This window comes from Falco peregrinus, chromosome 4 (assembly GCF_023634155.1).
Source record: "Falco peregrinus isolate bFalPer1 chromosome 4, bFalPer1.pri, whole genome shotgun sequence".
NCBI classification, from domain to species: Eukaryota; Metazoa; Chordata; class Aves; order Falconiformes; family Falconidae; genus Falco; species Falco peregrinus.
Window position 1 is genome coordinate 118,255,710 of NC_073724.1, and position 144,179 is coordinate 118,399,888.

Below are 144,179 nucleotides of genomic sequence, written 5' to 3' on the forward strand. Positions count from 1 at the left end.
CCATGATTTCTGCCTGGGGAGGTCCGGTCCTGCCCTGCAGTGATTACTCTCCTCTCTCACTGGAAGAAACAGGAAAAGCATGAGGCAAAGGACGTGCAAACTGCACGCTCCAAGCTAACACCACATTCATCCGATGCCTGCGTTTTCATCTCCCACCCATGTCAAGCACCTGAGTTCCCTTCTAACTGTTGTGCGTTGGGGAAGGCCTTTGAAAGGGAGAAGATCCTGCTCTATCTGCAGTCAGCTACACCTCTGAGCAAGGGCCAGTGCTCGAAGGGCCCCAGCACAAGGCAGTAAAGACTGGGAAACTCCAGAGCCTTGCACTGGAGTTCAAAACGAATGCAAGCAGATCTCCATTTTAAAACATTTCTGTGTTTACTGGATGGCTGCAGGCAAGAAGCCAAGATGACCAAGCTTTGTGACACTACCATGGGAGCTCAGATCCTCGTAGCTGCAAGGCAGGCAGCTTCCCCATCAATGCAGGTCACAGCGATCCTGCCATCCGACTTGTGCACCCACTTGCCAAGACAGGCAACCAGCCATCTACTGAAGAGCAATCAAGACGAACCAGCCAGCCCTGTGCAACACAAAAGCCAAGAAACACCTGGAAAAAGTTGTATTTAAAACAAAATTCTTTAATAATTTTAACTATAAAGACACAAATTAGTGCTTGACTGCAGCATGAATAACAAATGAAATACATTAAATATTTCAAAGCTACTGTGCTTTGCAAAACAAGATATGCTGATACACATAAGCCTAATGTTAGTTACCAGCCGGTTTGGTATGAAGAATCAGTTCAGTATATCCAAATTGTCAATAAGCATTCCTCAATGCGGCTGTCAACTGCTATTCATCTGTCACAGTGTTGTTACCCATCTGCAACAATATACTGAATTTCAGGAAACAAACCCAAACACACGTTAGAACTAATAGTGTCAATGTTAGAAAGTTTGGTCACAAAACACGTGGGGTATTTCATGTGCCTTACAGGTAGACAGACGTTACTTGCTAAGACGGTAAACATCATCAGTGCACTAAGCTGAATTCAATAGTCAACATCATATCGTCAACATCAGTCTGGAATATGAAGAGAAAAACCAGTTCCTGGTCAGTTTAAGGAGTAATTGCTACTTACGCTGCTTGAAACTCTCTCTTCCAAAAGCAATAGTATGCACAACAAAAATTCTTCTGCAGCAACTGACCAAGGTTTTAATTTAGAAAACATTTTGGTACATGACTTGCTATGAGCATGTGTGAAAACCCACGCTATTCAACATTGGCTCTGGAGAAACATACGCGTGTTCCAGAGATTTGGGGAAAGAAGGATGAATCTGAGGTTGTGCTTACAGCTATTCCTGTGGACAAATAACCAGAAGACCCTTTATCTTTGCATTTTTGAAATCTCAACAATCTGCTCCAAACATCAGGCAGATTCAACCTGTGTGAAGTATGTGCAACAAAAATTTGCAGGCACTGGTTTAGGGTCTTCAATTAGCTGGATTCTGAACTTGGTTCTTCCAAAATCTGCAAATACATGCTTAATCCAATCTAAACACTTCACAAGTAAAAAGGGAGAGTTCTGAAGTAAAGTAAGAGGTTCAGACATCAACCCTGCCCCCAAACTCGTATACATGAACCCCCACATCCCCAGTCCTGTTTGGAGCATCTGGCTGGGAGCTCCAGTAATGGGGCTCTGCATTAAGTGCTTGCTTGACCGCTTCGCCCTCACACTGCCCGTCATTGAACTACACACACTAAAACACACACCAGCTGTGGGGCTAAATCCCTCAACCAGCTTTCCAAATCTGAAAAGATGCAACAGCATCAGGGACATGGGGTAGTCAGGCTCGAGTCCGAGCCAAGCAGAGGCACACATACTGGGTAACTGTGTTTCTGGAAAGCGACTAAAGAGAGTGCTGTGACTCCTGCAGTCAGAGAATTCTTAACAAAAAAACAAAGTGACCCTTCACCTACCAAGGACCTTGTCTTCCAGACCCCAGTAGAAAACACAGCCTCAGCTCTCAGAAAAGACTTGCAACAGAGCGATCAGGCACTTGGCAGCTGCAGGCAGTCATCGCTGAGAAACTGAACAAAGAAACGCCAAACTGACCTTAAGAGTTACACAGTATATTCTTTGTAGTTACATTACCGACTCTCAAACAAAGCTGGGGGAGGATGTTCCAGATGGATAAGAAAGGTATTCATTCACGTATGAAACGATCCCTGTCACATTCCATCCTCACAAAACAGCAGCTAAGTAATCTACAATGAATCAAATGTAGACTACATCACTCCTATGGTAAAGAGTGCAGAGTCAGCATGGAAAGTTAAAGGTAAAAATAGCAACACATTCAAGCTTGTTACCGAAGTATCTAAAGTGCAGTTCCCAGGAGTGTGGTTGACCTAATACTATGGGATTCTATGCTTAATCTTTTGTTATTCTCTTTCCACGTAAGATTTCTCAATCTCCTTCTGGCTTTTCGGTTCTCATGGGTAATAAAGACTCCATCATTTATCCCTCTTCCTACTGAAGTCTCACAGTTAAACAAACAGTACTTACCAGTTAAAGCCTCCCACCATCTACTTAAAGTGCAGATGGGGATTCCTTAAAGTAAACCACTTTACCTGAATACATTTATTTAAATTATGGGGCACACATTCCACTAAAATGAAGGCGTGGTTCCTGGATTCTGAGGTCTACTGAAGAAAACAACATTGCTTCTTCATTACAGCTTGTCTTCAACCGAGAAATGTTGTATTGAATTGTTTGTTTCACCACCAGCTATCAAATGCCAAAAATACATCCACTAAGAGAAACAGATTTTAAAAAACAGTATTACTGAAATTCTGGAATGCAGACTAAACAAGGTGGTAGTGACTGTGAGAAACACTAGTAATGTTGGGTGAACTTTCTGTCGCTGCGCTTCACATGGAAGAGCTAGCCGAAAAACTCATTTAGCTGTTTGAAACCAGGTGTTGGAAGCAAATGCACTATGGCCAAAAGAATCAACTGCATTTCAAAACACACAATTTTGTTTTAGCCAAACAAGACAAGCCCAGGGATGAATACAGCACAATACTAGATTAAAAGAGAAATAAAACAAATTGTGAAACAGTATTTTTCATCACATCTCTCCCAAAATCATGTAAACCATGTTATTTTGTTTGCATCTTAGTTTTAAACGTAACTTAAATTCCAAAAAGCTTTCACTTCACCTGTCTGAATTGAAATTCTCCTACTTGTGTCTCTTTCTAAAGCAGCCAGACTTCTGCACACAGATCAACAGCAGACTGAGCACAAACTAAGACTGACACAACACTGAACAAGTCAGGATGTTTATGGAGTGAAGAGAGTCAGCCACAGAGCAGTACAATATTGTTGCCGACCTCAGGAGCTGCATGGTCTAAGTCAGGCTGTTCTAATATATATATATATATATATGTTTAATTAAGGGCATGGGTATTGTACAATACATGACAGAGGTAGATCGGCAAGTGCTCGACTGCATATTCCAATTCTGACTATGGGGTAGTCTTCTGAACTTAGGGGTAGCACATCTTCCCTGTGCTAAAAGAAAAAGCATTAAAATGAAGTCCCGAGATGACTAATACCGCTAGCCCACAACACTGTCCTCAAAACACGGATGAGATTCCTCCTGATGGCAGATTTTTGTTTATCATGTCTTAGCTTCAGTTCTGGATAATGCATGTCTTGAGCTGTATGCAGAAAAAAAATCTAGATTCCCAGCATAAGGTATGGTGTTGATCTGCACTGGGAGAGTAATTTTGAGGTTTTTTCTCTTATTCCCAAGGAAGAGTTTCTCACCTCACGGTCTGCAGAACTACTTGCTGCTGATCTGTGCCCAGCCGACGGTCATAAGGTGGCAGATTTCCTGGCTCTTCATGGATGTTAAAGAATAGAAGAGTTCATTGCTATCAAGTCTGTCCAACACATCCTATAGGATTCATATTGAACAACACCTGCTACTTCCATAATTCTCTTTAAAGTAGCTGTTGTCTGAATCCTACTCAACAAATAGGATCAAAGATGATCCACCTTGTAAGATGTAGTGCAAGAAAAGTTTGGGATATGCTGCTCTAAGGTTTGTAGAAAAAAAAATAATCAGCATGTCATACAAGTCATATAAATAAAAAGCAATTTAACAGACATTTAAGACATTACAGGAGTAAGGATGTATGTCTTCCCAGGCACTAGAAAAGGCAAGTCTGAATTTCAGTGACATGCAGGTAAAAATGGCTTGCCATTTTCAATATCACTCACAAGATCAGTAAGGCAATTAAACCAAAGCACCCATAATTTTAGATTATTTACGCTTAGAAGGACAAATACGTAAATTACATTCTTCAGGGTCTAACAATAACCTGAAAGAAAGGCTGCTGGAAGGCTGGTAGAGGTGTGCATGGTTTTGGTCATTTGGAATGGAGAAGCCAATTTGCGTAATTTGTTTAAAGATAAAAACAGTGACAAACGATATGTGAATGAAAAGCTAACAGACGCATAAAATTAAAACAAGGGCTTTTCCAACTTTTTTCAAAATCCTGACAATTCAATTCAACAAGATCTGAAAAAAAACCAACCCAAAACCAAAACTCAAAACCAAACCAATTCCTAGTTGCAAATGTGTAGGAGAGTCAGCAAATATATTTAAAATATACCATTGTAGAGATACCTTACCAATAAGAAAGTGGCTTTTCAGCACACTGGTTCTTTCAATTAAAGGGAAACCAGAGCCCCCCCGATCCTCCAGTAACAAAGATAAGGCCACTAAAATAAAGGGTTTGTGCATTTTCTTAAAAATAATACCATACCTAGCAGATGTCACAATTGACTGTTGATATGTCTTGTTGCTGCACTGCTCCTATTATGGGACTCTTTCCCTAACTTAGGAAAACATGTAAATGTGAAAGAAAATTAGATACAGTGTGCAGAAGCATGCTTGAGAGAGCCTGGATGTGAACAGGCAGGCACTTATTTTTAAGCTACATTTTAAAAACAGTTCTCAAATCTCTTTACAAAAAATATGCCTTCTGGATAATCAAAGACACTTGATCCAAGACAGCATTTTCCTACCTCTATTCTAGTTATTCCAACCTCTTTCAGACCGAAGATCACTCAAATTTCCCAACCCAGATGCTGACTGTATCTACGGAACTGGAGCCTACTGACAACAAATTTGTTCTAAAATTATCATTCAGGAGTCTTTATAGTGGTTTACAGGTTGAAATGCCCTGCTATCAGCACACGCTTAAACCTCACTGACGTCACTGTTCTAGCCCCGAGTTTGGGTCTATTTGATCCCAAGAGTCCAGGGTCTGCCACATAACAAAAGCCACAATTTTATTTAGAGTCTCACATCAGTAGGAGTGCTACTGATGGCCATGGAAGATGCAGCTGCGCCGCAAACAGAAAAAAAAACATTAAAGGGAGGAGAACATTTTAGTCATTGCTTGATTGTACAATAGCCAGGACTCTGTGATCCGGGAGACAGCTTTATAGCTACACTACCGTGCCTTGCTGTGGGCATGATTTGAATCAATACAGAATGGAATTCCCAATTAGTCTCAGCATTTCTCTTTTCTCCTTCAGGGCAAGATGGATAAGCCCCTCAGAGCATCAAAAGCAGACAAAAATTGCATAGCACGGCAGCTAGTAGGCCCAGAGACAGACTCTGTTAGTCTCCTCAAGATCTGAAGAGTCAAAACCACAGCCTCCAATATGAGGTATATTTTGAAAAATTGTGTTAGTTCAATGTTTTCTTTATGCTTACTTATAAACTTTCATCAGCTGGGTAGATAAATATTGCAGAAATCAGTGGGTTCCCTCCCCCCATTAATCCCCAAAATTGGTTTTAAAAAGGTGGTCATATTTTCAGAGTAACCATGTGATGGACAGATTAAGAGCAAGCAATCAAAGTGCTGCCTATTATATTTTGAGGTATCCTCAACATCAATCTTGTTCTTTACTCTTTCTTCAATATTTCTGAGTAAGAACATGCTTCTGAAAGTCTGACCAATATTAAGACTTGTAAAAAAAGCGAAAGAGATGATTTCAAAGCTCAAAGCTGAACGAGCACACACCTAAGGTGTTTGTCCATCTGTAGTACGAATGGGACATGGGCAGTAAAAAGCAGGGATAGAAAAGGGAGGCATGTAAGTAATAATTATAAAAAAATTTAAAAAAGTGTTTCTTGTGTTTATACAGTCACCCTGCAGCCTCCTGATGGATCACTGGTCAAAGAAATTAACAATTCAGTCTCAACACACAAACAAGAACCCCTATAATGCTTCCTCATCTAAGTGTCTTCTGCTGGTCACACCCTGGAATGTCCTCCACGATGTACATCAGCTGGACTAAAGAGAAAATGGAAGTTCGGTACAAAGCGAACTAAATGGCACAGGTATCCCAACCATTTTGCTTAAAATATAAATTGCAAAGGAGGCTGTGGAAAAGCAAGATAAAGCCCTAAATCAATCATTACATACTTCATTAATTGTATAAAAGTGCAAGATTAAAGTAGTTCGGGTTAAGCATTCAGTTCAATGTAGGCCACGCAAATGCTTAGCTTGGCCATCCATGGCCTGGTTTTGTCATTCAGTTACTAGTATCAGTTTAAACCACAGAAAGAACAACAACTGAATGAAAAACTATGCAATCCACTTCAAAAATGGTTAGTTTTCTGTGACCAGCACGAAATATTAGCTCAGTATCATCAGCTATACAATATATACATAAAAATATTGTGTCTTAATCTTTGTTTTAACAACTTAGAATAAAGCTGTACTAAACATTATATCCCTAGTGTGCCAACTCTTTGCTCTGTTCCGGCCGGCTGGCCTAGTAAGACAGAGAAGTCCTTTTATAGCAATGGTGCTTGAATTGATCCATAATTTTGATACTTCAGCCACAGTTAACTGTTGAATTGCTTTATTCAGCCAGGCTAGGTGATCGCACGTGACTGCCTAGGTCTCAGTCAAAGCTTCTTGGGCGGCTCCACCAGAAGAACAGGCCATATTCCAAAAACAAACTGTTAAAACAAAAACAGGAAGAGGGGAAAGATTTCCTGGAATGTTATGTCTCTTGGAACAGAAACCAAACACGGTTTAACCATCATTTCAACTGCATTTCTTGGGATGTAGTAGAAATCAAAGATAGTACCCTAACAGGCATAATCAGTTAGCCCCAATGCATATTCAAAGCACAAGACATTCAAACGCTGCAGGTGCACCGATGGACATAAAATATTGCTTCCTTACCTTCACCTTCGGCCTGTGTTTCAGGAAAAGTGTCCTTGTGTATAAACTGAGGAAAAGGAGAAAAGTGTGCTTAAAATCTCATGTATAACACAGCACATAAAATAATAATGATGCAATAATCCAAATTTTGTTTTCCAACTAGAAAAGTATTGCTTCTGTGATTACAGAGCTACCCACTCCACCTAGATCTATGCAAAATAGGAAGCATGAGCCTACAGTAAACCCCTTTGTACTAGACCATGATTAGCAAACTCATCTACCCTATTACCTGTGTGGGGAGAAAGAGAGAAATTTGAAGAACTAATTACTCTCTCCGCTATGGAAAGGACTAAGCAGAGACTATAGCCTGTCATTTTGGAAGGATGAAATTAGATCAATGTACCACAAAACGTAGCAGATGTTACATGGGGGGTGGGGTAAGCAACATAGACTGATTCTGTACCTCATTTTTGTTCTTATACGCCTCCCTCCCCTCAGCAGATACTCTCCTGTATATAACTTCAGTTCTTTAAGTGGACATAGCTGATGCCACTGTGTGGCTCACAAAATACTAGGGGAACTACTGCAGGGAAAGCATGTAGTTCATTCAGGTAGGACAGACAAATCTGTACATTCCCCAAGGGCTGGAGGATGCTAACGCAAATTTTCTCTGTGCAGCATGCTGTAAAAACCTTGCCTGTGCTATCCAAACTCACTGTATCACTTGCTTTCTGTGAGGAATTTTCTTCAAAAAATTATCTTGGAGCCTTTAGGGCAGCCGGCAACCCATCAGCCAAAATGGAGAAGCTGTTTTCCACATACTCTGACATATTTAATGTATATACATATATACACACACAAATAAATGTACATATATACATGTACATAAATACACATACGTGTAAATATGTGTGCATATATATGTATATGTATACACGTGTATACAAAAGAGCTGTCAGATCAGATACTGGAACTGCAGTTTTCCCTGCACTTCTCTTTTACTAACTATTTTAACACCTGACGAAAAAGTAGAACACTACGTTACACAGCAAAAACCTTACATACTCAAGTTTCCTCACTACATAGAATGTATGTGTTAGAGAGACATTCTTTTGGTTATGGGCAAATGGCAATTTACCATTAATGTTATTTCATTATATATTATACCATATATACTATAGAAATTCTTCAGATTCCAGCTTAAATTCTATTTTTGCTCCTGGTTCCACTAGATGGTAGTATAGAACAAAAGCGAGAGACATCTACGGGCTGCAGACTAGCCAACTTGGGTTCATGTTTAAATCTCCTAAAACTAATATCCTGCCCTTCTGGGAACAGCTCTGCTCCAACCACTTTGGTCGTCACCCTTCTGCTCTACAGCATGATGCCCGCTAGTTCTCAGGAGGGCCAGTGCCTATCAAAAAGGTTAGTTATGCTTCTAAAATTAAACATGTTTAAGTACTTCGGGATTGCTGCTCAAGAACAGAAAGGTATTAATAGCTCACATTTTGAATTAATGCTCTGTCAAATAGTTTTCCAGTTTAACTGCTACATGTTTCCAATTTCTGAATTACATTTTCCTGAAAAACCATGACTATTAAAGATTAATGATTACATTTCGAAGAATATAAATTGCTTTTAGAAAGTTTTTAGACCAGCTGCAAAGAGGAAAGAAAAACTCCCATCGGTTTAGTAAGAAGTCATTTTCCTGCTCTTTTGGACAATACATTTTGAAGTACAGCTGAACGTGGGAAAACTCTTAAGACTGCTTTACGGTTTAGGAAACATTTCCTACCTTAGCAGGATATGGAGGTAAGAGCCCAGGCCTGTGAGGATATGCCACCATGCATGAAACTGTGTCACAGCTCCCACAACAGGAGGCATCTTCTCTCGTAGTGCTCTGTAAGAAAGAAACACTATGCAATGTTGGTTGTTCTTTTTTTCCCCAAGCTAAGCAATCTGAAATTGCGGTGCTTCATTTGTCAGATCACATGTTACTGTTTCTGTATCTCAGGCATGTGCTTCATGACTCAGGCTTTCAGCAGTTGAGGAACAGCAGTTAAAGCTCATGCTGCCACTATAGAAAGATACTAGCAAACTGGCTTTCTTCACATTTAAAGAAAACTCATGCTTCTTTACACAATGAGTAATCAGTTACTTCTGGACTCAGATTTCAGGGAATCTATTTACAGCATCCCACAGTCCCAAATGAGTTCTACCATTCTCCTCCCCAAAACCCCATCAACAACAGTCCATAGGATGAAATGCTGAGTTTACGGTCTGAGAGAGGAAATGGGGTCCATTAGACGCCACCACTTTACATTTGGCAATCACACCACCTGTTCTCCACCTCCATGGAAGCTCAGGTTGCCTTCCTCTGTTGTACTCTAAAGCAGGGATAAAATGGGTGTTCAGTGAGGAAGCAATGATAGAGGTCTGAAATACTCTGCCAACATGCTTTGTACATTGCACAGTTATGGGGTGTGAACTACTTGGGAAGAGGCTAAGGGATGGACACAGAGAAAGGGAAGGAACTCCATTTCCCTGATTTCTCCTGCTCACTAGGCTTCTGCAGATAACGCCTCTTTTGGTTGATGGTGGAACAAATGTTTCCATCTGTCTTTTTTCTTGACTTTCATTTCACATTCAGTCAAAACAAAAAAGGAAAACTACGATTGCAGGTGTTAAGGAAGAAAAATCTGCAGCTTCTGTAATACTTATTTACTGCTTGATGTTACAATGTTCAGTCCCCCTGACTAAACACTAATCCCTGAGCTACTGCTTAGTTTCCAGAGCTGCTCAGTCACACGTATGAAGAGTTTTGATCACCCCAGCACAGCCTCTGAGGCTTTGGATGGCAGGAAATCTCAAAGCTCAAATTCAAAAGTGCATGGATACAACCAGGGAAGCTAAGTGCTTTAGATGTGGTGTTATTTATAAAAAAAAAAACAACCAAAAGCATAAGTTCTAGGTTTAATGAAATACAGAAAAACAAAACCTGAACCAAAATACAATTTTGAACGTTAAAATCAAAAGAGCAGGTAGGCGAATGATTCACAAGTTAGATCTTTAGAGAATAAAAATTTACAAGGAACTGGAATATACTTTCTCCAAAGGTTCAAGTCGTAGTACCACCTGGAGAAATTCAAGGCTCTGCAGACATTTGATTAAAGCTAGTAAACAAGTGTATTTAATTTTTTCCAGCACCACAACCAAATAAATATTACAGAAAGTATGCTAACTTTTTTTTCCCTTTACAAAATAAAGATGGAAAAAAGTGCTTCAGCAGCTGGTGTAATCTTTGAGTCTAGGAAAAAGTTCAAAAGCCCCACGGACCTGCAGCAGCTCAGCAGGCTCGGTGAATTGGGGGTTATGATCTCACTACTGATGTGATGCAGCTGCAAAAATCAACCCTGATGCCAGTATGTGCAAAGTCACTGTATATCCACCCATTTGTGTCGGCAAATAGCTTTTCTATCCCATCTGTATCAAGCATTTCTAGGGACAAGGCACCATGTATTAAGTACACTTACATTTTTTTTTTTAAAGTTTAAAGAAAACTCCATTGAAGTTAACTTTAAGTTGGCTTAACCTAGTGCATGGACTACAGAGCCAACAAGGACAGATGGAAAACGCTAGACCTCTTTACAGCATGCTGCAGTCTGACCCTGACAAAGCAACCTTCTAGGATGATTCTGTACACCACAGATTCAGCAGCATAACAGTGCACCAGATAGCCAAGAGTACATTTTCTGGATGCTGGCATCAACCTTTCCATCTCCTCCAGCCTGCGGCAGAACACAAGTACCACAACTAAGTGGAAGAAAGGTGCCATGATGCAGTTGTCCAGTTCTGGTGTAACACACATTAAGAGAACAACCTGTTCGACTGGTGCTCTCTCATGCACAGACAGGATATCTAACCACATGATGAGATGCTGGGCTCCTACAAGCTTTGTCTGGGGGCCTTTTTTACCCCATCTGGCAATACACTAAACAGAGAGGAAGTCTTTCCTGGCCTCCTCTACAAGTGCTAAGCCAGAAGACTTCAGGCTAATAATGACAGCCAAGCACAGTGTACTGGCTCACAGAGTTACTGTTCTTTTTGAGATGCTCAAACAGCTGTTGTTTACTGGTGACAGATATATTGCAATAGATACTTCTTTAATGTGCAGAACTACTGCTTTTGGTATTTTCCTGGGAAATGGCAAGAGCAGAAACAAAAAGAAAAAAAAATGCAGGATAAAGAACTCATTCAGATGAAATCAAGTGTGAATAGTAGCCTTTAGTAAGATACAGAACCTCAAAAATACTTCAGTGACATTAATTTCTCTCAATTTAAGTTGAAGTTAAAAATAAAAATCAGTTATTTAAAAAAAAATTATACTCATGGATTTAAAAAAGCTCTTGAGTGCTGAATCTAGTCGTGAGCAAACTGCATAAAACCCTCATGGAATGTTCTGTAGGCAGCATACCATACATACCATGACATGGACTTGAATATACACCACAGAAAATACAAAGCTTTATGATAAAAGACTATTAAGAGTTATCTGAACAAAGTGAAAAAACTCACCTCAGTTTATCACAGAAAATGTTGTCCACATTCCAGAGAAAAAATCCCATTAAAAATACAGTTAAAGATGTATAGCCTAGACCTCTAAGCCATGGGTATACCCTAGAGAGAGAAAAAATGCAAAATTTAGTTCAAGATGTTTCAAAGGCAGCTTGTAACATACATAAATACTATTACATACAAATAAACCACTTTAGTAATTTATTTTTTTCCCTAAAAGGAAAAATACCAACTTCAAATCTCATCTGTTCAAGTATTATATTTTACCACCTCCCCTTCTCTCCTGAATTCACATTCTCCGAGACTGGTTTTTTAAACGTTTTTCTTCTGTATTTCTAATTGTTCCCCAAAATACTGCTCTCTCCTAACACCACAAGTAAGTGGGAAAACTGAAGTTGGCTAAAAAGTATTAATTCTTTGGTACTGTGTATAATCTTTCAGTTAAAAAATAGCCAGATTACAAATTAGGACTCTCCCAAAAGAGGTGGCTCTTTTCCAAAGCATAATATCCTTAGGCTAGGAATAAGGTCTTTCAAAATTACTTTTGTGAACATAGACCACCATGACCAACAACCAATCAAATGAAGGGGTTTAGAAAACAGTAATTTCCTGCTCTATTTTGTCACTGAGCGCTACTGGGGATGGAAAAATGTCCATTTCATTTTAAGACAAAAAAAAATAATCCTGTTTAGAATATGGGAAACACACTGAAGAACCAGATGCAAGAAAGTGCATCATTAATAAATTTACCCTCACTATCTGCATTCAGGTTGGACAATGGAATTGTGAACTTCCTACATGGCAGTTGGGAGCATTTGCTCCTTTCCCACTAATAAGATTTAGAGTCCAAAAGCAAATCCAATTCCAACCCTAAAAGGTTGCCATGAAATACTGTTCAAGTTATTTTTAAGTGTTCTGAATGCAGTTTAGATTCTGGGTTAAAAAGCATTCCTGAGCTGCTTTTTCTCCACTGTATTATATACAGTGCATGTTTCAGACCTGTGAGCACTGGCAACATGCAAAACACGACAGGCAGAGCTTCTTCCACAGGGCAAGCTAACCAGAAGCATGTTGTATGTGTTCACACCAAGGGTACTGCCAATATAAACTAGCAAAATTATTATTTTAGTCTAGTAATAAATGCATGGAGCACCATGTGATACATGGCAGAGACTACACTGTTAATATTCCCAACTCAGTGCTCTAGAGACATAAGCAAGCCCAGGACATGAAAAAGCACTAAATGGTATGTTATACATGCTGGTAATTAGGTAATTATAGCTAGAATTGTTCAGGGAATAAATGGTGGTGTTTTGTGAGGGAATGAGAGAGAAGCTAGCATCACTTATTAATGGGGAACATGCTTCGTGAGCAAAGAACACTTGCCAAGTAGTTATCTTGGGAAGGAAGCAGACCCAAGAAAGAGATGGAAAGTGCAGGGGAATCGGGCAGGAACAGCAACACATGATGAGGATCGGAGGAGGCAGCGGCCTGGAAAGAATACCACGCTGCTATTTGAGATATTTACTCTAAGCTCAGAGGAACTTCAAGCCCCACGCTATGGAATAGGAGTGATAGGAAGCTAACATATATTAAGAAAGAAAAAAATAAGCAGAAATTGGGGTAGATATGTAAGTTGAAAAGGGCTTGGACAAGTGTAGTGCCACTAATGGAGAGACAGGAATATGTTTTAGTAACCCAGAAAAATAAAACCGAAAGTGTACTTGGGGATGACTTCTAGAGGAAAGAAAGGGTACCTTCCAGTTGGCACAACTGATCTAGCAGAAGTAATTTAAAATTAATCATACTTTAGTTAAAATTTAGAAGTAGTTTAAACCTACTTCGCTCCTCATCTCAACTTTCTAACCAGCTTGCATAACATAACCACAGGGGGAAGCAAGTAGGGCCATGTTACAATGAAGTGATCTAGCTAGTTAAGAAAATACACTCCCAAACCCCTAAAACTGAAGCAAAAAAGTAGGTGGAACTTCAGAGACTGATATTTGCTGGAGGAAGACAATGAATGATGCCCTGTGAGGGAGGATGGCACTGTTATTGATAGCGCCGGAAGACAATGAAACTCTCTAGAAATAATGAGAATGCACAAGTGTGTGGAATTTGCAGAACTGGAAAGATAGCAGGGCCAGGGGTTTGCCTATACAGACAGAAATAAATATAATCTAAGTGACTAGAACTGTGCTAAATCCTTTTATATGAATGGAATTAAAACCACTTGAACTTGATTCAACTTAGTTTCCCTTGGAAGTGAATTAAGAATCACAGAATCGTTTCAGATTAAGCTAACATCATTTAAGATCTCCAAGCTAGGATTAAAGTTTCCATGTTCATGGGTTTGAAAAGTGCCTTTAAACTGATGATTGTTTCTAAAGCTGCAAGTAACACGCCATCAGTTTTAAGTTCTTCTTGCTTAACGAAAGTCTGAACAATTACACTTGGTCTGTGGGGATCTCTTGGGGAAAGTCAAACCAAATTAGCTGAAACTGCAATTGGAAGGAAATTCAATGAATCTACTTTAAGTTCACACCTTTTGTTAAATTCTTCCATGTTTTTCTGAACAGATACGTGTGTAACTCAACCAAGTTTAACAAAAAGCACATTTAGAATGAAGATAGTAGAGAGAAAACAGTAATTTTCAGTGGCAAACCCCAAACACATGAGAACACCAACTGTTCACAGGGGAGAGAGAGGAAGGGGCAACCAACTGAGCGCCCCTGAGAGCTAAAGGTATGTGTTTACTCCAACAGACTAAATTCTTTCTTCGTCACTTCTACCCACCAAGTCTGTACTTCGATGATGCAAACATTTCTCAATGTCTCCTGCCATTTCTAATACCTTTTTTTGTTATACATAGCTCCTTATTTCAATTTCCATAACATATGACTGCACCCAGTCAAAACCGTAAGGGAAAGTATCATTTAGTGTTCTGTGTTACTATGTTTTACATTTGAATTTTAGACACTGAAGTAGGGAAGAGCAAAGGAAAATATTAACTGATGGTTCAGGTCTGCGGTCTTACTCTCACCTCTCCCCAATTATCATCATTAGAGTTGGATGCTGGCAATAGATTTCACATGTTACCCAGCAATATGGAGACAGAAACTTCATTTCCCTTAAAGTCCCAGGCTAACAGCCGAAGCCACCAGCAGAACGCCTGGCAGTGAACACTGATCGTAAGTGCAGAGATCTCAGCTTTGTTTAATGTTATCCCAGCGGCTTCCCAAAAAATGCAAGATGACGAACCACTCCCTTTCAACCAATCACAGCACGAGCTAGCATTATGTACCTAGCTAAAAAAATTTGGCCATTGCCAATTTCTCATGTTAAGCCCACCAAAAAAGATGCAAATGCGAAGTTATATCTTATAATGCTGAACTAAATGGTTACTTACCATAATACTATATAAACAGATCGTAGAACTATAATGGAAACTAGTGTTCCATACATGACCTGGAAATAAAAACAGAGATAAAATTTAGCAGTTGGATTCAAGAGACTTTATAAAACACTACAGGAGTAAAAAAATTTTGAAGCCTCTGTTAATTCTTATTTCTTATTCTCATAAAAATAGCATCCTCTCTAACTTCCTCTCCAGATAGTTTTCCATAAAAGTTTCAAATATAAGTGTGATTATAAACCATGCCCTTTACACAATTACAGGAAGTCAGTTGTGCAAAACTTTCCCTTTTCTGAATTAGGAAGCAAACACTAGATGGCACTCAGTAAGCACGCTGAAACCAAAATGGTAACGAACTCCTACCATCTCTTCTCTATCTGTGCATTTTAGCCCAGGATTGCACAAGCATCAGCTAACACCGTTTTTGAAACCTGTATTTTCTTCACTGATATTTGATGAATATATTTTCCTGAAAGCAAATACCTGAGACTGCATAGGCAGCATGCCCATACTGAGCACCAGTATGGGAGAAACTTCCAAGGAAGCATTTAAAACAGACTTACAGATTATCGGGATGCAGTCTAATTATATAGTGGGAAGGCTGCATGCTCTGAAAAGATCCCTGAGCAAAATCTGGCTCACTGTAGGCTTGACGAATCTGAATGTAATTGCCTGACTTATATAAAAAGTCAAAGTAATAATTTATTTTCTGCCTTGTGATCTTTAAATCACTCTCTTTTTTCACAAGCTTAGTATCCACATAACACCATCTCCAAGACGTACAGACTAAAGAAGAGAAGAAATGTGATCATCCATGCCTGAAAAGTGATGTAGAAGCCACTGCAGCAGGGAGGATTTTCAGACACTGGTGACATGAAATGACTCTCCATGCTTTTTGTTCCGAACACTGTTTTCCTCCTGCCAAAAGGCAGTTCGTTGCAAGCAGTTGTGCCTTGCTCTTTGCTTTGCTACAGTGGCTCACAAGCCCCTCACTATTTTTCCATTCCTTGTTCACTGACTTTCCTTTCTCATTTTGTTTTTAGTTAACTCCCAGCTAATGCTGCCTTTGTTTTCTTCATGTGAAACAGAGAAATGACAAACGTTTGCTGCCTATTTTTAAAAGCCACTAAACTTCACAGAGTTGTGCTTAGAAACTAGTGTCCTTACCATGTTCTCCTGACCTCCTCATACCTTTCTTCTTTTAAACTACATTGTCTTCAAGACAAGGACCAGCCTCTTACTCTGCTGTAACTGGGGCATTCGGCTATTACCATCCTGCAAGCATATGCACATGTCTAGTCACCTGACACAAACCACATTGCTGCAATAATGCAAAGTGAAACCTACCTTTCAAAAGTCCATAAAGGCAAATTTTCAAACTTGTTTAGCTTTAAGGATGAGGTTAGTAACACACACCATATTATGAGTGCATATATACAGAACAAGACAGACAACAGAGCCCTTATGTTTGACAACAGGTAAAAGTACGCTCCAATATTGACTATGCAAAGTCATTCAGCACAGCAGCTCTTTATTTGCACTCAGAGTGAGATCAAATAACTTCAGTAAACTACTACTACTCTGTGTTCTGCTCTGTAGAGCTAAACAAAGCAAAAGTATTTGAAAGGCTAATTGGTTCTGGCTTGTACTTCATACAAAACTGTTAGCAAATTCCAGTCCCCTTGCCGGGGTACAGCACAAATTGGGGGTAATAAAACCCCAACAAAACCTGCCAGACACAGCCTGAATATTAAGTGCTTATCAGTTCCACACTAAAGGTAGAAAGGGGACTGCTCAGGTGTGCTAGGCGCTGCATGCAGGTACAATTCTGTATCACTGACATTTTGCCTAAAAAGACTCCATCATGTAAGAAATACAGACTATATTTAAAAGTTAAAGTACCGTTTACTTCATCAGCCTCATTTAAAACAGCCTGTTTCATTTTTCTAATCTAATAATTCTAAGAGAGGGATTGCACAGAGGAAGAAACTCACAGAAAGGCTCCTCTGGAACACAAATCACAATATAATGCCCTTTCCTTGCTCATCTCCTCTTTCTTATAACTTCCATTGCTAAAATGCTCTTCTCCAGCAGAGACACAGGAAAAAACCCATGAAGAGAAATTTCTATCATACTGGTTAGGAGTGTAACCACCTTTTTATTTTTTGCTTTTACCCAATTTGCTCTTGGGTTCTTTGCACAAGATGTTAAGAGTGTCAGACTGCGCCAAGAGAAACACATCTTATACAGAGCCCAAACCCCAGGTAAAACACAGGCTAAAAATGCTAATTTTTTTACAGCAGCTGCTAAAAGCAGGAAAGAGCAAAAGCTAAGAAAAGCTTTCTTTGTAAAGCCTCTGGCTCGGTATCTCCTAGTGACTTGCTTAATGGCTTGCAGAATAGGACAGTCTTAATGGAGGGAGGAAAGGAAAGAAATAAATACAAAGAACCTTGTAGTGACTGAAGAAAAATATGCCCACAGTTGACACTTCAATTTCTTGCCTTTTCCGCTCCCCCACACAAACAGGTTGTTAGCAGTAAAACACATTCATGTTTAAAAGCCTGTGAAAGACTGGAACAACAAACTGTTCTGCTCTGCACGCTCCAATCCTCCACGCTGAAGGCAAGCACTGAGGAGGCGTTGCCATGATATGCAGAGACTGTAGCTGCATGCCTCACTACAGCTGTTTCTTACTAGAAGCCTATAAACCAAGTTACACAACTTAGTTTATACTTCAGGGAGCAGTGCTTACTTTTATTCCTTTACCACCCATGGATTTACTATTCTCATCATGCCAAAAATTTGTTAGGTATTATCCGTACATCCAAAGAAGGATAAAGTATGAAAGAACTAAAAAAAAAAAAATATGAAATATCTGAAGTATTGACTCAAATTTTTCAATTCCTTTAGCTCTGTTTGTTCTTCTTCTTTAACTACCACATCACTTAAGTGACAGATCAAAACCAAGCAAGTTTTGTGCTGTTTTGTCTCACAGCACTTTTAAATTATAAGCCAAAGAACACCCTTGCACTACAATCGAAACAAAAGGAAACAACAGAAACTCATCATCTTTTGTTATCACTAGACAATTCCCTCTGCTGTTTAAGATGCAAATAAAGCGACAGGTATTTCAGCTTTGAAGCCTGTATCTTTGCAATGGGGAAAACCCCAAAGTCTTACTAATACCCCGTGGATTCCCTGGTATGAAGGGCAAATATGAAGAACATCCTTCTAATTCGCAAATGGGAAGCAAGCATTTCAGGGCTTAGTGTTGGCAGCATTTCTGATGTGGAGGCAGTTAGGCAAGCGATACAGATTCATTTATGCAAGTTGGAGGCAAGGTTGGTACTCCACACTGGGGGAAAGCATACAAAACTGGTTCTCCATCTACCCTTCTAGTACAGAAAGTAGCAACAGCCTGTTATATCCACTTCTCTGTTTCCCCTGCTCCTGGCCTTCTGCCCATCCTTGGTTAATAAAGCCCATTTATCAGCCTCAAATATTAGTGTACACATTGGAAACCGCACCAAGAGATTTTGGATTCTTGGCAACCATTGCTTACCTATTAATAAACCAACCAGCTATCAAAAGATAGCCTAAGTACTTGAGAGCTGGAAATTGTATTTGCAATTTACAACAAAGAAAACAGACTTCTACATGTTCTTGGATTTCTGGAAAATAAATCTGACGAGAGAGAAAAAGGAAGGGCAATCCCCACAATGACACTGAAAACACCAAATAACTCAGCATAGTTACGGCTGGTTTAGTACTACATGTTGCCTTGACAGCTCCTGAACTAACTAATTCAGATTACTAAGTTTGGTCCCGTTTAGAGGCATGTATGTGATGGCAAAGCAACACACAAGTCACTGCTGCTGCACAACACAGAGCAGCTCTGGAGAGCTCTGGAACACTGTCTGCAGCAGCAAACTGAGCCTCCCCTTTCAATGACTTGTAGAGGTGATCCTTTGGAGAGTCAGAGCATCCTTCCACATTCCCTAAGCTATTGTGCACGTAGAAGTACTAGCCAGAATGAAAGCTGTACTCGCTTTCTGGAAGACATCCCCAAACAAGCTGTGTAACAGAGTGAAATGTCTCTCAAATTAGTTTTACACGTGGTCTTCACCAAGGCAATGCCCAAGTAGAAAAAGCTCTGTGGTGAAGACATGCCCTGAAAAGGTCATTTTTCACAGACTGCTTGGCAACCGGAACATGTAGAAAGTAAGAACATATTTCACTAAAAGGCACAATATATTAAGCCACAAGCCTACGACTAACTGTTGCCTTAGCAGCAGGAGGGACTCTGGAGAGCTGCAGGACACTGAGTGAGTCCACACAGATTCCCCAAAATGGGGAGTCCCATGTCTGAACAGGTTGTTCCCTGACATAACATATTCTTCATGCAGTTTCAGGCTCCCATAGCTACTTCTACATACATGTTTCATCCTGTTTTCACTTCTTTCAATGCATTTGCATATTTAACACACCTGTGGAGAACAATTTTTTTTTTTTTTTCATTGAGGCAAATGAAATACCTTTTCTCCCACGCTCACTCTCCCTCTTACCCAAAGTCATCTTAATTGGTAAATCTAATGGTATTTTATTTCTATCACTGTTGCAGAAAATTCACTGGTCATATTATTATGCCATGATCAGCAAACTCATCCAGGCACTCCCTCCCTCCTTCCTTTGGTGATCTGTATGCGGTTTAGAACAATAATAGTTCATATTTGCCCATCAGTGCATGCTCTTCCGTTCTGAATCATTTATCATCCTAATCCTCAAGGTCTCCCGGTTATCTCTGCATCACCTCCTCTGTACTCAGTGATGCCTCCGAATTGTGTATCTTCACAAGCATCACAAGTATTCACAGTACATGACTCTGGTTTTTGTGCTACAGGTCATTAAATAAAAACAGTCCCACTACTGATCCGAGAAAGTCCAGACTGAGACTGCTTTTCATCATCTCCTTTAGTCATTTTGCACTAGTCACTCCCTTAACACTATTTGCAATTCTCATACTGACCTACTTCTCCAGTTTGCTTAGTTTCTCATGGGACACCATAACAACACTTCTGAAACGTCTATACAAAAAAACATTTTAAAAATCACATTTCCTAATGTAAAAGAAACAGCTATTTAACCTAATTTTCTATTTACCTTTTGATTATTTGTTTGCTCAAAATTTGCTTCAAACTCTTGCAGCAGATGACTATGCAAATCAAACAGGTTTTTAGGTCTATTTCATTATTCACATAACTTAGCCCACTAGCTGAATGAGGGTTTTGATCACTAGAAGTGTATGGCCAGCACATGGTATGTAGCAAGTAAACACATCAAGATAGAAAACAATGCTTTGTGGGTGACAGCTTTCTAAGCCGTATCATATTAAAAAGGGAGCTACCCGTAAGGCTTGAGTCTAAAAGGTTAACTGCCAGTGTAATTTCTTCTGCTTCCAGGGCCATCTTATATTTGTGTATCTATGGATCACCCCACACCAGCAGCCAGACTTCCCCCATCCCCTTCCTTGTATAAGCACAAACATGCATGTGGTAAACAGGAATAAGCAACTCGTTTGATTTAAAATTAATTCTTAGGAGACTTTAACCTGTTTTGTTCCCCAATCAAATTTACATCAGAGAGTAGATTTGTGTGCCAGATGGGAAAGAGGGGAGAGGCACAGATGTTTTCTTTGACAGTGGTGCTGGCTTTAAAACAACTAGAAAACCGGCATGCAGGGTTCTTTGGCACCATGAAAATTAGATATAACTTTGCTACAGAGATTTTGACATAAACAAGGTAATACATGCTTGTAAAGGCCACTGCTGTCTTTCACTTAATTGATGAGGCAGTAAAAAAATACCAGATCATTGTCAGGCAGGGAGGTGTTTTTTCCCTTCTAATGATGTGTAGCCTCCAACTGACCAAAGCATGCATCTCATCCCTCCTGCGGTTAAAGCGCTAAGACCTTCAGAGATCTGCAATATGTGGATGAAGAAAAAGAAGTTGGTCTCTGTTGCCACTGTGCCATGAATAACAAACTGAAATCCCCTTCATGCCCTGCTGGCAGTGAGCAATTTATGAGTCTTCAGTTGAGAAGGAAAGTAGAAAGTAATTCACTGAAAAAATGAGGCTTGGATCCTGGCTACTAAATATAATAGGGTCTTTTTCCATTCTTACTGCTCTCCTTTTGGGGGAAAAAAAAAACCCTAGTGAAACAATGAACAATATAAAGTTGTCCATGTAGTTATTCCCCTTTTTGCAAGGCTGACAAATGATGATGATCACAGACAAATAGCTAGAGGAATAAAATGCTGCTCTGTCTCCTGATGCTGCTTTCCAACACAGTTATGGACCAAGATGGTGATTTAAACTATGATTGCACGATCATATTTAGCTTTAAGTCTATGAAACCCATTCAGTAGGAAAATACTTACTGAAATTATATTGAAGGGTTTTGTGTTATTTTTTTTCCCCATGTGCACTCTAAAATAAAGGACAAGCATTAAGAAAATAACCTTGCTTAGTGGTGCAGACAGAGAAATGTTTCCTCCGAATTTACAACGTATCTGGCAAAGAATGTGAAAAAATGAGTGCTGTACTTGAACACTTGGAATTTGGCCATAACTGTATGTTCTCTATAAAAATCAGTCTGGAAAGAGCACTTGTAAGAAGGCAAGCGCTTTTATGGCCCTAAATCTTTTCTACATTGATTCCTCATGTATATATTGTAACAGGGAATTCATATTCTAAACCTAAGAGAAACCAGATGCCAAAAATTAAAGGTCTGGAACAACAGCTTAAAGTTTCCCAGTTTCCTTCTTTCCCAACATATCACAGTATCCGTCACCTTAGTATTTGTGACATGGGACAATACCTATGCCAATGCACCAAACTGAAAAACAGTGAAGCTGTGATGTGTTTATTGCCATAAATGTAGGTTGAGTAGATAACTGATTAAAGAAATAATATTCCAGTATCAGTAGTAAATTCTGCTACTTTGTCAACAAAATTACTTTAAGTCACTGCATAGAAAACCAGTTATAACCAGCTCAGTAAAAGCATCATAAATTGCTGCTTTCACCCCAGCCAGTATCTTCCTGCCAGAAACATAAGTTGGGGGAAAAAAAAGGTGGTCTTTAATTAACATTATATATAAAAACAAACAAACCCTGCACATTTCTGTTTCTCTCTATAGGTAGAGTAACAATTCATGTTTCTAGGAGAGATTATTTGGAGCAGCTGGATATTTATTTTATTCATCAGTGCTTCACTAATCCACCAACAGGAATCACGTATCATTTTTACAAATGCTGATGCAGCAGGCACATTTTGACAAGCGATGGCACCACCAATTTTAGAAATCCAGGCCTTAAAACTCTGTCCTGCAAAGAGCTCAGTGTTTTGCCTGGCAATTTTTCAGCTGTTATCCCTAATAAAAATATCCTAAGTGCTGGAAAACGACTCATGGCATGCATAAACGAGCGTGATTTCTAACCTCCTGTGAAGAGAAGTGATAGAAGTCCTATCCCCACAGGCAACATATCCATGTTAATACTCTTGGGCTGCTACAAAAGGAACCTGTACCAAATATGCCATTAAGCCTGTAAGACCATTAACAGCCAGTCTGCTACGTAACCCTAGAAGACATGCTGTGTTTATAAAAAAAACAACAACCAACCAACCAACCTCATATGTTTAAGTGCAGAGGAGAACATGGTGCTAAGCCACATTATGATGTCAGGTCACAGTTTCACAGCAGCCACTAATGGCAAGAAGTGAACAAGGATTCATTAAGCCCTCCCTCTCACACACACCTTAGCCCATAGCAAGGGTTGCCACTGCTGAAAACCACATGGAATATTAGGTCAAATGCTAAAACACAGCATGCATTAAACCATTCTAGTTTTTCAGGTCACCAAGTAAAAGGACAGCAACGTGACAGACAGCAATGCCGCTTAAAGAAAAAGGCAAATTGCGCTTGCATCTTCCTTCCAGCTATAAAATCCTGTGAAACATTCCGCTAAAACAGCATAGTTTAAAAACAAGATTAGCTTCTCCAACTGAGCAAGATTTACCTGATGGAATACAGGCTCTTTCAAGTTTAAGTAAACCTGGAAAGATTTAAAAAAAAAGAAAAAAAGAAAAAAGAAAAAGATAAATAACTTGCAATAGAGAACTATCATAACATTACTCATCTAAATATTGCCAAGACTTGTTCTGTTAGAACCAAGATGTGAGTGCCTACCCATGCACCATTAAAGTTGATTAAACATTTAAAGCTTCCACTGGCAAAACCTGAGGTTTTAACTGAAGACTTACTTTAAATTAAGAAGCACAAATAGAGACATTAACATTTAGAATCTCCTCATTTAATAGACTTACATACAAAAACGATGCAGAAATTAGACACATTCTCAGTAGGCACTATAAGAAAATTTACTTTGATTTGCTATGATTAGTGTTTTTGACAATGCTTCAATGCCTCATTTTACAGAAAGCTAATAGTTCTTCCTATTGTTAATGCAGTTCATTTAATTTCTGTTTTTGAAGAGAAGGGCACTAGACCTTAGGAATAACATGCCACAAGTGCAAAAAATTGTAGGAGGCACAGAAGAGAACAGACAAGTATTCTGAAGGCAGATGATCTATGATAGTCCTTTTTTAAGAAATAGTTATCAATAAAAATAACAAAGGTGATTTCTCTGTAGGTGACAGCCAGCACAATACTAATTTTATAAATAAAGGTAGCACACTGCACTGAGAAAGGCAATCAAATTAGCCATGACAGTTAAAATTCTTCTAATTTTTTTAACAGCTACATTCCTTTCTTATTCTGGCTGTTTTAAAACACCAGTCAATAACCTGACTGTGTATCGCAGTTCACTTTTTACAGTTGGTTGAACAGGATTATTCTCATTTCTGTAGATGAATTAAAGTAAGGGAAGATGAGGAATGCAGTTTGTCCAAGGTCTCATAACAAGTCAACAGTCACTGTTTCTCCACATTCCTATTCTAGCAACTGGATTACTGATTTTCTTCTTCATCTATTCTATACAGTGGTTTAGATAAAGGTTTCAGGTTTCTCTGGCCAGCACAATTTTCACAACGAAAGAACAATTTGTTCTTCCTGACTGGAAGTGAGAGCAATTCAGTACTGCATGTATAATGTGCTCTCACTGGCAGGAAAACTGTCAATCTACAGGTGAAAATACCGTATTAAAAGAAGTTACTTACTATGCTGACTACGAAGCTGTATGTTATTAACAAGAAAAGCAGTGGATAATTGACTGTGTTCTTGTACTTGAAACATTCATACCTGGAACAGAACATAAAGGAGAACAGTAACATTCATCACTTACCATATAAAGGATGCATTTTTCAAGGTATATTATCACAAAATTTGTGAGAAAATTGATCCAAATAAGTCTTAGGCCCTTCAAGAAACTGTAGCTCCTCCAATAAAGATGTATCCTTTTAATATAGAAATTCACACTTCTACAATAATTGTTTTAAAAAAAATATAGTGTGAAAAAAACCCAATAACCTCATGCATATACAAAAAATAATGCAGTCAGTGGAAAGAGTTTGGGAAGCAGAAATGTTTTCAGAAGGTGCTTAAGGGGTGATAATGGATGGCAAATTAGAAGTGAGTTTAAAATGCAATACAGCTGCCAAAAAACATTACATCTGTGAGCTAAAGGCAGCGTGGGAAAGGGACTGCTTACCAAACAGTGAATTCGAGAGATCTGTTAAAATGCAGATTGTTTATGGCTTCACTACAGTCACAGCGCAGTAAATTTGCTAGATTGGGCACTGGTATAAGTGAAACGTAAAAAAACCCAACAACAACTAATTGCTCCCAGTATGTAAAACAAGTAATTAAAATTACTTCACGATCTCTGCACTACACTTCAGTCACAGTTGTGATGGAATTACACATCCCAGACCAGATCATCAGAAATAAGGTCCAAAAATCCCAACAAAACTGCACTCTGAGAAGCACAAAATCTTTAGGGCTAGAGGAACTTGTCTATGGAACTCCAAGTTACATCCACTTAGTTTATTTGTTTATGATCTTTTGAAAACAGACAGACACTATCATGGATGATTTAACGGAAACAGAGAAAAACCATGCAGGAATATCTGTGGGAAAAAAATTAATTTTAAGACAGCGCAATGTGCTACATTGCAAAGCGGTTTGCCACAGTAATTATATAGCTTGAGAGTCAGTAGGACTGAATGACGTATAAGGGAATGTCCTGTGCAAAACCACCCCACCACCTACCCTGAAGAAAACCAAAACGATTATTAAAGGCCTACTAAACTAAGCATTAGCTCATTCTTCAGAACATTTTAATTACTACCAAGCATACATTCACAGAATCTTATTAGAGCTATAAATGCTGTAACAGGCTTCAACATTCTTGAAGAGAATAGAGTAACCATTGCACAAAATAAGAACGATTATTTTTGCAAACAGATTTTTATAGCCACTTCTCATCCTTTTCTCCAATCACATTCAAATCAGACAAAATAAATACAAAGGGAATTTCAAGGAGATAGTGGAAATATTTGCATTGTAGCTCCCTAACAGAGGCATTATGTTTCTGGTCCTGAGTTAGCACAAATCATGTAAATGTATGAATCACAAACTGACAGTAATTCCACAGATGTGGGTTTAGTCCTACAGCATCCCACCTCCATTGCAAGCTACCAGTAATTGTCACCAAAGACATTATAATATTCAATGACTGAATATTTGATATGTTTAAAAGCAGAAAGATAACCTTTGTCTTTTTGACTGCACCAAGTTGATTTATCATTTGGATTTTCCAAGCAACAGAACAAGTCATGTTAAATCCAGGCCTTGCAGCAACAGGTAAGAAAAAGCCAACTTATGGTATCTTTACAGTCACCAAATGCTACATTGCTCCCAAAATGAAACGGGAAAACATCCTGGCATGGCATTAAGCTGGCATGCATGTTTCAAGACACTCTCCACAAAAATATACACTCTTCATAAAATGAATTTCTTTAATTTTCCAGATGAGTGGAAAGCAGGTTTAACCAGAAATCTAAAATTTGCATTTGGAGTCAGACTACATCACAGAAATACAGCTCCAATAAATTACAATGTTGAGAATTTTGTCAGCATTACTGAAGTTGATGTTATTATGCCTACTGTTTACATACCAAGTAACACTGAGCTCTGGTTGCATACTACATAAAGTCTTTAACAAGAGGTTGTTTTTTTTCTTTTTTTTTTTTTTTCTCCTGAAGAAACACTGGTAAAACATCTCTAAATTACCAAACATCTCTAAATTAGCAAAAACTAGCACTAAGGCCAGCCTGGTGCTCTAACGGCCAAGTCATAATGTTGTACTGTTAGCAAAACTGAGATCTCACTGAAATCAGTTGAAGCTTTAGTGTCACCCTCTCTGTACACTAGATTGGGCTTCACAGAATCTACATTTCAGAAGTTAGTATTTCATAAATATTCAGGAAAAAATATTTAACAAATACTTACAGGCAGTAAACAAACACGCAACAACTGTATATCATTGGCAGTTCATCCAACAGCTATAAAAAGCAAAGACATCAAAACATGAAAACTACTTTTAGCTTGTGTAAGTTAATTATGTAGAAATAAGTTTTAAGTCATCTGGATACCCACCTTCTTGACTGTTACTTCAGTACACGGCAGTGCTAAATCGTAGTCTTCTACTGAAAGCTTGCTTCATTAATAAGCTTATTTCTCTGAATCTTTTGACTATTACATTTCATAAAAGTCGGCATGTTCAAAGAATCATGCCATTTTCACTGCTTGTGCCTCTTGAAACATTTAAAAGAATTAGTTGTGTAAAGTCAGATTGAATAAGACTACCCCATTTGTAGCCTGCTCAATACAGCCAGTAGCATCTTCTTACTTCTGTATGAACTTCACAGAGAAACTGAAATAATTTTTTTCTATAACATAAAATCAGAACTTTAGCCCATTAGGAAGTACCTTGTGATGTGCTTGCATGTTTACTTCCTAATTTTGGAAATTTATTATGTTGTTTTAATTCAGAGGCAGGGTTGGTTTTTTTGGTTGGTTGGTTTGTTGTGGGGTTCCTGGTTTGTTTTTTTGTTTTCAAAATTATGGCTGCCACATAATGTTTTATTGTCTTAAATAATTATTATACTTTGGGAGAACACTGATGTGTTACAGCTAAGCCAATTATTTCTCCAGGAACTTGTTACCTTAATGAAGACAGCATTAAAATAGTAATCACAAGAGAGGTAATTTCTCAAAAACAGGTATGTTCAAAATTGCCATTTATTTATCATTAGAGGGGGAAAAAAATTTAAAAAATCGCAGCATTATTTTCTTCTAAGACTTTTTTCATCAAAGAACATTAACAAATTGCTGCTCCTAAACACAGAGTTATGCTTACCTCCTCTTATAAAAGACTGAAAATCATGAAAACGCAGAAGCATACAAACAGATCAATGAAGATCCACTGCCTCTGATTTCTTATATGTTAAGCAAAGGTTAATAGTTAGGCATCTTAGAATTGTTAGACCAGGTTTGACTCTTATGAAAAACCAGAACTGAATGCAAACAAGACTTTGATCTTTTCCCATTATCACTCTGAAAGTTCTCGATGGCCACGTCTGTACAGAAATTACCTTGCTACTACTGTTACAGGGTACTTAATGTTCAGAACCATGTTTTTCTGAATAATGAAACACATTAAAAGCAATAGCAGCTTTCACAAACCCTTTTACAAAGCCAGCCTGATTCTACTTGGTTTGGGAGAATGTTTCTAACTGCACAGACAAAAACTTTCTTTTAGATTTCAAATTAGATACTGCCAAAAAAGTTAACTAGTTCTTTACAAAAGGAGAGAGATGTATTATCCCGAGTAGGAAATACTAGTTTTTTGTGGTTTTGGTCATAGAAACATCAGGAAAGTTTCACAATACTGCTAACAGATCTATGGACTAGCTGCTCCTGAAAGGGCAGATCTGTCATCTTCTTCACCCACACTCCTACTGCTTCTCTTCAAGTGAGGCAGTTGTGCTCGTCTGATCCATGGTGAGCCAGATCCAACAGATGATCCAGCACACAACTGACCTTGCAGAAAAAGGTTTAAATCCCTGAATCCATGCATTAGAGGGTCAGGGACCACAATAGGTAGCACAAATAAAGTAGCAGAAACAGATGGCAGCGGAAGCTAACAGGCATGTTAGGTGGCACCTTGCCGTCACATCAGGTTATCTTTGCTGTGATGCATTAGAGAAGAAAAAATGGAAGCAATAACTGAAATCAGCTTTATACTAACAGTTATTATTTATAAGTTCAGTGATATGCTTTATCAAGTCTGATTAATTCATGAAACTCTTCAGGAGTGTGAGTCATTCAAGGCCTCACGAAAGATAATGGCGGGGGGGGGGGGGGGGGGGCGGGAACAAGTAAGAAATACAATAGAGCAAAGTTTTTCAGATATGGACAGCTAAGTACACTCTTAAGTTTATATGCTGGCAGCATCCCAGGAACATAACGGTAACATCAAAGAGCCTCTTAAAGGATCCTAGTTAGAATTTGCTTGCAGAAGACAATGGCTTCTGTATCCAAAGGAATTAATTGATGCTTCCAGAAATACTGTCAACAGCATGTCTGAACATGTCTGAACAATGAAGAAACATGGATAGAAGTAAACTCAGTGAGCTGATTTTTCTGGTTAAATAAGCATTTTGGATTCTTGAGGAATGCACAATCAAGCAGATTCCCATTAAATGAGAGGTGATTGCTTCAGAAGTATTCTAAATAACTGCTTTCAAGAACAGAAGCTTTCATATTTCTCTTAATTAAGCAATCTGAATTGACAGTTTATGGTATTAACATTGCAGAACAAAGGTTAAAAAAAAAAATCTCTTCAAACAGCTATCAATGCTGACTTTAAATCATAACAAGAGATAAATTGAATGAGAAAAGATTATTTGCTGGTTGAAACGTTTCCTCTTCGTGAGCTAGCAATCAAGTAATTACGGGCCACTTGCAGATTTCACTTGGCTGCCAAAATACTAAGAGTACTTTCTCTGCCTCACAGGAAGCCTTTTACACCAGTTGGAAAAATGATGCATGACATTCCTGCTCCCCTCTCATCTGCCTCTGCCCAACCCCTTTACTTACCACAGTTCATGAGCCCCTTAGTTGTTCTGATGCAACACCAAAAGTACATGATAAACAGCATTAAAGTGACTTGGATTAAAATGGTCTCTAAAACACACACAGACACACACACCCCAACCAAACAAAAAACCACGTAAGAATGTTTTAAGCCTGAATAATTTTAATAATCCAGGTTTCAGGGCGCCCTTGCTCACCTCTGCATCAGCTTAACAAGGGGGGTCAGTCTCTCCTCCCAAATAACAAGCAATAGGACAAGAGGAAAAGGCCTCAAGTTGTGCCAAGGGAGATTGGATATTAGGAAAAAAATTCTTCACTGAAAGGGTGGCCAACCATTGGAACAGGCTGCCCAGGAAGACAGTGGAGTCACCATCCCTGGGGGTATTTAAAAGATGTGTAGATGTCATGCTTAGGGATGTCGTTTAGTGGTGGACTTGCACTGCTAGGTTAATGGTTGGACTCAATGATCTTAAGGGTCCTTTTCCACCCTAAATGGTTCTACGATAGGAAACACTGGCAGGGTTAGGAACAAGCAGCTGAGGGAAGAGAGATGAAAAGGTGCAAATTCAAGGCAGTTCCACCACTGAAGAGGATACAGGTAAATCACACCTCAGTTTGGGAGGGAATGGTGAAATGGATCTAGAAACCACCTTTTTCATGCCAGGAAAAGCAGCAGATATTCTTACGTGGCGTCAAAATCATGCTCTATGGAAGCTGACAGCACGTGCCAGAGATATAACACAGAACATTCTGAAGGCAAACGTCACTATTGATTGTAATTCAGTTCAAGTTTAAGACACCTAACTATTGGTGTCCACACATCCAGTGTCCCATCTCATCATGACCAGTAGAACCCAGGACACAATTAGCTGCCAGGGCGCAGGTCCCTAATGGATCTGAGATGCTCTGCACACACCCAAGACTGGCAGATATGATGGGGGGTGTGGGGTGCATCTGAGAGACCTGAACCCTTTGTGGGATGGCAGCTGGGGGCCAGACAACACACAGGGTCTCAAACGACACTAGACACCTGTATTCAGACAAACATTATTTAAGCTATGACTTAAATTATAAGGACATTAATACAAATTAAGTTATGACAATATTCCATGACTCCACGACTGCCAATGGAGACTAGAGAACGATTCAGCCCAGACAGCTGGCTCTCTAAACTCCACTGACTTAATTGTATTTCCATGGGCTACAATGGCAGCACAGACTTCCAGCACACACTTTTAAATGTAGGTTTCTTAATTCCGAACGGAATCCTACTCCACCTTGACTTTGATTAAAAGATTAATTTTCTTAATCTTCTCAGACCTAAAACAGGACAACAGGACAAGACTCCTTGCGTCCCTTTAGAAAATGAGAAACACCAGGACCAAATCCTTACACCCAGGGATTTATTACAGAATGCCTTGAGAATAAGGCTCAACTATCGCTACTCAGAAGACACTGACTTCAGTATTAATCCTACCAGTATATCTATCTAGATAGAAAACAAAAATGGGAAACATTAAGATGCAAAAAAGTATACATTAAAGAACACTAACTCTAGTCTATACTGCTTGCTATTAAGCAATACGTAGGAATTTTAAAATAACTACTTGAGTGAAAAGGGATTATCATTTCCCAAAGGATAAAGTGTCTTCTACCAACATAAGCAATTGATTTTAGCTCTTACTTTAGATGCAAGTATATATACTTACATATCTATTGATGGAAAATATCTACTGAAACAAGACCTGCAACTACTCTTTGTTGAAAGCAGGAGTCACGTACAATGATATTTAAGGTAGAATAACTCACACTACATGAGTTTCATCTAGTCAGAAAAACAACAATGTGACTATACAGTGAGATACACACATAAAATAATTCACAGCTACTTATCAATGCTCACCTGCATTTCATACTTCAAGGTCATGTGGAAGCACCAAGATCCCAATCCCACAGCTGAAAACAAATCAAAACTATGGTTAGCATAAAAGTCAACATGTAAAACTTTCAGGTGCATTAACTTCAATGCATTAACTCTACCAGGAAGAAAAATTAAAACATCAGCATCCCATTGCAGGGACAAAACCTCAAGTCTTCCACAGCCTTCTACTTTACACTTCTGTCACTAGTGATGCCCTCAAGTTTATACTTCTTGGATGGTGGATGTCCTCTTTCCTTCCTCTCAATACTGTCTCCTATGAACTGGTATAATCTCAAGGAGGATAGGAGCGGAGAGAACCCAGAATGAATGAACATTACAATTCTATTTCTCCTCTTTTTTTAATTTTAATTACATTAAGATTTATCTATCTCAAACCTTCTATAATGCAAAGTGCGATTCAACTGCTAGTACTCCTGAAAGCCTGTGATATTTCTGCTTACTGTCCAGTTTTAGAAGGTAAATTTTACAAGGAGCTTTTAGTCAGCTCTAGAAGTAGGAATTAATTGCTATTAGAACTCAGAACTAGAAATTCAGAGTAAACAAAACCCACACAGTATGGATTCATTTTGTGAAATTGCCATTTCCAAAACCCACACAGTATGGATTCATTTTGTGAAATTGCCATTTCCAAGCCTCTTTCTTGGAAGCTCGTCCCTCTATGCAAAGACTTTCATTTATTTTAAATACTTTATTTTTAAAGTCCAAATTTACTTCTGAAATCAATTTATGAAATATCTACTTTGCCTACACACAGCTTTTTCAGTTAGACAAGGACAATATATCTTGGAAGTTAGATTCGACTGTTGAGAGCAAAGCTGGGGAAGTATTTAATGTATCATTCATTACTTTGAAATGTGATCAGTTAAAAACTCTCATTAAGCACTAGCTCATTTTTATTTTGCAAGAACAAGTACATTAATGTGATGTCTTGTCTTCCTTCAAGAAATTATGTTTTACCTCAGACTGTGGTTTCAGAGAAAACCGAGTAATTTGCACTCAAACCTTCATCACTGGGTAGGGCTGCTGTGCTTTGCTGCAAGAGGCTAACCTTCTCTACATACAAGTTAGATTCCACTGACACACCAACAGACCTCTGTCTAATAAACCGTGCATGTTGTAAATGATTCCCAAGACAGTTGATAGAAATGTCTGGAGATGTTTCTTTAGGTGCTATAAGACCAGAATTGTGATTATTACACATACTCAGTTAAATGAAATACCTAAGCACATAACTGTACTGAAACATAAAGCTGTACTACAGCTAGATTTAAAAACTTATTGCCAAATATGTTAAGGTGATTCATTCTCCGGGAAAATTAAGCACGGCTGTCTACCAGAACATAAACAACAATATGCACTTCTTTAAGTTCTGATTAAATTGGTTCGCTACTGAAAAATCTTTCCAAACAATAAGCAACAACTCTTTTTCACCTTCATTGAGATTTTAATGAGAAATTCTCATAGCCATTTTTCTATGCATACAGAATATATCACAACTACTGTTCATTCTGAAGAAAAAAACCCATTAAGATCATCATTAAAACAGTACCATCCATTATCCTGGCTGTCACAGTCATTTCAGCACCTCCATGATACAAATGCTTACAATTTGTAACAAGTGTAGTTTTCAAATATGGGCAACATCATTGCATAAGAAATTTCAACTGATTTTAAATTAACAAAATATGTAATTGGGGGTTTATTTTTTTGGGGGGTGAGGTTTTTGTGGGGTTTTTTTTGGTTAATGTTACTGGGGTTAATAAATCTCAACAATCAGCTACGAACTCCTCCAATTCCTCCTATATGATCAGAAGTTATTTCTAGATTATTTTTCCTCTCCAGTCTTTGCAGAAATCAAGAATGCTGCAGATATTAGTGTTTCAGGCCATAAATCCTGTGACTACAATTAATTTCCTAAAATAATAAAACCCCTTCATGCTTCTGTGTAATGATCACACTTGGAAGTTTCTTTGATTATGAAATTTTACTATGCATTGGAGAAAGATACTTTTGCTATATTTTGTAGCAATACAATAGTTATCTGAAAAAGAGAAGCTTACAGGGACTCGTCAGGTGGTCTTTCCCAAAATAAAAATCTCTACTGGAAATGGCTGTAATACTGCTTGCTGCAGTCTTGACAGAGCTCATGAGCACTGTCAAGTCTGGTATTTAAGTGCATTCAGCAGATAACCCAGAATGTTATATGACTAGAAATTTTATGACTAGATTATTCATCAGATGACGCTCTCCCTCTCAAGATTGCACAGACATTTCCTCAAACACTATCGTGGTAACTACATACAATAGCAGCATTTTGAAAAGATTGATTAAATGAAGACTAAGGAATGAAACATGATTCTTTACGTATCCCATTTATAGCTGCTTACTGCAGAGGTGTAACTTAAAAACACGTTTTACACTGCAGAGGAATAACTTAAAAATGTTTTACATCTAGACATCAAATGAGCTAAGAACCAAGTTTCTCATTTGGCATATATTCTATCTTAACACAGAACTGCACAAAAAGCTTCATTAATCTGTTTAAACAGAAAGAAGGAGGAAACTGCATTAAGAGATGAACTGAACCACAGCAGCTAAAGCATATGTCATACTCTGCTTCACTAACATCACTATATAACTGGTAAACTTCAGCAGAAGGAAATTAATTCCAATACTGCACTCACTGGGCCAAGAGCTGTGCTAGTGAGAGTAGCTTAATACAAGGTGGTTAGTGTTCAGTGCTGAAAACACTGTGAAGTAAAAAGAGGAAACACCTATCACATGCCAAGGACTAGAAAATCTTATCTATCAAATCTAGGAAATCTGCTATGCCCGGAGGATGCTACCTTTTTGTCGCACTTAAAAGTCTAACTTCTAAACTTACAAGGGGCTGGATGTATATTTTTGTCTCCAGTAAATAGTGATTTAATACTTAGCTCAAATGTCTTCACAAGTAGCTTCTACCTGCGGTTGTACAGGAATGCAACTATCTTTAGATACCCTTCTCATGACGACTTCAGGATCAAGATGTTTCTAAGGAAGATGTACTTCACAAAAACCATCAGTGCAGTAAGACATTCTACCAGCTTTGTACTTGTCAAAATATGAGTGAGCATGATCACTACAATTACACCAATCAATTTCCCCATAAAGCCATTGACAAACACAGCAGCAGATTTGCTCCTTATTTTGTAAGCAGGGGTTAGTTTTCATTTTAGGTGTTTCCTTTTGCAAAGGAGCTTAACTCACTAAAAGCTGCATATTGGTTGGGAAGTTTTAACATCATCTGAAGCAATACCATTTCCTCTCCAACTACTGTAACTCACTTTTCATAGATACAAATCACTCAGCATTTTTACATCAATGAATCTCTCTAGTTACAGGGGATATATATAAATTATGTATTAAGCATGCAATACACATTAAGTCACAATATGATGAGATCAGAATAGCACTTAAGGAGACTGGAAAAGCAAAGTCAAGTTAGCTACTATATGTAAACAATATTGTCTTTTTTTGCCCTGCAGCAAATACAATGTGCAATCACTGCCAGATGATAAAAAAGTTGTATTAGTGAGGGTGTAAAAAGCAATGTATCTGCAAACTTTACTTCATACACAATTATTTCACTATGCTTCAACACCAAAGACGTCGATCCATGCTAGAAATAATGTGACATTATACACAAGATGCAGCTCCATATATGAACCATATAAAATCTCTGGATCTGAACCCTACAGGAACACACAAGTTCCCTAAGAATTTTTAAATAGTTGTAGGAAGAATCAGAAGTATCAAATAATCTGTGATAATTCATTTCGACATAAGACTACCCACCAACATCCAAATTTTTTATTATAAGCCTAAAGCCTTTACAGAAAAAGCAGTTTATTAGGACTTCATAGACATGGTTTGGATTTAAACTCTACAGGCACCATATGAAAACATTCTGAAGGAAGAATGCTCTAGATACAAAAACCTTTATTTAGGTATCTACACATGACCTAGGTGTCAAAGCTTCCACTAAAGAGAATGACATTATAAAGAGTAATTCAGCTGGCCAAATATAAGAGGATATTTTAGGATGAGCCAAATGGTTCTCCAGACTTCACTGTCTCCCAGACCTCTCTGCACAGGTAGACACATGTTTAGGTGTTTGAATCTGGAACTGAATTCCACCTATGGTTTCTTACAATGGTAGAACTGAACTAAGGATAAACAACAATAGACATAAACAGTCAAAGAATGAAACAAGATGAAAAAGCAGAATTAAGTGAACAATTTGTATTCAATTATTTTGCTTAGTAATGGTTTCCCTCCACAGCGTAAGAGACAGGAGACACCTTGGTTACTCCAAGGGTACAGCTCTAGAAGTAAATTCCAGCACGGCCGGGACTGCTACCAGGCACTATAATGCAATCCTCTGTGCTAGTTAATTGTTAGAACAGTCTGCAGTGTGAATCTGGCCTGTTACAACTAGCACTTTCCCTGAGTAGCTCCCAGGCACAGCCCAGCAGCCCAAAGAGCCCAGGGCTCGTGCCCAGAAGTGAATTTGTACGCATTCACCTCGTTCTGGAGGGTAAGACAAACAGACATGGGCTGTTCCACACTACCTGGCTTCAGCACTCAGGAATGTTCCTGAGCATATTTGATTTACTAACGCTGATGGCCTAAGCACCTTCTCTACAGCTGTTAGGTAAGAAGGGAATTAACTCTGAAGGGCTGCTAACAACTATTTTCAGAGATACAGCATTTCATTGGAAATTAAGTTTAGTGAGTTGCTTACGAGTTCCTGTGTCTAACACAGAAAACTTTTTGCACCCTTTTTTCCTGCATTTTGGCACAGCTGGAATGACTAAGTCTTATTAAACAGACCAAAGAAATGCAAAACAGAACAGTCCTTCCAAATTTCAAGTAAAGCATCTAATGAAGTATATAACTCCATTGACTGCTTTTTCTTATCTTCTTAGAGCCAAAAAAAATTTACACACCTTTAAAAATTATATCGTTACCTTTATTTTTTTTTTTAAATAAAGATCATTCTAGAATACAAACCATAAGGAAATGACAGATGGCAGAACGTGATAAAATACCACAGCATCATAAGGAACCATTCAAAAACAACTGCTTATCCTTCGAGGTAGTGACAGCCTGACAATTTGTTCCACCTACTTCATGAGATGCAACATGCTAAAATAATTGCTTAAGATTATTCTTCATAATTTATAGGTTGATTAAATAGTTCTCTAAAGCTTAAAAATCGCATCCAGTTCCTATTGAGTTCACTAATAACACACTCTTTGAGCTGGAAGGCAGCAGAAATAAGGGCTGAGAACAGCGTGCTATATCTCAAAGAACTTGCTGAAAAGTGCAACTCAGTTGGCATCAGTACGAACAAGAACTTATTTGAACAGTTATTTAGAAATCCCCCTTCTTGTCCTGCCAAGTACAAGAATCATAGCATGTATGTGAAATGAACAGACCTTCCCTAATTGAAAATGCATTTGGTTCAAAGAGGAAACAAATATCAACAAAAGAAATTGTGGGGTATAAAGTGAAGCACTGAACATGGCGTGGTAAAACACAAAGGAACTGACAATCAGCTAAACGTCTGGAAGCATCCAAAAGAAACAGCTGATTTGGATCAAAATAACATCTAGAAACAACACTACTTATGTTTTCAAATGCTAACAGATTTAATTTTAATGTCTGCTTTGACAGCTGTCCCTTCCACTCCCATCTTCATAGCAGAATTGTTAAAGAATTTCTACTTTAACAAAACAACCTTTAGACACTACTAACTAGTTAGCTAGTTAGAAGCTCTGCTTTATGGTCTTTAATGATGTGGTTGTAAACTATCTTTAGATACCCTTCTCATGACAACTTCAGGATCACGATGTTTCTAAGGAAGATGTACTTCACAAAAACCATCAGTGCAATAAGACATTCTACCAGCTTTGTACTTTTCAAAATATGAGTGAGCATGATGATGCATGGTGCCTGAAGCAAAATCAGAAGTTTGTGTTAAATTCACTATCCCTTTACAGATTAAGTCTACACTTGTTTGTTACAAATTAAGTAAGTATAGTGAAATCTGTTATTAACTAAGATTATAATAACAGAAAGAATTCTCTCTGGTACCTTCTTACAAAAATAAATTTCTGTACTCTTACTCTATTTCAGTATGCTTCTGATTCAGTCACATGAACAGAAAAAATGCCAATGTTCCTGGCACATTTCAACTGTATTTAAATTTGTTTATCTTCTCATTTGCTGCTTTTATTCTGTAGTAGAACAAATGTTAAGCGATTACTGATTCCAAACCATCCTGTTCCCGTTTTTCACTGAGAAACTACAAAACCTTCTATATTACTTTACATCTTTCAACTGCTGTAAAAGTCCAGTGTTACCAATACTGAAGCAGAAGAGAAACATTTTTGGAATTTAATATTAAGTTCCAACATACAAGATAAAAAATCAAGCCACACAAACATTTATCACTTCAGACAGGAGTCAAAGGCAGCCCTGTCACAGATGAGCAGAGCCCAGACGTAACTCAGGGCTGTCCTCCAGCACTGCTGTCAAATAGGCAGGCTGAGCTCCCCTTCATGAACACCAAGAACAGTACAAAACTGAAGTCCATAGCATTTATCACAATCAAAGACAGATAATTTAAAAAAAAAAAAAAACCAAACAAAAAACAACATTAAAGGGTATATGAGAAATCCCCATGCAGGGCAGTTGCAGCGTAGCTGCCTGACGTTCTGGTTAGGTAGTGGTATACTTTGATCATAGTGAAGCGTCACTGACAGAGGTAGTCACAAGTTACGGTGAACACTGAGTCTCAAACAGAGTTTTACCTTCCTTTTTTTTTTTTTTTTTAGAAAGAATGGCAGTATAGGATACTTAAATTCAAGAACATGCAAAGAGTTAATTTCAGCAAACTCTTCCACACCATTTCTTTCCCTGTCTTTTTTAAAAGTAAACCCTGACCTTCAAGAATTTCTTCTGCCAAACTGTTTTACACTGAGACAAAAATGAATAATTACTCAAAACCATACAAAGTCTACAAGTGGCTATTTGGAAAGTGTTTAGAAAACATCCAAAGCTGTACATTGTTGCTGCTTATCTTCCGCACATATCAGCAAATCCAACATAACTGAAAAACCATGAAGTTGTACCTAGTATATATTGCAGTTTAATTGGCATCAAGAGTATATTTAGCATACGGATATGTGGTTTTCAACAGTATTTCTCTAAATACATAAGTATGCCAAACTTAGTAGTAACATTTGCAATAAACCGATCTCTTACTACTAAGAAGAATGAGAAAGATAGCCTCCACACTGATAGGAGCTACAGCAAACAGAGGAGTCATGTGAAACAGAAGTTCTGTGAAATCTACTTTGAGACCCAACTGCAAATTTGAACCATCTTCAAACATTTTCTCAAAAGGAACATGACTTACCGAATCATAGGATCACAGCATGCTCTGGGCTGGAAGGGACCTTCAAGACCACCCAGTCCCACCCCGCCGCCAGGGCCAGGGCCCCCTCCCCCCAGCCCAGGCTGCTCCCAGCCCCGTCCAGCCTGGCCTTGAGCCCTGCCAGGGATGGGGCACCCACAGCTGCTCTGGGCAGCCTGGGCCAGTGCCTTGCCGCCCTCATGGTAAAGAATTTCTTTCTTATATCTAATTTAAATCTAAATCTGCCCTCTTTCAGTTGAAAACCATTCCCCCTTGTGCTATCACTACAGGCCCTTGTAAAAAGTCCCTCTCCAACTTTCTTGAGGCTCCTTCTAGGCAACTTCTAGTTACACAATTAATGTTTTAAAAGAAGTTGGTTCTATTCTGGATTTTGTTATTTTAGAAAAAAACAGAATGCCCTTAAGGTCACCTATGCATGGATGTCCCATTGTTCTTCCATCCTTGCAAAACTTCCCAGATACAAAGGCAGTTAGGTTGTTGGGCGATATATGCCAAAGAGGAACGGAAAACAAATAAAACTCATGAAGGAATGCTTTTCCAGTTCCTTCAAGATCTTTGCTATTTCTTGTATTACTGTTCCATACAAATGCCACAAAAATATTAATAGTGTGAAACTGTTTGGAAGTAGGACACACAAGAAATTTTCTGTAAATCATCATAAAAGGACACAGTAAGCTAACTACTTGGTTTACTAATATTTTCATATTGTTCATTGCACATCTGAGCCCTCTTTATAATGAAAAAGCAAATTAAGTTTTACACATACCTGTAAGACACAAATATGCAGCTAAATACCGTTTTTCAAGGCCATCTTTATAGGTCTGAATCGCACCATAGATTGGAGGTAGAATGAAAATCAGGTTACTCACTGTGTTCCCTGTAGGACAGAAACCAAAAGCAGATATTTTAGAATTGGGTATTATGCACTTTAAATAAATAGAGCTACATTCACTCATTAAAGACAGGTTCAATAGTTTTCCTATGGAAAGTTACACCTTTATGGAAGTTGTCTTCTGGTTTCACCCAAAACACAAAATTAAATTTTAGTACAATTCAGTTAACTACTTGAAGACTAGGAACATTTTAACTCTTTTGTCTTTTTTTTCACTTGTATGGATAGAAATTAAACGATAATTTAACTAAAAAGTTTGACTTAGATGGTGCTTACTTTCTTGGCAGGAGGAGAAAAACATGGTTACCTTGACTGCACAGCTTATGAACTAAAACCCAGTTCCTTAAGGAGATATAAGCCACAAACAGGTCAAGCCTGGTATTTTAAGAGAGCTGTTTGTTTGGGGTTTTTTTCTTTTCTTAAATCTATTCTTGGAACTCTCTCCTTCACACTCCCTTCAGATACTTTAAGGTCACCAAGTGACTCGTTCCCAAGTGAAACCAGTTCAATGTTTACTATCAGTGTGCTAGTCACTGTGTGCACACAGAACACGCCAGACAGGATACTTACCTATCAGATCATAATGTAAGACCAAAGACTGTAAGAGGGTATGGTAAGGAACAGCAAGAAGTCAGAAGCCACTACTGATCGGCATGATAGGCAACTGTCAAAGCTTATCAACAGCTTGAACTTCAGCAAGACGCCACTGCTCTCCATCCCTCCTGGGATGCAATACAAAGAAATGACACATGGCAGAGAAAGCAAGAACAAGCCAGGAGCCCAGCTCTCTTATCAGGGCTCATATCGACTCTTCCTGCACTGAGGAAGATGAAGGAACCTTTTTGTTTTCTCTTTCCCAGTCCGATTTAGATGTTTTTTCAAACTGTCCTGGCCTATGCAAAAGTACAACGAAATACTGAGAAGTTTAAGTGAAGCACAAGGAAATGGTACCTTTCTCAGCAGAAGGGATGCAGATTTAGCTTTTTAGCTTAACCACAAATCATAATTTTGAAAATAAAGGTTATGTAATGGGAATAAAATAACATACAATTTGGGAAAAAGAGCGAATTACTAAAAAACGCAGAACATTGCATGCTTTCACATGCCATCAGTTAAACATATATAACATTGAAACTCTAATTTCCAAATATCTCAATGAAAAGAACAATGTATGAGGCTATGGAGAGGGAACCCCCCCTCTATTTCTGGCTTTTTTTATTCAGCAGGAAATCTCAGAAAGAGTTTCACTTTCTAAAACAAGAATGAGCAGGCCACACCTAAATCACTCCCCTAATTCAAGCACCTATCTTTTCAGGAGTCCTACTTCCCAACAACCATTCCAAAGAAAAGTGAAAACTACCAAACTATGATCATGCAACTGCAAATTATTACAGCACCTCTGGATACAAAATTCCATACTTTAGAGGTTTACAGAAATTTCAAATCCAAATAGAAAAAAGGTTATTTGAGACCACATGAAGCAGCAGTGTACCTAGTTTACTTTACCAAGTTAGTTCTTCTAAATTCTCACAAAGTAGATTCAAATCTCAGTTTGAGTCTTCCTGACCAGATAAAATCACATCTGATGTTTATCAGACCTTTAAATCACCTCCTTATCGATTTAACATCACCTCCCGCACAACCATGAATTCACCAAGTTACAAACAAAACAGAGATGTGCCAGAGATCTTACTCTTCTAGTCAGCTCTGCAGTAAGTTCTTCCACGTAAAAGAAGCCCAGCTGAAATCAAAACACCTCTGCAAAGACGTACAAGTTATACCAATATAAAAGGCCTTTTTCATGCTTAAATTCCCTGGGGAATCATTAACCTTTTACCATAGTCCCACAGTGCTGCAATGGGCAGGGATTCACTTTCAGTGGAGACCACGTTTGGAAGAAATTCACTAAGACTCAGTATTGTGCAGCAAACTGACCATTACCACGTCCACCCATAAATCATGCAAAGATGTCATCCCGCCTTGAAAAGTAGAGTAAAGGCTATGTAGTCTGGATAAAAAAATCTTCGGCATTCTAAGGCGGTTCTCAACTATGCCCATTTTCACAACAGGTTATTAGACATTATAGAAACATCACTGCTCAAGGTCACTTTGTTATGAAACCGCCAAAATCCTGGCAAAAATTCAAATATGAAAATGCTGAACAAAAGAAATATCATGATGTTTATCCGCAATGAGGAAGGCACGTGACTTTGGAAGAGAGTGGCAGCAGGATAACAAACTTCAGATGTATGTAAGAATGCAGAAAAGAGATTCTTCTGTAGGAAAGCAAGGTTTCAACAGTTCCTGTAAAGCTATAATTATGTTAAATCATTGAAAATGTATGAGCATTTAATCTAGGACCGTCTTGCTGAGAGAGGAAATACCGTAGACCTAATCTAGCTGTAAATTCCTGCCACTCCTTCTCTGCACTTTTTGATCCACATTATTCAGAACATTTAGAGCACAGATTAGGCAAGCCTATTTGCAAAACATATTCATTGAAAGTTGTGCAAATTTTTCAAAAAGGGAAATGTGGGCAGGGAAACAATGAAGTCCTCTGGCGTGCTGCTAGAAAAATTACTTCTTTCGAGAACAAAAACTACAAGGCTGCTTTTGAATTCAAGGTCACTAGGAGCACATCTTTCAAAAAAGTCTAACTAGTCTTTACAGGATTATCCTCACATAGAATAGCTTATAAATTCATTAAAAGGGTTTTTTCCCAATTCCATCAAAAGATGGCAGTAGGATATGCACGGAGATTAGCAAACAATACCAAGAAAGAAGAAAAAGGTAACAACTACAGACCCGTAACTCTAAAGTTAATTAACAAATAAGGAAGTGAAACCAGTTTTGAAGGAAAGCAATATGAAAGTTGAAAATGAGAAAAAAGTTAAACTGTCAAGAAACCTAATCTTCTTCAACATATTCTCCTTTTTAAAAATAAAGGAAAAAAAATTCATGCAGCAGACCTCCTTGGGAAGACCAGAGATTGGAGAATTTGTAACTAAGGCAGGAGGCAGAAGGTATGCAAAATAATTAAAGAAGAGATTCTTGATTAATGCCTGTAAGAAATACAGTACATCAGGATTTAGATGCATGCATGTGGATGGATCTGGGCTTAAACTCTGTACAGCATTCTTCTATTTCAGTACTGGATTCCTTGAATACTGGTCCAGGGAGTGACCTATTTTTTCTTTATTGACCCAAGACTGCTTCTCAGCATTTTATCTTCAGCAAGTCTGTCAACAGAAAGGAAGACTAGGTTATCAGAAGAAGAAAGGAAAGAACTTGTGGACTGAAATGACAGGAACAGGATTAAATATGATGGCCAAGAACACGTCTTTCAATGTGAATATGACTCCTTATTCAAAATGTAGGATTAATCTATCTGAAGAGGCAGAAAAGTGAATAAAGACTGCATGATGACTGATCATAAGACATCACTGTAGGCACCCAACCCCCTAAATTTACTTTCAGTAGAGGCAGGGAAAATACTAATGCCTTCAAGCAAGCCAATAGTAGAATACACCATTCTCTAGTTATTGATAAAAGAAAAAGAGAAAACACATCAGGCACCAAGAAGCATCACTCAGATGGGAGTGACGAATGGGAGCTTATAACATCAGAAGGGACAACAATTGCTTAGGTCACCTAGCCTAACAGAAGAATGGCTGGATGGAATAAAACTGCACTCTGTAAACACATGGATAAATGCCAAGGTTGGAAAGGAGCTACCTGAACTAACGGATAATATGGACAAAAGAATAAATAGATATAAACTAGCCCAAGACAAATGCAGGATATAATGAAGAGGAAAGTTTCCCACTGAAGAGGAAATATTTACAACTGCTCCCCAACAGAAATGGGTAGCATGATGAACCTCCTGCTTTCAGAGGAAAGCTCAACAAGCTCAAAAGCCAGAGTACACGGTGTGGTGGCCCATCACATTAGTAAAACACACTGTCCACAAAGATTATACATGGCACTAGGTAAAGTGCTAAATCAATGCCTAATCACGATAAATACAGATGTGTAACTGGCCTTAAAATTGTTCACAAAAGTCTTTCAAGGCTGTTTTACTCCAAGCCACTGTTTCAAAATACTGCTTTATTCATTTAGAGAATGCTATACGGCAGCAGAACAAAACCAGATTTATGCAAAACAATTTCCACAGGGCTCTGTCTACGGGCAGGACAGCTGTAGGAGTGTTAAATCACATCTGCAACCCTGTTCTATGAAAACAACAGCAAAACCTGACAAGTCTTTTTTATGCTGCATGTACATTCAGAGTTATCTTCAGGTGCTAAAAAAAAATGCATATTATTATAAATGCACAAAGACTGACCACCTCGAAGACACTCAACATAAATCCGAAGAGAAAATGGTATTTGCCAGCAAACACAGGCACAGTATACTGCTTACTGTTATACAGGCAGCTTGGTACAGTTAGAGCATACACAAATTTGAAGGACCATACCTTCATAAAGTCTCAATTTCCCCAAATGTATAGTTAATTCTACATTAGGAAAGTCATTTCTACAATACATTTGGATGAGGAATCAAAAGGATAAAATAAGTTGCATATAAGTTCAGTTGTAACAGAACATGGTCATAAAGATATAATAAGCAGGATGAAAAAACATCAGGAACACAACACCAGGAGTTAGAATATAGGTGATGTTTTCAGTGAGGGAGAAAAAGTGTTATTATAAAAAAAGAAGCAAAATTATAATCTTCAGCTTTTGACAAGATGATCAATGTGATTTACACAGTGTTAAGAGATTTCTTATTCATTCTTCTCGTGTTTGTACACAGAATGACTGCAAGATCTACCAGGTGCACAGATCTTTTCAAAAGTTAAAATTCTCTTTCTATCAAACAAATAGATTTCTCACTCTGCTGTGATTTCTAAAAGATTCAAAACCAACAGAAACAGATGCTACCCTGAGAGAGAGAAAAAAAAAATTTTGCAGTTAAAAAGGTTGACTATATGTAAGAAGTTTATTTAAAACCAGGACTAAAAACCATAATATTCATTACAAGCCTCCACAGCCTCCCCTTAAGGACAACTGCACCGAAGTGTGAAACAGGAGAAAAGAAATTGGCTTCTATTTTCTAAACCAGATAACCCAGTTGCAATAAAGTCAGAATGTCCCTTTGAATAAAACAAGCAAGAAAACGAGATTTTGAGGCTGAAAACATCCATTGTGTTGTCTGGATGTCGTGGCACTCTGTACAGTCAATTACGGTGCACTTCCTGGATCATGTAGCTTTTTCTTTGTCCATCATTGCATGAAGAAAATAAAAATAATTATAAAAAATAAAGCCTATCAGATGTCATCATGCAGAACTTGAATCATCCTTCTAGCTGCTTTCAGATATAAGGAATTTCGTGTCATGGCTTTTGTTTCTGGAATCATCTCAAACAGCTCTGGTGCAAACTACAGCTCATTATTAGAGTTTACCCAATGTAAAGAAATTGCAAAGCAACGCACTTCAGGCACATTTGAGAACATAACCATCTACCATTAGGAGCCCTCTCTGTTAATGAAAGATGTTTCTCTTGAAAGGATCTCTGGGGATATGAAACCAAAAATGAATACACAGAATAACAGTGAAAGGTGTAAAAAGGATAGTCCTGTGGCCCAGCACCCCAAGGTAAGGAGAAACAATTAAAGACGAAAAGGTGTTTGGAGATTAGACTTGAACTGGAGAAGTAGGTAGCCTCACAGCTTAAAGACTGAGGAGGAATCTAAAGTATTTCCTTATAAGAATAAGAAACTCGTTAAAATCTAATATGAGAGTCCTTGCTAAGATACAAGTACTTCAAAGCTCACCTATCACAGCATTGAAAGTGTGAAGAGAGGAATTAATTTGAATTAAATCCAGCAAGTTTCCATACAGTATATGCTATATATTATCAGTCAATAATAACTCAGTCAGAGCCCAGAGGAGGTTTGTATCACTGATGCTTCAAAGTGCAGGCATTTCATGATTTTTTAGAAGACCCAACTGCACAGAATTGGCTGGTTTGGCCACTAACTTCAATCTTGTGCCGTTTTCACTTATGGCTTATCACCAGGAGGGCTGTGTAGCAATTACATTTTCACTTCCACCAGCCATTTTTAATATCTTCTACTTCAAAGTTTACAATAACTGCACTTCAGAGTGTCAGGAAATGAAAACTCCTGTCTCCATTTGATATTTCAGAAGGACCTCAAGGGGAGAAAACAGAGTCATCCCCACAGGAATTTTGCCAATATGTAATTACTAAACTTCCTACTTAGTAATGTGCATGAAGGATCAATATAAACTTCCTGTTACTCAGTGAAACACAACACAGTGTTACTCCAGGCTGGAGCAGAGGAACAATGAAGACTGAAAAACAAAAGAAGTGGGGGTGCTGGGTGTTTAGAGTGTTTATTTTTATGCTACAAAATCAATTTCTTACCTCGTGTAATTCTCCTTTCCAAATACTAAGTAAGCCTTGATTTTGTTTACATGGACATTAACTGAAGTTGCAACTTCAGCAATTCAGCTGCAACTTGTATTAAACACCACATTTCTAAAGACAAAATGGGAAAAACACTGAAGAAAAAAAAAGGTGAAGCAATTACTGAACTGTACAAACTATGTATGAAAGCTTCCTGAAGAACTATAAAAAGCAGTCAGGATAAATAACACTTCAAACTAATGGGTTATTAGTGGGACTACTAGTTCTCCCTAGGTATTTAAAAGAAAATCAGAAATCTGAAGAGCAAGTTCACATAGTTCATAGAAATAATAAAATTAAGGGTAGATAAAACACCGTAGAAAAATATGATAAAGTGAGTACATAACAAAGAAATGCTGCATTAATCTAGCTCTACATAGATGTTGGCATACTATTAATGAGAAAAACTGTAAGGGACAAATGAGAAGGAGGGGTCAAATGCAGCAACCAGGAGTACTACATCAGAAAAGAAAAAAACTTAAAAAAAAACAAGAGAAGCTGCCTAAATCTTGGCCTGGCAGCAGCTACAAGAAAGCAACGTGGAATCCAACAGATTTACATGGGGTAAGGACTGAAAAAAATAAAAATAATTATTTGTATTACTAAAGAACAGCATTCTGATCAGCACTAAGAGACTGAAACAAGGAAAAGGAAAGTTTAGGTAGAACATCTAGAAATCAAGTTTATTTGGCAGCAGCAACGTCTCCCAAAGAAGCCATGAATCCTGAAACAGTTTCAAACAAAAGTGGACAACACGCTGTGAGGTAGCACGAAGGAAACAATCCACCATGGGCAAAGAAAGGATGCAAACGAGGCAGGAACACAGCTGCCTTCTCAAGGCTAGCACCAACACAGATGCATACCACGAGTGTGAGCACACTGTGTTCCAGTCGCATGTGTCTCAGCCCCAGCCGCAACAGACAGCCGATTCCAGTAAGTCAAAGTGCTGGGACAAGGCCAAAAAAACTAAAGGCAGCATTGCTGCTGCAGAGCTGGTGGCCAACTGGGAGGTTTTAAAGTCAGCATGTAGTGCTTCTAGATCGTCCAGGCTGCTTCTTCCTTGCTGGACCTCCATTCCTCCAAGATATGTAAATGTTCAGAAGGATATCAGCGTACCATTTTAGTGATTTACTGGATTGGGGAGGGGTAATGAGGTAATTTTAGGGGAAAAAAATTAATTATTAACAACACAATTTGATTTTTATTCCTAGTGCTCATTTATGAGCCGTTCCAACATGCTGCGTCAAGTGATACACTCTGATTTATGGCCTTACTTTATATTCCAGCTGCAGAATTAATTCCCTTGGCATTCATCATACTAGTTCAGCTAATATTTTTGTAGATGGTTTTACTCTGATTCCAGTATTTCATGTTACATTTGTGTTCTTCAAAACAATCAAAAGGTATTTAGAAGGAAAAGCTCTCAACAGTCCTGACTAACAAAGCACACACAAGCCTGTAAAGCGTGGGTGTATTTTCTAATGCACAAGCCTCTCTTTGATATGCACGTCTTAGAAAAGTACTTCTTATTAAACTGCCCTAGGTTACAATTAAGCCATCCTTTTCTTTACCCTCACCGCTCTGCAAAGCGCTTTGCTACTGTGCAGTAAGGACACCAGAAAATTAGAACCAAAGAGGAGACTGTACTAATGCTGACCTCGCTTCTTATGTATATTACGCTAAAAATAAATAAGTGAAAGCTAATACTACACAAGTCCAAATTTTAAAGGTCCACACTTCTTTATAAGAAACTGATAGCCTTGCAATGCCAGAAATCCAACATTTGTGTCGTACCACAGATTTAACTTGGATGGTGTAACACGTTCCTCGCTTCTGAAGCCAGTTTTGCTAGTTAGAGCCACAGCAAGATAATTATGTCTATCACACCTGTGCCTGTCAGAAGTGTAGGGTATTCTGAAGCATTAATAAATGGTTTGGGGTTTTGAAGGGACCCATTACATAAAAAAGAATGGTGTTTAAGGATGTAACAGAAGTACTAGCATCTATCCTTGGCCATTTTTTGAGACTGCAGGAAGAAGCCTGGACAAATATAATAGTACACAGCTCCTTTACAGGACGTACTATTCCCATACCAATACAGCCACAATTAACTGAATGACAAGGAATAAATTGTATCACAATTAGCTTATACGGCATCCTATCATATTTTAATGTTGCTTTACTAGAGTGTGGGGAAGCCTCGTAGAAAATAAAGCATCATTTCCCTGATAAATGTGCACCTAAGATGATAGCAAGCAGAACAATTACTTTGAAGTATACCTGGAAGGATTTTGCAAGTGAATTTAAAGTAAAAACAGTTGACATAGGCAGATCATTTGAAATATCAATATAGAAAGCTCACTAAAAGCTAGTGCTTATGGCTGGAAAATGCAATCAAAGCCTAGAGATTAGGCTGAGATGATGTAAAGTTAGAATATTACATGAAATAAGCTTGTTGTTGAAGGGCAGATTTACTTCTATTATAAACTTCACTGGAAAACAAAATAAAACATATTTCAAGTGTTATTTTAAGACAGGTTGATGAGGTAAGACTGGAAGGAAACAATTGAGATGCGGAAGCTTACCTTTCAGCTATGGCTGAAACTAAGCAGTGACCAATACAATGTTATGATCAGAAATCTGAAGAGCAAGTTCACATAGATCACAGAAATAATAAAATTAAAGGTAGATAAAACACCGTAGAAAAATATGATAAAGTGAGTACATAACAAAAAAATGCTGCATTGGCATACTATTATGAGAAAAACTGTAAGGGACAAATGAGAAGGAGGGGTCAGATACAGCAACTAGGAGTTGCTCCTTCCAACCTTTACTATTTTATGCTGGTATCAGCATCCTGGCTTCATGCTCAGTGTCTGCACCAACTCCCCTAAGCCTAAGGGTCTGTCCAGAGTAGAAAGCACAGCTTTTGGCAGTTGATGGTTAGAGCTACCAGAGTACATCCAGCCCAGCATCTGACAGTCCTCACCACAAACGGAGATACCAACTTGAGGCATAGTAAGCTGTGGGCATCATCTCAGAGGCTCTGGCAGGACTCTTCCAGGAACCGTGCAGTGACATATGAAAGCTGAGCATTAGGGGAGCCCAGTACACTTCACTGAATGGCACAAGAATGATGTGTGAACAGTGCTCTTTTCCAGGTATTTGTAGCTTTAATTTGAGTAGCCTTTCTTCAAAATCCAAATTCTCTTGCTTTCCTTCCTTTCTTGCTACTGGTGTGGATTTCCCCTGGGTGTCCAGAACAATTAAAAGTCTCTCCTATTAATGACTCATGTCATTCTTTTGCATTTTGCTCTATTTGGATGGTAGGAAATTAAAGGTGAGACGCTATGTGACAAATCTAAAACAGAGCACATACGAATAACGAAACTAATCAGCAAACACAGCCTGATTGAGATGTACAGCAACCATTCAAACACTGATCGGTGAACCCTCTCCGATCAGCAGTACTAGCAGAAAATCCCATCCGTAACTATCTTTTTTTGCAGGACTGCCTTAACTGAAAAGTCCTAAGACTACCTGGAATGTGATAAAAGGCAGGCATCTGATCTCAGGAATGACTCTGACTCTTGTTCTTCACTCCTGAATACTTTTTTATATAGGCACTACTTTTCTGTAAAATCTTTATAACCTTTTCCAGCCAATACAACAGCCTCCAGCAAGAACTTTCAACAGTACCCAATTAATTCACCAGCCCAAAACTCAAAGGTTGTTGCTCCTGGTCTGCAACTTCTAATTCCAGGTCTATTCTTTAGTTACTGTCCAATTGTTATTTCAAGACAACTTTCTTGTTCCTGCTTGAAAAGGAAAAGAAAGAAAAAAAAGGTAGCTGCCTATCCACCCACAAACCTTGGCAAAAGCTGTTTATCTAGAGGAAAATGAAGGTGCTTCTCCACAAAGACAGTAAGGTCAAAGTCCAAATCTTAAGTATCTCATTGTCTAAACCAAATACAAGAAGAGATATGCTAACATTGAAGGTTTGAGCTTTAAATGCTGTCTTTTTCTCATAAATATAACTTATTATAGTACCTACAAAATAACAATTCATGAGGTTGGTGGCAAACATTCGGGCAGAAGTCAGTTTCATTGAACAATGATGTGATACAGTCAAAAACATACATAAAATCAGCCAGATGCCCAGCACAAATGGTGGCTGGCAGAGGAAATGTTTCAGAGGACAGGTTTGAAACAAATGTAGAAAAAGTACAACAAAAGCAGAAAAAAATAAGTTAATACAAAAGCCATGTGGAAATCAGCATGGAATAATTTAAAGGCAGGAAAAAGAACTGAAGAACTTGGAAGGGGATGCTATTAAGGAAAAGAAATAGCTTTAAAATATTTCTCTGCAGCCTAGAACAGAGAAAGGAAAAAAAGAAAAATTAAATTGGAATGAACTCGAAGAGTTTTAGCATGAGTACTGTTCTGACATTAGACATGCTGAAGACTATACTGAGGGGCCTCACACGAAGATAAAACTTGGGCCTTGAAAGACTTAACAGGTACCAAACCCCAAAACTCTGAGTGAAAAGCAACTGTGATATCACAGATCACAAAGCCATTAGCAGTTTAAGTGAACGAAAATAACATCTGCTGTATGATTTCACTACCACGGTGCACTTCTCTGCTGCTTTCCAAGGCATCTACGCAATACAGTTGAGCTGATTCTTATGAGAGACTGCACTCATCAGCTCGAAAAGGCACAAGTTATAAAAACTGGCAATGCTCATCCGGTTTTCACTCTGCTAGTTGTAAAGAAAGCTGTGAACTTCCACACCGCTGCTGCTAGCTGCAGCTTAATGGAGACAGCAGTAAACTGTACCATTTGCAGAAGCCAGATCTGCAGGTACAGGGCACTATGAATAGAAGCGCACTGCCAACCCACTTTTTAAATTTGTTACTAAATTTAAAAAAAGAAAGAAAAATTATTTGTTGCTTCAGTCTTCCAGGCTGTTTACTCATACGCTAGTCAGCATGTTGCATACAGTTAGTTCTGTCTCTGCTTATATGGGTCATTTCCACAACTGTGAAAAGGACTTCAAAAAAAAAAAAAAAAAAAAAGATAAACCCAAAGGAAAAAAACTCAAACATATAAAGGCATCACTTTTCATTCATGAGCAAAATATCACCAGAAGCAATTCTGAGTTTATGTATTTTGTATTTTTTTTCTTAAGTCTACAAGATTTAAAACCTGAAAAAAAAAATATATCTGTATCCTGTGGGAGGAATGCAGGGAATATTTGTATAAATACACCCTGCAGCGCTCCTCCTGAGTGTAATAACGCACGGAGCAGGCTCCACAGCTTGCCTGCTGCAGTCCGGGGCCAGCACTAGACCTGACAGTTTCTGGCAAGAGAGCAGCCCTGGAAACTACCCCCAAGAGCAATCAGGTCTATGAGAATCACACAAACGTACCCCTTCTTACACAGCAAACCCTGTGAAGTAATCTTCGAGGAAAAATATACCCATTTTACTTAGAAGAAATGTGAATTCCACTCTGGGACAATAAAATCAGTTCTTTGGGTCATTTCCACTCACTGTTGTAGGTGACTATTTGATTTCAGAGAAAGCCAAATCTGCCAGTCCTGTTTCTCAAAGACATGCAAGTAATTTTTCAGGTACCGTTGGGTTTCCTCATTGTAAGGTCAAAACACCCATTAGAAGGGAAAAGAGTAGTGTGCTTTCCAGGTGAGAGGCCAGTCTCTGCCTGAACAAATGGTGTTAGCCAGGGAAGATGGAAGAAAACCTGATGAACAAATGATGGATCTAATACAGAAATACTGTCCCTAGACTGTCAGTGTCCAAACTATTTTTAATTCTCATTTGTGCTACAAAAGTCTACAGAACTGCTTCTTGGATCTAATACTGCATCTGATTCCTTGATGCTGGATTTGTTCAAATGAAAATCCTTATCCAACTGGAATTACCAATTACTAAAAGTCCAGCCTACAGGGTAGTAGCATCTTGAGCTTCCGCTGCAAATAACGAGCTCATTAAAGCACTGTATAAATCAGAGAGCTTACAGGGTCATGTTTTACGATCATAAAGTTGATACACTGAAATCCTACTAGTTGGAATTCATACAAAACATACTCTGGTGTCCTGTGCCATACACCCATGACTCACAGAGAAGCAGATGTGAAGGAAGAGGCATAGCTAGTATATGTACACTGTTCTGGCTTCACTCACCTCCTGCTGTTAGGTAGAGGCGGATGCTCAGCTCACCCCCAGTGCCACACCTTTTCCTAAATTCGGCTCACCTGCTTTTCTGCCTAAAGACCACCGAGGCGTGCCTTCTCCTCAAACCTGAAAGTTGGGTCTCAAACTAACATCCTAAACCTCATTATGCTGAACCAGCCCATGCTCTTGCCCCCTTCTCCAGCTCCTCTGGTTAGAAGGAAGAATCACAGCACCATTGCCTGGACTAGGCTGCAAGGGAAAATACCGAAAGCCAGCTGGAGATCCTTAAAGAGACATACACTCTGCACACATCATTCCAGGGTCACTACAAGGACAATGGATGCGGAAAACAAGTCCAAAGGAACCAAGGAATAATGCAAACCCAAATAAAATAAAATAAAGCCCCAGGACACAGCTGGGAAACAGATACACTGCTGGACACTAATCTCAGTTTTGAAATAAAGTTTGGAATTTCCCCAGGAAAGCTCTGCAACATGGAGGGCAGGCTCAGTCACCAGCTGCTGGAAAGTCAAAGAACTGGAGAGGAACCTCGTAAGGCTGGGGGGAGGCACAAAGGGTGCATCTCCCTGCCAGGGACCGAGAGAGAGGGCTGCATCTGTCTCCCAAACTCCAGGCACACTGAAGTACAAACTCTGCCAGAGATTGATGGACCTGACTGTAAAGGAGATAATGATCCTGCAGATGACGACTGCACTGATCACTTATAAAACATCAGTTTTTCAGTCACTGATCACAGGGCATATGCAGCCTATTTCTTCAAGGAAATTAATTTTTAGAAATGGATAGAAAAAATATCCTGGTCAGACAGTTCAGGTTTTTGAGCTAGCACAAAACGCCCAAGTATTTTACAGCTGCATTTCCAACTGCACAAAAGGGTCTGTGCCTGAAACCTTAAATCTAAACAGCGCCCAGCAAAACCACTGGGACTCTACCCAGAGCTTGCCTGTATGGGGATAGTCAGATCAATTAATGATAAAAGATTGACACTAAAGCAGTGCTGCTCTTTTTTTTGAGTTTTAACGTTCTCTAGAAACGCGTCTCTTCCCGACACCTACCTTCCTTGCAGTACTTCCACAACTACAGAATAACCAAACATCTTCAATTCACGCAGCAGCTCAGATTCTCTGCTAGTGGACTGAAAAATGGATGTAATTAATGAAGCAGGTGTAAAGAGCCCCACACCCAGAAAACTCAAAGCAATCAAAGGTAGGTAGCTTTTCCCCGATAACCACTTGTAAGCAGGTTCCCTTCCAGCATTATAAATTTCATTTTTTAATATGTATTTTGAATTAGAAGAACTCTTTGCATTTTCTTAACCTTTCATGATCCATTTCTATGATCTTCTTTAAGCTTCTGAGATAGTCAGAGAAACAGTCAAATGTGTTAGCATTTCTGTGCGTTGCAAGATAAAATGACTACGTACTGCTGAGCTGCTGGGATTGGAGACCACTCCCAGACTTCCTTTGAACACTTCTGCAGTGATTATTAAATCTTTCTTTTGTTTAAAAAAACATCTTCCCTACTGGTCTACGAAAGGTTCCAGCTAGTATGGAAAACGCATTTCATAAACAGCAGTTTCACACACACACAAAAACATACAACAAACCCCAAAAGACATTTTTGTCTTTCAATTATGACAACAGTCATTTTTATCTGTGACTAAAGGCTCATTTAAAGGCATTTAAAAGTCAGCAGCATTCCTTTACCATGATTTATTTTTCATTAATCTTCCTATTTCTAGCTACAAATACATACTCTGCAAATTTGCATCATGCAGTTCATAAACCTGCCTGCCTTAGCTTGCACATAAGCAAAATCAAATTGTACAAATGCCTCTGCTCTGTTACCGTTTGGAGTGGCAGATGTCCAATTGCCAGCTGTCCAAGTACTGAATATGAAGTGCTAATTATAGAGTAATCAAGCGCTTTGTTAAACCATATTTAAGAATTTTATCATCACTTAATAACTAGAGAAGTATTAGTAAATAAACACACATGTGGTCCATGACCACAGCATCTATCAAGTTTTAAGCATATCCATGTGATGGATAAATGAGAACTGATTGGACAAACGTTGACTTTCCAAAAGCCTTTGCCCCTGTCTTTCAATGAAAGCTGTTGGGAGAACAGAAAATTAAGCTGTTAAGAGATGAAAGGTAGAGCTGTACCATGGATTAGAAAGTGGCAAAGAGACTCACACACACACACAAAAAAAAAAAAGGAAGAATTTTAAAAAATATTTAAATCATTAGTTGTGGCAAAATGCAACAAAACAGTGCCACAAGATTATCTTCAGGCTTAAGTATATACATCCACAGCCTAGGAAGGGAAATAAATTAATGCAACAGTATTGGCCACTGACTCAAAATCATTTAAAATCATTAAATAAGAAAGTAGGACAGCAGAGACCATCTGTCTGGCTCGCAAGTTTACTTCCACCATATTATTCTTTGAAGGGAAGAACCCCTCTTTCAATTTCTTTCTGTCCACAGCACAAAAAGCAAGCCAGAAAGGTTCATCTTAAAAAGCATCCCACAGTTGAGCACTGTTCTGTACACTCTACTTGACTTTATAGCCACCATCAATTAAGTTTAATTTTGCCTTTACCTTTTTGTCTTTACTGTCCCCTAAGCTGAGGAAGCTCCCTCAAGGAGCCTGATGAATTTAAAGAGGAAACCTGTGATGGGGCTTCCTGCAATTAGGTCATTATCCCTTTCAGTCTTAAAATCTGTGAGGCTGTGACATCGCCTTCTCTTAAATCGCACTTTAGAGCTCATCTGTGTCATGATGTCTTTAAATAATTCAGCCACAGCCAGGCAGTTGGGCTGATCACACCCTATTAATCCTGATGATTCTTCCCTCACCTACCACTTTATTTCTGAAAGAACAGACAGAGCTCTTGAAGCCAGATAGAGATGGCTTTATTATATTTTTTTAACTCACATGGATAGTACCTAGCCCAACAGTCCCTGGCGCTTTCCAAAGCCTCTGGCAAAAGAGGCAAAAATACAGCAGGACGCCCAAGTGGAACAGGTGACAGTACACATGTGGGAGTTGAAATTCAGTATACAGACACTAACTCTAAATTTTGTGAGTTTTTAAATTCTAAAGTAATGCTTCCCGTGCAGAATGGAGATCTGTGCAACTTTGACAGCTGTCTTTTTTGAGCAAAACTTAAAAGAAAAAAAAAAACAGTGTTTGTGTGTCACTGTTCACAATGTAGAGGATGCTTGATGGCAACGTATGCATTAATAAGGTATCTCACATCTAACAATACAGGTAACAGTCATCTCAATCTCTTATGTCTTGTCTGAAGGAAAAATAGGAAGCATTTAAGGAAGAACAGCAAAGGTGGCTAGAAACATGGGCAGATTCTTATATCTACTTTGTTTTTTCTAAATAAAGGACCCATAAGGAAAGCACAGTTACAAGTATTTGTTTACCAGATTGCTAATGAAAACAAAAAGCAATGGATTTAACTCCAGTGATAAAAATACATAAATAAATACACCCAAACTTTTCTTATGTGAAGGTAGCAGAACATTCTGAAACAGGACCAGAAGCCAAGAAAGAAACAATTTCACCAATTCCTCAAGAAGCCCGAAGCTATATTACAGATGCTTGTTGCTGTAAATGCCAACATAAGGATATACTGTCTCAAAAGCAATCATGTTGTAGATGATGCACATTATTCATGGACAACGATAGCTCAAGGCAGTATTTCACATACCAGGAAACATCACTCAAGTTTTATCCAACCTGAAGCACAGCACGGAGTTGATAATAACAAATTTGCCCCCATGACTCTCCTGACTGAGAATTATAAGCCCTTGGGTACTGCACAGGGCTCCTTTGAATGTAAAGTATTTGTTTAAATTGATACTACTCTCCATGTTTTCCGCAAAGGATATCTATGAAGATTAGTCATATGCTCTCCTTATACTCTACAAGACAAGCCCTTCTTACAGCAATGACAGTGAAAGCAAGAAGGATAAGGCACTTCTCATATAGACATTCATATCAAAACAGACCCCCAACACCGAACAGTAAATGGACTAACCTGGCCTGAAACACCAACCCTGCTAAAATAAGGAGTAAACTCAAAACATTTAAGCACTTAAGTGTTAAAGAACAGTGTTTACGTTTGACCTTGTTCTGTTAGCCTGGGTGGAAGAATGCTGGGTTTTTCCCCCTTATTATAATTATTATTATTATTTTGCTTAAGTTGGTGTACAAAAGCTTGGGTAATTCAGCACAGAAGCACTGGCAGCTGGAAAAGATTGGTTAAAAAACCCCAAACATCTCTATTACTTGCCCTCTAGCACACAGGAGTCAATCCAGAACTCCCGAGAAACCCTGAAAAAGGAGTTCTATGTACACCACACAATAGATTTAGTCAGTGAGGGATACAAGAGTCATTTTAGGGTTTAATGTAGTTAAGCTGGCAAAATAATTCAACTGGTTTTCCATTTCAATTGGTTTAATATTCTACAGAAGGATGTAGAGCAGTTAGTCATCCACCTCCACAAAGGATGAAAACTGGCTAGGTGCTGTGCCAGAAAGGCAAGAAAAAGCACTTTTCATTATGAAAAAAATTAATCTTTGAATATAGGTCATTGTGTTTGGGGTACATCAAGAGAATGCAAAGTGAAGAGCTACAAAACACCTTACCTCACTTTCACATCTCTGAATATATACAATTAATTAGCTGCCATCATCTACACTAGTTCTTTACAGAGTCAATGGCAAAGAACTACATGTAGGCTTCTGGAACACAATGTAGCAAATTGTACTAAAATAGCATATTAAAAACAAATTACTAAACAGCACAAAGACCTAATTTGAACAACTAGCTTTCAGTTTGGGTCTTCAGCCTGCAAGCTAAGGAAAACTATATTTTATTTGAACCTCCAAGCTTTGGGCCTCCAACAGTTTCTTATAAATTACTTATAACGAATATTTAATGCAAAAATTTTAAATACCATCAGCTTCACTGTATGGTACAGAGATAGTGAGAATTCAGAAACCAATTTCAAGTCTTCTGTGTAAATAATAAGTCTAATTCTTAATATTTTAATTAAAATAATACAGGCTGTGCATGATTTTTAAAACCAGTATCAGAAACATCAAAAATTACTAAAAGGAGAATTCTGAGAGAGATAAGAAAAATATTTTTCTATTTTCTGGCTTGTTTGTTCTCTGAATTTGAACTTTTGAGAGTAAGGAAGCAATAAAGGCACAGCAACTGACAGAAGACCACTGGGCCACGCAGATCCTGGATATACTTCTCAGCTCTTCTGCTGAAGCAACTAGATTTCAGGGTAACATCTCTCTGATCTTCTGAAGTAATTAGCTTCACATTAAGTATTTTAGAGAAAGTTGGGAAAGACACTTTAGTCGTTTTATGAAAGACATTGTCAACCAACTTTTGCTGGCTATGATTTAAGTGCAGTGGGGTTCATATAATCAAGAAAAGAAAAAATCAAAACACCCACAACCATTTCCTCTGACCCTGAAAGTGCAGTTACAGAATTATTGCTAAGGAAAATCTAAACCATCTTGACATCTTACTGAAATTACCTGCTATTAAGCTAACTCCAAAATAAAGTGGTCTTATTTAGTGTTTTGCTTTTTAATCTTGGACCATTTAAATGCTTTAATTTAGAGCACAACCCTTACACACACTTTGGTCAGCACAACTGACAGGCCAACAAACTGTGGTCCCAAACACCAAAACTCTAAGGAGGGACCAGACCTTCTAGAATTAGTCCCTTTTTCTTCAGAACACATGCCTTTCCACCTCCCAGCATTAATCTCGTCCTCATCTTCCTTCTCCTGCATAATCTAGAAGTGGATGAAAAATATCAGTTCACAAGTCCAACAATGCAGGGATTATTTCAGAAATTTGCATGCTAGTCAAATTTATTTTTATGTGGGTGAAACAACTGAGCTTCCTCTTCCCTATGAGAATTACCTCACAAATTACTTTTTACCACGAGGAAAACACAAAAATACACACTCTGCAAAAGGCTTGTTCTATTTAAAAATTTCTAGGTTTGTCCCATTGTAGGAGTATTTAATTTTGTTCCCTCTTCAGCCGGCCTTCCTCTTCTCAGCCATAAATCTACACACCAACTTCCTTTTTCCTCTGAGTTTCTTTGCCGCCTATGCTACTGTTATTCAGATCCTCTGTACTCCTTCCCATTCCCACACTCTGAAACCTCTCACAACTATTAATTCTGGTCCTTCACTCATGTCAGTGCTTGTAACCAGGACTCACAGCCTGGCATGGATGCCCAGAACCTTCCACCTCCTGCATGCCAAGCTCTTCCAAAGTGCTGCTGAAGCACCCCAGCTATGCAAAAGGCCTCCTCAGATTGCCCACTCCAAGCACTTCAGGGTAGGTGAGCCTGTTCACTTTAGTACAACTTTCCTAGGGTCTTAACACTTCAAAAGCAGCCGCCTATCTTAAACATGTGAAAGCTTTTTATAGGACAGGGTGTCTATCAGGTGGCAGCACATAACTACAACTACTACACCCTTTAAAGTCACTGCGCAGGATAGAAAAATACTTAATTTTTCAGTAAAACATTAGTGACAGAGGGCTTGATCCTTTACCAGCTACCACAGTATACTCCCTTCTCAACCACCTGCTGAATGACCCTGTACTCAAAACACCTTCTTTCCCTAAAATGTGCTTGAATGTATCTAAATTCCTGACTGCCTCTGAATAACAGAGTTCTGAGGTCAAAACAACAGCCTTCTCTCCCACCATTGCTCTGAGCCATCCTAGACCAGCACCTGCTGCAGAGTGACCCTTCCAGCTATGCTAACTCCCACCACCTGCAACAGATGATGGTCAAGACCCACCAAAGACCAGCTGGGCAAGTGTCTCTCCTGGATAAAGATGCCTCTTCGGTACAAAGACACCTTCTCCTCTCTGCTCTCCCTGAACAGTTTCATGTGGTTTGGCCACCCATGCCTGAGCAGATACTCCCACCTCCTCTCAAGGGGAGCCACGCTGCAGACCTGTGCAGCTTTACAGCGTGGCACCCCAAGCACGATTTCAACGAAAACTCCCTTCTTCAGCCATCCACGCAGTGCCACACACACCCCTGCCCCAGTGCCAAGCCCCCTGAGACCCACCTCACCCGGCCACCCCCCTCAGGCACCCCCCAAGCCCCCAGCCACCCTCCTCCTGCCCTGCCATCACTTCGGAGACAGGCCAAAGTGACAGACTTGCGACGGGGGTGCCCAAACAACATGCTGGGGCACAGGGAGAGAGGGGCTACACCGCCACCTCCTTATGATACGGCTTTGGGGGGGAAGGGGACAGGAAAACACCCACTTCCACCCGCCGGGGCCGGCTGCGGGCAAGGGGCCCCGTCCCCGCGCCATTTGCCCCCTCAGGAAAGCGGGGCCGCGGAAGCGAGGGCTCCCCTGCCGCGGGGCCTGCTCAGTGGGGTGAGGGCACGGAGGACTGCGGGAGAGGTGACCGAGGCGGCGGCGGGACGCAGCCCCCGGGGCCGAAGCGGCCACTCACAGAACTCGGCGATGTAGTAGGAGACGGCGTAGTTCTCCTCGCACCACTCCAAGGTGGAGGTCGGCGAGCCCCAGTAACCCTCCCTGTCAGCGGCCGGAGCCATCTCGGCGCCTGCTTCAGGCCAGAGGGCAGCGAGGGGAAGGGGGAGGCGGGCGAGCGGCGCCGGGCCCGGAGCGCGGCGGCAACGGCGGGCGGGGACCGGCCCTAGGCCCGCCCGGCGCGGGGAGGAGCCGCCGCGGCCCGCGGGTTGCCATGGCGATGGGCTGCGGCCTGAGGGCGCGGGAAGGCAGGCCCGGGCTCGTCTGAGGGGGGAAGCTCGGCGGGGAAGAGAATGTTGAGGTGAAAACGGCATTTTTAGGGAAAGCCTGGGGGAAGGTGCGGCCGGGGGCAGGCTGGGTGCCCCGGTAGGGAGAGCCCTGCCGCCCCGGCCCGGCTGGGTGGCGCTGAGGTGGCTCCTCTCGGCGCTTTTCCTCAGGCTGCGGGGAGGGTTTGCAACGCGAGCAAGGCAGCACGCTACCGTCGTGGTTTTAAATGAAGAGGTGTTTCTCCTACTCGTGGGGTGGGAGGAGGAAGGAGGTTTTTTATAGCACTGCCTACTACACGGGGGTTTTCTGTCCTCTGATGCCATATTTAGTTCTCTCCTTGCTTACTACGCGTACTATACTTACACACATCATACACAAAGTGCTTTTCAAGCGTAGCTGATATCCAAAGGCAAGTAGAGTCTAAAAAGGGAAAGACTTGAAACTCATGGGAAAAGAATAAAACACACAAGTAAAGGCCTAATAATACTGTGTGTGGGTTTTGGGGTTTTTTTGTTGTTGTTTTGGAAGAAGGTCCAAAGATTTGATGGGAAGCTTCAGACAGACCCTGAGGGCTGTACACAGTGCTTGTACCCCACAAGTCAGCAGAATTTATTATACCTGCATATAAGCACACAACTTCTTTTTCCACACCTTATTTCTCCTCCCCTCCCCTTCTGTAAGCTAAACAACTCCAATCTAAACACAGACCTTTCCTAGTGTAAATGCTGCTGTTTCATAAGGTATACATCTGTCGTGAAGAATAACCTGCCTTCTGCAGTTCAGCTTGTATGTAATTGCTTTCAGCATCAGAGAGATGTATTTTAACATTTTTCATAGTGATATACAGCCTTCAAAGCAAAATTGATTTTAGTGATGGCAATGATAAAATATTTAAATTGTTAAAACATCATCAAAATCACTCTGGGGTTTTTGGTTGGTTGGTTGGTTGGTTTTTTTTGCAGTACTGTCTTTATTTTTTTCAGAGCTACATTTTCCTCCCCAGATTTAGATTTTGAAGATTGAGGTCTGGAAGAGTACCAAACTGATTCAGAAGCACAAAACCAGTTGTAAACAATAAAGATGATTCTAGCCTTCTCGATGCACTGTAGCTTTTTGGACTTTTGAAGGTTCAGTTTGTATAGTATTGAAGTTTGTAGGGCTCAGGTCTATGTTTTGTTAACCATTTTAAGATTTAAAGTTCTTAACAGAAAAATAGTTCAAAGTTTGAAATCACAGTTGTTCAGAAACTGAAGACTAATAAATATCCCCTTTGCACACCAGGAGCACAAAATGGAGCATTATGAAAAACCAAGCAGTTTGTTGTATACTCAATTACAGTTGACTTTAAATAAATAATTAATAATATTGATGCTTATTTCTTTTCTCATCACATGCAGGCTGGACGTGAGAAGATTTATAACCACAATAGAAACAGATGTCAGACATGAAAACGGCTTTAAGACTGGGCTAGATAAATAAATGACAGCTTGTATGGGGTAGATAACAACGATGTGGGTTGTTACCCATTTTGTTTTTTTCTAGATAGAAAGACAAGCAAAAAGCTATAGCTAGCCCTTGATTTGAATCATTAGGGAACTTTTATTTATTTGACACATTTCTGTAGTGTTCTCCATCACAATATGCATTTAGTTCTAACTTACTCTGTGGTTTGGTTCTCTGCTTTTGAACTCCGGCGAACCTTTCAGTTATTGCGCTCAGAAGGATAGTATTGAAGAGGCAGCCACAAACTGTTACAGCACATGCCTTTTTTTTCCCTGACACTGTTCTGTAAAGGTAAATTCATCTTTGACAAAACCAACTTTGACCGTTTCAACTGTTAAAATAATACATATTAAAAGCAATACTTCTCCTCTGTAACCCTGAGCTACACTTCATAGTGTACATTACTGCTCTGGATATAATGTGACAGCCTGAAGTTATTTGCATCTAAATGTGGTCTATCTGACTAAATGGTCAAACCCACCTATGTCTAGGTGTTGGATTTTCTTTGTCTGATCTGTACAGCCTGTGGAGGGAATGTCTTGTTTCTGAAATAACAATAAGAGAAACAAACACAGAGCTCCTGAAATGCTCGTTTTCAGTATTACTAAATATGTGGTTGACATGCCAAGAGAGTGATTTCCGGTGGCCTCAGTTTGCCTGTGGCAAAGGATCCTCTTTCCATACAGTTTTATGTTGCCCTGAAACCTCAGGGCTTAATTAATCAGTTAGGTTAATTGAGTCATGTCAGTTTACATCACTAGAGGGGTAAACCCTGTAAATTTAGTGCGTGGATCCAGTATTTTTTTGCTTGGGAATGCAAAGGGCAGCTGATCAAAAATTGCACATGTTCAGCTGTTTCTCTTTGTGATCCATGAAATTCAGGGAGTGACACCTGAAGAAGAACATTTTTCTCTCTGCTCTATGCAAACATTTATTATGGCTTATGCTGCTGGTTGTTTTGATTTCGGCAGAAAATGAGACCTAACAAACAGATTGCTTAGAACTCACAGAATCACAGAAGGGTTTGGGCTGGAAGGGACCTTCAAGACCACCCAGTCCCACCCCCTGCCAGGAGCAGGGCCCCCTCCCCCCAGCCCAGGCTGCTCCCAGCCCCCTCCAGCCTGGCCTTGAGCCCTGCCAGGGATGGGGCACCCACAGCGGCTCTGGGCAGCCTGGGCCAGCGCCTCGCCACCCTCACGGGGAAGGGTTTCTTCCTAATATCTAACATAAATCTCCCCTCTTTCAGTTTAAAGCCATTCCCCCTTGTCCTATCATTACAGGCCCTTGTAAAAAGTCTGTCCCCATCTTTCCTATAAGCCCCCTTCATATATTAAAAGGCTGCTTTGAAGTCTCCCCAGAGCCTTCTCTTCTCCAGGCTGAACAATCCCAGCTCTCTCAGCCTGTCCTCATAGGAGAGGTGCTCCAGCCCTACGTTATGGCTACATATGTTGGAGAAGATTGTACATACTCCCTTTCATCAGTATATGCAGGCAAAGGGGAAGGTAAAATTGACACAAAATCTTGAAGATGTTTTCACTGCTTAGTTCTAATAATGTTAAATTAAAGGTATCAATCACATAAATAAAGCTGTATTTTGTGCTACAAATTGCCTGTTCAAATTTTACGTTAATTATGAAACTGTGCCTCTTCTAGGATCTCACTTTATTGGGTCATAGCACACGCAACATCTTAGGTATGGAATCCTGCGTCAGGACTCTCAGCTCTGAAGTCTCACACCCCTTGATAATGTCAGTTTCCAAATACTGCAGCTCAAAATGTCATTATTGGCAGCTTTCTGAATTGTCTAGTCTGTACTGGTTATAGAAAAAGGTCATTAACACCTTTGGATCCTGCAAGCCTGATCCTGTGTAACATGTAATTTATCCCGTTGATTTATATGCAGATAGCGTGAGTAAGATGCTAAAAGCAGGATTATAAGAGGCTGAATCAGACTTTTTGTAGAGGAGAAGTCATTTCCTAACGTGAAGAAGGATCTGATCCAAGAAACTTCAGCAGACTTTAGCAGAACCGATTCCCTATTCATAGCTAGGTAAAGCAGAAACGTCTGTGCTGGAGTTAAATGGAGTCATGTGTTTGTAAAGCGTCATCAAAGGGACTGAAGTCCTAGATCCATATAAATATTCATAAACTCTCCTGTATAATATGACTGTTCTTAGTCATATTTTCAAGGTTATTGTACGCATTTTGGGCAAATGGCTGTGGTGGTGAATGACAGCATCACAGATTTCAGCTCTGTGGATGCTGTGAGCATCCAGCCCTGAAGGGCTCAGATACGAATACAACAACCTGAATAGCGTTATAAAGCGTTGATGAAAACAGGGGCTGCTCAGTGCGGCTATTTAGGATGGGAGGTGCAACCTGCCGAGGACAGAGGATGGTTCAGTCCTATATACAATCCTCAATTTGGATTTTAGGGAGGCATTATTCATCTCCATTTTCCTAGCACAAGCCTATCTGATCAGGTCCATCGAGATGTATCCCAAAACCTTTCACACGGAAAGCTGAGGCAGGTCATGCCATCCACAGCAGGGCCCATTTTACCAAAATCAGGATGTTTGCTTTCCTGTAGCAGTGGATTAAGCTGAAGCTTACCTGTACCCAGTGGTTACTACCCTGAAAACAGACAGCATGTGTAGGTGTCTCCAAGCACCTGCAGCTTTCAACCCATCGTATTAGCATGAAATAAAATTGATGTCAGTTTGCACTAATTTGCAGGGCTGAAATTGGTGCGGGAGGAGACAAGCCTGCTGTTCAACCATTCCTGAGGGAGAAGCGGTTGACAGTGGGGAAAAAAGCGGAAGGAGAGCTGAGTTTTGTAACTTTTCCAGTCATCTGAACTTATTTCACCCTTATATGTGAATCAGAGCCCTTATCAGCTGCAAAATATCTGTGATAAATATACACCAGTTCAAGGTGAAATATCAAAGGAAAATCTGTCATGGGAGGGAGGTTTTTGAGAAGCACAAAAGGCATGTTCCTCAGTCTCATTGACTTTCAAATAAATTTGGGGTTCGGTCAGCCTTTGTGCTTTGGATTGCTTCTCTTGCTTTAAGAAAGCAAAAGCAAATGCTGTAGCAATTCATTGTTTACACTTGTAAACTGCTTTCTTGTTAGGAAAAATATAGCAAGCTGGATTTTGCTGCCTGCTAATTTACATACACAGAGTTCAATATGAAGAGATTTGCATGAAATTTGTAACAGTATTTAAGTGTGTTCATCTCAGTTTGGATCCTGCCTTAAAGGCTCAGTTCACTTCCTTAAATGCTGGCGTCTTGTGTCATTTGAGATTATTTCAGAGCAGCAGCTGAAGGCCAGGCAGGATGCCCTGGGGTCACTGGATCTTCCCTAGATCCGGTGTCATACCCCACACAGCTCTCAGCTGCTTTGTGTCCAAGAGCACTAAATGTCTGTGTTTTAGCAACTCAATTGAGTTTAGGTGTGTGGCTTTTTTGGCTGAATCAAGTTAGGTGAGGTCATGATTCCCAGCTCCATACTCTTTTCAGAAAATCACCCCAAGCTGGTTTGAGGTCAGTGGAGCTCCTGTTATGTTTTCTGTACTAACAGCATCCATGGAAGGTACAGGATTAATCGACTCTTGGACTTGCTTTGACTAGAATGGAGGCATTGATGGGAAGCATAATTCAGGGCTACCAAGATGATGAGGGGACTGGAGCATCTCCCTGATGAGGAAAGGCTGAAGGAGCTGGGGCTGTTCAGCCTGGAGAGGAGAAGGCTGAGAGGGGACCTCATCAATGCCTACAAATATCTTAAGGACAAGTGTCAGGGAGGACGGGGCCAGGCTCTTTCCAGCGGTGCCCAGCGACAGGACAAGGGGCAACGGGCACAAACTGCAACACGGGAACTTCCATCTGAATGTGAGGAAGAACTTCCTTACCTTGAGGGTGACAGAGCGCTGGGACAGGCTGCCCAGAGAGGCTGTGGGGTCTCCTGCCCTGGAGACATTCAAACCCACCTGGACACGGCTCTGTGCAACCTGCTGTGGGAGAGCTGCTTCAGCAGGGGGTTGGGCTGGGTGGGCTCCAGGGGTCCCTTCCCACCCCAGCCAGGCTGTCATTCTGTGATTTTGTGAAGCAGCCATACTTCTGGATATTGTACCACTCATTGGAGTAAACTGTCCTTACTACCAACTATAAACTCACTTTAGTGGTGGACTTGGCAGTGTTAGGTTAATGGCTGGACTTGATGACCTTAAGGATCCTTTCCAACCTAAATGATTCTATGATTCTATATGAAATCTGGGAGGAAAGATATACTGGAAGACAAGAGCCACAAAACATTGGCTCTCTCCAAGACTGGAACAGGCAGTACTGAGTCCATTTGGGACTCAAAAAATAGCAGTAGCCCTTTTCATGTGGTGAGAACAGGAGCAGTGCTCCTCTCTTTTTGTTCCTATCCTAGCTCCCTCCCCATGAATGCAGCTGAGAAAGGGTTTGGAGGAGGGCACATCACTGGTTCTCTTTTACAACCACCTCCTTTTGGGGAAGAGAAGGGAGGGCGCTGGCAGCTTGCAGTTAAAATAAGAATCTGTACGTAGTATCATGATACTGCTGTGGCACAGAGGAAAGATAGTTGTACAAAAAATGTATTTTCAACCTTGCAGGAAAGACTTTGAAGTCTCCACATTCTATGTGACAGTGTCCAAAGCCATTTGGGTGAATGTGGCAGGAATCTCCTGGTATTAGTGGCTACCTTGCGCAGGCAGATGGCCATAAATAGCAAGCTTTTGGGTTTCAGCATCGGTTTGCTAACCTGTCCAGCTAAAACTCCTCAAGTTGGGGCCTCCTCCCACCTACGGTTATGCAGCTGAAGTTTCTGGCACCACTGATTTCAACTGCCAACTCCTGGTGTGTATCTGTCCTTCCCACTTGTACCCGTTTGTGTGTATGATCAGATAGAGACTAGGCAAAGACTGATCAGTGACCACCTACTGCAGGATTGGAAGTCCCAACAATATAGGGGTGACTCAAAGCAAATTTTGAAGGGAAAATTTTGTCAAGAAGCAAGAAACTCTGGAAGATAGGCTAATCTAAAGTCAGTGGGGGATAAAAGCTGAAGGTTTTTTACCCCCAAACCCCCAGCAGGAACGCATTTAGAGGAACTAGCTATTGCCAGTGTCTCACCCTTTTCTTAGAATTTTCAGTTTAGGGAAGAAAGCACCAACAAACCATTTGTTCACTGTGTCTTCTATAATGAATCAATTAGTGTCTGAACCTGGAAGGCAATATATCCCACCTCACGCTCTATAAAACCCTGGCCCATCCAATTGTGCACTGCTTGGCACGTGGTCCCATGGATAGAGAATCCAGTTTCCTCCTATTGCTGCTCTTGGAAACCTCTGCAACAAAAGGGGAAAACCACTAGGACCAAGCAGTCTTAGTGGTAAGCAGGTACAGATATATTAAAATGTCAAATGTTAAAAGAATTTTTAAAAAAATAAATGCTTGGAATATCTTCAGGTACACTGCACCTGCAGTGGGGAGGGCAGCTGCTATTCTCTTGATCTCTGGGAAAGTTGCATATTTATCCCAAGCATATGCAAATTTTTCAACCTAGCCTGGAAATGAAGCACATTCTGCTCATGTAAAGAAACCATTGTTATATTTCTCTCATTTACTGCAGGAAAGAGGAGGAGAGGAAAGAGATCGAGCTGTTACTTACTTGGCAAAAATCCTTTGTTATTTTTCTGGATATCAGTTAATTAGCAGTGAGCTAATCAACTTACACCTCAGCCAAATTCTTTCCTTTAACAAGTATTAATAAAGGGGACTGCTCAGACAGTTCAAATTGACTTTATTAGCATAGCTTGGATATTTCAGACCTGTGAACTAAAAGGGGGATAAAAGGAAACAGAAGGAAATGCAATAATACATTTCCACTTGCAGCTTTTTTTCTGGGTTGACTTGTGTCCCGTGGTCATTCCTGCAGTAAATGTTTGATGATCAGCCTCAGTAGGAGAGCTCATTACTAGACAGGGGAAGAAAGAAGTTTTCTGGAGCTTTTATACCGCTGACACTACTTCTTGGTGGCATCAGCTGCCGAGAAGTGAGTCACTTCAGCTGGTATTACAGAAAGCCATCGCTTTGACCACCTTGGGGAGGCCCCCACCCTTCCTGTATTTATATGAAAGAGAATTGGCTTCTGGGCATGGTAGTGTCCAAATGGACACACCAGACTTCATACGTGTGTCAGACCAAAGCTGTAGATGGAAGTGGGTGCATCATGACACGCTTCTCTGAAAAGTTTCGTCCAGAAGTGTGCCATAATTATTTAATTACAGTGCGAATTGCCTAATTACAGCATATGAAGCTACATCATGTGCATGAATCACATGCAGAATTCTGTCTGTGTGAAGGCGTTATGGCTGCAGTGGTAAGTCAATCTGAGATAATACTGAATTACTGTCTCGGACAACTTCTCCCTGTACCGAGTGCTGAGCGTGGCGGCTGTGGACAGTCTGAATCATTCCATGGTTTTCTGAGTTCAAATGCCACAGTAGGTGTGACCTAAAAGTTAGGCAATGCTAATACATGGTTTAAACTTCACCCAGTATGCTTAGCACAAACCCTAGAGCACACTCTGTGAACGCTGCATGATTTCTGTGATCCATATTAATAGCTTGGTACCTTTCTGGTAGAACCTGGAGTGTGACTGTCTTGGGAAAGGGATACAGGTCCCTTGTAGGCTAGACTTCAAAAAACAATTCTATATGTTTATCACCTGTAAAATAAGAAAAAGGGCCCATAGAATAAGCTCTGCTGGTCCCGGGCTGGCTTTTCTCTAGGACCATTGCTGAACAAGGCTGGGGAACTGTACTCCTCTAGGACTGAATTTTCTGCATCACTTTGGCTACCCAAACCACATGCCCTGTTCATGAATAGGTATGACTGACATAGGTTAGGGAACTGCTGATGCTTGGAACGAAAGGGGAATAAAATTGAGTAAGACTGCAGCACAGACTGGCTGCCCTCTCATGCCGGTCTTCCCAAAGAAGGTTGTGATGTGCTTAGAGGTCAGTGTTGTACATCAGCCCATTTGATCGAAGGCTAAGCAGTGTTTCTGGATGAATTAAATTTTTTGAAAATGCCATCAGAGCAAAGATGATATCTACTGCTCCTGATGTACCAAAGTCAAACCAGAAACAGTTTAACACCTTCCTTCTTGTATTTGCCTTTTAAAAGGAACATTTCTACCCACTGCTCCCACTGCCAGAGACTGCACAATTCACATGACCGTCTCCATTTTTGAATCCAATGCTCTCCCAAGGCTTTGGAGGCCAGACTGCTAATCTCTTGACAAGCAAGTGTATTTCTTGACAGTGTGATTGGTGTTGGCCCATCGCCCTTAATGGCTTGGCCCTCTGACAGCTGGCAGTGATTTTCTGATGGCTGGAGCCCCAGTCACATGCCCCCTGACAGCAGCAGAATAATATTCTCATGCCTGCAATAATGGCAAATTTGTTTGGAAAGCTCATGAATAAAATTCCCTTCTCTGTCTCTTTTTATAACTCTGACATGCTTTTCTGTTGCCCAGTCTCCTCGTTCTTTTTTTTTAAACCCCTCTCCACACTTATTTCTCCCATTATTATTCCTTGTGTTATCGGAGTGGCGGAGACAGACACCTCTAATTTCTTCCCTGCTCGAGACTCAATGCTCTTTCTTTTTGGTCTTTGAGCAATATTCCCCAGATATTGTTGGCAGGAGGCTGAGTCCTGTGTGAAACTGCCGTGCAAAGCCTCTCTTATTTTTCTCCTACCAGCTTCTAACAGTGTTGGTTCCATCTTCCATCGTCCTCGCTTGCCAGCTTTGATATTTATTTTCAAAACATGCCTTTGACTCTTGTGTTTTCTCAGGAAAGTTTGGGCTTGGTTCCACAAGCCTGACATACCTCCTAATTCAAAGCACAGAGAGGAACCTCGGGTACAGGGAGGCAGGGGAAAGGGGGAGCTACAGTGTAAAAGCTGATTTTTATTTTTGCCTTAGCTTGTGGAAAGTATGATTTGCCCTCAGCTGAGCAGGAGGAAGTGGCTGGGGCTTATAGCTCAGCTATACGTCAGAGCAGGAGCCGAGGAAGCAGAATCTGGGGATTTTCTTAATGAGACTTGCTTATTATCCCAGAGAGGCTGGTTGTAGGAGGGAGGGCGTTGCTGCCAGCATGCGGGAAGCCTCCTGTTTCAGCAATCTGGGATGAAAGATTAATGTCTAATTCTCTAGTGTTTCTGGTAAGATAGGAAAATAAGTTATCTTGCTGTTTGCAGTACCCCTGTTAAAAAGATAGTGCATCACTAAATGAACAGCCCTACTTCTTTTTCAAAGGTGGGACACTGCTGCACAAACCAAACAGGTACCATCGTGCGTAACAACACTGCACCCTGGCCACCCCTCCTCTTCCATGATATCTGTTTTACGATGGCATTCATTTAGCGGCGGTGAGTGGTGCTCAACAGGTCCAGCTCCAAGGCTGAAGCAGTTCCTGAGCTGTGCTCTGAAAAGAGGACTCAGACTCATAAGTCTTGCAGCGTGGACACTTTGCTGGCTATGAGCCTGCCTGCAGCAGAAGTTCAAAACTTCCACACCGTCTTTAGGAATAGCTGAGCTGAGAAAACTGCCCCCTTGCCAGTTCCTGTGTCCCCCACTGGGTAATGTGAACAAGAGCTGGGACCTGCATGACTACACCCAGCATGAGCTCTAGCTTTCCTTTCTCAGTGTGCCCTGGACTGTGTGCACCTATGTGAAGAACATGGACATCAGCCTGGGCCTGAAATTGGGCTTAAACCAAACAGTCTTTGGGACTATTTATACATAGGACAAGAGCAATGCATGTGAAAACAAAGAGCCTTAGTATTCCTAAATTTTGTTGTGAAGGAGATCCACGGCTGGAGCACGAACTTTTGCTCATAAAGATATGTCAAAATAGCTGGTTTAAGTGTTAGCAGAGTAACTTGGGCATGCAACCACTGTAAGGGAGAGGGACGTGAGGCTCCTGCATTGAGCGAGCTGTTCTGGGCTTGACTGTGATTTCATCTGTCTGCTGCTTAGTAGGGACACTAGTTCCTACTAGCTAGCCCTGGGGAGGGAGGAAAGCAGGACAGCTTTATGTCCCATCAAAGTCTAGGTCAGCCCTGGGAGTGCTTCTCTGCACAGCACAGAACTCTTTTCCTGGGGTTCCCTAGAAAAAACTGCAAGCTTCTGTAGCGTGAGCTCTCCCAAAGCCAAGAATATGCTTTTTGGAAGTGCTTGGGGGAAATCCAGGAGAACAGCTTCTTTTGGAAGCAAGGAAATTGCTGCATTTACCTGTTCAACCAGGTGGGTGAGCTGAAATAAGTGGCTCCTTGGAGCCCCCATCATTGTTCTAGAGAGTGTAGTTAGGACAAGCTTCTGTTCTGTGCTGTGTGGGTCTCTAAAATTAGGAAAAACACCCTGGGATTTCCTCCCATTGCTGTACTATGCTGCTGCTAACAAGGGGCTTCCACAGGGGATCTCACTTTATTTTATACAGAGACTTTGGAAGATGGGGACTGCCTTCCAAAATGCTTGGAGTTACCTCGAGGGTGTTTTAACTGGGTATTTGTGAAATACTCTCTGGAGCACTTACTGGTGGTCCAGGAAGATGATCTGTCTCATGAGGGGGGCTTGGTCCACTTTGGTTTTCTGTTCTCAGATACTGGGATGCTGTAGGATGAAGCAGGCTGGAGCCCAGTGCTCTCCTGGACTCCGGGCATTGTAGTGCCACTGTGGTTTCTTGTCTTTTGTAAATGTGTGGTGTGATCCAGTACTGCTGGTGGTAGCAACAGACCATCAGCTTTGTATGAAGTTTGCAAGGGCTCAGGGCTGAGCCACACCAGGTTTTCTGTTTGAACTTCTTTTCAGCTGCCTATGCTTTGTTTTACTTGGTTTAGCTGTGACAGTGATTTCTCTGATTGACCAGGTGTCTCCAGCTAGTTTGCTATACTTTTGTATAGCCATAATTTACATCAGTAGCAGTAACAAGCAGTTATTCTATGAAAAACAAGACATAGCCCTAACACAACGATGTGACAGAGAAATACAGGGCTGCTGTGATAGCAGAGACCTCAAGCAGTGGAGATAATGGATGCGGTGCTGAGAAGCACAGGCATGATATGAGAGAAGATGGGGCTTGGGCTGGCACTGGAGACCTCATGGCTATAAACAGCTCAACCATGGGTACTTACAGAAATGCAGACCTGGATCTGGACAAAATTAGTTTTAGGAGTAACAATGAAAACAAAGAAATAGTATCTAAGATACATACCATGCATATAGTAAATTCGCGTGTAACCTGGAGCTGTAGACTCATGGAAAGATATGAACACGGGTATAAAAGTGACCCAAAGTAGGTTTTAGAGTGAGGGAAGGATATTCAGTAACATAAAGACCATATTATTCTAGTGAAACACACCAGAGGCTGATGACTTACAGTGTTACCCTCTCCAGTGGTCCAAAGTTACTGATTTTAAGACAAAATGTCCCAATAGAAGAGCGAGTGTAACATCAGAAAAAGGGATAGAACCGAAACTAATGCAATTTTAATTGTATTATTACTATTATTGAAACTTTTTCTGTATAGGATTATTCCATATGGAATTTTGATTCTTAATTTTCCTAAAAATTAGATTGAGAATAATAATGTTTCTTGAATTAGAGAGTTAAGTTTTCAATTATACCAACAAGAAGTTCTTGGCTTTATCTTCACATACGGTATGCTTCCTCTTTGCCCTTGCACAACATTTGGATTGTAACACTTCAGAGACTGAACTTTTTGGATGAAATACAAATATCTACAGAGTAGGTGTTTCCATCCAAGCTGGTTACCACAGATGCCCATTATTGTCAGCAGAGACTAGAATTTAACCTTGAAGTAGAAGTCTAAAAAGAGGTCAGATGAATCATGCTATAAGATTGTCTTCTTTTTTTCTGTTAATCATACACAGAACCCAGGCTGACTAGATGGAATTGGATTAAGTCTTCAGATGTCTTAAGACATCTTAAAGATGTCTTTCAAGACGTCTTGAAGTGATGGGAATCCAGCCCTGAGTTGTACTCTGTCCTGACTTCACCCGATTTTGTCTGCAGACCTGAGATGTCCTTGAAACAGGTGATCCTGGAAACACTTCCTAGAAGGATCCATTGATCATACAGTGTTGCTGCAAGGGTAGAAGGGACATGCAGAAGCAGCTGATCAGGCAGCTGACAAGTAAGGTCAGGTCCCATTTGGGAAGTTAGGATTTACTCAAGGTTGCCTCAAGCCAACACCAGAGCTTGGTCTTGTGTTTAAGTAAGTGAATTTGCATGTGAACGGAGGCTGGCTGGCACCCCTAGCAGCCTGGGGATAGCTATGCTGGTGAACACAGGGACAGCTACGCCTGTGTTAAGTTTCCAAATATCAGGCTGAATTTGTTAGTGTGACTTTTCAGTCAGTTGTCTTATCTGAGGTACCTGAAAAGACCTGATACTCAGAAAACACTATTCCTTTCCAAGGCCATGGAGACACTGATGTTACAGAGAGCTGTCACATCAACAAACCAGCTTGTCTGTGCTGATGGACGCAATTCCAGGGAAGGACATGCATACAAGTGTGTCTAGGCTGCAGCTCAGGCTTTGAAGATAATTTCCTACCTGTCTGAAGCATCTCTCACTGAACATATCAGTCCCTCACTGTTCATTTATTGGGTGTATTTACTTTATTCCCCTTGCCGGCTGGTAAGGTCTGTTGCCGTGGCCCTGGTCTGATTCAGACCTTATAGCCCTTCCTGAGGGCTCCTGGTGGACCCTGATTTACCATAGAATCGTAGAATCACTTTGGTTGGAAAAGACCCTTAAGGTCATTGAGCCCAACTGTTAACCCAGCACTGCCATGTCCCTCAGTGCCACTTAGTCCACCACTAAACCATGTCCCTCAGTGCCACATCTACGTGTCTTTTAAATACCACTAGGGATGGTGACTCCAACCATCTCCCTGGGCAGCCTGTGCCAGTGCTTGACAGCCCTTTCGGGGAAGAAATTTTCCTGATACCCGATCTAAACCTCCCCTGGCGCAACTTGAGGCCATTTCCTCTTGTCCTATAATTTGTTACCTGGGAAAGTGGGTTCATTATTTTTCTTGCTGGGACTCCAAGTGCCTTGTCAGAAGAAAACATCATATTGCAGGAGGCCCCTGCAGCATGCATATGTGGAATAGAGATAGTTCAGCTCAGAGATCAGGCTTTGAATACTGACATCTTTTACATCTCAGGACATCTTCCACATTCCAAGACAACTTCTACATCTCTGGACCCTTCATTTCTCCATGAGGCTGTGGTTTCCATCCTGCATTCCTCCTGCATTCGTCTTCCCTTCCTGGCTTAGGGCTAGCATCAAGCAGGAGCTCACAGGATGGTTTACCTCTTCCATGTGCATTAACCTATGGATGGAGAGTGGGTCCCAGTGCACTGCAACTAATAGCAAGGCTAACAACTGAAAATGACCCTGCTGAACATCTTTTACCAATGCAGTCAGGGCAGGGGAAACCAAAATGCCTTTCCTCCAAGAAAGTTTCTTTGCATGAAAAAGGTAACTGTTCACTGAAACAGGAAAAATTACAACTTTTCCTTTGCTTTTTTACTTTGAAATTGAAATTTGCAGCAGAGAGCAGCCATTTCACCATGCAGCCTGTGATAATCAATTGTCCCACACACCGTTTTTTAATTAAACAGACAACTGGAGTGAATTAGGCCAGGGACAGATGCACAGAGAAATTTGGATTGCAGATGATCGTGGGGTGATGCAGTGAATGCTGGCAGTCAGGAGCTCTCGAGTCTGTTACTATCTCAGCCACAAAACCCTCTGTTTGACCTTGGGCACATTTGTAGCCTTGAATCTTTAAATATCCCTCACCTACACAATGTATAGGTCTTCAGGACGGGCCCTGCCTGTAACTTTGCATGGTGCCATCCCCTAGGGACTGAATTGTGACTTGTGGTTGCTGCAGTGATATCAAGAGGTACTGTAAAAACGCCGTACCACTGCAACTGTTAGAAATATTCTGTGTGCAGGTAGATCTAAGATAGTTACCTAAAAGCTCTCCTGTAGGATAGTGATGGTGAAGTGCACTGAACCAGATTTGTTTGTGCTTTAAATCCACTAAGGATTAAGTGATCTCTACCCTACTGATGCAGAAGTGTTTATTTAGTCCGTCTTTCCTTCAAACAAAAGCTCCTTTGTGCTAACTGGGAATGTATTTTTGTCTGTGTCAGGTCTAAAATTGGTTAGCAGTAAATACAAAAGAATTGCCAATTGGAGTGTTTCAGCAAGGAATGCCCTGTGTTAGGACAGGACCACTTGTGAAGGTGGTCATATCAATGATGTGATACTGCTGGAGTGTTTAATGATTATTGGACATCACTCTGAATCCCAAAGGCTGCTATGGATTCCTAAACAGACATGTACCTAAAATTGCTTAACATTTCTTAAAACTGTTTTCTGTTTGTGACAAAGACCAACATTTGCATCTAAGCTCAGAGTCTTACTGAGCTGGCCAATGTACAGGTAGTTCCTTCTGCCAAAAGACAGAAAAGACAGAGGTGACAGGGACAGGACATCCATGGAGATAAGGTTGTGCACCCCTGTGCTATGTGGCAAGACAAGTGACCAAAAAAACAGAGCTTTTGTCTCTGATGCCCAGCCTCATCCAACAAATGGCACATGTTCTTCTCCATGTTTCCTATTCTGCTGCTTCAGATGTGCTTTCAGGATATCTCTTGGTGGCCACTGTATGAGCCCCAGGTCCTGGGACATTTCTCACTCACCACCTTAATCTTAGAGGAGCTGGCACCCATGTCCCATGTTGCAGAAGAGCTGGGTGAACTGGGGTGTTTCTTCCTACCATAGCTCAGTTCAACAGGGGTCATTGAAGCAGCTCACATGTTCTCAACTCAAGCCATGCTTCCCCTTGAGATTAAAACACCAGTAAATTCTGTAGGAATTTTCTTCTTCTTTTTTTTTTCCCCCTCTGTAAGAGATACAGCAGGTTCTCATTTTCCAACTTTTTTTTTTTTTTAAGAGCCAAGACAGTTAGAAATGAATAATTCAGACTGAGTCCCCTGTATTCACACAATCCCAAGAGCTGGAACTCACCCCTCTTCCAGCCCTGCCTCCTCACCTTCCCACAGTGTAGGATACACAGTGGCACAGAGGAAAATGAAAACAGTGAAAGGCTCAATAGATGAAGTTTTGGTGACTCATTTGATGAATGCCTCACAATCAGCTTTACAAGGGACTGCAGCAGTTTAACTGCTTCAGCCTGCTTTGCATCTAAGGCAGCGATATGATGGTCCCATCTTCTGATTTGTGGCAGCAACGCTTCCAGTGCCAAATGTGCTTTGTTAATCCAAGTGTATCAAGAGACAACTGCCTTTTGCTATTTGCAGCGTGTAAAAATCAATATGCCACTTACACATCCTCTCTGACTGTCATCCCAGACACTTCTGCTCTGCTATTACGTGCAGAAGGTTTACCTCCTTCAAGCAGAACGCTGTCTATTTTCTGCATGAATGCGAGAAATGCTTCAACCTTCTGACCCCATCTAAATTACAGGTGTGAGAAAAAGATTTATGAAGGGTATTATAGGATGGGTGGCTTGTGAAAACAGAGTACTGGTCCCCATGGACAGGGATATCTTTTCTATTTCCACAAAACTAAGCTTTTACCGAGAATGAAATTTTCATCATATACCTCAACTGTAAGGTGTCTGTAGACTCTGTAGACCTCTGTCTTGGAGGTGTGGTAGAACAGGTGAGAACAAGATGAGATTCAGCAGCCAAGAATCCTTTATATATATATATATGTATGTATACATACATATATGTGTACCTGTCCTGTTGGGTCTACCCCACAGTAGACTGTTTTGGGGCTGAAGAGCCAAGCCGTTGTTGAAAGCCATTACGGCCTGCGGGACTGTGAACTTAAAAACAGGGTAGAGGGGAAAGATGCATGCACACAAATATCTTAAGGGTAGGTGTTAAGAGGACGGGGCCAGACTCTTTTCAGCGGTGCCCAGCGACAGGACAAGGGGCAACGGGTACAAAGTGCAACACAGGAACTTCCATCTGAATGTGAGGAAAAACTTCTTTACCCTGAGGGTGACAGAGTGCTGGGACAGGCTGCCCAGAGAGGCTGTGGGGTCTCCTTCTCCAGAGACATTCAAACCCGCCTGGACGTGGCTCTGTGCAACCTGATCTAGGAGAACCTGCTTTAGCAGGGGGTTGGACTAGATGGTGTCCAGAGGCCCCTTCCAACCCTGACCATGCTGTGATTCTGTGAAAGGGAGCAAAGGAGAGAAAAGATGGTTGAGGAAATGATTGAGAATGCCCTATGGAGAACAAGCTGCTTTGAAGCACCTAATGGCCCAAACACCACATGTAGACACCTAATTTCAGTATCAAAGAGGAATATCTTGGAAGAAGGAAACCAACACAAATGCTAAGGCACACACAAAAGGGCTCAGATATTGGATCCCCTTGGCAGAGTGGGGAAACCCAGGTCCCCATACAGTGGGAGGGCAGTCAGTCAGTACAAAATGGGAACCACCAAGCTGGCCAGCAGGCAGGACATTGCACAGGGCCAAATCCTCTGATCTCTGGGATGGATGTGCCACACCGAGGTCTCCCTCATACGGCACATAATGCCTGGGTCCTCTCCCAAAGTGGCACAGGTAGGGAGGTGGTTGCTTTCTTTCCACCCTTAATCTACTGCCCCAGAGATCAGAAACACCTTGGAAAGCCAGAGGTTTGAATTCTTCCCCTTCCAGCAAGAATTTCTACCCAGACCTGGGAGATCTGCCTACCAACAGCCTGGTGGTTCCCAGGATCTGGTGGAAGCAGTCTACCCTCCTCTCAGTGATAATCAGCAAGTCAACAGCAAAGAGGCTGTACAGAAATGATCCAGAAACCCTTGCTGGAATAGTGGGCTCATCCAGACAAACCTTGTCTGGTCCTCCCTGCCATGTGACAAGAGCCATCATCCCTTCCTCCATCCCTTCCCCTCTCTGCTGGTTAGATGACACCCACCCCACTTCAGTGCTTGTTCCAATTGCAGAGAACGGAGTGCGTTTTGCCTCTTTTTTTCCCTTGCTCCATTCCCCCCTGGAGGTTCAAAGGAGACCTTGGGGTTCCTCCAGAAGCCTTGCTCCACTCTCAGCCATGCCTGTCTGCAGCCCTGGCCAGCGTGGAGGCTGGCTGCCAGCCACCCCGGTTCCTTCTGGGGGAAGGTGCCAGCAGATGGTGCTCTAAGACCCCAAATTTAGCTTTTCTGGCCCGCACCCCGAGGCAGGGGCACTTCGGCACAAGCAGCCCACAGCACTCTCTTTGCTCAGGCCTTTCCCACCCTGGGGACTGCACCTTGAAGCTTCTGAAGGGCCAAATGCTCAAGACGAAGTTTCAAAGTTATAGGTGTTATAATATCTTCTAGCTCTATCCATCCCCCAGGGCCTTTTGTACTGGTAGCGTTTTTCCTTGGCGGGGGGGGGGTGGGGATTTCCAAGCTAAGATGAAAATGATATTAACTTCTTTCATCAGAGCTGATCCTGTTCTGGAGATCAACTATTTCTTTCCTCTAACTTGCTCATAAAAAACCTGTGACCTGTATCTTATTGGCATATCCTCATCCCACATTGGCTTGAGGACAGTGCTTTGATGAGACTTCGTTCCAGCTCAGAGATGTACCCAGCAATCCTCAGGGATGGACAAAACAATTTTCTGATAAAAAGTCAAATTTAAAGGCAAAAAAAGCATTTCAACTGATAACAATATACCCTGGACTCGGGCAAAAAATGGCGGTGCTGGGGAGAATGAGTTGTAGCTGCATTCTGTAGTTTATGGGAGAAGTAAGGTCTGTGTTTACAAAGCAAGAAGAAGAGTGTAAGAAAGTGCTTTTAAGCTGTCAGCTATTTATGTCCCTTGCTTGTTTAATTATGGACTAAATATAACAGCGGTAGAGACCAGAGTGTGCAAGCACTTGATGCCTTGGCACAAAAGCAGTGCAGAAACTTTAAATTTGGGCTGCACAACTGTTTGCTTTACGGTGATGATTTGTGGGGAAGCGATAGCAAGAGGTGAAGGTTTGCCTGCATTACCTGAGGCATGAATGCTTCAGTATTGGGGCTGAGAGGTCAGGTCAGACACCAAGTTTTGTGCCTTTGCAGCTTCTGAGTCCTTCTGTTCGATAGCTGCTATGAACACATTTATTTTTTTGTGGGGAATCCCCCAAGCTCCCATTTCAGTAACAACTTTTTCTTGCTGGAGAGCTGCTGGTGCTCAGCCAAGAAAAGCCAACATTATGGTGTTTGCTCCAAAACTCACAACTGATATTCTTGGCCAAATCTCAAGAAATCATTTTCCCCACCAAAATGGAGCTCTCTCTGATATAAACCACAGCAGAGGTTCAATGCTGTGCAACTGCTTAGTAAGAAGACTCATGCGTCCTGCTCAAACTGTAAGGGGGAATTTGGGTTAGCAGGATATAATTACCAGAGCTGGAGTTTGGCTGTGTGACTACAGCTAACATCCTTTAACTCCAGAAAACTGCTGTGAAGGATTTCAGGCCATGAGTCTCGTTCCTGAGTCCCATCCTGGGGATGGCAGCTCCCGCGGTGGCTGTGGCATCCATCATGGGAGGAAGAAGGTATTGGAAATGCTGCTTAGGAAGCCCTGCAATCCTCCTGTCCCTTTGCTCTTGGGAAGAGTCTGGGGGAAGAAACAAGAAATTTGATAGAAAACAGAGAAATATGGCAGTAATGAGATAGCTGTCAACACTGCCTGTGGATAACCTCACAAAAGCAGAATTATTTATAGATGGAAGTGTCTGAGAACTTATTTTCCTTGACACTGTGACTGTGGCAGCGTAATGGATAGCTCTACAGTTTTCAAACCCACTCAATTAGGAGCAATGAGGTGCAAAATTACACATGCAAGAAGATGGAAATATAGATGTTTGAGATGAAACGGGCCTTGCTAGCCTGCCAGCACCACCTGGTTCCCAATGGGGCAGAAAGAGAGCTCTTTTCTAAGCATCCCAATGTAAAAATTTTTTTATGGATCTTTTTGAACAGGTGACTATGATATGTGGAGCCTGAAAACTAGAGACGGTTGGGTTATTGTTTGCTGCTTTGAATGCCTGTGTGTGTATAAATACCTGTCTACACAGAGAAATAGGTTTCGTTCTCTCCAGAGGAAGAAAGTTAGGGAAAAAATGGATTTAAAGTGGAGTTCCCATTTTGACTCATTCCTTTTGGCTTTTTCCAAAAGGGCATATCCATCTGAGGAGGTCATCTGACGGAGAGCTGATCAGAAACTGTTCACTTAGAAGTGCGGCCAGCCAGATCTCCTTATTTTATCCTCCTTATTTTACTGCTAAAAATGTCTTTGTCAGGTTGGACTGGTGTTTACTGACCTTTGGGATTTTGAGGGATCCAGGCTTTCAGATCACACTCAGACCCTGGGAGAAACATCCCTCCTGTTCTGCTTTTTCTTGATTATGGATGGACTTTGGTCCTGAGAGGAGAGTGCAGTTCACTGCTTATTTCAGCTGTTCTCGAGGCTTGTGCTGATCTTTATCCAGGATGTCTCTTCTGCTGAATTAATTTCCGGAAAAAGGGAGGTGTAGAGAGCTTTATGGCCAGTGCTGGAGGCCACAATGCCTGTGAAGCACCTTGAAGGCTGAAGAAGAAAGAAAGTAAGATAAGGTTGGCTGAACGCCTAGAAGAAAAATGGGATATGAAGCAAGGCTGGAGCGGATGCGCGATTGAACATGAAACTGACAGAGATAAGAAAGAAGAGAGAAAAAAAATGCAAGAAGTTCAGTGCGTTGTAGCTTAGTAATTAACCAATTATATGTAGCCAAGAAGTGTGTGAACATTATTGATTAACCAATGATATTTTAGTATGTTGCGCGTGAACAGCGAACGAGGATATATAAGCGTGGGTTTTGGACTAATAAAAGGTCTTCTGGTCATATTCGGGAGTTCGTGTCTTCATCTCCTCAGGGAGGAAAACTGGTACCCAGTAAATCGCTTGCAGTAGACATTTCCCTTGTTGTGCTGCAGCAGAAAGTGACATTATTTCATAGAATATGAAAAATTCTGTATGACCCATCTATATTCTAGATAACCCATTAAAGGTCATAGAGATACCCTGGTTGTTATTAAGACTGAATTGCAGCTGCAGTGATCGGAATGGCAAAGGACTCCAAATGCAATCAATTGGCTCTTTGAGTTTCCATGAGCATGGTCTCCAGGCTGCTTCACTTCTTTCTTCTTTCCTGCTTCTCTCTCTGCTTTCTTGATACAACCTCCATCTTCTTCTGTGATGTATGCATACAATACAAGAATATTATTATTCCCATTTTCAGTAGTCATTACAACACTGGGGCTTAATCAGCAGGGCAAAATTCAGCCAGTGAGTGCCAGCAGATCCACGTATAAGCATTTGATCTCATTTTGAAGCCTCAGCATTAGGAGTCAGCTGCCATCTAGTAAGCAAGGAGGAAAGGTCTGAGTGCTGTCTTGTGTTCTTTCAGGGAGTTTTCTGAGCCCTTCGACAGATCAGGTAAGCAGCAGCTCTGCAGTTTGAGCACTGACTGGGCTTTGTGTGTTTTGCCTCTTTTTCCTGACCCTGCCCAGCATCCTTGTGTTGCTATACGCAAGGGACATCCGTCACGGTGTGGGCTTAACTTAATTTTCCTTCACACATCTAAGTGCAAATGTCTCCACTTTGTTGAGTCAGCCTCAGCTCCCATTTGTTAGTCACAGAAGAGAAATGGCCACCACTAAAGCAATTCACCAGCCCATTTTATGTGCCTGCCTTAGGATAAGTAAGATGATGTGTCATGCCTCTAAAATAAAATGGAACAACTCCTCACTGACTTGGGTTGCCTATGCCAATTGTAGAAGATTGAGATACAGCCTCACCAAAACTTCACTGAGCCTCACCTGCCTGATCAGCAAAAGGATTTCCCCCCCAAGCATTTAAGAACATAGGTAAAGATCAATTTAACACAACTCTTAACCCCAGATGTATTAAGCAGTGCTTTGGTTTTCTCTGAAGGTCACACTCCCGTGCGGTGTACCAGGAGAGCAGTTTAGTCCTCTGGCCTTCAGATGCTCATGAGTCCATCAGACCTCCCCAGAGGGCCAGTGGGAAGTACAAACCACAGGCTCAGCCATCTCAGCTGTTCTACAAGAGTCTGTAGCACTGCGGAGGAATTTGTCCAGTCCAGGTTGAAAACCACTGTCAGAGGACATGTCCTCTTCTGGGCTGTCCTGACATCTGCGTTAAAGTCAGTTGATGGCAAACCCTGTCACCCATCATGATTCAGACTCAGGGGTGTTGCTTCTTGCTGTCGCTGTAGCTGTAGACCTAGGGCACGTTGATTTTTTTCATCTGGGAGAAGCCTGTGTGCGGTGGTGGTGTGTCCTCCCCTGTGTGACCTTCGCCTGATGCTGAAAGGCACCATGGACCATGTGCCATCCCTGAGCCACAGGCCACGACTCATAGAGTGGTCGGAGACTCCTGGCCCGGCCCAGGCAAAATTTGTATTGGAGGCTGGTGGTAATAAAAGGGCAGCCAAGACCTCACTAGAGACAATTCCCAATTTCAGCCCCCAGTTTTTCCCCTTCCCTTAATTTGCTGCTGTTGCCTCATCCCCAGGGCAGACCCCAGACTGGGGTAGGGGGCTGTGAGTAGGACGAGCCATCCCCTTGGGGATGCTCCAAGCTCCAGCCTCTGGGCTACTACACAGGGGCCAGGTGACACTGCTGTGTTGGTCCTTGTGCAGGTTGCCTGCCTGTGGCCTTGCCTCGTCCCCGCACCACTGCTCCCATGAAATGAGCCATGTTCAGCCATTATGGATGCGGAGTGTGTTGGCGTGGGGGGAGCGTCATTCATGAGGGGGCTCCAGTCTCTACTCGTTATGCGCCAGCTACAATGAATCAACATTAATGAGGCAATTTTTGGTCATTTCCACTTTGTATGCACAATAATTATTTTCCACCCTTGCAAAATAGTCCCTAATTAAACTGATGCATTTCGACAAGGTCTTGCGAGACTAAACCCTGTTCTTCTTTTATAGGGGCAGCATGGCCTGTGAAATCCGTTGTGACTGAGCTCTGCAAGGCACAACAGAGTTTTCAAATGTCTCCCTTTGCTGGATTTTAATAGGCTGAACAAATGGAAACCTTTAGTGAAATCAAAGATAAAGAAAGAGGTGACACATCTCTTTCTCGTGGATGGAAAAGAAAAACAACAACCACAAACCACCTTACCTCATTCCTGTAGACACTCTAAGACAATGTGATATCAAATATGCAGGAGAACTAGATGAAACTCATTAATTCACTCGAGCCAGGAATGCCGCTCATGAAAATGCAGGCAGGAAACAGCTCTCTTTTTACAGACTGAATTAAACAAGGGCGACTTTTCCATGTATTGCTCCCATTCCGTAAACATCCCTGCTGCAAAGGGACCGTCTGAATGCAGTAGCTCCAAGCTGTTGAGCGGCACTAGAGTCCTATTTCTTCTCAGCAATAGCTGTTGAACCAAAGGGAGGTCAAGAGCCTAGTGCTACCAGCCTTAAAGACAGCAGTGCTCTTCAAGGGGTCTGGAGGAGCCTGTGCTTTGAAGCAAAACAGTCTCACTGACAAGCTGTGACTGCTGTCCTTGGAGCAAGCTGTTACCATAGCTTTGGAAGTGGTTGGTTCTTGTTGCATGAGCAGATTGCAACAAATCAGCTCAGCCACAGCAATTTCTTGGGTGTAAACTCATCGCTAGGCAAAAACACTTACTGGTCTGAGCTTAGCTCATGAGCGGAGAGAATGGGCCTAAACTAGATCATCTCTTGTTATCTTCAGGCTGGAAAGTGCATGGAGGCAGCTGATGAGCAATATCTCAAGACAGAGTAACGTGACCTTGTGATCGTGTCTTCAGGCATTAGGAAGATGGGTTGAAAGTAAAAGCAAAGAAGGAGTCTTAAGTCCTCGTGTAAAGGCTCCTAGCCCATGCGCTCTGAGACCGATAACCACTTTGTGGGGAACCTTCCTGGAAGATAGATGCAAGGCCAAAGCCAGCAGCAAATTGGGAGTGAACCCGAAACACTACACAAGAGCTTATCCCTTTATGCCCTGGAGTCTCCTTCTGTTCCTAGGGGAAATGTAATTAATGCAAGCACTGAAAAGACAGAGGAACTCAAAGCTGAAATGTGCAGGGCTCAATCAATGGCATCAATAATGATACAAAACGCCTGTTTAGCTCTAGGGCAGAGTCGTGGCAGGTGGAGACATTAAACACTAGGACAGGACGAGGACAGAGGGTAAGTGCAGTGACTGTGAAATTCTCACACTCGCAAACCAATGCCTGTTGCAGACCATTGCTGCCTCTCCCTCAGGTACTTGCCCTGTACCTTTCCTTCTCTACACCTCCACATCTTACATGACACCTTTCAGCCTGGTTTTCCTTTTCCCCCTTTTTATTTGATGTACAGCCACCAAAGAAAAAACAAAATGAAGAGAACGATGACTGAGACCTTAAGAGGTGTGCTGGCAAAATTGTGCTCAGAGCAGAAGTACATCAGTTTGAATATGGAGCATTGATTTCTTTTTATCACCTTGCTTATTAGCTACACAGGATTTGTTCTTAAGAAAAAAAAAATCAAAATGAGCCTAGAGGAACTGAGAGATAAGGGGAAGGATGTTTTCTCAAGTTATTTCTCCTCATGAAATTCTTTTAGCTCCAGATCTTAGGTAAGGAGCCAGTTCCCCATCTTCCTTTTCAGTAATTAAAAGGGGAAAAAAAGAAAATCTGGCGGTTTACCAGATGTTCTTTACACGTAGAATTAATATCTTTTTATCTTCCAGAGATAACACATTGAGCTGGAGGAGTTGGATCAGGACATTAATGTCTTTGTTGTGATTCCAACTTAAAGGAACATCTTTGCTGTAATAAAACCTAACAGTATTAAATGGTCTTGATTTTCCATTGCAGTATTGTTGCTTGGTGCCTGAGTAGCATCACATGGCTGGATCTTCAGATGGGGTAAGCTGGTTGCTTTATCAGTAAGGTAAAAGCTAAAGCTATTGATTTAACTGGGACTCTATCGCTCTGATTAAACAAAGACTCTGGCCTATTTTGATAAAGTTACCTTGAGGTGATGCAGCAGAGCATCAGTGTTAGAATCAAGTTGCCTGACACTGGGGACACAGGATGAAGGGAGACAAAGCAATAAACAGTGCAAAGGTACTGGAAAAAAAGTAACCCAAGGAAAAAGAAGAAAATTCCTCAGGTGTGGCAATTTGGGGAGAGAAACAGAAAGTCAGTGTGTTTACTGGAAAAGGTGATGTTGAACAGAGATTCCTTGCAATAAAAATATAGAGACCCTGAACCTCCTGCCTGAGAGCAACTCCTAGTGAGCAGCCTGAAGGAGACAAAACAACCCCCTGTCTCCCTCCCAGATTCTTTCCTTTGATTGTTTACCTATTTTCATATCAAAGACTCAGCTTGGGTGTCTTCCTTCTTAGCTATCACCATCACCAAGGAATGAGCTTCAAATCAACCTTCTTGGAAGCTGGCTTATCAGGAAATCTTCTTTAATAGCAGGTTTTACATGTCTTCTTAAAACCCCCTTCAGAAGCATCAAAGCACCCACTAATTGCTCTGTGATGCCTCACAAATACCTGGATTTGAATGGGTGTATAGGATCCTCTCAGACTGGTTGAATTTTAAAAAAATCATTACTTATTCTCAGGTAGACAATCAGGAGTCAGAAAAATGTTGCCATAGTCAAGTGACTTTGACTGAGCTAAGCAACGGAGCCCACAACTCACAGTCTTCATGTTTTTCCAAAGTCTTCATGTCATTCATGTTGTTCTGGTCTTCGTGTCATTCCTGTGAGATTCCCAAAGATCTCATCTTCCTGTGCCATCTTAAATGAGCTCAAGAAATCACCCACTCATCCTAGATGGAGGAGACCCCACAGTTTTATGGTTGCATCTTGATTATTTCTGTTGTAGCTTCACAAGATGCAACCTGGATTCCAAGACCAGATTGCTCTGAGTGTCTACTCAAAACAAAAGGAGAAGGCCCCCAAAATATCTTCCTGGCTTGTGGATTCCAAGGCTATAGATAATCTGTAATGACCCCATATGCAGTAACACCAAACTGTCCGTTTCCATCAGCAATGTGAACAGAGATGGATGCAGAGAGGAAACTATTAGATTTAATCAAGTTTCAGCTGTGGTTTCTCATACTCAAAGCTGTGCTATAAAAACCCAGGCAATGGGTGTCACATGAACCATCTGAGTGCCCACCTGGCAGGATGGCTTGGAGATACAGCTCCTGTACACACACAGCACGTGAGCCAGGAGAGCAGCTTGTGGTCCAGATGCTGAGCCCCTTCACAAATGGGACCTTCAGTTACAAGCAGAGAGGAAACAAAGCAGGTGAAGCGTTTGCCATACAACAGACACATGTTAAATTAATCACAGTGAGATGACCACTAATTAACTGATCATGCTAATGAGAACTTTGGATTTTGGCAATGAGGTTATTTTTTTTTTTTGATCGGGAAGAATTGTGGATGCTGGTGTGGAGAACAAGACAGAGCGATCCTGAAAGATTTGTGGGGGTTCCGCATTGCGACTCCAAGAAAATTATTTTAGAAGTATTTATAGTAAAAAAGCTTTTGTATTAAAAAGGCAGTTACATTCTAACAAGACAATAACAAGCTGAGACCTCATGTTGTCTGAGGTTTTCAGTTCTGGTCTTGCTGCCACATAGATTAATGGGTGGGGGTTTTTTTGTGTTCCCTGTTATTTACCTGGAAATTTATGACTGTTTTAAGTCCATCACAGTGATTCCACCTCAGATGCACTACAGATCTATCAAATTCCCAGAGGTCACCCAGGCCTGTGTTTTCCACCAGATACACAGGAGTTTGCTGGTCCTTTGTTGTTCCTAAGGGGTACACGTGCCTTCAGAGAGATTATTTAAATGCTACTAATAAGCAACATCGGTTAAAGAGATTCCTCTCTCATTCCTGCAAACCTTATTCCTTCAGGGAACTTATGAAGGACAATATGATCCAAAACCTGCTCCCATTTTTCAGAATTAATCGATTAATTAGTGCTAGGGCATGCTCTGGGGCCTGGAGCATCCGTTCAATTATCTCTTGCTATGTTGCCACACTGGTCTGTGGCTTGGCTCACACCTCTGTTGAATTTATGAGCAGGTTTCAAGGGATAACGTGGGCCACGAACCATTCCCAATAGGCATCTGAGTAATGTTCACTCCCCATCTGCTGACCCTCAGGGAGCAGAGGCAGAGATGCAGGAGCTGTATCACTATGTGACAGGCATTTATATCTCTGCCACACTGTGCAGCCTCTCTTAGACCAGCCTTTTGCTATTTCCCCTGGTGCTCCAAGCTGTCTGGGGCCACAAGGACATGGTTAGCACAGTGCTGAGCCCTGACACAACTCTGTGCAGGGAACAGGTACAGGAACACAGCCACACTGCTTGAAACCCCAGAGCATGGGTGGAGAGGAGACATCTGCCTCAAAATCCTTTCCAGAGGCTGGTAGAGAGACAGAGATCTCTGCACAGTGATAATCAGCGAAGTGTAGGTCATAACTTCATATTTTGTTCCACATCTAAGCAGACTTATCATTTAAAAACACTTCCTCTCTGAAAGGTTGCACCGGTGGAGTTGAGTGACAGTGGGAGGTGGTCCCATATTTCTAGAAGAGGGTTGATGATGCTTTTGCCTAGAGGAGACCCAGTTTTCCAGCCATTTCTGCCTGCCCTGCTCTGCCAGCCTGCTCTCTGACCAACAGACACGTGACAGTGGGCACCATCCTCCACCATGTGGGACAAGAGAGAGCCAGACCCACCCATGTGTACAACTGGGGTTTCCAGGTCCGCCTCCAACCTCAGAGCTCTGGCTGTTGTGTTCATCTCCTGGTGGGTGTCAAGTCCCATGCAGGGATTTGACCCTGATGCAATGATCATTGTCAGATAAAATTAACGTAGGTCATCTCATTCACACAGAGGCTGGTCAGCCAAGCAGAGCTGCGTGACAAGCTTTAATTAGATCCACAATGACTGTGCTCCCTGGGAGAGTGGTTTGATGGCTTGCTCAACACATGCAATGTCAGTGGCTGGTTGCCACTGTGTGCTGGAAGGCAACTTCCAAGTGCCACCTTTTAACAAGAGTGGGGAGAAATTCATGTGGAACAAATTGGGATGAGGTTGTGAGATTGCTTTCCTTCAAACACAGACTTTGGTGCTGTTCCCTCCTGCAATCGTGTGTTTGCTCTCACTTTTTCCTCCCACATACGTACAACTGCACCTTTGCACACCCTATTTCTGCTGGTCTCTTTCTCTTGTGAGAATGCTCTTTCATCTTTCTCCATTCTGGTGCTCACAGGTACCCCCCAGTTCATCTCCATCACATGCTTGAGATCTCTTTGTCTCTTGTAGGATGATACCTGATGGCAGAAACACTTGCAGACGAGTGGGTTTATGGGGAAAATTCCCCTTGTGCAAAGCTCTGCTGCAAGGAGACTGATGGGGAGGCAGGCTGGTGTGACCACCCAGGTACAGCAGTAGGTAGGCAGAGAGGATTGGTGCAGGCAGAGGCACAGGACCTTCAGGGGAGAGTGAGAAATACCTTCTGCTATCAGCTGTAATTGTGTTAACAGTCAATTAAGCTACTTTGGATTATGGCCCAGGTTCAGCAAGGCCATTCTTTAGAGTGAGTCCAACCCAAAGCAGGAAGGAAACTGTACAATATGAATGGGCTGGTTGTAGGCTTAAGAGTTCTGTCTGCTTCGGGCTCCTGCACTTCAGCTAATCACACTTTTTCTGCTCCCTCTTTCTTCCCCAGACCTGGAAGAGAACATATTTTGGACAAAGTTTTGGGCACAGTCTTACTGGATCTTCTCTGATCACTTCAGTATTTTGACATCTGGCAACAGGAGTCTTCCCTGAGCAAGACCTCTGAGCTTTGGTTGGCGTGCATGAAAGGGAAGGAGAAAGCTGGCACACTCGTGTTCCCACCGGGCCAAGTCCTCTCCTCCACCCACGCTGCAGAACAGCAGCTCCTTATCCCATCAAACTCTCCATCTCCTTCACAAGCTTCAGATGGCTTAGTTTTATTTAACTTTCCCTTTTCGGTTCTTAACAAACTTCCTGCATGCTTCATCTAGAGCCAGCAGTGGTCCCCACTGGGATGTTGCCAGGCAAGGAATTTATTTGTTTGGATAGAGATATGAGGGTCAGTGTGGCAAATTTAGACAAAACTCAAATGTTGGACTGGGTGGTCCTAGCATCTGGCTGTAGTAGACTGGAGTGGATTTTTCTTTAGAAAGTCTCTGTGGCATAAATGGGGCAGGCTAGGGGAAAATAAATGGCAGAAAAGAAAGGATTTATGTATTCTTACACACATTTAACAGCAGGCTTTCTTACATCTCAAGTGTATCTGGCATTCAAGCTTGTAAGTGACCCTGCCCTACCTTCTTGTAACAGATACTGCTTCCATCAGAGCCTCAGCCTTTCACCGTGCCACCTTACTGCCGCCCAACTATTGCAACTCGTTTGTCTGGATGATATTTTAACAAACAGAGGTGACACATGATGCTGAAGTCTGTCTCCTTTGCCAGGTGATATGTGAAAGGGTGAAACTTCAGTGTGACAAGCTGTCAATGGCTCTTCTGGAGGAGAATTTCAGGTCTAACCTTTAAGACACGTGGCTGACAGCGTCTGCCTAAAGCATCAGTCTCTGAAAGAGGCGATCATACAGTGCGACTCTTGCACAGCTTCGCTTCAGTTCCTAAATTGTTCTTTCTCTGGCCTCACACCTTTGGTGGCTATTGGCAAAATGGGAAATGAGGGAGAAGAGAGATTGGCTTGGTTGAATGCTTGTTTTCATTCCCATCTTTGCCTGCACCTTTGTTCCACTGGGGAAAACCAGGTAGAACTGTGAAAGGTCCAGTACTTAAGTGGAATCAGAAGGAAAATGGGAGTAATTTCTTCTCCCACTTGTTCCAAAATTTTGCGTGCTAGGGGCAGGGCAGGGATAGAAGAAATTGTTTCTCTGAACAACCTCACAGTGGGACTTGTTTCACCTCTCTGGATTACCATGGAGCTGGTCACCATGGGCTTCCTTAATAGTCAACAGAGGGAAACTGGCACATCTGTGGTGTGATCCATCTGCCCTGCTTCAGATCTTCACTCCTGGATGAGCTGATTCATACAAAGCAGTGCCTGCTCCCCTCTGCCGAGTGTGGGCTGCTAGCTTGAATGGAGATGTCTGCACATGATAAAACAAATCCCCACCTCCCACCCCTGTGTCTTGTCCTGGTTCCCAAGCTGTCTTTATTTTTGACCCAACGTGCTCAGCTCTTTCATGGTATAGAGACCCTCAGCAGTCATAGCAGGGTGTCTTCTCAAAGAAGTCAGGGTTTCATAGGAAGTAGCTCTAAACCAGAAAGACCCCTACTCAGTGTAACACAGCTGTGGGATTACATGATGACATTGGATCAGGCTCAGAGGTGAACCCTGAGGATTCCCTACTCAGGTGCATTGGGAAAATGAAGTTTTCCTCCCTTTTTTGGGGTGGTGGAAGGCTGCTTTCTAAGAGCAGCTTGGTTTGGGGGCATAACTTCTGTTGGTCTGGGTTGTGCAGGTCTCACTGAAGCCCGTTGGCTTCTGGATAAAATTCTGGATGCAAAGACAGCTCTGAACCCACCCTCCAATCCATTTCATTGCCTCTGCAAGAAGGAGCAAGTAATCAAACCTGAGGGCCCTAACCTATCAAAGAAAAAAAAAAAAAAAAAAAAGACAAGGAAAACCAGACACAAGAAAAACACTTAGCAGGTAGGAAAGGAGTGAGACAATATAGCAAATGCCACCTTCACCAGGTTAGCTACTGACTATGGCAGTCTCCTGTAACATCGCCCCTTGCTTGGCTAGCACTAGGCAATCCTTCATCATTCCTTTCCTCTGGCCCAAGGAGAATAATGTGATCTCCAAGGTCAACGTAATTACCTGCTCCTTCTCATTAAAGGAATTGCCAAAGTATCAATTTAAAATCATTCGCCTCCCCGCCCCTTTCATTGCAAATGATTTATGAGGAGGTTATTTATTCGTTCCTCTTTTCAGCTGAAAGCCTTTCTAATTAGGAGCGGCACATTGAGATCTCCCGTTCTCCAGGGTGGAATCCCATTTACAGCAAAAAGGGGAGCATGGCAAGCTGGACAATAAAGCAGGCAGCTATTTGTTTTAAAGGAACAAACCCCATCTCGTGGCTGGTACTAGAGAAATGGCTCCAACCCCAAATCCTCCGCTTACAGGCTGCGATACAGAGCAAAATCAGCTGTATAAAGAAGGGTTTAATAGGCTCTGGTTCAACTCTTGGCCATGCAGGCGAGGGGACGATGGAGTGGGTTCCTTAATCTCACAGTTTCCAATCCACCAAAAAGTCAATAATTTGGGGCCATTTAAGCTGCCTGGAGCTGCGAGGATGTCTTTCCATTGGTAAGGCTGCATGTCAGCTACACAAAACAGCAAATCACACTTGGACACTGGGTATTTTGAGCCAGCAGAACAATCATGCTTGGCCAAGCTATGGAAAACACTCTGTAGATCCCCATTAAATGGGAGAATTTGAAAATTTCAGGCCTCTGTGATGATGCTGGGAGCCACCAGAAGCGACATTAGTCTTTTGTTGCAAGTGTTTGGAAACTACAGTACTAATGTCGTGACAGTGCAGTTAGCTGTAATTTTTCCAACCAGTTTTAATGCTCTTTTCTAAGCTATATGGCATCTGAGATCAGCTGCCAGCACTCAGCAGACCCTGTAGCTGACAATGTTATTCATTTAAACCTAACACAGTGTGCATCTTGTTACTGCAAGCCCTCTGTTAACCAGCTGTAGGAACAAACTTGTTCATTTTCTGGGTAATCCCAGGAAAACCCTTGTTGGGAGAGGGATGAAGAAGCAGCTTTTGGGTCCTGTGGATTTCGTCTGGCATTGTAATCATGGTGAGAGGATCTCAAAAGCCGCACATGCAGCTAAGCAGCATAATTTGTACAGCAATTTCCCCTGCTGAGCTGTTAATAAATGTGTCCAGGTGATGGAAGAATGAGTGGGGAGCGTTGTGATTTGGGGGATGGGGCTCGCACACTGCTGCTGTCCCCCAAATCACCGCAGATACCTGCAGGATAAAAGTCAAACACATGCAGTATAAATCTAACTATAATAAAGAGGAAGAAGAGCATATAGGGACAGGACAGAAAATTGAGATAGAAATGGTCAAGTTCTGGTCTCACATTAGTTTTGAGCTCCTGTTCCATGGGTAAATGAGCAGTTTCTAAAAGCTCCCTGACTGTGGTGGAGCAGAAGCTCTTGGTGAAGTACAGCTATTACCATGAAATCTTTTGAAATTAAAAAGAGTTGATTAAAATTAAGAGAGTTGTGTTTCTCTTCTTGGTCTCAGCAGCGTAGCTTAGAAACCGAAGACCTGCCATTTCCTCTGAGTGTCTTTTTTCTGCCTGCTAATGAAGCCTGCCTTAATTTACTCACCTCCAACATCTTCCCATTACTGGCCCTTATAATTATAGGATTGGTCTTTCAGGGTGTCCATTGGGAATGAGCAGACAAGAACTTATTCCTGCTGCTGTCTTGTGATGTGGGAGGTGGTATGGGTACATTATGCTCCTAGCTTGGTGCTTTCTGCCTCAGTTTCCCCCTCTGTTAAAGGAAGCTAATGACACTGGCTTTGGAGAGCAAGGGGAGCCAAGCACCTGGAGATGACTGCTTTTGTGGGCTCCTCAGGCATGCTGGGCTTCACAGCCTCCTTGAGCGCTCTTCACTTGAGAGACATCTCACAGATGACTCACTTGAGAGTGAAGAAACTGCACCAGAAACAAAGTGCCTGTGGACAAGAGAAGGGGGAAATCAGCTTTCCTTGTAGTGTTTTTCTGCAAACAGAGGGACCAAACATCAGACACGATGTAGGATTTTTGATTGCCACCTGAACTGCCATCACAGCCCTGCCCCATGTCAGGGGCTTTCTTCCAGCCCCTCTGCCCCATCTGGTTGCTGGAGAAGCTTAGATGTCTCAGGGCTGGTTCTTCCATGCCTGAACTCTGGAAATACCCCCCTGCTTCATCCCAATTCACTGTGAAGTGTCAATAACTGGTGGCTCTTTTGGGGTGAGGAAGAAACTTGCCTGGAGAGAAAGGGCTGTGCCTTGTAAGACAGAGGACATGAAGCCCCATGATGGGGTGATCTTCCCTCCATCACCTCCTGCTCTTTTGGGGTGGAGGGTGTCACCCTTGGTAGGTTTGCGCAGTGCACAGCATGACAGAGTTCTGGAGCCATGGACCCATCTGAGGGGTAAAGGACCTTCCCCAACCCCATACCTTTGCTGGGGCATGGCTTGGCACCACGGGCAGGGAAGGAACAGCCAGGTGCCTGCCTTCCGTGCCCGGTTTGTGCCTGGCAGGCCCCAGTGGTTTGGGTCTGAGCTTCCCGGCGCCACAAGGAATGTTTGAATGCACGGACATGCTTGTTCGACACCGCCTCAGCTTTGTGATAATTAAATCCAAAGGGTAATCATTATTTCATTGAGTTCCCTCCAGCACTGTAATTCCATCTCTGCTGTGCCAGAAAACCCTGGATGGAGAGGGAGTTAAAGGGGCAGCTTCAGGGTAGCTTTTTTTCTCCTCTTTTTACTTTTTTATTTTCTTCCCCCCCCCCTTTCCCTTTCCCTTTCCCTTTCCCTTTCCCTTTCCCTTTCCCTTTCCCTTTCCCTTTCCCTTTCCCTTTCCCTTTCCCTTTCCCTTTCCCTTTCCCTTTCCCTTGCCCTTGCCCTTTCCCTTGCCCTTGCCCTTGCCCTTGCCCTTGCCCTTGCCCTTGCCCTTGCCCTTGCCCTTGCCTTGCCCTTCCCCTTGCCCTTGCCCTTGCCCTTGCCCTTCCCCTTTCCCTTGCCCTTGCCCTTGCCCTTGCCCTTGCCCTTGCCCTTGCCCTTCCCTTCCCTTCCCTTCCCTTCCCTTCCCTTCCCTTCCCTTCCCTTCCCTTCCCTTTTTTCTTTTCTTTTCTTCACAGGTTCAAAGGGACACTGGTCAAGTTCATGAAGAGAAACCCATTGAAGACTACTAGAAACCAACCCCAGCTTAGGAGCTTCTTGAGGATCCAGGGATGTGACTGGAGTGGAGGAAAACGCTCTGGGAAACAGCACCTGTACTTGTCCTCTTCTCAGGCATTTCCTGGGACACTGAGGGGGACTTTGGTCTGGCCAATACATGTTTTATTTGTCCCTCCCTCCCACCAGCCCACGGCTGGTGACGTGGCATGGTCACCCCTCAGCATTTGCAGGATCCCTTTTGCCCTGTCACTGCTGATCAGGATCAGGCCCCGTAGGCAGCAGGGTCACCTTGCAGTTGGTTCAGCCCATGGGAGGCAGGACCACGCAGGAGAAGGCTGAAAGGTTCTTGCTCCCACTGGCAGCAGGGACCTGAGACAGCAGAGGAAGAGGGAGAGATGGAAACCCTGCCTGCCTTGACCCTTGCAAACACACTCCCGCAGTGTGTAAGTGCATGCGTGTTCGCTGGGACTGCGCCATCTCCCCTCTGCTCCTGCCCACGCAGGGATGCGTAGTGAACAGGGGCCTCCCTGTCACCAGTACCCAGGGCTCTCCGAGAGACCTGAACTGAAATTGGATTTTGTGGTTCAGTGACTGAAATCAAGAAGATTAAAAAAAAAAAAAAAAAGAAAAAAGAAAAAAGAAAAAATCAGTTCTGCTTGAAGCAAAAGGGGCCTTCCAAGGGGGTTTCAGCAGAATGATTAAATCCCCCCACCAAATAATAAAACCCACCAAAAGTCACTTCATTGTGGCTTAATGCTCAGTGTTCCCTTTGTGTCCGTAATGAAACGTTTTGGGTTTATTCTGGATTATTTGGTATGTCTTAGCTTTACCTTTTTTCTTTGATTTTTTTTTTCGCCCCCTCTTGGATCATTAAAGGAAAAAAAAAAAAAGGGGTGTGTGTGCAGAAACACCAGTCTGAACTTTTGGCTGTCACACTTCATTTCTGATACTGCTGGAATGGGATTTTTGAGCATCCTCTCTAGCCAGCTGGTATAGAAGGCCACACAGCAACCTGGTTTTGAAGGCAGTTTCAGTCCCTCTGAAAGTCTCTTTTCTCATTAGATGAGATTATTGTAGACAGATTATATTGAAAGTCCTTTTTCACAGCTAAGAAACTGAGTTAGAGAGAGCCCTTTGCCATAGAGAAATACCTCTCTGCCACAGCAGAGAGTGTTTCAGACTCTGCTTCAGTCTGGGCCTCTACTGGCTCTTTGGAGTTCATCTCACCTGACTTCTGATGTCTCAAGCGTTAATGTCTCCATCTGGTCCAATCATCCCTGGCTCCCTTTAAAGCCCATGGGGAGAAACAGGCGCTTTCAAGAGTTTATCCATCTGGCCTATTATGACACTTCTTCATGTGGCTGGATGACTCCCAGCCCTTATTCTTGGTGGTTCTTGGCCATTCTCTTCCCTGGAGATGACACCATCCAGAAGTTTTCTTTGTTTGGATAGATCCTGGCTTTGGCCACGTCCCGTTGGGGCTTGCATCCCTTTCTCCATCACAACCATTCTATCTATCTGCTCTTCCATGGTTCGCCAGCTTTTCTTCCTCCTGTTTCTGGCACAGAGGTATGGGTTGCATGATCTCATTGAGTTGTCGGAGGACTGTTTGCAGGCTGCCACTGCTGAGTGGCAGGCAAGTCCTTCCTTGCTTGCCTCGTGTCCTCAGCAAAATTTTAAACCTTGTTGGAGCAGAGGACACCTTTCCATCCACTATCAATTTAGCACAATCAGACTGCGTCTCTTTATTGCTGTTGCAATATAAATACCAGGCAAACCCAAAAACCTCTAAGTAGTTCCATGATTCATATAAGGTTTGAAGAAATGTGGAGGCTTATCTATTTTCCAGTAGGCTAATGGGATAAGAGCCAGGAATTTCTGAGCTCTTGTCCCAGCATTGGAGACATGCTTTTGAGCTGGGATCTCAGCCTGTGTTATGCATTTCCCCTTGATTTGCCTGACACGTCATGTACCAGATGAAGATGGATCCTTACACAGGGGAGTTTATGCTTCCTAAACCCACAGACTGCACAGTCAAAAGGCACCACGAGGATCATCTTATCTGACCTTCTGTATATAGAAAATAGATTTTTCCCAGAAATTGGATTAGAGCATTTCCTTTCATAGATACCCAATCTTTATTTCAACATAAGAAGCACTGATAACTTGGCAGCCTCCTAAGATGTTGCAATATTTGATTGCCTTCATAGCACTGAGTTGGTGTCCACTTCAAAGGCTGAATTAATCTAGTGCTATCTTCTACCCATCATGGCTTCTTATTCCGCTTATCGGCATGGCTGAAGAACCTCCCCTTCTCTGCCTCACTATCAGACAGCTTTTACCTATGTAAATACCAATATGTAATGATCCCTCTCAGCCTTCTCTTTGATGAATAAGGTTATTTTCCTAAATGTTTATGTTGACAGGTTGTGCACCTAATCCCTGGCCTTCAGCTATTTCCCCAGCCCCCGGTGCATGGCCAGCAGAACTGACCCATCACCTCCTAGAAGCCCTAGCTTCCTGTCTACTAGGGCAAGAAGGTGTCCTTTCTGAGGGACCTTTCTTCATTTGGGATGTACAGGACCTTTGTGTGGCACATCACCTTGGCTGGCTCTCACCTGTCCCCAGCTCACTGCAGTTCAAGGCAGTCTCTCACCCTTTAGAGGTGAAATAGCCTCTGATGGGGTATTTGCCCTTCAGGTTGACACCCCTTTGACGCTCTCTCCTTCTGTGCATGTACCTGTGTATTAGCCCAGTACGTTTCCCATACCACAGCCCCTGGGACTGCTCCTGCAAACCCTGTCTGCTTCTCAGTCCTCTTAAAGTCTTTCTGCACCTTTTTCCAGTGCCTCCTCCCCAGCCTATCCTCCTCAGCCTGCCTCTGGGCTTTGAGCCCTTTAATCCCCCATGCTCAGACCTGCTTCCATCTGCTTCCCCGCTGCCGTCCACATCCATCAAGCCATCACTAGTAAGAAAAGGGTTATAACCCCATCCCTTTACAGCCACATTTCAAGAGCTGTCAGGGACCAGTTCTGACACCGTTTAATGCATGTTTTGTAATCTCATCTAATGCAGTTTAGAAGGAAAAAAAGCTGAATGCCTTGGAGGAACTGTGATGTATTAAACCAGCAGAGCTGCCTTTATCAGCAGAGGCTCAGAGGCTGAAATGTGGTGAATGCTGATGAAGGTTTTCTGCTCTGCCCTCTGACTATGTTTATAGACATACGTACATTCGTCCAGATTACAATCTCATTGATGAAATACTAAAATAACTGCTCTGTTGTTTTTCCAAGAATGGATGGTGCTCACCCTTCTGGTTGTCCCCTTCTCTGCACACGTTGTCATGACCCGAGTCCTGTGCCAGCCCATTCCTCTTCCCTGAGATTCCCCAATACATGCTAGATTTAATGTTAATGCCTGTTCGGGTCATTTCTTCATGGCTTCTGGCTGTGAGTTACCCAGGCCTATTGATTTGAAAGACCCACCTCATCATGCTGCCTCCTTCCAAACAGGGACTAGAGAGGTCTATCGGGGATTTCTGAGTCACTGGCTGTGGTCCTGCTAGGAATATCCAGTGATCAGCCTAGTCCTGACCTTGTGCTCTTTTAGTATGGATGAAATTTTTAAAAAGATGCCTCTGAACCTCAGACCTGGAGCTCTCAGACCCCAAGACAGGCTGTCAGGGCCCATCAAGGATCTATCAGATGAGCTGAACATCTCATCTAACCTGGTTCTAGAAGAACTCACACCCATGCTCACCTAAACTTTTCTGCCATAAGGAGGTTAACCTGAGCCAAGGGCTGAATTTTAATTCCAACCCATTCTCTGTTCCCAGTAAAATCAGTCCTTCTGGACAGGATACACCAGGAGGAAAGGGCTTTTGCCTGTTGTCAAGGCAGAAAGAGTGTGGGTAGTCCATTTCCTAGTGCCATGGCCTTTATCCCTGATGGATGCGTTCTCCTCTGGTGAACTGCCATGTCTTTGCATGGATGAATTTGGTGGCTGTGCTACACCTCTGTTGGTCTAGCTGACTCATGTCAACACGGGTGTCACGGGAAATTGGCAGGCACTGCCTGACAAAGTGATCTGCAGACACACACACTAGGCCTCCAGGCTTTTGCTTTGAGAATGCCCAGAGACTTGCTGTGCTTTGTATTTTGCAATGACTTGCATCTCTGCTGATGCTAACACCAGACCCTCCTACTGGCAGCAGAGTTGGTACGCACCACCACAAGGAGATGCAGTGGCGTGTCTTCCTGACAAAGTTATCTCAAGGCCAGAAAAGGTATCAGTATTTACAGGAGGAGGTGGTATCTAATAATTTCTTTTCCTCTATGAATGCATGCAGCTTCAGAACACATGGTGATAACTCATGTCACCCTGACATCTCCCATGGCAGTTCGGTGTGCTGGCAGCACCGCTTTTCTGCAGTGGCTGTGCAGGGGATTGATCCACAGGCTGCTACTCTAAGCAGACCCCAAGTCCCTTCTGAGCCTCACTTCTGCCTGTCCTAGGCCAAAGAGATCCTGACTGGGGCTAGCAGAAGCTCTGCCTCTGGCCAGCACTATTTATCCAGCAATGGGTCAATTTCTGTCCCACGTCACCATCATGGGGCAATTTCTCTCCTTATCACCTCCCAACAGAGCATCCCCTTTGTTTTCTGTGCATGCTGCCTGCTCCATGTTTAACCTGCAGTGCGTAGCAGGTGTCTGGGAGAAGAGCAGGTCCCACAGTTAATTTCTTGAAAAGCTGATAAAAATGCTATCTGCTGAGTCCCAGGCTGTGCCTGGTGCTGGAAAGTGGTAAGTGAAGGAACCAGCCTTCAGCAGGGGCTCCACGGTTCAAACATAGCTGATATGCAGCGTCATTGCTTGTCAGCCATTAATTTTGTGACCTCGCCATCACGTCTGTGGGAATAAGGACAAGGAGTCGCCCGCTCAGGCTGCAGCTAGGGAAGATTCAGGTTAGAAGCTGGGGAGCACATTTAGATTAGACATTAAGAAGCAGTTTTTTATGATAAGGGTGGTGAGACACTGGCACAAGCTGCCCAGAGAAGGTGTGAATGCCCCATCACTGGGAGCGTTCAAGGTCAGGTTAGATGAGGCTTTGAGCAACCTGATCTAGGGAAACACATCCCTGCCCTTGGAAGGTGGGGTGGAACTAGATGATCCTTAAAGGTCCTTTCCAACCCAAACCATTCCATGGGTCTATAATTCTACGATGAGGACAAAATAAAGGCTGTCATTTTCTTCCTTAGAAAGGATACGGCATCTCCATTGCTGCAGGTCCGCAGGAGCAACGGAGACATGCTCCTGTCAGAAAGTGTCAGTCTGGCTGATGCCAAGCTGATGCCATGGGTGAACTGGCTGTTGAAGCCCCCAGTTCAAGGACTTGAGCCAAGGTGCTGGGCTTTATCTATAACAGAGCAATATGGATGCAGCGAACAGGTCGGAGTGTGCTGTTAGCCCTTAGCTCCCGTGCTGAAAGCAACCATTCCCATGTATGGGAGTGTTTTATGGCCTTCGCACACTTGGATGCGTATGGACAGTCAAGGGTGTGAGGGATAGGGGATACTCTCAGCATCTGTGCTGTATGATGGAGCCAGCCCTGGTAAGAGTCTCTGCCCAGCCAGCTGCTGGCTCTGATGGGGACAGCAATGGGGCAGGCACTGTGACGGGGACAGAAATGTGATACCTTGCTTTGGGTTCCCAGAGCAGAGACAATCCTTTCTGCCACCCCAAGGGTACTTCTGCCCAGGACTGCTCCGGTGGAAGGGGGCAGGAAAGAAAAGAAGTGGGTGTGCGGCAGGACTGCCATGGGTGCAGGCTGTCTTCCTCTCTCCCTAGCCATCACAAAGGGGATTAAGGAATAGAGTGTAGATTTTTGCAGCCATTAGGGAAGATCTACCACATACTGGATCTCCAGAGCCTGTCACCTACCAGGATTTTGTCCTCTTTTCCAATTGCTTTTGAGATTAGTTCAATCCCTGGGAAGAGCCATACAGCTTTCTTCTAGGCTTTCAAGCATACCTTGAGTCTGAGGGAGAGAAGATAAGCATTAAAAACAAATACAACAAATTGCTTGCCCCTGCTTGAGCCCAGCTGCCCAGCACCACCTTTGTCAGACAGAAGGGAAATCTCTGTTCTTGGACAACCAAGTACTTTGCAAGGAAGTGTTTGAATCTCAGGGATTTTTGGATATATGAAGAGGCTTGGAGTCTGAAGAGCCCCTCTAACTCCCAAGCCTGTAGCTGTCCCCATTGCTCTGTTGGGCAGGCACACAAGCTTGCTCTGTCCGTGCTGAACCAAGAGGGTAGGAAAGTGTGACAAGGAGAGACCCAAGCCCGTGGGACAGAAGCCAGGCTGGTCCAGCTGCAGCCAGAATGTTTTGGCCAAATGTCAGCTGAGCTCAGTGCCAAAGCTAATAAGCCTGCCAGAAGCCAGGACTTCCTTGCTTGGATGAAAAACTAGGCTAATGGTGCTTGGCTGGCTCCAGAGCTCTGCTGGAAACTGCGTAACTCTGCTCTGCCGTGTGAAACTGTGGCTTCAGACGGAGCAACCGGTTCCCTTTCTGCAGCAGGTAATGCAGGGATCTGTGGCACTGGAATGGGAACACGTCCTGACACAAGGGTTGTCCTAAGGGCCTTCTCCTGTGGCTCGAGGAGACAAGACAAAGGACTTACCACCTCGTTTCCATCAGGCTACTGGGGCTGTTACCATAATTTCCATATTCCCTCTCTAGGGGATGGTGTCCCTGCCAGCTGCAGTGCTTCCACTCTGCTTCGGGATGCTGGTACAACGCATGCTTTATAGCTTTGATTTTAGCTTCAGGAAGGGGGAAGCTGAAGCAATTCTAGACAGAGCTTTTGCCCACCTAAACTGGTTGCCCATGGGCTGCAGGCTGTTCTTCATACATAGAGGACTGACCACTGCTTTTCTGGGGCTGCTGAAACTCAGCAAACAGTATTTGCTGAGCCACCACAGAAAAGCACTGTTTTTCCCCCAAAGCAATAAACCCAAGCACACTGTGAGCCTAGTAGTGCTCTTTCCCAGAACAGCACCTCTTTCCCTGGCATCAGCAAGTGTCTACACTCTTCCTTCTGTGGAGTAGAGACTGGCCTACTTGTGTATGAACATAGAAATAGCTGATGAGCAAAAGTAGAGACAAGAATATTCTTACAGGAAATATTTTGGGGTGAAAAGAGGTCTCACTGGTCAACATAAACCCAGCTGTGAAATAGCCTCCAAAGGGAGAAGTCCACTGGACCTGTCAAAAGGCTTGACACACCATTAAAGCGATCTTACAGCAAGCAGATATGGACTGGATGGAGCCAGTGTGGGTTCCCAAAGCTACCAAGAAAAAAACACACTTTGTGATGAGGCTTTGGGAAACCTAACTGAAACACAGTCCTAATCTTCCCATATTTCTGTGATAATATCCTCTTTGGAGGTCTTCTCTGGTTGCAGGATCTCTGGGACATGATCCTTCCCACTTTAGCTGTGGAGGAGCATTGGTCTTGGGTGGTTGAGAATGCTGCCACAGGACATTTAAGAAACAGTGGTAAAAATAGCATTGTGGCACAATTGTCATCATGGATTACCCAGGCATTTCCCACGGGATATAGCAGGGATATGTTCTGTGCCCTCCTCCTTCCCTGTTTATTCAATGGGATTTTCACCTCTGCAGTCTCTAGGGTGCAGGTCCCAGATGACACCATGACAAACAGACAGCTGGTGAGTGGGCTTTGTTTTTGAAGACAAACAAACACTTTACAAAAAAATTAAATAAGAAAAATTTTATGAATGAATACTTGTGGGGAAAACAGAGAATTTTTATGCTGATGATTAACATTGGTGGCAAAATAGGGAGAAGTCTTTCCCCTTGTGCTCCTGCAAGAGAGACTGCAGGTAGGGACCAAAGAGGAATCTGTTCTCCTTGGCGTATCTCACACGAAAAACTACTCCCTCTTCAGGAGTTTCTTACCTTAGACAGACACAGCAGATCAGCAGGTCTGAGAACTACCTCCAGAGATGCCCAGTTCTTCCAGCAAACAAACCTATGCGTTATTTCAGGTTTTGTAATCACTGAAATGATAAAAGAAATGACAGCAGTGAGTACCTGTAAAGCAAGAAAAGACTGTAGAATATTGTTCTTCAGAAATATCCTAAAGGTTGTGGAGCAGCACAGATTGATTTATGCTTTAATATGAGTCCTCAGGTATTTGACCAACACAATGAGGTTTTATGAATACTGGCCACCCTGTGGTAGCTCTCTGCACTTAGTTTATTGCAACCACGAGGTAGGACATACTGGTGTAAAAGTCTGACTGAAGTTCACACTGGTGTGCTCTCCCTCCCGACAGATGAAGCTAAGAGCTTAGATTTGGTGAGTGAGCAGGGCTGAGCTGAAATCTAGGCATTTTCTGAGCTGTGATAACTATTGCATGGGTGAGTCCTACAAAAAGGTAAGGACAGTCATTGGCAGAAGGAGACTTAACAGTCTGGTGTGGTGAAATTAGGGACAGTAGTAGAGCCATGAGGATATGAAAGACTTGCCTTCCACATTCAAGGGCAGCTGAAATGAAGTCAAGATGAGGTGAAAAAGAGCACTGCTTGGAAAGAGCTTCAGGCCTTATAGATTTCATCAGAACCGTAGAGGTGTGTGCCCCATGAAGGACCCCAAATTCATCTCTGCTCCATCCCTGACCTTCTTCCCTCCCATCATACCTGGTCCTGTCCCAGGAGGTGAGAAGAAGGTACTGAGATAATTCCTCTCAAATTCTTACTGAACAAGAGGGGTATTGAATATACTCCAGCCCCTCAGAGATGCTGCCATGGAGGCTGTCCTGGTTTTGGCTGGGACAGAGTTCATTTTCTTCTTGCAGGGCTGTGTTTTAGATTCAGGATGAGAATAATGTTGATAACACCTTGATGTTTTCAATTTTTGCTAAGTAGTGTTTAAGTCAAGGAGTTTCCAGTTTCTCAGGCCCTGCCAGCAAGAGGGCTGGAGGGGCACGGGAAATTGCGGGGGGACACAGCCAGGACAGCTGACCCGAACTGGCCAAAGGGGTATTCCACACCATATGGTGTCATGCTCAGTATATAAAATGGGGGAGCTGGCCAGGAAGGTGGGATCACTCCTTAGGGACTGGCTGGGTATCGCTCAGGGGGCAGTGAGGAATTGTAGTGTACATCACTTGTTTTGGGTTTTTTCTTTGAGTTTTATTTCTCTTTATCTTTTTTGTTATCTCCCTTTCCATTACTACTGTTACTACTACTACTACTATTATTAAATTTTACTTCATTTCAATTATTAAATTGTTCTTATCCTACCCCATGCATTTTATCTTTTTTTTTTTTTCCAACTCTCCTCCCCATCCCACCAGGGGACAGGAGGAGTGAGTGATCAGCTGCATGGTACTTAGTTGCTGGCTGGGGTTAAAGCACAACAAGGGCAAAGAGGATAACTGATTTCAGCTGAGAAAGCATCATTAACAATGCAAGGATTTTAGGACCATAGGCCCAAGGATGACCCTGGTTTTCAACAGAGACCTACCAATGCAGGTGTCAGCTCTGGTGATGCAGAGCTTGTCTGTCAAGACATTCGTTAATCTAATAGTCCAATGCCTCACAGTCCTACATACATTTGTCTTCATAGCAGCCCAGCCAGGGTCAAATTATAGGTTATAAGCAGTCAAGATGCTCAGAGGTACTTGGGAGCCTTCAGTCCACCTGTTTAGAACGTAAAATGGATGCAGGCATCGCTCGTAGAGTCCAGATGAAGAGGGACTCGGTGCTCATTGTACAGGGCACCATGCTCTTCTCGCTGTGCGTTTCTGCTAGTGCCTGATGGCCACCTGATGGCTTGGTTCAGCTCACTGACCGGTCTGAAAACGGGTCTTTTTGCTTTTTTGATACAGTGAAGGGCTGTGCAAATGCTGGCTTTGATGTAATGGAAAGGAAAGTCAAGACGACTTCCCCCTGCTGCCCTGCAGTCACAGGGTGACTTAAACTACCTGTGGAAACACACCTCGGAAAAGTTGTCATTTATGTGCCTAAGCCCACCCAGAAAGTCCGGCATGGTAGAGGGGCTTGAAACCATTTTCTGGGTGAGTGACCCATAACCTGTGGCCCTTCATTGGTCCTTTGTTGGCCGGGACAGCAATGTTATGTGCTTCTGCCAGCCCTTTGGACATCTCTGGACCATTCCTTTACCTGCAATCTCCTCCAAAATCAATGGGCAGCTTGAGCCCACCAAAATGCATCATCACACGCCGTTTAACAGCATGCCACCACCAGCATCATTGCTGGTAAGGAAACACTGTCAAAAGGGGCTCTGGGAGGAAGAAACCATGTATTTCCTTTAACCTACAATAAAGCGAAGGAGTTCAAAGAGAAGGAAAAGGAGGTTAACAATCTCTTTGAAATGTAGGTTCAAATTCCCAGCACGGCCCCAGTCAATTACCAGCAAGTGCCGTGACACACATCCACCATTAATGAGGAAGAGGAAGGGAGCGTGTGGTGCAGAGGTCCAGGCAGGCAGCAGCAGGGGTTAAAGGGCATCATCTCAGTGGTGGGAAAGTTTCCAGGGGCAAAACTTTGCTTTTTTTCAGGCTGATTTATCCCACTGGGGTGCAGCCGGAGTGGAGGTTGGACCACTGGAGGGGATGGAGGTGGGCAGGGTGGCAGCACACCCCCTTGCAGCTGGCAGGGGTTTTTTGAAGGATGCACAGCACCTGGCACAGCAGGCAGCTGCCTTCTCTGGGGTGCTCCTCCGTGGCAGAGCAATCCCCTTTTATTTTAATGCCATTCATGAAAGGCAGTGCAGGGGTGGGGATGGGGCAGGAGGGGGGAGGGGTTGTCCTGGTGCCGAGGGATGCATGCACACAGGCATACAAATGCTAGGAGACAAAGACTGTGATTAAGGGCCAGTGCTCTAACTCCCTGCTTATTATTGGAAAGGATTTATCTGATGGCCTAGTTTCAGCTCCAATTTTCCACCTTTTAATCAGGTTCCCAGGTCTGCTTGTCCCCTCAAAAGGGGAAGGAAGGGGATGTCTCGGGGGTGATGGGGCAGGAATAATGCTACATCCCTGCCTCTGGATACATGCATGGGGCAGAGAGTTTGGCTGCCCCAAAGCTTTCCCAGGAGGCAGATCCTGGGTCAGCCACAAGGATTATGCCCAGCCATGCAGCATTATTTTCTGGCACGGCAAGAGTGCATCTGCGCTTTTTGGCCTGACCAAACCAGGGTGTGTGGAACAAACGTGCTGGAAATAAAAACCTCCTGCAAAATGGAAAGTGTACAGAGGAGCAGCTATTTTTAAAAAGGACGGCACCTACTGCTGCTATGAAGTCAGTCACATAATCAGTCAGCAAGGGATTTCTGTAGGCTGACAGCTGACAACCTGGAGAAACAGCTCCAGCAGACGGGCGAGAAGAAAATGGGAACTTTTGAGTACCAAGAGGGGCATGTTTTCAAACAAAGAGAAGAAAAGTGTCCTGTGCTGCCCCCCAGACATGAGGCAGATGGGGAGAAGAAATCCTGGGGGCTGGGATGTTGATAACCCCCCAGGGGACAGAGCGCTGCAAGCAAATGCCAGCTCAGCCACTTCTTCCCCCTCCCTAACCCAGCCCATCCTTACTGCCCAGCCTCCGCTGAGGTTTTCCTGCTTCTAAAAATACCGAGTCTAATTAAAACGCCCATCTTGCTTGCCAGGGCAAACGTATCCGGCCGCAGAGCTGAGCCGGTCCTGCAGACAGCCAGAGCTTGCAGCTACCCAGCTCGGCTGTCGTTCCTGGTGTGAGGGCTGAGGTATGTCTGACACCGGGTTTAGTCCATCACACCTCATTACCAAGCTGACAGCAGCTTCAGGAAGCTGGCTTGAGGGCCTCCTCAACTTTTCCAAGCCTAAAGCCACCCTGTGCCTTTTTCTCCTCTGTGGGACACTAGTGCTCTGTTTCAGGTGTCCACATCCCATGGTGGAAAGGGATGGCATGCATGGGCAATGTAGGGGCTCATGCTTCTCACAGGGGCTTCCATGCTTCTTCCCACCCAGAGGGCTTCGGAAAGGCTATTTAAATAAAGGTAAATAAAATAATAAAAATAATACAAATCTCTAAAAAACTAAGATGTTAAGGCAAGGAGTACTGGGAGGGACAAGGTCCAGCACAGTGCTGGGGCATCATATAAGTGGGGCATTCATGAGGAAGTGGGAGAATCCAGCCTCAGAACCATCGCTCCCAGGACAGTGTCATTCCCCAGGACAGCAGGACACTCTCCACCGCTTGGACTGAGCCTGCATCCCAGGGCAGGAGGGATCCGACCCAGAAGGAGCATGGTGGTGTAGCCTAATGATCACAGCCTAATGGTGGGCACCAGAGGAGTGGTCCCCTCTAAGGGACCTACAGTCTATAACAGTGTTGGGAGCAAGATCTGGCCTTGCCTAGAGATGTCAGCCCCCAGGTTATAGTCCAACTGTACCTTGCATGCCATCCTGGAGGACAGGGCAGTTTTGGGAGGCAGATGAAGAACCAACAGCCTCCTCCAGGCAGCCTACAGCTCTGCCTGCCTGGGTGGGAGATGCTGTTGCTCCTTCAGGCTTGGGAGGACCAGGAACACTGCAGCTTCCCAGAGGCAGTTTTCTCCCTGAGGTGCTGCTCACACTGCTTTTATACACAGCACTGAGAAGTACTTAAAATTAAATCTGCTATTTAAGAGCAGCAAAGCCCTCCTGAGAGGACTGTATTTATTCTTGAGTTGCAATGGCTCTGCATGCTCTTAGCCCTCCACACAGCAGCCCCCGCTCCTTGGAGAGCAGTGCTGAGACTGGACCACGTGTATCTCACCGCTGAAAGTTCTGCGGTCTGGCAGTGTGCAGCTCTCTGTACTGTGGCATCACACCTGCACCCCTTCATTTCCTCCCGCCCCCATGGTCTTGTGAAACAGCTCATGGGCTCTCCCCACTTCATCCACTCTGCAAATGCAGCCTTTCAACCCTAACAGCCTGTGTCCCACATTGGTCAAGTCCATGAAGAGATCCCCACCATCTCTGACAAGCTTTGGAGTAGATCCTGGAACAGGAAATTTGCTCCAGATCCTCTTGGGCTGCTCCACTGCCATGTGTCCGTAATTTCCTTCGAGTCAGCCAGTGAAGCTCTCAAGCCTGTCTGCCAGTCAAAGAGCCTAGTGAGCCAAACACTGTGGGACAAATCCTGCCCCCAGTTTGGAGATGCAACACCCGTGGGGCTGAGCAGAGCAAGGAAAGAAGCACTTTGGACCCGGTGACAGCTGCCACCCTCCCAGCGCTAAGACAATAAATCTGGGGGATCTGGGTTTATTCTCCTCCAAATCACTTTATTATATTGTGAGTAATCACAAAGCCTTACAATGCTGCAGAGGTTCTTTAAAAAAAAACAAACTAACACAGCGACGGTATTTGCCAGCTTTTGCTAAGACTTGTTTAGCCAGCAGCAAGTGTGAGATTACACAAGGAAATCTTGCAGTCTTCAGTTGGATTGTCACATTGGGTTTTAAATTTACCACAGTGGCACAAAGACAGTAACTTTAACAGTATGTGATCCCGTAACTTTTCATCTACGTACAGATTTATAAAATTAAACATTTTTTTAAAAATTACTTTTTCTGCCAGCAGAAAAGAATTCTCTTAAAAAGGCAAGATCCACTAAAAAACACCCCCTTCCTCCCAAACTGCCCCCGTCTTGCACTGCAGTGGGTTGCTGTTCCTCCCCAGATCCCTGCTGTAGGCAGTCCCATTGCCTTTTTAAGAAAATCGTGTTTCTTGTGATTGTGAAGGCTGGTTGAGCATTGCAAAGATTCAGCAGAGGGGCAAAAGCCCCAGCACTGAAAGAAAAGGTTAAAATCCCACCCTCAGGTCCCCAAACAAATCACTGAGCCAGAGACAGATGAAAATGTGGGAGAGGGATTTCAGAATCTAAAATGAGGCGCTGACTTTGGCTTTTATGGCCTTAGTGGATTTCAGCCATCCCTGGAGACAGCTGCTTTGGGCAACAGTGTTTCCATTTGCAAAGATCTTTGGGGGTGTGAGGATGAAGTTTGAGCTCCTCCCAACACTCCCAAGGAGGGTTGTCGGATGGTATTATATCTGCATCACCTTTGCATGGACCTCTCTAAATCCCTTTCGAACACTGAAGGTTGCCCTGATGCAAGGCTGGGTTCAGAGACCCAGGCACAGATCAGCCTGAGCAGGACCCCCCCATCCACAAAATCCCACCCTCAGGGCAGAGCGTGCCAGATATAGGAGCTCCTATAAGCAAGCTGAAGGCTTCACACGTGGCATTGAGTCATGCTGTGCTGCCTTCTCCCCCTTTCTCCTAGCCTGGGGAAGAAGAGGGACGAAAGGGGCCCCCCTTTGCTTTGCCAGCATTTCAGCAATGGAGGAAAAAAACGAGTAAATCTCTGAGGACCAGGCTTTTTATCAGCTTTCAGTTGGCAGCCAAGGAGCTGTGTGAGAGAAAGAAAAACCACAACTCTGGAAAAAAAAACCCAAGATCTTTCCTGTGATAGACAAAACACTCCAGAGTTGCAGGAATCAGTGTTAATTTTTTCCCGTGGCACATTCTGAAGAGCGTTTTGGTGCTGGAAATTGCTTCACACGTGCCCAGCTGAGTCGCAGATGTGTTTAGATGAGGAACGTCATCATGGAAAAACAGCTTACTCACACGTCTTCTGGGTCTGCCTCTTGGTTTGATAAGGTTGTCAAGATGACAATCCCTGCCAAAATTTTCTTCCAAGCTTCCCCAGAAAGGGAGGAGGGATTTCTATTTATTTATTTATTTATTTACGCTAGGCTACATGATCTCTTTGCTTTGCAACTCAGTTAATTTGCTTCATCGGAGGCTGGTTCCTGGGTGAGATGTGACTGCTGGCAGACCCCTCTGCTTCCCTTACTCTGCTGCACATCACCTCTGAGCCATGGCTCGCTAAGGTTAGAAAGACAGGAGGTTGCCAAGGTTGGACCTAAAGTAATTAGACATGAAAAGGATTGAGACGGGAAAACAGGGAGAAAACTGTGGGAAAAGTTCTCAACTTACTCAACGTTCACTGCACACCTATGCAAATAACATGTAAAAACCAGCACATTAGGAGCACCCTGTATTCAGGTTTGTCTGGAAATGTTTCTTCAAGACTGAAAGTGCATGACAGGGAACGGGGTGCTGCTAATGAAGGCAACATCCAGAAGGCACTTCTTCGGGAGTAATAATTAAAAATAGGATGATACATGGGTTTCTAAGCAAGTAGCTACAAAGTTGGTACATTTTGGTGTGTGCTCTGGAGAGACATAGCTTTGCTCCTACAAACGTGTCTGGAGCACAAAAGTTTGCTCCAAGCCAACTGTTCTGCCCTGGGACCTGCAGAGCATCTTGGTCCCCGTTGTGCAGCATCACCACTCTTGAGCTAACCGGCTCCGTGAGGACCTCAACGCACCAGGTAAAATCTGGAGCTTGCAGATGACATGGGCCAGGATTTTTGAGAGTTTATAAAATTCACAAACGATCAAGTATTGGCATATACAAATATATAAATTATTGACAGTTTTACAAAAGGCACACTGCAAGCCATCTCAGTCCGACATCTGTACAAACCCCACGCCCCGCCCCCCTCCCTCACCCACCCCCTCTCCCCAGCTTTCATCACGAAACGTAAGGTGCTGCTGCTACGGAGCCGTGACTGTCGTGGCAACTGAGGACCTCTTTTTTGGTCAGCCCAATTTGTCGGTGGTACTGGCCTTCTTTGATGGTCTTAAGACACTGTATGTTCTTCCCCAAGGTGATGCTTTTGATGGAAGGCAGGTATTTCAGCACAGTCTTTGGCAAAGATGACACACCTGTTCCAGAGAGGTTGAGCTCTTGTAGGGAGTTCAGACCAAAGATAACTTCAGCAGTCAGTGACTTCAAGTTGGGATTGCTGGATAAATCCAGAACTTGGAGGGCTGGTAGCTCCTTGAAGCTGTAAGGAGATAACTCTCCAAAGCCACTCAGGCCACTGAGGGATAAATGAATCAAATCTTTCAGCCCCATGAAGTCTCCTTTCTCAATCTTGACTAGAGGGTTCCCATCAAGATTTAAGTATCGGAGAGGAATACCTTGAAGGTTTGGCACAGATGTTAGCCTGTTTCCAGAAAGATTTAAGTTCTGGATGTTGGGGATGCTCTTCTCACGGTGCCTTGTTATTGTGCTGAGCTTATTATTGGATAGATCCACATTCAGGGATTTTCCTTGACCTTTTGAAGCAAAAATGTCAATAGCGATATCCAAGAGCTTGTTATGGCTCAAATCTATGTCACCCAAAGGAGAACTGGAGAAACAGTCCTCTGGAAGGACTTGCAGAGAGTTATGGCTCAGATCCAAGGACTCCAGGTACCGAAGCCTGGAGAAGGTTGTGGAGGAAATCTTGGCAATTTTGTTGTAGCTCAGGTCGAGGCTTACCAAGGTGGTGTACCCAGGGCCAGTAAGCATTGATTCATTGATTGTTTCCAGTTTGTTTGATGATAGATCCAAGTAGGAGGTATCCAGAGGGATTGGGACGGGAACAATGTGTGAGCCTATTCCACTGCAGTCCACCTTGGTCAAGCTAAAGCTGTCAAAGAGACCAAAGCTTTCAACTTCGCAGTGGCAGCCAGGGAAGCAGGTTTTGGTCGTACCAAAACAAGGAAGGAGAAGCAGCAAATTGAACCAGGCTAGGGACTGCATTGTTGACCTGGAAAACAAGAAGATAAGGAAATAGATTTAATTGCCACAGAAATTACCCTACTGTAGATGTAGTTTGAGTTGTGCAGTCTTCCGCTCTGTCTTTCCAAAGGGATAGATAAAGTACAGTCTTAAATAGCATGGATATCCCAAACACGTTGTCTCTCATGTTACGAACCCTAGCAAGAATTTAATGAAGAAAAATTGGGTCAACAGTCTTTGCAGATACAACCAAGTGAAGATGCAACTGGAAATTAGCTGCAAGAAAAGCAGGCTGCCTTGAAGAAAGATCTATCCAACATGCATGCTTTTGACTGGACCATGGAAGAAGCTAAATGGCAGCTCAAACAGCCATTTTACAGCCTAGCAAACCAGTACAGAGAGGTCTTCAAGTCACGGCATGTGTGTAGGTTTGGGGAGCACTGGGTTTAAGACCCTGCATTGACAGGTTGGAGAAATCATTTTTCTGGGCTGTGTGCCCAGTGGGAGCCTTAGGTGTCCAAAAGTATTATCAGGAAAGGAAAAACCAAAGCTCCGTTCAGATTCCCTATAGATGACAGAGATAATGGCATCATCAGAACATCATCGTGGATGAACAGCTAGAAAGGCCACCTGCCTACTGCCCAAATGGACAGCACGTGTCCTTTGCATAGACTTCAGATGCAAATTTAGAAGTGTTTAGGTAGTATGACCATTGCTTTATATCAGGTGGCTAAAACCAACCCTTCTCAGGCTGGTGGCAGGTGGGACAGGCAACAGCCACTTGGTTCCTTGCCTGCCAGAGCAAACGAACCAAGAACTGCTCAGTCTAACCCAGACTCTACTGTGTTGGGCCTGGCCTCCTGCACAGGCATCAAGTGGAAAGATCCGATTTATTTCATATAGAGCCTCTGGGCAGTCTTTGCTAAATACATTAAGTATTATCTCTGATTAACAACGCCAACAAGCAAGGAGCTGTCTCCAACCCTCTGCTTTTGGCCCTCCTCCATCTAAGACATTTCTGTCCCTCCAGCCTCACAGCTGAGGGTGGAAGAGAGCTGACCTGACTTTGCTGGGCCTCTTCAGATTGCACCCTAGCAGTTCTTTTTCACAACTGTGGGGAACAGAACTGTGTAATTTCAAGAACCAGCCAAAAAAGCATCTCTGGAGAGGGTAAATTGGAGCATGCCAGCATCCTGCAGGTCAGCAGAGGCAGCAAGGGCTGTCCTCATTTGTTTCCATTGCAGTCATGGGTGATGGATCCTCATGCCTTATCAGCAAGGTCTCCAGGAGGTTAGCTACAAAAACTCCCACCAAACCAGGCATGAGATCCACTAGCACTGGTCATTGGCTATGCTGATTGCCATAAACAAAGACACACGTGCCAAGCACTCATTTAGCCAAAAAAAAAAGAAAAAAGTCCCCTTTAAACACATGTTCCAGTCCCCATCTCAGCCCCCCTGGTCTCTATTCTCACCTTTTCCATCACTGTTTAAAAGCATTTTGTTAACTTCCTTGCAGTATCACCTTTCCCACACAGCCTTTGATCTGGCTGAGGCGCCTTCCCCACAGCCCTTGCACCTTCCCAGGACCATTTCCTAGAAGTTCACACTTCATCTTCCCTCACCCACCCTTTGGCAGCAGCTTCTCTTCCTTTTCAGCACCGTCTTCTCGGCCCTGCCCTCCTTCCCAGGAGACCGACCAGGAATTACTTGCCAATGTGCAAAAGAACTGCAAAGGGGAAAAAGAGTTGCAAAAATATTGTCCTGATCACTGGTACGACTTGTCTGGCAGTAACTCTCAGACCTCCTGCAAATAGAGAGCAGAGACTGGGACTCTGGCCAAAGTGCATGCAACCAAAGCACTGCTGAAGGCCAACATGCAGTCCTCTGGGGTCCATTATTCTATAGAAATAACAGAAATTCAGTAAGACAAGCCCTACTCCAGCCCATCTCAACTGTTTCTTGAGAAAACACGTATGTGTGCCGAGGGGACACAGTGGGTAGAGCTCCTGCCTGCAGACACGTTTCCAGATATCCCTCTCCTAGTGACATCAAGGCTGATCCCCTCTGGTTCTGTGCAGACAAGACCACAGCTTGCTCCCTTCTGTGGTCCCTCTAAAACTAAATACTGCTGCTTTTTTTTGATTTTTTTTCTTTTTTTATTTTTCCCCCCCGTGAAGCTGCATTTGGAACACACTTAAATGTTTTATTACCAGGGGAAATTATGGCAGTGGGGAGCTCTTTGGAAACTAAAACCCCAAAACCTCAGACATTACATGTCTCATATACAGGGAAGTACCTGCATTAGTGTCAGCTCAGCCTACTGGTGGTTTTTTTCCCAAATCCCACCCAGTGGCTATCCCCACTGGTTGTCTACAGCAGGGAAAGCACCTCCTAACTTCTTCTTCAAAAGCCCAGCTCAGTTCCTTGTGGCATCCCGTTGGCTCCAATGGGAACCGGATCAAACCCCAGCAGGTCCAGAGACACATCAGTGTGAGACTTGGCTTTCTGAGTACTGCTAAGACCTTTGTGGGCTCCTGCTGGGACACCCAAAGAAAAGCAAGAGGACAATCTCCAAAGTCCTAGTTTAACTGGGAACAGACTTTTTAGTAGGGCCTGTAGCGACAGGACAAGGGGTAATGGTTTTACATTAAAAGAGGGGAGATTTGGACTAGATATAAGAAAGAAATTTTTTACAATGAGGGTGGTGAGACAATGGCACAGGTTGCCCAGAGAGGTGGTAGGTGCCCCATCCCTGGGAACACTCAAGGTCAGGAAGGACAGGGCTCCGAGTGACCTGATCTAGCTGAAGGTGTCCCTGCCCATGGCAGGGGGTTGGAACTAGATGACCTTTCAGGTCCTTTCCAGCCCAAACCATTCTGTGATTCTATAAACTGAGAGGAGAATTAAAGCCAGCGCTGAGCTTTGCTATGCAGCTCCTCAAACCCCTTTTGACATGGGAATTCCCTTCCTGATCAGCCCCAAAAATTATCACCAGAAGGAGGCAGATACAGTGACTCCCACTGCAACACCCATCACTCCAGCCAGCAGCAAGGACAAAACATTACACAGCTGAAATGCAGTACGGAAAGCTCAGCTTAGATATTTGCAGTGTCTACTGCCTCCTTCCTTCTTGCAGCACTACCCCAGATTCTCTCTTACTGGCTCTGCAATTGCTTTGCAGATGAGATTCAATCCACTACTACCAGTTAAAAACTCCCTTGCGGAGCAGCATGAAGCATTCTGGTCATCTTCCAGTCCAAGAGAGAGACTTCTGCATTGCCAAATAATCAATGAAAAGCTTAGTCAGGTACAGGCATGCTTTATCATTGCATGGAGCGATCGACAGTGCTCCTTGAAATGGGAAAAGAGACATGCCACAGGCATTTACAGTTCATCTGTGTACAGCGTGCATCTGAAACCGCATCAAATTGCCTTTGGATTGCTGCCTGCGAGCTGCTCTGTTGATAAAGGCAGGAGGCCAAGGTATCCCCTTGTAAAAGGAAGATGAGTTATCCTCCTGCAGCGCTGGGGAGATTCACCTGGAGGGAACACCATGGACCAGAAACCACTGGCACCATCGCCTGGGATGGTGGGGGGAAAGTCACCAGGAGAAAGCAGCCCACCCTTGGGCTAGTCCAGCCATGACCTCTTCAATTCTATGGGTGTTGTGGTGTGGAGAGATCCTAGGGATAAATTTTGGCCATTTCACAGGTCAGAGGGACTTGTTATACCCCCTGATTTTAACAGGAGCTGGGGGGGGGTGCAGTATTGTCTCCCACGGTTTACGTGTCCAGAGTGGCTGCAGGGCTCTGGTTTTTGTATCTTGCTCATCCTTTCTGCACGGCAAATATCCTGAGACAACCCCAGGGAGACCCTGTGGTGGATAATGGAGCCAAGGTTGGGCCAAGCTCCTAGCAGGGTGCTAGCCTTCTCCCCACATCCCACATCTCTCCCTAAGCCTGCAGATGCCCTGATGTCTCCTCCCTGCTCTGCTCATCCCCTGCAATGTCATGTGGCAGGACTTGAGCAGAAACCTCACACTGAGATTTCTCTGCCAAAAAGAACATTATAATCTTATTTTAAAACCAGCCTTCAGAGGAAACCCAGGTCTCAGCTGATGGTCAGGGCGTGGGGTAGGAGAGAGGTAATCCGTGTTATAGTGGTGTTGCAAATTCACACTTCTCAGTGCACTTGCTTTCCTCCTTCTCCTGTTCATTCCTCAAAACAAGACATTTCCCACTATCCTCCCCAATCCACAACTGAGACTTTTCCACCTCGTTCCCATCCAAGGGAGATGTGCTAACACATCCCACCCTGGATGGAAGCCCATTGCTTGGGGATGCGTCCCCCTTGAGGAATGCAGAGATGAAAAGGATGCTACCTAGGCTACCTCCGGTTGCCCTGGCAACCACCAAGCCAGAAATCCCTATCACCAAAAATCAAGGATTAATTAAAAAAAAATACAAGGAGGAGGTGTTTTAAAGTTCATTGTTTGATGGAGTCAGAAAATGGCTGCCCTGTTCTTCACACTGCACTCCTCAGCCCCCCTGAATATGCCACTTGTCAAAGCATCGGCTGAAATGCAGCAGAAGTCGGAGCTGAAGACCTGAAGTCACCCAATGAAGCTTAAGGTACATAAGTAAGAAGTGCAGAAACACAGGTTGTCTCTACAGTGGGGTGAAGAGAGAAAAACTGCTCCAGGAGGGTATGAAAGCCACCTAAGAGCAGACCCATCCTTGGGGATGCCCCATGTCTACTTTGTCTGTGGCGGAACAGGATGCCTAGTCTCCCCAGTATACTGCTTCCCACCCCACCCCTGGCTGCATCTTCCAGACCCAAGTCCCACCCAGCAACCAGCTGCACCCAGGATGAATCAGTTCAGCTCACTCATCCAACAAAAAAACCCTAATCTTCCTTTTCCCCCTTTGGTGGGTCAATTTTCCTGCAAATCGGGCTCTGACACAGGAATGGGGGAAAAAGGACCTGTCTTTTCCACTGCAGCCCACAATTACAGCAGATCAGGTATGACGCAAATCCCTACGTGCTTAAGGCATGGTGGAAAGATCCTGACAATTTCCAGGTTTCTTGCCAATGTGGTGCTGGAAATCCTCGATTAACAACAGAACAACCTTTAGAGAAAAGAAGCAAAAAGGAAGACCAGGAGTCCGCCTATCCCAAACAGAGTTGCTGTTCTAGCAAAGGACAGAGGAGCTGGATTAGCAACAATATTTCATCGGGAAGAAGTTTAGGGGATTGTCTTCTGACTCTTGCATCAGCCAAGTAAAGAAAAAACAAAGTCTTTATAGCAAGGCCCACAAGGCCCACTTGGCTGCAATCACTAATTGGGGGCAGGGGAAAGGGAACGTTATGGGAAAGTGAAACAAGCTGCATAGGATATGATACAGGCCATAAGTCCTCCAGGCTGCAAAAGAAAAAATAACGAAACCAAAGATAACTGGCTCTTTCTGTCTTTAAATACTTGGGAGGCTCTGAGAGGCAGCTTCGGAGCACCATGATGCTCCTGAGTTGCTTTTCCAACGATAAAATTGCCTCAGGGACCTTTCCCCCTGTCTCCTCCTGTTAATTATTCTGTAAAATAAGAATAATTATCGAGTAAAGTGCAGCACTAGCAACAGCTACACTTTTCCAGTGTGGACTCTCCGGGGCTGAGTCCAAATGACGCCACAGATGCAATCACAGCCCGGTCTCCAGATCCCATACACCAGACAGTGGAGCTGGCTCAAACCAGCAACCATTAATCCCTTAACTCGCAGGCTCACACCCCTCACATGATAAAGAAACTGCTGCTGACAAGGTTACTCTTTCTTTATTTTCTTTTCTTTTTTGTCTTTTCTTTTTTCTTTTCCTTTTTCTTTTTTTTTTTTCTTTTCTCCTTTCCTTTCCTTTTCCTTTTCTTTTCCTTTCCTTTTGTGCAAATCTATTGACAGTAAAAGGTCATCCAGGCTTTTGCTCTGCCTGCTTCAGACTGGCTCTTCCCTGCAGAAGGCTTCCCTACATATATGCAGCAAAGAGTTACGTTTACCCCCTCTATAAAGCTCATTAAACCAATTAGTGCTTCCTCACAAAGGAGTTCTGGTGTAAATGGGAACAGGGCTTCCTGAGCCATTTGGTATTTTTTGCTGTTGGCTGGACTGGCGTACACTTTGCAAATACCAGTCCTGGTTTTGTACTCGGTGTTCATGACTCCTTGGATTTAGGGAGAGGAGAGCTAAAGAGAGTCCAAGATTCTCATTATTTTATATATATATATATATATATATGCTATTTAGGTTTGACCCTGCATTTGCTTAGATGGGCTTGGGGGAGTTCAGTGGACTTGCTTTAGGTGTAAGTGACAGCAGGGTGAGAATTAGTCTCTTGGCTCTTCTAAATTCAGCTTAATTTCATGGAGCCCTCCATCAGGAGCCACTGCACAAGTTGCTTTGGAGTGATAGGTTATCACCCTTCACACTGACGGTTTTGTCAGTGGGAAGTGCAAATCTCTGCAAAGACAGCAGAGCCATCCCCAGCCACCCACCAGGATATAAGGAAAGGGATGTGCAACCCAGTTCAGTTTTCTCCTTCTCCTCACCCTATTTGCCCCACCAGTGCAGGCAAGCACTGGGATGGGAGGAAACTCTGCCACTGGGACAGTGGCTTTAGCCCTTATGGCTCAATGTACAGAGACACAAAGGGCCTGACCAGGAGCTGAAATCATCCCGCAGGTGCCTGAACACTTTTTGCCCCGTCACCCCACTCACTGGGGGAAATCAAAACTAAATGCAGGGAATGAGGGGGGGAAATGATTTCTCTATTAACTCCTTTCTGCTTTAGTGATTTTTAATAATGTATGTAAAAGCACCTCCTTTGCATTCAGTCAAGAGCCTCACCACTAAAGGGGGAGTTGTTAGCAAGTAATTAGCCCAGTGGTATCAGAAATCGACATTACCAGGTGATGGAAGAATGAAGTACAATAGGCACCAAACTGGGAATGGAAAGAAAAAGTCACCTCTCCTCCCTCAGTGCAGAGAAGTGGTTGTATTTAAGGCAGACCAGGGTGGGTGGCATGATGGGGATGGATGGGCTCATGGAAGGATTTATTCTTTCTAACCCTGGGTCCCCAGGGATCACAGGTGGCAGCCAAGACAAGGAGATCATGAGCCAGTGGTTTATTTGCTCTGTGGGGTGCTTTGTCCCCACTGAAGTGATTTCAAGAGAGGACAAAACTGCCATAAACAGAGTTGAGATGTTGCTCCCAGATCTGGACAAGAACTCCATTGCTCTGCATCGAGTCCACATCTCACCAAAACCCATGGAATTTAGGTTGTGGACAGCCAGACGTGGTAGGGAAGGAAAAAACAAGACACCATTCCTCACTTTCACCAAATCTCAGTTATCTCCATTCACTTTTCTCATCTCCGGACATAGAGAAACCACTGAGCCAAAACCACCATGATTAACCAGCATCCCACCCATGCTTTCCATCCTTCAGGGAGATTTTCATAGATGTTACAGGGGATGGGACAGATAAGATAAGCAAGAGCAAAGCCAAATTGTTAAGCATCATAAGCATTTCCCAACCCCAAAGCCAAAACCAAGCAGCCCTGCAACCCACCACGTGGGCTTCAGAGAAGACATACGGGATTGATCTAGAGCACCTCCAAACCCTACAGTTTCACATGATGGGTTTGTTTTCAAACATGGGACACCCCTCGCTCAGCTGAAACAGCCTCTGCTCTATTTTTTTTTCTCTAAAGGAAAAAAAATCCTTTCTTCATAAAAGAATGGGAAAGACCTATTAAAATATTCTTTGCTCCAACTGTAATGTCACAAATCCCATCTGCTTTGCAAGAGGCCACAGGTAATTTATCATCCTAGTGTTTAAACTAAGCTAACAGTTTATTCCACTTGTGCAGTCTCCCCCCTCCAGCATCCCTCATCCCCCCCTCCAGGAGGAAATCTGGGTGCAGTGTGGTGTATTTTGGGCTCTGGCAAAAGGAAACCTGTGTGGGCAGATCTGCCAGCCCATACGGTGAGTTCCAGCTGATTTACATCCATGGCTGAAATACAGACTATTTCTGCCACCTCCAGAGCAGTGCATCTCAAAAAGACACGTCTTGGAAGCAAACAATACAGCCCAACTCCCAGGAATTTCACCTCAAGTGGGAAAAAGTTGGTGCCACCTCCAGCACCAGCAAATTAGGAATTATGTTACTGTGGCACCAGGGTTTTACACAAAAATTCCCCTTCCTCACTTAGCCCAGGGAAACTGTCAGGTTAATAGCAGCTTTATTTGGGGTGAGGGAAATAATCTCCCATGGCTTTTGAAAGCAATTTTGCTCGCCAGCCTCATGCTGAGCTGTGCTTGTGCCCGGAGGAGGCGTTCCCAAAAGGAAATGAAGCTTGCCAAGCCTCCGGAGGGGCTGTGGATGGGGAAGGCAGGCGTCAGCACGGCATGGAACCTCCCGGCAGCACCGGTGGGGGATTCACGGGGCTTGTGGGGAGCAGACGGAATGTGAGCATCCTGGCCCCACTGTTGGCTCCTGGCTATGCCAGCTGCAGGACTGCTCAAACTGGGGAGCATCAAACTGGGAGCATTGTCAGCCCCACACCGGTTCCCAGCAGCACTAGATACATGGGATCAAACAAGGTGCCCACAAGGTATGCAGGAGCTCAGGGCTTTCTCCTGCCCGAGCCTCACCCCGGGGGTGACCACCCCAAATCCTTTTATTCCCAGCAACCCCTGCTTCCCACCCCCCTCTCTTCGTTACCGTGAGCATTTCCAGGAACAGGAGGTCTCGCTATCCTGGCGCTCGCTGAGCATAACAGAGACCTCATCTCAGCCAGGAACACAAATATTTTCTTAACTGTCTCAAACTCAGCCCGAATAGGATCTTTATCATAAACCCAGTGACACATCCCAGAACGGGCAGCCTGTGTTGCAGAGGAGTTATTTTGGCACGAACAGAAGGACAGACCACCCCTTCGGCATGGCGCTTCACAGCAAAAGGAGAGGTTTACACCAATTCTGATGCATTTTGTTGTAGAGGGACCTGGTAAAGTTACCAACAGATCCCCCTGCCCCATCATCTCCGACGCCCAAGGGCTCGCTCTGATGCACGCAGGGAGGATGCGAGTACCCAGGCTTTACCCAGATCACAGCAGTAACCCTGGGAGGATTAAACCCTCTTTCTTCAGGGCTGTGTCCCCCTTTGCAAAAAGATCAATTTAAAAATGATGGATCACAGCTTCATCTGCAATTTTGGGGTTGCACATGCTTCTCCCTCCTCTCTGACCATTCCTGGTGCCAGACTAAGAAAGCCAGCAAGATGATGTGAATTTTTAAAGCATGAAACTGAGGCAGGGCCTCATTTCTTAACAGATCATTATTGGAAGCTAAAGTGATCCCAGCAGCCTTCTCCTGTAGTTTCAGCCCTTGATGATGCTCTCCCACATCTGACCCTCAACCCCAGCCGGCTCCTGTGCCAGCTCCTGCTGTGGTGATACTTTTTCACGGCACTCTGGCTCCCCGAGACATGATATAATTCAAGAGGAATGCACTCTGGGACGAACACCATACACCCTGCCAGCAAGAAACTTCAAGAGTTGCAGCACGGGAAGAAGAAACCTCCTACCCACAATGGACACTTCTTGGGTTTAATTGTTAACAGAGCCACTCAGCCACATCGTTGTGCCCAAGCTGGGAAATGCCATCTGCCATGGGTGAGCCTGGGGTGGCATACACAACGTTCCATCCCAGGGGAGCGCAGGTTGCAAGGACCCACCAGCAGCTGTCTGGTCCATGAGGGAAAGGCGCGATATCTATGGATGTACCCCACATCCCTCACCTGGTTTGCTTTTAACCATGCCAGTGGGCTGGCCTGAGCTGCAGAAGGACCTTGCTGCATGGATGGACATGGATGGGTTCCCCTGGAGAGGATGAGCTGGGCAGGGGAAAGGAAGGAAAAGAGAGGAGGGATGGTGCCAGGGGAAGGCGATATATCCCAGGGTGATGCCTCTGCCCTTCCTGGTGAGATACTGCCCGCCAGGATTGAACAGCTCATAGCAGCCCCATCATCCTGTATCTCTAAGGGCTTTGCAGCCCTTTCTCCTTGAAACAGAAGTGGCTGCAAATCAGATGTCCACATGCTGCCCCCGACGTCGTGCCTCAGTCACAGTGCTGTGCCCGACTCCAGCAAGCAGAGGCAGCCAGCACCAGCTGAAATCATGCGTAAAGGAGACAGAAAAGAAATTCACCCCAGCTGGGCAATGCCTCCAGCCCTGGCAGGAGCTGGAAGGGTTTTAGGAGGATAGATACCATGTGGCCTCAGCTCTCTGAAAGGCAGCAGCTCCCAGCCTCCCTCCTCCCAATAGCCCTGCGGGGCTGCTGGCTTCGATAAGGGAGGGCAAAGCGAGGAGGTGATGTTACACTGGGTGCCCCTCAGCACTGCTCCAGCCTGCCCAGGGCTTCTTTGTGGGCTTTTTTATTTATTTTTGTGGTTGTTTTGGTTTTTTTTTTTCCCATGCACAATAATCTCTGGGCCTCTTTGCTGCCTGTGGCTCTCCGTGTGCAGCTGCAGACCCTCCACCAAGAAGATAATAAATACAATCCTGGCCATTATTGTTGCAAACAGCACAGCTGGAGGCTCCCGTCTCATTCCCCTCCTGGCCTTTCTTCCCCCCAGTAATTCTTGCAATGTGACACTGTGAACAATGAATGCCAACAAAACCGCTTGGTAGAGCATCAGCTGGGGTTTCAGGAGCTGCTCCCACCCCGAGGAAGCTCGTGAGACATTGGCTATGCCCAGTGGGTATCCTACAAGATTTGGTGAGGGCGGATTTGGGAAGGGGAAGGGGATCTGCATAAAGCTGATAAAGGGTTTACCAGCGGGGCATCACCCCAGCCACAGTTCCCACCCCAGATGATGCTTCAGTGCCCCAGTGATGTGGTCTTTAGTATCTCCTCAGTCCTTTGACTCCTCTCCCTGCCCTAGGATGCCCTCTTGGCCAGTGTGGGATTCTGGAGAGAAAGATCATCTATAGTGGGTTGGGAGACGCAACTCCAGCAGGACCCATTTCTCACTGCTGATGTTACCACGAGTCCCCATTCATGTGCCTCAGTTTCCCTCCCGACACCTTAAGGATGACTAACCACAGGACTGAGAGGTGGTCATTCTTGTGTGGGGATGGGGGTACCATCCTCAGGTTCAAATCGCACCAGAAGGGAGCACAAGACAAGATGTCCCAGTCTCACCCCACACAGAAGACCCCAGCCAACACCACCACTGCCACAACAGGTCCAGACAAATGCCACCACTGTCCTTGTGCACCACGTTCAGCTCCTGCCTTGTCTGGACACTTGGGACAACCAGCCTTGCTTTGCCCTCTGCAAAATGGGCAGCCAGGCTAAGGGACAGGGAAGGTGACACCTGGGGAGGTGGTTGTGGTAGAGAAGTATCTAAATGCTTCAAATTCATAGACTCTGAAGTGTGCCTGCAGTCTCAGTGGCTGTGAACATCAGGCCTGCCTCTCTAGGGACCTCTGCCAACCCATGCTGTTCACCTCCCCTGGCTCCATCCTGTCCCCTTGTTTTTGGTGCAGCTCTGTGGCATTTCTGCCATGCCATGTGGAGATGCTGCAGGTCACGCAGGATGCACACAACCATCTTCCTTGACCACTTCACTCTCTATTAAGCCACCTCCTAAACTGATTTGACCTGAGTTCACTGACCAGCAGAACAAGACTTCCCGAACTACAGCATCCTCACATGTGCCCCCCTATACGGGCTACATGGTGCTGGACCCTTGCACCTTGTTCCCCTCCCCAATGCCAGGGGAGGCCACCATGCACCATGTTGTGAAGACAGGAGATAGGGACATCACCATGAGACCTTTGGGGACAGTCCAGAAGAGCAGTCCTCTCCTCCAGTGCATAAGACTGACTAAATTCAGAGTTACCCTATCATCCTGTAAACCTTTCAGCTGGAGATCTCTTGCAAGAGGTCGCAATGCCCTGGTCCTGGGTAGATACAGGGGTTGCACCTTGGGTGGGAACTGAGCCTTTGCACTGGAATTAAAGAGCTTTGGAGAAAGGGTCTCCTCTGTCCTGCTGTGTGAAGCTTGGACTCACCATGCTTCTTGCTACAGACATCTCATTCCTAAGGATGAGAGGAAAATGGGTGATTTTGGGGTCAGGGACATGTCCTGCCTCACCTGGAGAGCTCTGTGCACTTATATGACTTCAGACATGATGAGGTTTGACCCATCTGCCCCAGCAGTGCTTTGCCTTTAAGTTTCAGTTTTTCCTGACAATGGTTCTCTTATTCAAAGTTGTTTAAAAAAAAAAAAATATCCCTATTTCTCTCCCTACACCCGGGTTTGAGCTGTCAGGCACAAACCAGGGGAAAGGAGAGGAGTCAGTATCACAGATACATGGAGAGAAAAAAAGAAGCAGGAGGGGGAAAAGGGGAAGGAAAAGAAAAGCCACAGATGCCAGCACTCAGCTGTTACACACAGCACATGGCCCTCCACTCAGCTACAGCAGAGATAAAGTGCTTTTTACCAGTTTGCCACTGCTGCAACAGGCAGATTTCCAGCCTGGTTAATGCAACTCAGGAATGTCCCGTGCTAAGGCAGGCAGGTTGTTTTAACCGCTTGCAGCATCTGCAAGGGAGGGGGGAGGCCGGAGTGATTCTCAGAACACTTATTTCCTTCCCCCCCCCACTGCTGCACATCATGAATATTCCAAGAGGGAACAATGGAAACTCCCAGGAAATTTTAAAAAATAATGTAAAATTTGCAATACAAATGAAAATGTCGAGGCTTCCCTGTACTGAATGGCTGAGCCGCTCATACATTCACCTCGCTAGCTCCAGGTGCCAAGTTTTAAGACAAGAAATGGCTTGCTCGAGCCAGCCTTTATCTCTTCCCAGCCCTCAATACCTCTCCGCATTCGGAAGTTTCTTTTGATAGCCTGCCAGGCAGCCAGCCCTGTGGCTACTGTGTGCAGCCCGGGGGTGCCAGGGGTCAGGAGGGCTGCCAGACAAGGATGCCTTGTCTTATCCCACCCTCCAGCCTCTGCTTCTCCCCACCAACCAGCTGACAAGCGAGGAGGAGGGAGAAGAGCCTGAAAGAGGAGAAAAAAAAAGCAGTTAGGGATGGAGGGAAAAGTCTAAACCTCTGAAAGACGGTGGCTCACCTTTTTTCCCAAGCTCTGTCTGACGCTGGGGTGGCACACACCGCTGTTCACTGCAGGGCTGGGGAGCACAGGATCCTTTTTCCTATATCCAAAAAAATAAAAGACTTTTGCACACGCTTTTTGTTTTACAGCTCTTCTCGCTATTTCCTCCTACCCATTCAATGCTGTTTTATTCCTTGCACTCAATCTTAAAAGAACAGGGGTGCAGGAGACCCTCACCCCAACCCTACAGCCTTCCTCGCCAGCCCACCTTGCCGTCAGAAATTAACGTCCCCTGGGATGTCCACCACGTCCTTGCTGCCTCGCAGCATTTTGTAATCGCTCCCCACTGTCTCTGCCAGCAGCTGCTCAAATTCATTCACAAACCAGCAGCCTGCCCCGCAGCACGCCTGCTCCAGGATGCCGCAAGGGAGAACCCGTCCGGGTGCGGCCACCCAACCTCCTGCCAGCTCCGCTCACCCGCGCACCCACCGCCTCCGGAGAGGGACCCCGCACCCGAGCGGGGACAGGCGACGGCCAAGCACAGGTCAGGGCCTCGCCGGGCCATTTATAACCTACATGTGAGCCAGCACCTGCCATGTCCTCTCCGGGACAGGCTCCCGTGGGTTGCGAGGGGACACGAGCTGTGCCCCGCGCCAGGACAACGGCAGACGCTAACCCGCTTTGCCTTTGCAGCGCCTGGTCGCCGACGGCGAGCAGCCAGCCAAGTTTAGGCTGCAAATACTCCCAGGGACATACCGGGCTCCCTCCGGTCCTTTCAGCATCTAACACATCCAGCGTGCTCCTTATTCCCGGGGAGATCGGCAAGGCGTTGGTCTAACCCTGTCTTTCCACAGCGCCTCTTCCCCCGGTACTCGCCTCGCTCTCTACCGCGGCAGCCGAGCCCTGCGTGCTGCCAGGCGGGCTCGGGAGCGGCGATCAATGCAATATTTCAGCGCAACGCCAGCGATCAGCGCCGGCTGCTCTCTGCGGAGCAATGGCACAGTGTCCACCCAGACAAGTTTCCTACTGTAACTTCAGTGAATGCGGTTATTCAGGCTAACGGCAGCTGATTTATCATGGCAGGCACCCGGGGAAATCTGTCGACTTGGGAGACCGGAGGATCCTCGCCGGGCTTCTGCGATGAACGCCGTGAGCTGGGCACGACTCGCCGTGCTCTTGCTGCCACCGAGTTACGTTACCTAACCACGCTAGCTAACCACGCTAGCTAACCACGCTAGCTAACCACGACGGAGCGTCAGTTAACGGAGGCGATGCCACTTCCCCACGACACAAGCCACCGCCGGCTCCATCCCCGCCACCCTCCTCCCAGCCTTCCCAGATCCCAGGCTAAGGAGGAAAGTTGACGGACCCTTTTGTTTCCAGAGAGCTGGCACGTGTTGTGGTTAACTGGGCTAATAAATCTGCCGTGGTCTGTGCCTTTTAATGACTGCAGCATTAATAACAAGTTTCCATGGAGCTGCTTAAAAGTTTACGGGGTGTGTGCGTTATCAGGGGAACCCCGTGCTTTCTGACCTCCTGCTTCAAAAGTCACAACCAGCAGGGTTGTTTTTTTTTCTTGCCTTTTTTCCTTTTCTTTTTTTTTTCAATAAGAACAAAAAAATCCTGGTCTGCTTCCCCTCCCTTCTGCCCCCCCCGCCCCCCCCCTCCCCAAACACACCTTCCCCTCCAGCTTAATCCACTTACAGGCATGGGAAATTCCCAGGCAGGGAGCTTTGCCCTGCTTTTATCTCTGCAACCCGGGGGAGAAGACCCCCCAGCACCTTCAGACTCTTTACCCCAGCCAGGCAACCCCCTCTTAAGCTTTACCCCCCTCCCCCCCCCCCCTCCTTTCTCCCCTTACCTCGTGTTAGCTGCAAACCCTGCGAGCTTCCCAGCACCAGAACCCGACCAAAAAGCTTCTCCTCTCCCCGCCGTGTTGGGAGGGGAGGGCGGGGGAGGGTGGTGGGGGAGGGTGGGGATGGGGAGGGGGGAGACAGGGAGCCCTGCGTGAAATCAAAGCCCCGAAGCCGGGCACGGGAGGCGGTGCGGAGCCTCCAGCTGCTGCTCGGATTACTTTGCAGCCGTGGCAATCCCCAAGCACTCCACAAACCACCATTGCACCGGGGGAAGGAGAAGGGAAGAGATCCCGCCTGGAGACGCTTCATCCCGCCCCGGCTGCAGCCCCCCGGGGGCGGGGAGCCGGGCTGGGGGCTCGTACGCACCCCGAAATCCCACCCCCCCTCCCGCCATCCTTTGGCAAAGCCAGAGGTAGGCAAAAAAGTACTTTACCTCCACCGGAGACCTCTGTCTTTCCCCCCAAGCAGCACCCCAGGTGTTTTGCAACCGGTGCCCCCCCCCCCCCCCTCCCCGAGCCCCCACTCGAGGCAAATTCATCACACCAAAAGAGTTTCACCACTCGGAGGCTGGGGGTGGTGGTGGTGGTGGTGGTGGTGTCCGAGCAGATGCCCCCAGGGCTGGCCCAGCTCCCCTTTACAGCGAGCTCCCCCCCTCCCCAAAAATGCGATTTGGGGTTGCGGGGGGGTTGCAGGCCCCTCCCCCATCCCCCCCCATCCCCCCCCCCCCCCCCCCCCCCCCGCGGCTCTGCAGCCCCTGCCCCGGCCGCTGCCCGCGGGGCTGGGGGCGGCGGGGGGGACTTACCAGGGCCAGGGTCGGTTCCCACGGCGGGAGCCGGCAGCAGCAAGGCTTGGGGCCGGGTGTCCCCTTCTTCCCTCCTCCTTCTCCCTTCTCCTCCTCCTCCTCCTCCTCGTCCAAGGCGTGCAGCTGGCCGGGCAAGCGGGCTGCCCCCTTCCCCGCAGGAGGAGGGAGGAGGGAGCTCAACAGATGGCTGCACACAAGGGAACATCTGGGAGGAGGAGGAGGAAGGAGGCAGGAGGCAGGACTTAGGTTCGGCTGTGCCACTCCCGAGCTGGCAGACCCCCCTCACGGGGGAAAAGGCGGGGTGGGGGGGTGTCAAGCCGGCTTTGCACACACACACTCCCCCTCCCTGCTGCTTGGCATCCCCCTGGCTACAATCCCTTGCTGTCCCTTAGCTTTCTTGGGGATCACCCCAGAGTCACCCTGACAGCAGCACAGCTGTGTTCCCAGCGAGACCCTGTATTTGCAGGGACGGGTGCTATTCCTGAGCACTGCCCCCAGTTTTCCAGGCGTATGGGGCCAAGGTCAGCTCCGGCACCCCAGGGTGCAGGGTGGGACAAGGCAGCACCAAGGTCTGAGTAATGCCAGCAGGCAGGAGACTGGCGCTTATAAATTGTATTGTGCAACCCCTGAAATAGGATAAAGGAGAAAAAAACCCCAAAAAGCAGGTAGTAATCCAGTTTAGGAAACAGAGAATCTGGACCCCATCACTGTAGGATGGGCGGTCTCTGGGACTTCTCCAAGGAGACTGTGAAAGAGCAACCCCGGATCAGAATTTCTTGACTAAGGTGTAATGGCCAGGCAGCGGCTCAAGTCGTGATGCTGGTACTGGAAAAAGAATCGGGAACCTACCTAGTGTCACGGTGCTGTGACACTGGACAAGGCAAAAAGGACCTCAAGGGTCATGAGTCACAGGGGACTCATCCGTGCCTGGCTGCAGCTTACCACGCCGCACCCCTCATGCACTAGCCATCATTAGTGGCCTGTGCCAGGTCCCAGGCTGTGTGGTTGCTTGTTTCTTAAAAAGTTTAGGTTATAAAGGTACAACCAGGCTCCCTGTGTTTACTTTCAGTCAAGCTTGTGCTTTGAAATGCGCCACATGCCCCATACCAATGGCCCTCAAGCAAAACCGTGACTGAGATTTGCATTCAGCATCTCTTTGTGCTGAAAAGGTGGCGAAAAGGCAGAGTTTTTTTCTCTGCTTAGCTGCTTTCTCAGAGCACATCACTCCGCGACCTGCCTGCAGATTTGCGGGGTGACCCCCCTCCAGCGAACCCAGCGCTGGGGCTCGAAGCAGGGGATACCAGGGGCATCAAGTGGAGATCTCAGTGGTTCCTCTCCACCCTCTGAACTTCTGAGTGAGGCTTGTCTGGGTTATGTGGTTACTTGATGCCTACATCTTAGGAGCTGCTTTTTGGGAATCACCATCAGACTGACTCTGAGAGCTCTGCCAAGGAGGGGACAAGCAGCCCCAGGAAGCCAGAAAGAGGAAATCTGTGCTCAGTTCTCCTCTGAGCCAAGTGCTTTTGACGGAAAACCCTGGGAAAACCGCTTAATCCAGGCTGTGATTTTTCACGTAAAAGTGGCAGTGTTATATACAGACATGAACAGTCCGCTGCAGGGATCCATTCACCAAGGCCTTTGCACTGTTCATTTTTATAGCTCTGGGTGGGGGAAGTTGCTAAGCTGGAAGCTTTTGTTTGATTTTCCATTTTGTTCATTTTTCCGTGCCTCACGCTAGGCCTTTGCCATGCCAAAGTTGGCCTCAGTAAAGCAAAACACCAGTTTGAAGCTGGAGCAATTGGGAATTAAACCCTCTGGCTGAGGTAAAGTCCAGCGGTCAGCACTGCCAGGTCTGGTGATTTGGAAGGAAGAACTGAAAAACAAGAACCTGGTTTAAAAGCTCTGAAATTTTGCTAAGGAAATGCCTTTAAATTTTGGGGGGTTTATTTGAAGCCTAAAATGAGCATGCTTTGCAATAGCTGGTGGTGGATGGACATGGGAAACTGTGTACTCAGAAATTTTGTTGCTCAGGTAATCAGCTGAGAGGTCTTCTGGCTTGAACTTCTAATGCTAAGAGAGAATTTAATCAAAAATTTCCCAGTTTGAGGGAGTTGGCCAAAATCGTGCTAGGGAGAGAGCTGAGAATTTAATGCTGGGTGATCTGGGGGTAAGGGATTAGCCCTGGTGTGATACTAACACAAAATTAGTCCCGGTGTGTATCCACCTCTGCTTCTTAGCTCTTTCAACCATCTCCCACTGAAATCTGCACTTCTCCTGAAAGTGGGGGTCCTCCTCCTGATGCTTGGTCTGTGCCCTGCAGAGATGGATGACAAGTGATGCCTCATGCTGCTGTGGTACACACCTCTAACATGAAACCCTCCATTGCAGAGTGCCTTGGCTGGGCAGTCCATAGATGGATGCTCCCTCCAGCAGATCAAATGCAGTTAATTGTCACGATAAAATTGAAGTAATTTTTTGAGGACTTTTAGTCTTAAGGTGATGTTTCCCACCATTACTATTTCTATTTCTTTGCCACATGGGAACACATTTTCTTAAAGATAAACCAGGGTTCTCCTAGGGCTGGGCGGTCCCATGGGCTGAACCTTCACGTGCAAAGCCAGCCACAATGTGTTTGGATAAATTTCCCCACCTCTCTCGGACAGTTCACTGTCTATATACACCAGGGTGGATGAAAGATGGAAGTAGAAAGGAATTTTATTAGAGTCATGCAGCACCAAATGATGCTAGGACCTCACCTGTGGTTTTAGGCACTGCTGTAGCCATGGGTTACCCTTCTTTGGAAAAGCAGATAAAGGCAGTTTGCTAAAATTACTCCATTTCACCCTGATTTTAAGGTCTAGATATAATTCTGCCAGCACCTTGTTGAAATATCAGAAAGCTGAGAGTCAGATCTCTATGCTGTCCCTCAGCTCAGCTTCTTTCCTCTCTTGCTGTCTCCAGGTGTGATGGTTTGGTCTTCATTGGTGGCCCATCACTAGCTCAGCTCCACACCAGCACAGATGGATCTTCAGTTTTCTGTCTGATCCTGCGGCCCTGAACAGCCTCACTCCAAAGAGCCCCCATATACTGATGCTACAGACACTCTAACAGGTCTGGGGACGATACGACATCTTCCCCCAGCTTAGTTCTTCCAGGGCCACACTGAGCCTTCCTCTGACCTCCTGTTACCAGAATACACCAGCTCAGTTCCTTGTTTCTCAACATCTGATAACATCACGGATGGTTTGGCTTGTTAAAATCCAGGCAACTCTGAAGCCAAAGGAAAGATATCTGAGTCACTCTGAGTTTCCTCTGAATAAATTCTAATAGACGCATATGAGGTAAAAGGAGTTGAAGAGTGAATGACGACTTAAACCCGATTAGTAAGAAGAGCTAGTGTTGGAGTTTTGCCCCATGAGGTTTGAGTCCCTCCCTAAGATCTCATTTCCTTTCCCTCTCTTATGCAATCCCTGAAAAGGAAGTTTTTCATGCACCAGATGGTTGGAAAAAGCTACAGCGCCAGATGGGTGCCTTGCAATCCCCAGCTGATTGTCTCCTCCACGTGTCCCCCTCCCTGGGTATTCCTGCAGAGGAAGGAGCCTTCCCTTTCTGTAGTGAAAATGATTGCTCATGAACTCTCTCCTTCGTGGCTGAGATAGAGCAGATGTCTTAGGAAGTTGTCCAAGCTTGTCTGCATTTGATGGGATTTCTCAGAAGGAAGCACCCACAGCAACAACCAGCATAATTACCTGTGCAGGAGTTTAGTTATTGCAAGAGGTTAGGAAAAAAGCTGCCCACAGCAAACAACCACCACTGATTCCCACTGGGAAAACGTAAAAGAGGTGGGTCTGCCTGCTTTGGGAATGCTTCCCATCCTTGTGCGAGTCCTGTAGTAAGAAGAAGTAGAGGGTTTTTTTTAATCCTGTAACAAGCAAGACTTAAAAAACACCTGCAGCTGTGCCCACGGCATCCAGGGGAACTTGGCAAACTTGGAAACACATTGCACTTTGCTGGTATATACAGCCTTGGTCAAGAATACAGGTTGTTCTGCAGGTCCATCCTCACCCTTTGTCACTGGACCATGTCTTATGGAGAGTAGTCCACTCATCAATGTTTGGCTGCAGTCAACTCACTTGGTCTGTGTTGATCAATGGACTTGCATGCAAAACTGTGTCACCTTTTTGCTCACCATGTTGATTATATCTCTCGTTTGAAGGCCAGTAGGAAAAATACACAAAAAAGTATCTGGGAAAGGAGGCAGAACCCAGCTCCTCCTGCTGGAAGCCCCACAGCTGTCAGCAAGAGTTGAGGTCCCTCTTGATCATTCTTTCTGCCTGGCCACGTGAATTTACTCTCCTTAGTGTCTGGCGACCCAGCCTGGGCAAGAGTAACAGAGGACAGCCCCTTCCTCACTGTTTGTCCCCTGCCCCTGCTGTCCCCTCACCCCAGTTGCTCCATAGCCTGGTGGACTTGACACTATTTTGGCTAGTAGCATCTATGGATTTCACCTCCCTTGGGCTGAGGAGGCCTTTTTGATCAAAACTCAGCAGCAGGAAGGGAGGGCAGCTCCCTCCCCTTGCTGTTTGGTAGCCTGACTCACAGAATAACATCCAAGAGCACAGACCCTCCTGTGGGATTGCCCAGGTCCCATCTACTGAGGGAGGTAAGAAGGGTCTCATTCAGGTCCACTGAATCACCCCTAGATTCCTCCTCTCTGCTGACAGCGGAGGAGGCCTGGGCATTTATGACAGTTTTGTCACCACGCTGGGGCCGGGCATCTACTTTTTGAGTATCATGAAGCTCAAATAGCCTGCCCAAGGGGCGCGTGGGCTTTTGTCCATCTGGCTGTATTAGCTGCTCCTGGCAAGTGGGTGGATGTTTCCCAGCAAGCTGCTCACCGGACTGTTTGTTTCCTTTCTACGTATGCTGAGTCTCTCATTGCAGATATTGACTTCTCTTTGACATCAGTCAATAATTAGCCCTTGAGTTAATAAATATTTAGATTTACTTGGATGAAACCAATGTGTCCTAAGCTCTTTGTGCTATCATTCATGGTTAAGCACTTGGGCCAATGGTTGTCACACTTTCAAGACCTGTTCCTGCAATGGTATTTGTCGATTGAGTTCATTCTGCTCATGAAAGGTCACATCCTCAGCTGTGTTGAATGCTACCTGGAGTCACCATGGTTCATAAGACCACACAAGAAAGGAAGTAAAGCACAGGGGCTTTCATTTTTGTTTTCTTCTGATTTGTTTTAACAGCTTCGTGTTAGCCTCAGCAGATAGAAGGAGTGTTGGCATCTTTCTAATGCCTTGTTGAGGTTTCTGCTCAGTTCCATGTCTTTGGATCCTCAGATCCTCAGATGTTTCTTCATCTCTGTTTTCCACATAAGCATGGAATCAGAATCCCTTTGAGAAAGTGGAAGTCTTTGAAAATCAAAGCCAGAATATGTGGCCCATATTTACTCTGTCAATCTATACAGAAAGAGTCTGTGTGGTGCATTCAGGGAACCAGCACCCTACTTGGATGGTGTAAGCTACTTTGGTCTTCTCATCCCCCAAAATGACATTGAGGCATGGGTTGAGGCCCTTTATCCAGACAATGAGACACTTGAAAATCCTCTTGGAGGACAGTCTGGAATAGAAGACTGATTTACATTGACAAGGTAAGAACTAATGAAGAATAAGGTAAGGGCTGTGTATTGTGCATACAGACCACAGAGACAGCTCTCAAGATGCAAACTCAAAGAATAATTTACGCTGGAAGGGATCACTGGAGGTCTTTGGTCCAAAACTCCAAAGTCCAGCTTTCATCCCAGAGAGCTCTTAAACACCACATAACATTTTGCATTTGCTAAGGCTCTACTCACTTCTGCAGAGGACTGTGAGTTTCACTAAACACCTGTGGCCTTTGTTAAATGTGTGGGTACAAGTAAGCTGCTGAAACAAGCCCTGCAGCAACGTGTTGTGGAAAAAAAGGAAACAATAGACAATATTTAGATGCGTTTTAAATACCATTGTTGGAGAAAGCTGTTGACACACTTTTCTTGCTCCCTAGTTAATGAAACCTGGTTTCCTTGGCCCCTGCACATTTACATCCTGAGGTACTCCCCGTTTCTCCCAGTGTCCCCTACTATTTTAGTCAGGAAAGGGCAACTTACAGTACTGCTGGTAGGGCCCTGAGGTGCCAGCTGGTGGACTAGTAAACATTTGCTGACTGCTCAGTTGGCTGCTGCCTGCAGGAGTAAGGAATTGCCTTTCCATTAGTGGACCCATTAACATGTATTAATTTACAACTAATTCTCTTTTAATTTGCTTTTAATTCTCTTCTCCCTAGTTGTTGATATTCATGAAACTCGCAGGAACTTCCTCCCCCCACAGAGTGGCAAAGACCTTTTCCTGAAAGTGGGGTGATACTGGCCAGCAGGCTTAAAAATGTTGATGCTTAATGTCCAGGCAAAAAACCACATGGGCATCATTTTGTTCAGGAACCAGGCTAGAAGAGCAAAATAACTCCAGTCCCAATAAAAGGCAGCAATTTTCCCATTCTTCTACTTTTCTCAGTCAAAGACAAAATGGTTATGAAAGTTTTTTCCTTTTAATTTGAAAGATAAAATTCACCTATGCATTGAAGCCTTGGAAGCAAGGTTTTATCCCAAAGCACAAAATCATTACTCAATTATGTTACCCTTTGAGCAGCCAAATTTCAAAAGAAAACATTGACTTGGAGTGCTTTTGCTTGTCACTTGAGAAGATTAAGCACCATATAGTGGGAAATAAAGACAACAGGAGGCCAAATACTGGGAAAATCTCATCTGGTGGAATTGCCTGCTGAGGGAAGCAAGGGATGTCCTTGTTGCTGATACTTTTAAAGTTAGATTAGGACAAGATTGAAAAAAACTTGCTGTCTAATATCTAGATCCCGTTTCTTGTAATCTTGATGAAAATACTCTGACTGCAGAGGTACAGCACAGTCTTCTCCCTTATCTGCCTGCTAATCAATCTCTCCCTCCTCTGAAGCTACCTATAATGTCCATTGCTATGGTAACCGAGCATGGTATGTATCACAGACAAGATGACATATGCATCTTTTCCTGCTTTAATAGCTCCTCTGTTTAGGCTGCAGTCTTCCCTCATTGCAGAGTTCCCCAAAGGACATACGTATGCTGACTTCATGGGTTTGCATCTCCTTGCGGGCAGCTGCCAGGGTCACCTGCTGAACTGCCGGCGCTGTGAAGCCTGGTGGGTTATCATTCAAACCAGCTTTGCATGGACGTTAAATTTGTGGTGCGTTCCTCTGAGGTTTAATTACATGTATTTTTAACTGAGCAGTGAGGAAATATTTTGAAAGAAACAATGTTTGTTGAGCTTAAAGTGTAATTACCCAATAGTGAAACATGCCTGGAGAAATGGGAGTTATTGCGTTCTTGGCTTTATTCGGCAGGTCAGTCATTAAAGTTTAACAAATGAAGCCAATATTTTATCTCAGCAAGTTTGCACCAGCGAACATTGATCTATTGGCTGTTTGTTCATGCTCCAAAATACGTACCCATCAATACACAGAAGCCTTGTGAGCCCAAGGACGGTGTCATAATGAAACAAGCCGACAGTTGTCAGCAATGCTTCGAAGATTTACATCAACTTACGAGGAGTTAGCTGCAGAGGAAGCTCAAGATTTAATGCTAGAGGCAGAAGCTGGTCTTCTCCATTACAGAAGGGTGCGTTGGGCAGTATTAACTGCTAACACAGCCTGTCTCCACCCTTGGGAGTCCCTCAGCAACAAGGAGACTTTATTTCTACTGCAAGAGATGAGCACCAGAAGCCTTCACTGAGATGATAGCTGGGTTAGTAAAAGATGATGCCTTCTGCAAAGACTTTACATCTCAGTGGTGACAGGCACACACAGCTTTGGGTGGGAAGAGGACAGAGAGGGAAAGGGACTTGCTAAAGTCCCTGGCATCAACCTGACTTCACAGCAACCTTGGTTGGGTTGGTTCCATATGGAACCAGCCATATCCTTGGCCAGGATGCTGGTTCCATAATGCGGTGCAGTAAACAAAGGCTCTCTTATTTCCCGTCCTGAGCACTGAGCTTGACGTGTTGCCTTCCTTTTATTCATCCTCTCCCTCTCAAGAAGTAAACACGAAGGTTGAAGGAACGAGCCTTTACTTGCCTTTGCCTTGCCAAACAGCTGAATGAAGATACAGTTCTCTACCTAAACGCATGGGGATGTAAACACGGGATGGAAAAGAGCTAATTAAGCTGAAAGCTGCCTCTGGAACATGAACAACAGGATATGATGGGGCAGAAAGGTCTTATAGCTGGAAATGTGATGTTTTGTGTCTCGAGTCGTGAGATAGAGCTAGCCAGGCATAGATATAATGGCTCAGAAGGTTTTGCTCATTCTTTGAGGAATACCATATGTCATATCTGTGGGGGAAAACCGTATCTATTTGGTGGATTTCGTCTCTCTCCTTTACCCCTTTTTACTTTACTCTGCCCTCCTGCCTGCAGCAGAGCTCCCCAGGAGCTCACTTCCCACCCAAATCCTGAACCTCTAGCCTGATGGTTTCCTCTGAAGCACACTGATGGCTCAGAGTGTGCCGGGGAACTACACAGCAAAGAGTGGGCTCCATGGGATCGTTTTCCTTACGAGAGTAATGAAGGTGCCAGAGTTATTCTGAAATAAAAAAGGCAAGGAAGATAAGTCAGCTCTGTTTTACTGGGAGGCACGTTTGTGGGAATCAGCACCCTCCTTCAATGTGTAAACACCCGAAGTGCCTTGTTGTTGGTTTGGTGGGGCTTGTGCATGTTATTCCTGATAAGGCAAAATCACATGTTTGTGTGTGCCAGCTGTAATAAGGCTGTATTTCCAACAGAGCTGGCTCTCTGAGCAGATTATCTTTTCCCCTGAATGATATGAAGATTTTCTGCTATCTCTACCCATAACCTCCTCCCACTGAGTGTTTTGGTGAGGCTGCTGGATTCTATTGTCCAAATTGTTTATGGTTTTAGACATTATTTTGGTTAAATGAGTGAATAGCTGAGACCTGGGCTTCTCAGGGCAAGTCTGCTTTCTCCAAGCCTAAGGAAATGTAATTACCCTCGAGCCCCTCTGTTGGCCAACAACACATGGAGAGGAGAAGGCGGAGAGGAGGAGTGATGCAAAAACCTAATTTCATAGAAAAGCAGGCTAAACACAAAGATTTCTTAGGACCAAGGAGAAGCTCTGACTTATGTGGTGAGACCATCTCAGTAGGAGGGATGTCTCTAATAGTTTGTCTTCTATGGTTAGAACAGTGTGATGAGGTTGAAGGGTCTCAGAGGGACTGCAGCTTCCTGGAGGCCCATTTTGTGATTATTGCCTGGTGGTAAATTTATTTTTTTCTCATTTTAAATGGAGATACCCCATGCTATCACAGGAGACATCTCCCAAGTCTGATGGCAAGGGGTTCTGTCCCATTCTTCCACCTCGTGCGGGTAAACCACAATTGGGACAGCCTGGAGTTTCTTCCCACCCATGTGTCATTTCCTGGTGTCGGTAATGAGAAAAAATAGCTATACTGGCACTTTGCAAGCTTTATTAAGTGACAGCAGGAACCTTGGTGCTGCAGCTCCTAGGATGGTGTGAATATGCGTTATCTCCTCAGGCTTCACACAGATAGGGTCCAATCAGAATGATGCATGAAAAATTATTTTTTAAACTCAATCAGGTGGATTTTCTTGAATGCCTGGAAAAGTGTTAATGTTGCCCTTGTAGACAACACCAGTAGAGCAAGTGCCAAAGGATGGGTGGAGCAGAAAGAGACTTCTCTGGGTCTTTATATATACTGGAGTTGAGTCCCCTCTCTCTGTCCACTGCCACCCAATAACACAGATCACTCATAGGAGCTGGAGTGCATAACTGCTAGTGGATGGTGACCTCTTGAATAAGCCACGTTGATCATGCTTGAATGTGTTTCTTTGGTCTTCTGCCATCTTTTTACTTTCTGTCTTACCTCCACCACCTTTCAGCTGTTCCAGTTGCTCCTTGATTCTCCTCTTCTCTTGACCTGAGTCCTCTCCCCTTGCTTCTTTATTAATCTTAAAACTGCTCTACTTTGTGTCTGCTTTGGCGCAGATACACCCGTAGGTCCTTCTGCTTCATATGAATTCCACAGAAGGCAGGTGATCCTGTTGCCCTCAGCAGTGCTGTAGGTACCTCAGACTGATACAGCTCCATGAAGGCACCCATAGTCTCTGAGTCCGTGACTTTCTATGCAACAGCATTACTGAAGGAATGTGTCTTTCAAAGCTCCTTCTGGATGAATATGCTTATGCTGCCTGAGAAATACAGATCAATTTTTTTTTTCTCTTCCTGCATTTTTCTCTCTCCAGTTGCTGTCCCTACTCCTGCACCAGCCACTTCAGTGTTTATTGGAAGTTTGTGTTAACGAAAGTATTTTTACCATGTGTGAATCCCATTGTCACCGATTCTGATATGTCTGCCCCTTGCTTGCTGTCATTTGCATAAGATAAGGATCTTAATGGCATTCGACCAGTGTAATGAGATTCCTCTCAGCTTGGGTTGTTACTACACTGTATGGGAAGATGAGGAAACGTTAACAGTTACTCTGAGCAGCCTTCTGGCTGGAAGCCCTTGCTTAACTTTCTTCCTGCTCTTACTGCTCCACAGAGCAACTGTTCATAATGTTTTTATCTGGAACATGCCTGATTTTGTTACTTTCTATGGTGCTTCTCTCAACGGAAAAAAATAATCCTCAAAAGCACCTTAATTGCCATCCTCACTCTTTTTCTACTCATAGTCATAGCATGGACACTTAATCTAACCTGCTTGCACACTTTAGTGTTTTCTACCCGTTGCTTCCTATGTAATTTACTTGAACCAGCCAACAATTACTTCCATTGTGATTTTTCCCACTGCCCTATAATGTACATCTTTATAGTTTCACTGCTGGCAGTAACATGTGCTTTAGCTTTGACCTCCTCTTTTCCTCAGGTGTGGGATGGTCTCTAACAGCCATGGCACATACACTGGGAAAAGGGTGGAAGGGACCGTTGCTGCTGTATCTTCCTTTCCATTTCCATTTCATCATCTGTCCTTGGCTCAGAGCTGACAGCTTTTTTGTCATGCAAGCTGTGCTCTTGATTGTGGTCTATTGTGATCATACACAGGTAGGTGAGAGTTTCTGGCCAAATACTCTTTCCATGGCTCCATCTCCTCATTCACATTTGCTCTCAGGCCACCAGGACTCCTCTTTTCACTCCAAACACTGGCACACTGTTGTTCCCATGGAACACTATCTTTTTCCATCTCAATTTCACACCTTGTTTTCCTTGTTCTTCTCTATAACATGAAAAGGTTTACTCCCCTTTGGAAATTTTCCTGGGCTTTGTTTTGTGCTTTTATTTCCACTCTCCTCTCCCATAATCCCTGGCTCTGTTTGCATTTTCCCTCTATTGCTTTTGTTTTGATGTTTGTCCAGCTTCTCCTTGTTTGCTTAGGCCTCCCAATAAGTTTCCCACTGTGTTCTCTATTGCTTCCTTAAGTATTTCCCATCTGGTCTCTACTGAGATTTCTTTATCATTCCAGATTAATGGCCTGAAACGTTCTCCAAGCATTACCTTCCCTGTCTCTCTCAACAACTTGCCTTTTAACTTTGCAGGATCAAATTTAGTTCCAGTGTCACCCATCTTTCCCCTGGGCTTTAATGTGTTCGTCATCTTTTCAATAACTAATTCATGATCGCTGTTGCCCTTCAGCGTTGCTATAGACTTTCACATCCAGCAGTGACTCCGTTGTGCCTTTTGCAGATAATCATGTGGTCCATCTGTTTTTGTGTGTGACCAGTTGGTGACCCTTTGTAAATCCATGAGGCAGCCAAATGCCATCGGTGATCAGACGATGCACCTCACAGCAGCTACTCAGCTTCTCTCACCAGCTCAGCTCCTCCCAGTCCCACGTGGCCCAGCATCTTCTTTGGTTTGTTATTTCTGCTTTCATCCTCTATGTTCCCAGCTTTCACCTTTACAATGGCCTCATAAGCTGGGGCCTCATTTCAGATGCCATATTGATAAAATTTATATTTTCCCCTCTCTGCAACTTGTTTTGGTGCATAACAGCAAATCACAGCCAGTCAGAGATTACTGCGGGCTGCAGTAAATATTGCTGTGATGATCCTCCCAGGCACTAGTTTCCTGTTGTTCACAGAAGTCCTTATTCCTTTTGCACATGTAGGCTATATTACTCATCTGGGAAGAAAAGAAGAAAGAAGAGTAATATTCAAATTACCTGTGCCTCCAGGGTGTCTCTGGTTTGCAGCTGTGGATGCATAGCTCTGCTGTGCTGCTCGCTGGTCTGGGGTGAGAGGAAGGTCCAGGAGCCCACCTCAGAAGCTGTGTGGCGTGTTCAGCTGTTCTCCAATCTCCATGACCATTTTCATGTGTTTGGGCCATCAGTCAGACTGAATTGCAAAACTCTTCCTGCAACATGTTTGGGATGTAATGACTGATTATGCCTGTCTGGTTTATGTGAAAGACTCACCATCCCTTGCAGGACATGTTGGCACAGGTATCAGTGACACCTTCAAATCTTGCCTACCACAACTGAAGCTTTTGACTTGAAATCTAGTTTTCCTCTGCCTACATAGACTACCCAGACAAGGTGAAGTGAACTGGAAGACGTAACTTTTTTTTTTTTTTTTTTTTTTGCCTTAGACAAATGAATTACATTTTATTCAGTAATATTTGATGTGACATTTCCGGGTCATTCCCATCCATCACCTAAGTGTGGATCTACAAAGGGTCTGTATCTCAGCATAGGAACAACCTGTTTTCCTTTATTTTTTAGGATATGTGGTAAGATGTGTATTAAAATATGCTGAAGTACAAAAAGCAGTGAACAGAGAAGACATAAAAGGATGGGATTCCATTTGAAATTAAGGTGCCTACATTCATGTGTCTGCATTATGCATTAGGTGTCTGCATGTGAGATAGGCATCTAAGCTCCCACAGCAGTGAAAAAAAAAAAGTAATTTCTGCCTAAATACAACCAGCCAGTTCTATGTGAGATGCTGGCTGAGGTTTCCTGCTGGCCTACAACTGTCAGTCCCTTAGGGCAAAGAAGGGAACAGCTCTTGTGTCCTATCATCTGACACCACGTGGATGTGTCAGATATCCGATGCCACCTCAAAAGGCAGTTGATGTTTTCATTTGCACTAGCTGAGCCTCTAGTCAACACTGTCAGTGTAGTCCAGATTCAGCTAAACAAACACAGGTGTTGGGTTTTAGAGGCAACTGAATCCTTTTGCAGCCACATCAACCACGCAGACCAAATCTCCACCGATTCTGGTGGCCTCAGATGCCCACAGAGACACTTCTGCTTATGTGTCTCGCCAAGGTGCAACAGGGAAGTCAGCTCCCTCAAGGAACGATGTAGTCAGCTTAAATTAACCTTCTTCTGTTACCACCTCAATACATCCAGAATTTGGATTTACAGTGGACACTCAACGAAACTTTTTTGTAGAATTGTAGAATTCTCCCAGAAGCAGCCAAGCCCAAATCACCACTGCAAAATAGTATGAGGTATGGCTAGAATGGTGATCTTTGGTACCATTTTGTGGGGTGAAAATGAGTAAGTCCAGGGCAATTCCCAAAGAGTTTCACTGGGAATTTAACCCCAGGCACCAGCTCAGGCTGGGGGTGACCTGCTGGGGTGCAGCTCCATGAAGGACCTTGGTGTTCTGGTGGGCAGCAAGTTGCCCATGGACCAGCGGTGTGCCCATGTGGCCAAGCAGGCTGATGGGTTCCTGGGGGGCATCATCAGGAGGAGTGTGGCCAGCAGGCCGAGGGAGGAGATCCTCCCCCTCTGCTCTGCCCTGGTGGGGCCACGCCTGGAGTGCTGTGTCTGGTGCTGGGCTCCCCAGTTCAGGAGAGACAGGGATCTACTGGAGAGGGCTATGAAGATGATGAGGGGACTGGAGCATCTCCCTGATGAGGAAAGGCTGAAGGAGCTGGGGCTGTTCAGCCTGGAGAGGAGAAGGCTGAGAGGGGACCTTATCAATGCCTACAAATATCTTAAGGACAAGTGTCAGGGAGGACGGGGCCAGGCTCTTTCCAGCGGTGCCCAGCGACAGGACAAGGGGCAACGGGCACAGACTGCAACATGGGAACTTCCATCAGAATGTGAGGAAAAACTTCCTTACCTTGAGGGTGACAGAGCGCTGGGACAGGCTGCCCAGAGAGGCTGTGGGGTCTCCTTCTCCAGAGACATTCAAAACCTGCCTGGATGTGACTCTGTGCAACCTGCTCTAGGAAAGCCTGCTGTAGCAGGGGGTTGGTCTAGGTCATCTCCAGAGGTCCCTTCCAACCCCAACCATTCTGTGTTTCTGTGAAATTCCTACTATGCACAACCGGTATCCCGCAGGCAGACACTCCTTCGGATCCCAGACTGTAGGGTTCAAAATGCACAGCAAACTAGAAACAGTAGTGATCCGTAATGGCACTTCTGAACAACTGGAGCATGCCTGAAAACATTGCATGGAGGGAAGAGCTGATATGTGATGAGCAGAACAGCTTGGTCCACATTTCATCACATTCAATGTAGAAAAAGCAACATGCAACTGGTGTTGATGAAGAGAAATAGATCTAAGCTGACTGGTGAAAATGGAGATCAGCTGTGATCTTTCTGTGATCATGGAGTTCATTCCCTTCTGCGAACCGTTAATGCCGATGTGTAAATTGATTGTGGATTACCTTCCCTCCTTAACAGTTAAAATACACATCAGCAGGCCTAACCAAGGCTGGAATAGGACAATGAAGGACAAAACCATCTGTAACATATTTTTTCTTAACCAGTCATAGGCAAAGTCCCAACAATGATTCAGAGATCCCAGGGCTGGAAGGAACCAACATGATCACCTAAGCTGACCTACTGTATTGTTAAAGGAACAAAATTTCACTCGTTCTGTAGTCTACCAGTATGGGACTGACTATGCCAGAGCACATTGTGTCAGGAGACCTCAACTCTTAACTCACAGGCTCTTACAGGAACAGTCAATACCTAAATAGAAATATACACTTAGTTATGGGAGAAACTAATAGACAGTTGTCAAAAATACATAGCTCAGAGTCTGCATTTAGGAAAATCAATGAAAGGTATCAAATTGCTGAAGCTACTCTCTAGGACGTAGCAATCAGTAGACCCCTGGTCAGACCAGAGAGCTGCCAACACACTGTTTCCTCTTCTGGTGATTTTATTGGCTGTTCTTTTCATCTTAGGCCTTCGAGGGGTGGCTTGAGCTTCTGAGTGACTTCTTGCACAGCCCCGATACGTGTGCATTTGTTGTCTTAGACTGCAAGATGGTACAGACTGGACCATAGTTTGCTTTGACTTGCTCTTCCCCAGGCCAAGTCTTCTCTGATGAAACTGAGCTTTTCTTCCAAATAGACGTACATCTTGTGACAGTGTTTTAAGCAGAAACTTCTCTTCTCCTGGGTTGCAGCACACAGACCCTAAAACTAAACCACCCCAAGAGACGCAGGAGAGAGCTGAAGGTAGTGATGGCATCCAAACCATTGGTCCTCCCATCTTCAAAGCATTGGTCCACAGACCTCGGTTCTCAGAGGATGCCTAATTAAATCACAGTCACTGTTATTGAGAGCCAAAGCATAGCTCAGGATTACTCGATGCTATGTTGTGATGTCTGTGATGGTGAGTAGAGAGAGGTTCATGGTTTCCACTGGAAGTGACCTCAGTGACACTTTCTGCTTCCTTTTTCCATCAAAACACATTAAAAGTGATAAAACTTAGCACTCACAGGAGAGGTTTTCCAAGCTGCCTGTGGGCATCTGGATACATGTTTCCTATTAAAACAGACTTCCAAATACAAAGGCCGTTTGAAAAATCCCAGCTCTTTGCAGAGATGGAAGGCAAGAAGTCTGAAGTGATACAGGGAATTTCTTTCTCTGGGATCTGAGCAATTAACTCTCCTGTCTTGGTCTCAGAGCCCCCAGTACTGGCCCACGTTTTTATGCATTAAACCACTGGGCTGACACTTGTCCCAGCAGCAAGTTTAGCTTACGCCAACTTGGGATCATACTAGTCGTTAGAAGGCTGAAATCATTAACCATGCCCTGGGCTGCATCCCCAGCAGCGTGGCCGGCAGGGCGAGGGAGGGGGCTCTGCACCTCTGCTCCCCTCTGCTGAGACCCCCCCACAGCGCTGCGTCCAGCTCGGGGGTCCTCAGCATCAGAAGGACACGGACCTGTCGGAGCGGGCCCGTCGGAGGCCACGGAGCTGGTCAGAGGGCTGGAGCCCCTCTGCTGTGGGGACAGGGTGAGAGAGTTCAGGCCTTCTCTGCCCCAGGGAGACCTTAGAGCAGCTTCCAGCAGCTAAAGGGAGCCTATAAGGAAGACAGGGACAGACTTTTTACAAGGGCCTGTAGTGATAGGACAAGTGGTAATGGTTTTAAACTAAAAGAAGATAGATTTAGACAAGATTTAGGAAGAAATTCTTCACTATAAGGGTGGCAAACCACTGGCACAGTTTTCCCAGAGCAGCTGTGGGTGCCCCATCCCTGGCAGGGCTCAAGGCCAGGCTGGACGGGGCTGGGAGCAGCCTGGGCTGGGGGGAGGGGGCCCTGCCCGGGGCAGGGGGTGGGACTGGCTGGTCTTTAAAGTCCCTTCCAACCCAAACTGTTCTGTGATCCTATGAAATAGCTGGGAAGGTATGTAATGGAAATGCTCTCCTGATGTTACTCTATTCCCAGTACATCACCCATCTGTCTACGTGGTGCCACCACCAGTGCGACACGGGGAAGGTCTCCAGGTGGTATAAGATGAAAGGAGATGGCTATGGCATGAAAAATCTGAGAAACCAGAACTTGCTTTTCCATTTGATATATTGCAGCCAGAATTGTTAATCTGCACAAACAGCAACCCCTGCTCTAATTCCCTCCAGCCTTAGGGGTAGAGGTGGAACAAGGAAGATGGATTACAGATTTAGAAACAGGATATCAGCTTTCTTATAGACACAGATTTTAAAACTGGAGAGGCATTAAATATCGCCTTTCTTGACTTCCCCCTGGGGCCCAGAAGTTCCCATGCTTTGAAAGGAGTTTCTAACCAGCATCTACGTTGCTGTTGTATTTCTGAACAAGCAGACATGGCAAATGCATTTTAGAAACAGGCATAGAATCTCAGCAGTGACTGAACAACAACTTCCTTTGTCTCTCAACCTCCCCCCAAATGCTTATACAATTGAAAATGAAATTACATCTCTGGGCTGAGCTGTAGCCATGCTCCTCAGAAGCCCCTTCAGTCCAATTGGCAAAGGATAGGGTCTGGCAGAGCTTAGTCAGCTCGTGTTTGCAAAACACTTTGGAAATGAAAACTGCTGCGCAGCACTGAGTCATGCAGCTGTGACTATGGAAAAGTGAAGTCTGTGGAGCCTAGGAATACATCTGGATCCCTTGTGGAGAGCAACTGGGAACTGTGGGTTAAGTGTAGAGTTCGTATTAGCAACAATAACTCAGGATTGAGCACTGGGGACCGCAGCACTATAGCCTGCTGTAGGGAAAGTGAAGGCTTGGGTG

At 43.8% G+C, this 144,179-nt stretch overlaps 2 protein-coding genes and 1 long non-coding RNA gene across 7 annotated transcripts; 1 reads left to right on the plus strand and 2 right to left on the minus strand.

Moving 5' to 3' along the window:
- Positions 1 to 614: 614 nt before the first annotated feature.
- ACER3 (alkaline ceramidase 3) lies at positions 615 to 60,186 on the minus strand. 2 transcript variants are annotated; one of them, XM_027777900.2, is made up of 12 exons: positions 60,001 to 60,121; positions 58,213 to 58,301; positions 39,621 to 39,731; positions 31,330 to 31,382; positions 26,778 to 26,830; positions 24,485 to 24,566; positions 23,326 to 23,361; positions 15,242 to 15,300; positions 11,833 to 11,934; positions 9,053 to 9,157; positions 7,279 to 7,324; positions 615 to 7,049 (listed from the first exon to the last, which is right to left on the minus strand). In XM_027777900.2, the coding sequence occupies exons 2-12, from the start codon at positions 58,280 to 58,282 to the stop codon at positions 6,996 to 6,998; spliced, it is 771 nt and encodes a 256-aa protein (XP_027633701.1). In that variant the 5' UTR covers positions 58,283 to 58,301; positions 60,001 to 60,121; the 3' UTR covers positions 615 to 6,995. The 2 variants fall into 2 exon arrangements, with proteins under 2 accessions (XP_027633701.1, XP_005231195.1); XM_005231138.3 differs by lacking the exon at positions 58,213 to 58,301 and having other exon boundaries at positions 60,001 to 60,186.
- Positions 60,187 to 107,370: 47,184 nt separating this feature from the next.
- TSKU (tsukushi, small leucine rich proteoglycan) lies at positions 107,371 to 126,782 on the minus strand. Of its 4 annotated transcripts, none has more exons than XM_055802757.1 (3): positions 126,587 to 126,782; positions 123,947 to 124,028; positions 107,371 to 110,775 (listed from the first exon to the last, which is right to left on the minus strand). In XM_055802757.1, exon 3 carries the CDS (start codon positions 110,766 to 110,768, stop codon positions 109,710 to 109,712), a length of 1,059 nt encoding a protein of 352 aa, XP_055658732.1. In that variant the 5' UTR covers positions 110,769 to 110,775; positions 123,947 to 124,028; positions 126,587 to 126,782; the 3' UTR covers positions 107,371 to 109,709. The 4 variants fall into 4 exon arrangements, with proteins under 4 accessions (XP_055658732.1, XP_055658733.1, XP_005231194.1 ...); XM_055802758.1 differs by lacking the exon at positions 126,587 to 126,782 and adding an exon at positions 125,790 to 126,175; XM_005231137.3 differs by lacking the exon at positions 126,587 to 126,782 and adding an exon at positions 124,685 to 125,016.
- LOC114010430 (uncharacterized) lies at positions 124,334 to 125,372 on the plus strand. The gene is made up of 2 exons (XR_003551851.2): positions 124,334 to 124,472; positions 125,012 to 125,372. It is a non-coding gene; the product is annotated as an uncharacterized LOC114010430 (long non-coding RNA).
- Positions 126,783 to 144,179: the final 17,397 nt, after the last annotated feature.

Bases quoted from the DNA above. Each gene is read 5' to 3' on its own strand.
- ACER3 (XM_005231138.3), bottom strand. From the start codon at position 60,103: ATGGCTCCGGCCGCTGACAGGGAGGGTTACTGGGGCTCGCCGACCTCC. The intron at 7,325-9,052 runs GTAGGAAATGTT...CCTTTTCCTCAG, and splicing joins TACCTCCATATCCTGCTAAG to TTTATACACAAGGACACTTT. The intron at 7,050-7,278 runs GTAAGGAAGCAA...TTGTTTTAACAG, and splicing joins AACACAGGCCGAAGGTGAAG to TTTGTTTTTGGAATATGGCC.
- TSKU (XM_055802757.1), bottom strand. From the start codon at position 110,768: ATGCAGTCCCTAGCCTGGTTCAATTTGCTGCTTCTCCTTCCTTGTTTT.